Below are 143,802 nucleotides of genomic sequence, written 5' to 3'. Positions count from 1 at the left end.
GTCTTTGGCTATTGGCTGTCCAGCTGGCATAGGCTTCCCGACCATTACCTCTTTCAGTGCCTCTGGCGGGATGACTTTGTTAACCCGTGGGTAGGAAAAATCCATGCCAAACTTTTGAGCATCGGAATTTCCCCAGCGGACTCCTTAAAGATGAACCTACGCTGAGCCAAAAGCCTTATCGAGCAAAGATTAGCAGACATTGAAAAGCAACACAACCTCTCCAGGGGTGGGGGTGTCTGCTCCCCCAGGTATCACGGAATAACCCCACCACTTGGCCTTCCATCATACATGTCATCTCTTTCATCTGCACCACAACGACTTGCATTTATTCGTGCAAGGTTCAACGTTTTTCCATCGAACCTGTTGAGCTACAGATTTTCCAAGGGTTTGGTGTCTCCGCTATGCGAGTGTGACGGGAAAACAGTTGAATCTCTTCCTCATATAATGTCCAACTGTCCCTTACATAGCATAGCTAGGACTAAATTCCTGGGTCCTGCTTTACTGCGCTTGGTTGGCAGGCCTGTTGAGTCACATGCCGCACTGCTCTTGCAGGATACAGATCCTTCTGTAACTCTGCAGGTGGCGAGATTCCTGAATGCGGTTATCTCACACACAAAAAACACCAAAAAACAACAACAACAACAAAAACTAATCGGACAGTCATGATGAGAGTGCATGACGGATCTCGTCTCCAGTTCTCCTTTTTCTGTGAACCGTCCCTTGGATCTTCCCGGGCCCCAAGCTGTTACTGTCACTGCTCAATGACCCACCCTTGCATCGTGGTGTTCCCCTTCTGTTGTTAGATGTATTGGTTTTTATGCTTCTGTGCTTTTATGTTTGTACATATTTTATGGGCTAATAGCCGTAAATAAATAAATATATATATGAAATATATTGTTTCCTTTGTCCGCTTCTGCGTTTTAAAAGGAAGAAAAAGTAACTGAAAATTGAAACTATCTTTACTTTTGGAATTGTGTTGGAAAGGATTGATACAAGTGGAGACTGTTCCCCCTTAGAGGGAGTCTTTGAAACTGTTACAAGAGTCGAGCTGAGGAATCCAGCTGTACGATAAGAATTGTGAAAACTAGAGATTGATCTTGGACATTCAAGAATGTCGGCAGGAGAGGCAATAGTGTCTGCATTTTGTAAGATAAGCCATCTGTTGGAGCAGCTTCATAAAAAGATAGATGCTATGACTACTAAAACTGACATTTTGGGACTAAAAGTGAGTACCAACACAGAAATAACTCAGGATCTGGCACAGGAATCTATTTTAACAGGGCAAATTGTTGAAAAGGAGAAGGAGAAAGTTGCTGTTGTCGAACCTAAAGCAATACAAGGGGGAGCCTTAACCTCACAGAGGCAAATTGAGGGTTACAAGTTGAGGCCCTTTATGATTGAAACTAGAAAAAGTCAGATTTCAAAGATTGGAGCCTGGCCTGGACTGGAAAAGGAAAGTTGGAGAGAACCCCTTAAGCAGGGATCAATTGGCATTTGGGATATGGACTTGGGTCAGGAGAAGATCGGAGCTTTGGGGGCCTTTGGATTTGGAGGAACCTTGAAACAAGATTTGAAATACTTTATGGATCCTAGTTTTAACTATGGAAATTTGGCTGACCTGTCGAGAAGGAATAAAAGTACTGTTGGGTCGGAGCTTCCCCGAGATCTGCTCTCTAGAATTAAAGAATATGAAGAAGACTGGCAGAAGGGACGTGGAGAAGAGTTAAGAGCCTTGGACATAAGATCTCCAGGTTGATGGACTGTATGGGGTTGATGGAAGGGACTGGCAGAGGCCGAGACCAGGAAGAGGAGACAGTGTAAGAAGATTGGAAAATTTAAAGTCTATATAGGGAAATTTCGTAAAATTTAATGAGGGATAGAAAAATATTGGAATGAAATTTTATGGCCTTAGTGGAAATGTTTTAAGAGGTTAAGTGTAAATAGGTATATTAGTTTTAATGGGAAGTAAGATTAAAAATATTTTAAGACAAAGGAATTGCTGAGATAACTTATAGAAGTGGAATACAAAAAGGGAGGTGAGAGGAGGTCAATGAAACAAGGGAATGAAAGATAGATTATGGTAAAGGTATGATGTGTGTTTTTAAATTGTTTTTGTTTTGTTTTGTTTTGTTTATTGTGTTTAGGTGTTAAGGTTGTGTTTTGTATTGTTTATATTGTACAGTGGTGCCCCGCAAGACGAATGCCTCGCAAGACGAAAAACCCGCTAGACGAAAGGGTTTTCCGTTTTTCGAGGCGCTTCGCAAGACGAATTTCCCTATGGGCTTGCTTCAAGATAGATTATGAAAGATAGATTATGGTAAAGGTATGATGTGTGTTTTTAAATTGTTTTTGTTTTGTTTTGTTTTGTTTATTGTGTTTAGGTGTTAAGGTTGTGTTTTTTATTGTTTATATTGTACAGTGGTGCCCCGCAAGATGAATGCCTCGCAAGACGAAAAACCCACTAGACGAAAGGGTTTTCCGTTTTTCGAGGCGCTTCGCAAGACGAATTTCCCTATGGGCTTGCTTCGCAAGACGAAAACGTCTTGCTAGTCTTGCGATTTTTTTCGCTCCCCCCTTTTTCTAAGCCGCTAAGCTGCTAATAGCCGCTTAGCCGCTTTGCCCCTTTGCCGCTAAGCCGCTAATAGCCGCTAAGCCGCTAATAGCCGCTAAGCCGCTAATAGCGCTAATCCGCTAAGCCGCTAATAGGGTTGCTTCGCAAGACGAAAAAACCGCAAGACGAAGAGACTCGCGGAACGGATTATTTTCGTCTTGCGAGGCACCACTGTATTGTTCCTTTTGTTCCTTTTTTCTTTTTCTTCTTTTTTGTATGTTTTAAAAGTAATAAATATCATTTTTTTTATAAAAAAAAAGAATATTCCTGGCCCAGAAATGGAAACAAGAACAAATACCAACGCTGGAGGAGTGGAGATTGAAGTTGATGGACTATGCAGAACTTGATAAACTGACTGGGAAGATCAGATATCTACGAGATCAAAAGTTCATCGAGGACTGGGGAAAGTTAGTTGAGTATTGGGAGTGTATAAGTGATAATGGAATAACATTAGTGGCATTTAAAGAAGCTTTGTAATAACATAAGAAATATTGTAAAAAGGGAAAATAGAAGTGGGGGGTAGGCATAAAGGCAATAGCAAAATTTGGAAATGTGTAATTAAAGAAGATATAATTCGGATGATTGTCAGAGAGGCTGAAGGAAGTCAAAAATGGGAAAATTTATAGAAGTTGTAATGTGGTGTGATTTGTATTTTCTTTTGATGGAAAATTAATAAAATATAATTATAAAAAAAAAGATGAAGAAGGTTTAAAATTGGATTATTAAGAATATAAGGTTTTTAAGGACGTGCATGAATGAGTACTAAACAATGGAAGCGAGAGGGGGAGTAAAGGGAAGTCAGGCAAAATTATGGTTTAAAAATCTGTTTATTGTTATTTTTATTTTTGCTGTTATTTTTGGAAAATTAATAAAATGTTACCCCCACCAAAAAAACTTTCCTATACTGGGCTGCCTTCAGATGTCTTCTAAAGGTTGTCAGTTACAGTGGTACCTTGTTACAGATAGGTAGCCGTGTTGGTCTGCCATAGTCAAAACAAAATAAAAAAATTCCTTCCAGTAGCACCTTAAAGACCAACTAAGTTAGTTCTTGGTATGAGCTTTCGTGTGCATGCACACTTTTTCAGATACACTGAAACAGAAGTCACCAGACCCTTCTATATAGTGAGAAGGTGGGGAGGGGTATTACTCAGAAGGGTGGTGGGATTGGGTGATTGGCAGATAGCTGTGATGAGCCTGTTGACAACTCTTAACGACTGCAATAGGTCTTGCAGGAAAAAGCAAGGGGTGAGAAGGTGAAAAATGGCTTTGTCATGTATAATGAGATAAGAATCCAATGTCTTTGTGGTACCTTGGTTTTTGAGTGTCTCGGAAGCAGAACGTTTCGGTTTTCGAACGCCGAAAACTCAGAAGTAAATGCTTCTGTTTTTGAATGCGCCTCGGAAGTTAAACGGCTTCCACTGTGTTTTTTAAATTTTCTCCATTGACTTTGCAGACTGCAAAGTCTGCAACCTTTGCGCCTCAGTTGTCAAATGTTTCGGAAGTTGAACGGTCTTCCGAAATGGATTGCGTTCAACAACTGAACTACCACTGTACTTATCTCCTTGGCTCGGGGGTCGCATAACTCCATACCCTCCAACATTTCTCTGATGAAAATAGGGATGTCTTAAGGAAAAGCGGGACGTTCGAAGGTTAAATCAGATGGCTTCTGTAAATCCAGGTCTGTGCCTGGAAAATATAGACTTGGCTGAGGGTCTGCATAATGCTGTATCCCAAAGCAATCACAATATGAAATATACATTCCAAACAAGTTGTGCTTGAAAAGACCAGGATAGGTAACAGAACTGGAGGTGCCCATTACGCAGCAGCAAAACAAATATGACGTTATCCAAGCAATGAAAATTTCCCATGAAAATCAAGGGGCTTTTCTGCCTGAAGCAAAGGGCAAGAAGATGCCTTCTTTCACTTCATGTATAAAAGCTCAGCAGACCACCGAACCTGATTTACACATCCTCTGTTGCACCTTGAGGTCAGTGGCCTAGTTTAGTGGGTGCAGGACAGGCTGTCCAGCCTACAAACACAGAGAACTTTCTCCACTGACAGACCCTCCATATTTGACGCCTGAGGCAGCTGCCTCACTCTTTCCTCATGGCAGGGCCGGCCTTACTCTTGAGTCAGATGTGCAAAATACAACAAAGGGATAAATAAGCCCACCCATTTATTCCCTCCCCCCAGTAGATTTTATTAAAGCTAAAAGAATATATACAAATGTTAATATCAACTGCAAAATAACTTTTTACAATGCAAAAAAACATGAAAAACCCTAATCTAAACAAAAACAAAAATAAAGGAAGAAGAAAGAAAGAAAAAAGAGAGAGTGTGTGAAGGGGAGGGATTCTGATTCTTCATCTGTCAGGTATATATATATATAAAATATTCAAAACATGCGCTCTAAGGTAACCCCCAACTATTCCACTTATAAAACAATATTTTATTTGGTCCACAAACCCAGATATCACAAATTCAAGCCTACCAACTTCCGGCTAGAATAATGTGGAACTTTACTTCATAAGCTATCCATTCTGAAGGAAATCAGCCCTGAGTGCTCACTGGAAGGACAGATTGTGAAGCTGAGGCTCCAATATTTTGGCCACCTCATGAGAAGAGAAGATTCCCTGGAAAAGACCCTGATGCTGGGAAAGATGGAGGGCACAAGGAGAAGGGGACGACAGAGGACGAGATGGTTGGACAGTGTTCTCGAAGCTACTAACATGAGTCTGACCAAGCTGCGGGAGGCAGTGGAAGACAGGAGTGGCTGGCGTGCTCTGGTCCAGGGGGTCACGAAGAGTCGGACACGACTAAACAACAAATTACTTCATAAGAGGTTTGTTGCAGGGGCACCGACTTATAAAAAATATTGGGGGGGCGGGGGCCCATACCGACTTATAAAAAATATTGGGGGGGCCCAAGACCTCCAAACCGCTGCTGCTGGGGGAACGAAAGGGGCGAGCCCCGGGCTGCCCCGACCTTAAGTGAACCTGTGAGGGCCCGCCCTTTGCGGCAGCCGATTGGCTGCCGCCGTGGGCAGTGAATATTAATGAGCTAGGGGGAATCCCCGCTTCTCGCGGGGCTGACGCCAGCCCCGCGAGATTGTTGATGGGTCGAGAGCCCGCAACCCCACCCCCTCTCTAGATCGGGAGTGGCTTTGTTTTAACTCATTACTGAATGTATTTTAAAAGGTAACTATCGTCAAACAAGGAAAATAAAAAATACCAACATAATTTTGTGATTTTACAAAGCATAATATAACTAATAATTTTCTTAAATTATTGGGGGGGCGGAGCCCCCCCAAACGAATTTTTGAGGGGGCTCGGGCCCCCTCAGGCCCCATGGAGTCGGCGCCTATGGTTTGTTGTGAACCAAATCCCTCCCCCCTCATTTAGGGCTTATTCTGGCTTGAAATCCATTGGGGCTCATCCATCACACACCCCAGGCCTATTCTGCATACCTTTCTCAATTATTTTTTGAATCCGTACTTGTCTGCAAAACACTGCAGCATTCTTAGAGTCCTTTGGAGGGTGTTCCTCTAAGTGCTCTGGCACTGCAGAGGTCACTTGGTAAAAATGGGTTGGATGAGGATTCAGCTGGAACCAACCCTACCTTGAAGCACACTAAAAGTCAATAAAGCACAACTTTCTGGAACAAAGAGCTGCCCAGCTTTTAAATATTGAGGATGAGAGACTGCATCAAGTGGAGAAACTGGAGCATCACCTGAGTTTCTCAAACTCTCCAGGTGGCCCTATGTTCCAGGGACATCCCTGATTTAGAGAAGCCATACTGGTTTCTGATTTCATCCCAGAATGTCCTGCTTTTCCTTAGGATGTCCCTATTTTCATTGTAGAAATGTTGAAGGGGATGGAGTTATCTGACCACGGAGCCATCTGAAGGCATTTCTGTATAGGGAAGCTTTTTTGTGGGTTATAAATAGTAAAATAATCGTTATGGAATGGGACGTCCCTATTTTCATCAGAGAAATGTTGGAGGGTATGGTTTCTGCCAGTTTTCAACCTCTAGTCACCCCCACAAGTGTTAGGGTACACTTTCTCTGTGACTTGGCTGAAAGAATAAAGAGACTAATGTGAGATGAAGTAAGATGTGATTCATTTAAACATATACCGTATTTTCTGCTCTATAAGACGCACCACACCACAAGACACACCTAGTTTTTGGAGGAGGAAAACTAGAAAAAAAATATTCCGAATCTCAGAAGCCAGAACAGCAAGAGGGATCGCTGCACAGTGAAAGCAGCAATCCCTCTTGCTGTTCTGGCTTCTGGGATAGCTGCGCAGCCTGCATTCGCTCCATAAGACGCACACACATTTCCCCTTACTTTTTAGGAGGGAAAAAGTGAGTCTTATAGAGCAAAAAATACGGTAATTCTCCCAGACCTGAACACATTCGTTTACCAATGTGAGGTTTATTATGCAGACACCACATTCAAGGCAATAAAAATATAATAAAACAATTGTTGCTTCCTGTACTTGCCCTAATTGGCAGGCTATATTTGTCCACAGAATACCTTTAATGCAAAAGGAAGCAATTACGAGTCCTGCCTCATAATGGGGTGAGAGTTCCATAGTTTGAAGTGAAGAAGTACTTTCTTTTATCTGTCCTAAATCTTGCAACCTTCAGCTTCACAGAACATCCACCAGTTCAAGTGTTATTAGAGAGGGAGAAAAGGCTTTCTGAATCTGCTTTCTCTATGCAATGCATAATTTTTATAAACTGCTGGAAGGAGCCGGTCTACAGTTTGAGGGTACTTCTGAATTGGACCCTGTCACTCAGGAGCAATCACAATTGGTAAAACTTGGAATAAAAAGGAAGAAACCTTGCAAGAATTGACATCTTCACTGTGGTGATGCATCCAAGGCAGGAGAGATTTAGATTCCCCCTAGTTTAGTGGTGGAGATGTGAAAAGATGAAGAAAAAAAAGGGATATGATTTATAACGAATTGAAAAAATTATTTAAATATACCTTCCCAAAAAAACTAGAAGCTTTTCTGCTGGGGATGACAGGTGATGATTTAAGAAAGGCAGATCATAGACAATTTATGTACGCTATGACTGCTGCCAGAATCTTAGTAGCCCAAAAATGGAAATACCAACACTAATGGAGTGGCAGACAAAAATGGTTGAATATGTAGAATTAGCAAAACTGACCCACAGGATCCGTAACCAGAGGAAACAAAGTTCAAAAAGGAATGGAGTAAATCTGTTGAATATATAGGTAATAACTGTAGAAGTATAAAGACTGTAGCAGGATTAAAATAAGTCTTGTAGAATGTAATTAAAAATCTGTGAAAGAGAAAATTAAATACGAAAGCCGGATGAAGGGAGGGAGGGAAGTCCGCGTGGGATAGAGCGTGTAGTAAATAAGTAGAAATATGATTGTTTGAACTTTAGAGTATTTATTTTGTTTGTATATGTTATAGAAAATTCAATAAAAATGATTTTTTTTAAAAAAAGATTCCCCCTAGTTTTCATTTTCTGATTGCTCTGCCAGAGCAAGAGAGCAAAATTTATTTTCTTTACAGATACATGATACTGTTACGATATGGATGCAATGCAGCTGCAAAGTGCTAGCTTGAAAAGTAAACATGATGGGAATGTTGAGACTGCCCGTGGGAATCAGAGGGACAGTCTTTTCACAGTGCGAAGCACCGGAATTAGCTCAGAGTGTAATATGAGCTCTTCCATTTATTCCTATCCAGGAAGTGTTTGCTACTAGACTGCTGGAGCTTGAAGAGAGCAGTCACGTTTTTTGTAATGCTGCAAAGACAGAAATAAAGGCATGTAAATACGTTTCTGTCTATCTCTTTCCCCTTTTTTTGAGAAGAATCGCCGATCAAGACCTTGCCTGCGCCTGCTGGGGAATGCAGCCAGGGAGGTCAACAGGGAATCAAGCCGGGTGCCTAGGATTGTTGCCAGTTCCTCCTGATATGGGGTACAAATTCTTTGAATTCCGCCGAAGTAAAAGCAGTCCCATTATCACTCACCAGTGTGTCTGGCAAGCCATGCATCGCGAATAGCTTCCTGAGTGTGTTTATAGTCGCTCTAGTGGACACGGTTGAGGTCGGCACCACCTCGAGCCACTTGGACTGAGAGTCAACCACTATTAGGAAGTGTTGTCCCTGAAAAGGCCCTGCAAAATCCACGTGCACCTGGGACCATGGGGACTGTGTGGACTCCCAGGACTGTACTGGTGCCTTGGGTGGATCCAGCCAGAAGACCTGGCAGGGCTCGCAACATTTCACCCAGCCCTCTATCTCTGCATCTATGCCCGGCCACCACACATAGCTACGAGCCAATGCCTTCATCCAGACAATCCCCGGGTGAAACACGTGCAGCCCTTCTAAGACTTTTTTTCTTAATGGGGGGGTACGACTATAACACAGCTACCCCATAACACACATCGTGGGTGAGTAGACAGCTTGTCCTTGCGGGCTGTGTAGCATGAAAATTCTGGACCCGGTTTCCTGGGCCACCCCCTCCCCACCCAGTCCGAGATGCAGGACAACAGCCTATCCTTCGCAGTTGCAGCAGCAATGTCCTTCACATGCAAGGGCTGGTCTGGTAAGTCTTTCATACACAGGATCTGGTGGGCAGGAGTAGGGTCAGGGCCGCTCTCCTACAGTGGCAAGTGGCTGAGTGCATCTGTGTGACCCATGGCTTTCCTGGGTTAGTACTGTAGTGAGTATTGGTAACCAGCCAGGAAAATGGACCAGCGCAATACTCGTGGCGAAAGCATCTGGGGTGTCTGGCAGTCGGGCGCAAAGAGTCCCAGGAATGGCTTGTGGTCGGTAACAATAGTGAAAGACCGACCATAAAAGAAGTCCTGAAACTTTTTGACTCCCTTAACTATTGCCAAACGCTCCTTGTCAATCTGGGAGTAGTTGTGCTCCGCCGACATGAGAGTTTGGGAGAAGTAAGCCACTGGAACTTCCCTCCTGTCCAGAAGCTGGTGGCCCAGTACTGCGTCCACTCCATAAAGGGAAGCGTCGAAAGCCAGCACCACCGGGAGCTTTTCATCAAAGTGTGCCAACCCCTCGGAACGCCTTGGCCTGTCGAGGGCCCCAGACCCACAGCGCTTTTTTGTCCAGGAGCCTGTGCAAAGGCTCAACTACGGTTGCCTTGTGCGGCAGGAACATGTGGTAAAAATTAGGAAGTCCCAAGAAGGCTTGTAACTCTGCCTTGCACTTTGGGTCTGGGACGTCGCAAATGGTGTGCACTTTGTCCTCTGCTGGATGGAGGCCATCTGCGTCAACCCGGAACCCCAGCAAATCCACACTGCTCACTCGCAACAGGCACTTTTTCTGTTTTAACTTAAGTCCTGCTGCCTGGAAGCGTTGGAGTACTATCCGGAATCTGGCGGCAAAGTCCTCTCTCAACGATGCAGTGATCAGCACATCATTGAAAAATAGTGTGACTCCGGTGATGCCTTTAAGGAGACGGTCCATTAGACTCTGAAATAACCCTGGGGCCACGCTAACTGTAGGCGTTTGACCCTGAAAGCACCCCTATGAGTCACGATTGTTTGGGCATCTGCGGTGACCTCTTCAATGGTTAGCTACTGATAAGCTTACGCTAAATTCAGCTTCCTGAAGATCTTGGCTCCAGCCAGGGTTGCTAACACGTGGCTCACCACCGGAACTGGGTACACATGGTCCTGTAAGGCCCGGTTCAGGGTGCATTTGTAATCGCCACAGATACGGACTGAGCCATCCGGCTTAACCGGTGTGACAATTGGGGTATCCCAGGTCCCCAAAACTACCGGCTCTAAGACTCCTTGGGCGACTAAGCGATCAAGCTCCTCATCAATCCTGGGTTTAAGCGCAAACGGGACTCTATGGGCTTTAACCCGAATGGGTTGCACCGTGGGGTTGAGCCGTAGGGAAATCGGGGGTCCGTTGTACAGGCCCAGGGTTCCAATGAAGACTGATGGAAATTCCTGGCAGATCAATTCGAAATCTGCCCCTGGGGAAATCTGATTAAGCCCTGAAACACCTAAGCCTAACAGCCTGAACCATGCTAGGCCTAGAAGGCTAGTGAATGGGCCTTCAGTTATGATGAGCTTCAAATTCTTGGTGTACTTCTTAAACTGGACCTTGAAGGTGCCCATCCCCGGAAGACACAAGATTTGCCCACCTTGGAAGAATGGCAGATGCAAGTAATAGACTATATGGAATTGGCAGAAATGACTGGCAGAATCCGAGACCTGGGAGAAGAAGCGGTGGAAGAGGACTGGAATAAGTTCAAGAATTATCTGCAGAAACATTGTAAAGTGTATGAATGCTAAAATGATGTTGGATATGAAATAATATGGCATTAGTGGTACAGTGTTAAAAAATATGCAAAAAATGTAATAGAAAAAGGGTGAAAAAATAAGGTTATATTATGTCAAAGTAAATAATATGTTAAAGGTGTTCAATTATAAGGAGGAAAGATTGGAGACATAATAGAAGTGATTATAATAATTAGAAATGAGTTTTGAAGAAGGGTAAGGATTTGCTGTATCTGATTGGACAAAGAGGAACACAAAAAAGGGAGGCGTGAGGAGGTCAAGAAAGAAGGTTCTGTAAAAATGAGTCTGAAAACCGGATTTTTTGTTTTTATTCGGTGTACTGTTTTTGGTGTATGTCTTTTTTTGTATTTGGAAAAACAAATAAATATTTTTTTAAAAAAAAATGAAGGTGCCCATCCCCTTTAGCTGGATTCTTTTTCTCTGGAAGTCCCGTAGCACTACGGGAGCCAGGCGGAGAGGAGGACCGCCGTTAGGGCAAAGCTCTTTCAGAATCTTAGCAGATATTATGGAGTAGGATGATCCAACTCCATAGTGCACGGCCTTCCCTTTATCTTGAGTTGTACCCTAAGCTTATTGGACCCCGGAGACGGAAGTTGAAGTACCCTGGCTGGAGAGGTGGACCGTAACTCCTCCTCTATGTAGGCCTCGTGGGCACGTTGCTGGGGTTCTGCTCCGGAGGTCTTGGAGCGGCAGACTCGACCAATGTGCCCAGTCTTCCCACAGCAGCGACATGTGGCGTCCCGAAACCTGCCTGTCTGACGCTCATGGTTTTCTCCGCAGCTGGCACAGGTCCCTCAAGGTGCGTCAGATGATCACTGGTTCGATGATGCGCTCGTAGCTTGGGAACGGTGGTGTCGGTCGGATCGGTCCAAAGCTCGGTGGACATCCTCATTGTGGGAATCTATGGAAGACGACCGGTCTCGCTGGATGTGGTGAGTTCTCCTTTTGGTACGTGGGCTGTGGCCCGCCTCATGAATGTTATCCTTCTCAAAGGCCGTGGCCATATTCATTGCTTCCATCATCGTGATGTCATCTTTTGCCTGCAGCGGAGATGGCTGTCTCACATGCCACTGATGAACCTTTCAAGAAGTCGTTCCTCGATGTCAGCGAATTGGCAATACATCGCAATCACCCAGAGTGCTGTGATGTATTCACTCGCTGACTCTTGCACTTGTTGTTCTCTGTGTGCAAAGTCGTAGCGGTGGTGGTTCTTAGTTGGCTGAGGCACAAGGTGTCTTGTCATAGCCTGTGACAGCTCATCGAAAGTGCATGCCTCTATGACCTTGGGTGCCATCAGACCTTCTGGTAGAGTGAAAGCGGAACTTCCCAGCACTGTCAGTAGCACATCCACCTTGTCTGCCTCCCTAGTGAAGCCTTGTAGTCGGACGTAGCTCCTTATTTGGCGGAGCCACTGCGGCCATTCTGCAGGATGGCTCATATTGAAGTCCGGTGCTGGCCGAATATGACTGATGGCCATCCTCCGACCTGGAGCAGTTGCTTGTGCGATTGTGGGTGGTTGCAAAGACGCGGCAGCGCGGTCTCGTTTCCGAGACTATTTGCTGAGTCCAGCATGGCGGTGAGGCACACTTACTGCGAGGCGGCAGGTGGCGGTGCTGCGGTGCACTCTTGGGCCTCTGGGAGCCAGTGGAAGCTCATGTATCCCACCTTCGTCACCAATGTTAAATGTTCGGGAAAAGTCAGAAGCCCAAGGCAGTATAAGTTTCTCAACTAAGTTTATTCAACATTGTCAGTGACAATGGCTCACTCATAGGAAAACAAAACCCAAATTCACAGGACTACACAATAAAAGCCCCAACATGAACTGACCATTGACAGTTGACAGTTGAAAGTGCATGCCCTTACTTGCCATTAGAACGTTCGTCTACCAATGCTTATACAATTGGTTAGAATGCACCTTGTAACATCAAAAGTGTTAAACCCAGTACATAACAGCGATGTTCCTCTGGCCCCATGAGGAGCCTCTTTTATAGGGCTGGGTGAGTTTGGGCCTCACCCCCTAGGCCAGGTGGAAAGGGCCTTGTGGGGAGCAGCCTTCATGCCTCACAACCAGGCGATGTTCCTCCGGCCTCATGAGGAGCCTCTTCAGTAGAACAAAGCAACAGGAGCTCACCCCTTCATGTGCATTCAAACTGCCAACCTTCTGACTGGCAAGCCCAAGAGGCTCAGTGGTTTAAACCACAGCACAACGCACGTTCCTTTTCTAGACCTGATAGGAGCCATCAGCCAGGATTGCCAGGCAAATGCCTTCACTTGTCTCTATCCCAGAGAAGGTGCCTGCCTCACTTGTTCCTGCAACGTCCCAAAGATGGCTGTGGCATAGCTTCTCCCTGAAATACCCATGTGGACATCCATGAGCATATCTGTCACTGCACTTTTGTTTGAAGTGCTGCAACTCAGCAACCTAAACAGAGGAAGATGGAAACATTTTCTGGATTCCCTGTTTAGCATCATTATTTGCCGCTGAAGAATTTGCACGAAGCTTTTCGCACATTGTGACAGACTCGAAAGCTCCTTGAGGAAAAGAAACATTGGCAGTCATGGAAGAGAAGTACACGTGCTCCCACCTGTTTTTCAGCTATTCCACCCTAGTCGTTACCGCCACAGGCCACCCTATTCGTGAATTTTGTTGATCCTTAGAAGAGGTTTCTCTGACCCAAGCCATTTCTTTAGATTTGGGGGAGGAGGTTGCAGAGTCAACGGTCACACATGCAATTATTCAACACCTGGAGGGCCACAGGTTCTCCACTGAAATTTTAGATTTTCTGTTCCACCTTTTTCTTTATAAACACAATGGAATACTGCTTTTGAGCTGTGTACAATGTATTTTTTAAAATCGAAACTATATTTACTATATTTTCAGCCATTTTGAAGGGAATACTGCCAAAAAGCTGCTTTTTTTGGTTTGACTTTAACTAAATCCCTTAGCTTGCATTTGCACCAGCTCTAGTCAGCATTAAAAGGTAAAGGTGACCCCTGACCATTAGGTCCAGTCGTGACCGACTCTGGGGTTGCGGCGCTCATCTCGCTTTATTGGCCGAGGGAGCCGGCGTACAGCTTCCGGGTCATGTGGCCAGCATGACTAAGCTACTTCTGGTAAACCAGAGCAGCGCACGGAAACACCATTTACCTTCCCGCCAGAGCGGTACCTATTTATCTACTTGCACTTTCATGTGCTTTTGAACTATTAGGTTGGCAGGAGCAGGGACTGAGCAACGGGAGCTCACCCCGTTGCGGGGATTCGAACTGCCGACATTCTGATCGGCAAGTCCTAGGCTCTGTGGTTTAACCCACAGCGCCACTCACGTCCCTCTAGTCAGCATTACCCCTTCCCTTTTTCCAGTAAAAGAAAAGGCAAAAGTGTCAAGGTACTCAAAATGCCTGATTTTGCCACTAGGTGTTGCTATGGCATCAGAAGCTGGACTGCTCTTCTCGCCTCTTTCCCCCTTTAGGAAAATGCCCTCCCTCAACTCACTTCAGTTTTGTCTTGAATGCCTACATTTTTTGGGAAAGTGGTGGCAAATTGATTTTTAGTCTGCTTCAAGGTAGGATTGGTTCCAGCTGAACCCTCATCCAACCCATTTTTACCAAGTGACCTTTGCAGTGCCAGAGCACTTAGAGGAATACCCTCCAAAGGACTCTAAGAATGCTGCAGTGTTTTGCAGACAAGTACGAATTCAAAAAATAATTGAGAAAGGTATGCAGAATAGGCCTGGGGTGTGTGACGGATGAGCCCCACTGCATTTCAAGCCAGAATAAGCCCTAAATGAGGGGGGAGGGATTTGGTTCACAACAAACTTCTTATGAAGTAATTTGTTGTTTAGTCGTGTCCGACTCTTCATGGACCAGAGCATGCCAGGCACTCCTGTCTTCCACTGCCTCCTGCAGTTTGGTCAAGCTCATGCTGGTAGCTTCGAGAACACGGTCCAAAAACCTCTTCCTCTGTCGTCCCCTTCACCTTGTGCCCTCCATCTTTCCCAACATCAGGGTCTTTTCCTGGGAGTCTTCTCTTCTCATGAGGTAGCCAAAGTATTGGAGCCTCAGCTTCAGGATCTGTCCTTCCAGTGAGCACTCAGGGCTGATTTCCCTAAGAATGGATAGCTTATGAAGTAAAGTTCCCCATTATAAAGAACTTATTCTAGCCGGAAGCTGGTGGGCTTGAATTTGTGATATCTGGGTTTGTGGACCGAATAAAATATTGTTTTATAAGTGGAATAGTTGGGGGTTACCTTGGAGTGCATGTTTTGATTTTTTATATATATAGCTGACAGACGAACAACAACAACAACAACAACAACAACAATTTATTATTTATACCCGCCCATCTGCCTAGGTTTCTCCAGCCACTCGGGGCGACTTCCAACAAAACACTAAAATACAATAACCTATTAAACATTAAAAGCTTCCCTAAACAGGGCTGCCTTCAGAGGTCTTCTAAAAGTTTGGCATTTATTTTTCTCCTTGACACCTGGTGGGAGGGCATTCCACAGGGTGGGTGCCACTACCGAGAAGGCCCTCTGCCTGGTTCCCTGTAACTTGGATTCTCGCAGCAAGGGAACCACCAGTAGAATCAGAATCTTTCCCCTTCACTCTCTCTCTCTCTTTCTTTTTCTTTTTCTTCCTTTGTTTTTTGTTTTAATTTAGATTAGAGTTTTTCATGCTTCTTTGCATTGTGGAAAGTTATTTTGTAGTTGATATTAACATTTGTACATGTTCTTTTAAGCTTTAATAAAATCTACTGGGGATGGGGAATAAATGGGTGGGCTTATTTACCCCTTTGTTGTATTTTGCACATCCAACTCAACAGTAATCAAGACCGGCCCTCCCATGAGGAAAGAGTGAGGATTTATTGTCTTTTTTGGCCAGTAAAGTTGACTCAGAGGAATCGGTTCCAAATTCTGAGCAGTGCTTACAGAGCAGGCGCTCTCTGATATACAATTCTTAAGGCATGAATACGCATAAGCTTCTGTCCATTCTACTAATGAGATCCTTATATGGGCAACTCTAATTGCATATGCATTAGAGGCAGAACAAAGACTCTAAGTATCACCTTGCAGCATGTGAAGGAGAGTGGGCCTTATTATGCATACACTCTGGTTTGTGGTAAACAAGATAAGGAGTAAGGCCTTTCAAAGAAGTTTGGTACCTTAAGGACAGAATTTTTCCTGATACAATGGGGCAACTCTTTATTGCAAAGGAAATTAGCTAGAGGTCTTTGCTTCAATTGTAACTTTTATTTTGAGTCTATTCTGAGTCTAATTTAGTCCAATATTAGCAATGGCTAGTCCTCTTCTTTTAGTCTTGATTTTTAACCAGCTGGTGTCTTTCAATAAAGCAAGCAGATAATTGTAATTCCATTAAGTTGAACGTCTTCAACAGTCAAATTCTGAAACTCTCTCACAGAAGTGAGATAGTTTCCAGAGACTCAGTCCAGTCTTTTTCCCCAGAAGGGAAAATTTAAAGTACTCTTGTAGCAAGGATTTTTAAAGTACCTGTGACCCACTCAAACTGTGTCCAAGAATTGACAGATGCAGCAGTGGAGAAAAAGAAAGTGGTATTTTATTGCTGAGCAATAATGACCCAGTGGAATGGTTTCCAAAGGCGTTGTAGCTCTAGCTCCCTGAGGCTTTATACCTGAGTACATATATCATAAAACATGACATAATCATATACAATCGCATATGGCAGCAAAAATAAAACCAATGAGCACATGCATAAACCTTGCCCTTGACCATGTAAAGAATTCCTCCCAACTTCTGCTTTCCCCAGATGGTACATCAGCCTGACCTTTCCCCTGATTTATAGTAAGAAAGGAGAAAAGAAACTTATTCGCCCCTTACTGTGTTGATAACCCTCCTACACAACATCAGTTATAAACGGGGACATTGTGGTTAGTGTTTTCCTGTTTTTAGCTGCTGAGGAGCTTGCCTGGACGGAGGAAAGGGCCAGCACATCAGATTTATTGCTTCCTACTATGTTTGATGGCATTAGAAGAACAAGGGGAGAGAAATGGGGCAGAGGTCATTTTGGATTTCTAAAATCTAAGCATTTCGCTCTTAGCTCTGCAGAAGCCTTCATGATTCAAACACCCTTCGTATACATGAATATATAGAAATCATCATACAGATATATGGATATATATGGATAGCTGATTTTATAGAAATCATAAGGGTAAAATTCATCCAGGTGATCCTGCTTCACTCTTAACCTTATAATCTTCTGAGGTTTAACCTCCATTTTAAGTCAAGTTCAATCTCACCATGTGCTATGTCCAAGTTCAACTAGAGTTCAGGTCAAGATCATTATTTTAGAAAATCTTGAGATTGGCATAAACGGAAGCTGGGTGCAGTCTTTTAATCCTAATTGTTCATTAGTTAACTTCTCTTCCAAAGTAAATTTCATCCACACATATATTTTGTGCCTATAGCACCAGTAATGGGAGCGGACTTCCTTTTTTCACTCCCATTTTCTTGCCGAAATAAGCCAAATTAATTAATTCCTTAATATTTCCTCACCTTCCAATTGGCACAGTATGCTGGAAAGGTAACCACTTGTGACTGGATCAGAGGCTTTGCTTCTGTGGAGCTGCGCTGGTGCCTAGCTGACCAGCGCATTTGGCTCCCCTCAATCCGTTCCTTTTGCTGCAGTGCCGTCAGTGAGCCACAGGATCCCAGGGCACCCCAATGCTCCTCTTGGGTTTTTGGGGGGAGGTGTATCACCCTCACACTCTTCCCCTTCACTCCACAAAGCCGAATCTGACATAGCTGTCAGATTCGTGGTCCGCCTGCCATGTTGTGGAGACCCGGAAGTGGGAAGTTTTTTAATGTTTAAAGGTAAAGGGACCCCTGACCATTAGGTCCAGTCGTGGCCAACTCTGGGGTTGCGGCACTCATCTCGCTTTATTGGCCGAGGGAGCCAGCGTACAGCTTCCGGGTCATGTGGCCAGCATGACTAAGCCGCTTCTGGCAAACCAGAGTAGCACAAGGAAATGCCGTTTACCTTCCCGCCAGAGCGGTACCTATTTATCTACTTGAACTTTGACGTGCTTTTGAACTGCTAGGTTGGCAGGAGTTGGGACCCAGCAATGGGAGCTCACCCCATCACAGAGATTCGAACTGCCGACCTTCTGATCGGCAAGTCCTAGGCTCTGTGGTTTAACCCACAGTGCCACCCACATCCCTTTTAATGTTTAATGTTTATTATTATTATTATTATTATTAGTTGGAAACAACCCAGAGCAGGGTATAAATATGACAACAACAACAACAACAACAACAACAATAACTGAATGAATGAACAGGGCATCCCTATTTGGAGAAATGATGGAGGGTATGCATTATGATAACACCCATTGGCACATGTATATAATTTATATAAAATAATCATTTATATAAAATACATTTATATAAAATAAATGTATCCCTTTCATCCTGTTCTTGTGCTTGGCTTTGGGTTCTGAGGGGCATGTTCTTCTTTTCTGGTGTGTGTGTGAGATTCAGCATGGGATTGGCATGCAGGTGTTGAGTCCTTCCAGGTGCTTCAATGGTCCTGGAAAAAAGACTCTCCTGGAAGCAGAGTCCCTGCTCCCTCCCTCCCTCCTGTTTTAGCTATATCACGTGGGCATTGTCTCTTCCACACCCTCCCCATGGAAAGGTAAATTGCAGCTGACATGCAGCTGGAGTATTCTGTCAAAGGCAGCTGGTGACCTTGAGTGAACAGCACCTCAGGCAGGTAAGTGCTCACCTGAGAGAAGAGAATGGGAGAGGGGTAGAAAGGCACCACTGAGAGGTCCCTCAAGGAGGGAGAGAAAAAATACCAGGAGCACAGAATGAGATTGCCTTTGAAATTGATGATGGCAAAGGTGTTTCATAGAGCAGGCATGTATTTATTTAACCATTTGCTTGGTCACCAAAGGTGACCAGGAGATGTATGCAGGTGAGTGGGCTGGGGGCTGAGCACTCTGTCTCTCATATGGCAGCCCCTTGTGATTTTATCTCTGGAGGAGACCTAGTTTAAGGTTGCCATATTTCAAACAGTGAAAATCAGGACACAAAAGTTGCTGAAGTGGCTTTGGGGGTGGGGGGACAGTTGTTGAATTTTGGGGGGCGGGGGCAGCTGCTGAGTTTTTGTTGAGTTGAAGTTGTTTGTTGAGCTTTTTGGCAAAATTGCAAGAAAGAAAGAAAAAAGACGTGGAACCACCAGAAACAAGCGCAGGTGTGCCTGGTCCATTTCTCCGTATTCAGCAGAAAGCTGTTGCTTCTCCTGGTGCAGAAGCAGAAAAGGCAAGTCAGCTCAATCTGTACTGGAGCCAAGAAGTCTGGAGAAGGGCAGGGGCAGCAAAGAATCTCAGCAAAATGCTTGCAAATAATTAAGACCTATAAGTAGTTTATCAAAAACTATATTTAACAACAGGATTAACAAGTTCTTGAAGCAAGAGGAGAGGCTCCAGTTTATTGAGCTTCAAAGAAACCAACCTTTTAAACAAATAACATAAAGAACAGAACTAGAGAAGGGAACATATGAATCGCTGTGAATCTGAAAGCAATACAGACACACCTATTGGTCCATGGCGGCCCACAAGTTAAACCCAAAGAGCGACAGCAGCATAGCTCCTTTTTTAATATGAATAATGATTTATTTCTACCCCGCCCATCTAGCTGGGTTTTTCCAGCCACTCTGAGCGGCTTCCAACAGAAGGTTAAAAATACATTAAAACATCCGTCATTAAAGAGTTCCCTAAAGAGGGCTGCCTTCATGAGGCTGGAGGAACATCGCCCGGCTGTGAGGCATGAAGGCCACTCCCTGCAAGGCCCTGTCCATCTGGCCTAGGGGCAGGGCCCATACTCACCAGCCGTACTAAAGAGGCTAAGAAGAAGAAGAAGAAGAAGAAGAAGAAGAAGAAGAAGAAGAAGAAGAAGAAGAAGAAGAAGAAGAAGAAGAATTTATTATTTCTACACCACCCATCTGGCTGGGTTTCCCCAGCCACTCTAAGCAGCTTCCAACAAAAGGTTTAAAATATATTAAAACATCCATCATTAAAAGGTTCTCTAAAGAGGGCTGCCTTTATGAGGCCAGGGAAAATCGCCTGACTGTGAGGCATGAAAGCCGCTCCCTGCAAGGCCCTCTCCACCTGGCCGAGGGGGTGAGGCCCACACTCACCAGCCCCACTGAAGAGGCTCCTCATGAGGCCGGAGGAACATCGCCCGGATATTGTTTTATTGTTTATCCACTATTATATATTCTTTCCATCGAACCCTTAACAGCACCAATAAAACACAATGTAAACTTTTGGAGTGTTGATATAAAAGGTTAAAGTCCACACGATCACATTGTTCCCACATGAACAACATGAAATTGTGCTTTTATTGTCTAACCCAGAGGAAATGATGCCTGAAGTTTGGGGAGAATTAGACTATTTGTTGTGACGTGGGGTTTGTGATTTCAGCTCTCTTGACATAATATGCTGGAGACAGTTCTCTAGTAACACTTCTTTATTAAAGCAACAAGACTGAGACCTGAGGAGGGGAGAGCTACATTTATAGGGACAGGGAACTAGCTAGAAAGGATACATTTTGGAGGGAACAATATCAGGCAATCACAGTCCTGCCTTTTGGAGGAAACCAATAAGACAGAGGATCCAAATACAGCAGCTTAAATGAACCAATAGTAGCTGTACCCTCTGGAACCAAAAGGCAGTTACTTTACCCTAATGCAAATACAGACAATAATAATACAGATATAAAATCCTTTGACTCAATACACAACACCCCTCCCCCCCTAGTGAGCACAGCAGACGTAATCTCTCAGGTACTGTGGGGTCCTACAACTTCTACTTGATCTCCTGACAACAGGTGTTGCCGGTTCTGGATTGGGTGTCACCTGTGGTAGGGGGGCTGCTATAGGGGTTTCGTCAGAAACAGATGGAGTCCCAGACATCTCAGGGTCCCCTACCTGTACCTCGTCATCCTGAGGACTAGCAGACCCTGGTTCATTTGCTGAAGCCCCTGGTGATTGCACCTCTGGGCCATTTTCACTCTGGTCTTGCAGCTCTGCGTCGTTAGCCAGGGATGAATTATCAGACTCCTCCCTGCTGAGCGCCCGGCGCCTCAGCTGATCTATATGTCTCTTCCAAACTTGCCCATTTTCCAAGGTCACATAATAGGACACAGGTCCACTAGTCCGGGTGACCACACCACCCACCCACCGCGAACCTCGTGAATAGTTCCTCACCCAGACCAGATCTTCAGGGGCGAAATACCTTGTTGTGTGAGTCTCAGCCTGGGGGTTTGCTCTTGAATTACGGTTTGGCATTTTATCCGGGTGGACATAATCCAGCACCGTTACCAATCTTCTACCCAAGAGCAGCTCAGTTGGTGACTTGCCCGTCGCAGTACACGGTGTCGCATGCTGCAAAAATAACATTTGCGCGATGTGAGCTGACCAGTTACCCTCCATTAAGCGCGCAATGGATTCTTTGGCTGTTCTTACCATGCGCTCCGCCTGCCCATTGGAGGATGGGTGAAAGGGCGCGGATGTGACCCCTCTTATGAAGTTATCAGCCAAGAATGCCCTGAATTCTTAGGATACAAAAGCTGCCCCATTATCTGATACAATGGTCTCAGGTAACCCGTGGGTTGCAAACAGCTGCCTCAACACCTTGATTACGGCAGCTGATGCCATGCTAGGGACCATCGGCACTTCTAACCATTTGGAATATGCATCGACGATAACCAAAAAGACCTTCCCCTGGAATGGCCCAGCAAAATCTAAGTGCAGCCGGCTCCAGGGAGATCTGGACTGCTCCCACCAGTGAACTGGTGCTCTGGCCACTTCTGGCCGCACCTCTTGGCATGCCTTGCATGTTCGTACCCATTGCTCTATGTTCTGGTCCATTCCAGGCCACCACACATAACATCGGGCTAGCGACTTCATCCTGACCATTCCCGGGTGTCCCATGTGAAGCGTCTCAAGAACCCTGTTTCTCAGTGGTGCTGGGATGATCACCCTATCTCCCCACAGGAGACAACCCTTATGCATGGATAACTCGTGCTGCCTTGTCGCATAAGGCCTGAATTTGTCTTCATGCGGACCACCTGGCCACCCCCTCCCCACCTAAGTGAGCACACGGGAGAGAACAGCATCTTTCCTCGTTTTCTCAGCAATATCAGTAGCCGTTACAGGAGCCCCCGGAAGTGTTTCCAGCATCATTATGTGCTCCGCTGGAGCAGGATCCTCATTGCTCCCGCCAGGAAGGGGCAATCGACTCAGCGCATCAGCGTGGCACAACCGTTTCCCCGGCACATGGGTCAAGGTGTACTGGAACCCGTTCAGGAATATAGACCAACGCAACATTCTGGGGGAGAGAATTTGTGGCGTTTGTTTGTTCGGGTTGAACAACCCCAACAGTGGTTTGTGGTCCGTTTCAATGGAGAAATGACGACCGTACACATAATCATGGAACTTTTTGATTCCTGCCACAATTGCAAGCGCCTCTTTGTCAATTTGAGCATAGTTGCGCTCCGTGGGCGACAACGTACAGGAATAGAAAGAGATGGGCTTTTCCGACCCATCCGGTTCCCTATGACTCAGTGTCAGAGCCGCCCCTAGGTCCCAGCTCACAAAGGACCAATGCCCGGCTGTAGTTATGTACAAAAGTCTTTATTGAAGTTCAGTTTCCATTTCAAAGCCGCAGCGTGCCGCTCTACGTCTTAAAGTCTAGACCGGCGAAGTTCCGTCTGAATCTCCTCCCCTTCCACACCAGTTTAAGACTCTAGCCTTGCTCCACCTCTTCCTTAGCTCCTTCCTCCTCTGGGCCCTCCTGCCCGCTGGGGTTTCATCCTTTCTGGACTCTTCTGATGCTGACCCCCCTGATTCTTGCCCCTCCTTCCGGCGGGCTTTAGGACCTGGTTCCCTATCCGGGCTACCTGCTGTGCCGCTCGCCTGTACATTTGAACTTGGCGCGCGCGCCCAGCCGGCAACCTTCCTCTTGACCGTTCCCTCGCTCTCCGATGGAGGCGTGGCCAACCCTGACTCATCTTCTCTCGCTGGTGGTGAATACACTGGCCCTGATACCTGGGACTCCTCCCCCCCACTACGCTCTGGTGGGGAAGCTGGTCCTGATTTCCAACTGCTGCTCTGGGAGTCCCCGCTGGCCCCTTGCTTCTGGGGTGTCCCCCTTGGGGGCCCCCTTGCCCTGGCCATCGGTGCCCCCTTCTGTGAATCTTCCGATTCGCTGGAGAGGCTCATGGAATCTCTCGGGCTACTGTCATCTTCTCCTACGCTGCCCTCGGATTGCTCCCCCTCGCTCTCCATCTCCTCCCCTCCCTGCGCTCCCGCTGCGTCCCTGACACTCAGCACCGCCCCCAGGCCGTATTGAGAGGCATCACATGCCAGGACCAGTGGCTTCGATTCATCATAATGAGCAAGGACGCTCTTGCTACTCAGCATTCCTCGCAAGGAGTCAAAAGCCTTCTGCTGCTCCTGCCCCCATCGCCACACATTCTTTTTCTGCAACAGTCTATGTAATGGTTCAGCTACCGAAGCTTTCTGGGGTAAGAACGAATGATAAAAGTTAATAAGTCCCAGGAATGACTGCAACTTCGTCTTGTTCTGTGGTCGTGGTGCCTCAATGATGGCCTTAACCTTAGCATCTGTGGGGTGGATGCCTGATGCATCAATTTTAAACCCCAAGAATTCCACAGTTGGCACCCCAAAACTGCATTTTTCCTTTTTTAGTTGCAACCCCACCTCCTTGAATTTGAGCAACACTGCACGGACACGCGCAACCAGTTCCTGTGGGTCTTTTCCAGCAATCAAAACATCATCAAAAAATGGCAAGACCCCCGGCAGACCTCTTAACAGGCGTTCCATGAGTCCTTGAAAAATCCCTGGGGCCACACAAACTCCAAATTGTAATCTGTTAACTCTGAACGCCCCTTTATGTGTGACAATAGTCTGTGCTTCCGCTGATTGTGGGGTTACTGGCAGCTGTTGGTAAGCCTGCGCCAGGTCAATTTTGGCGAACACCTTGCCCCCAGCCAGTTTAGCCAACAGATGTGATACGACTGGAATGGGGTATGAGTTTCCCCTGAGTGCCTTATTGATAGTACATTTGTAATCAGCACAGATCCTGACTTCCCCATTTGCTTTAAGGGGCGTGACGATTGGAGTCTCCCACTTAGCGGAGTCCACGGGTGAGAGAACTCCCTGCTTGACCAATTTATCCAGCTCTGCCTCGATCTTGGGTTGCAGTGCAAATGGCACTCGCCTTGGTTTGAGTCGGATTGGGGCCACCCCAGGGTCCAATTCGAAGTCAACTGGGGGCCCTTTATAACAACCCAGTTTTCCATTAAAGAGACCAGCAAATTCTTTGCATAATGCCTCGCTCATCTCAGGGCAGGTTTGGATTGAATTAAGCCCTGATATACTCAGTCCCAGGGCGGGGAACCAGTCAGTGCCCAGGAGACTGGGGCGACTGCCCTTCGCAATCACCAGTTTGAGTACCACCTGTTTGTCCCGGAACTGTACTCTCACGGCACACATTCCCATGACATGGATGCGGCCCGCTGAGTATGACTGCAAAGTTGCCGGGAAGGGCTCCAGAGGGGGCAACTTACCCCTGGGGAAGAATGTCCTCGCGGTCTGGTCCGACACGATAGTGAATCCAGATCTGGAGTCCACCTCCATGTCGCACAGCTGACCCTCAATCTTCACCTTGACGTGTGCCTTGCCTTGCGCTGGAAACTGCACGACCCTCCCGTTGATCTCCGTTACGTAGTGGCAGTCCTTTAGAACATGGTTTGCTGTGGGCGATCTGCGATGCTCCAGTCTAGGTGCTCCTGTCGCTCCCAACGCCGCCGATCTACAGACCCTGGCGATGTGACCTGTCTTTCCGCACGTCCGGCACATAGCATCCCGGAAACGACAACTCTTCCGCTCATGGTTTCCGCCACAACCAGGGCACCTGCCTCGGTGATCTTTGTGCACTGTGCAGGCCTGACGCACTGACTCGACCCCACGGACTGGGCTCTGGCTCGGAGTAGCCTCTAGCTCGTCCATGGCATGCGCAACTTCTATCTGTGGCTTAGGGGCCCTGCAACTGGCATCAAGCTCCTCTCTTTCATAATTCTCCATGGCGGTGGCTTCCTTCAAGGCTGAAGCAAGGGTAACCTCTTCTTTAGCCACGATGTGTCTTCTGGCTTTCTTGCTGCTCAGACCACCGATAAACCGATCCAGGAGAGTCTCTTCCAGATCTTGGAAGTCGCAGTGCTGAGCGAGCTTCCGCAGTTCAGCTAGAAATGCAGATACAGACTCCCCAGCACGCTGCTGCCTCTTATGAAACTCCATCCGCCGGGCCATCTTGGTCTCAGTAGGTGCTAAATGGCTTGTTAGGCAGGCAAGAATATCTTTGAGAGATGTCTCACTTAGCTTCGCTGGGGCAAGCAATGCCTTGGCCAGCTTGAAGGTCTCAGGCCCACAGTAGCTCAGGAATGTGGCCCTTCTTTTGCTGGCATCGGTGATCCCTTGAGCCACTGCGAAGAACTCAAAGCGTTCGACGTAGTCTTCCCACGTGTGGGGCTCTGATGGCTGGAAGGGCTCCAATACCCTTGGACTCTCCATTGTCCTGTGGGCAGGGTCGTCTTCTCAGCTGGCCAGTGAGTCTTGTTCTTAGCTACAATCCGGACTCTGAGGCAGGGCTGCGTTTAGCCGCTCCTCAGCATTCCGGATCCCACCTTCATCGCCAGTTGTTGTGACGTGGGGTTTGTGACTTCAGCTCTCTTGACATAATATGCTGGAGACAGTTCTCTAGTAACACTTCTTTATTAAAGCAACAAGACTGAGACCTGAGGAGGGGAGAGCTACATTTATAGGGACAGGGAACTAGCTAGAAAGGATACATTTTGGAGGGAACAATATCAGGCAATCACAGTCCTGCCTTTTGGAGGAAACCAATAAGACAGAGGATCCAAATACAGCAGCTTAAATGAACCAATAGTAGCTGTACCCTCTGGAACCAAAAGGCAGTTACTTTACCATAATGCAAATACAGACAATAATAATACAGATATAAAATCCTTTGACTCAATACACAACACCATTGAAGCAAAATCTGATTGGCAACTTAGCTAGCTTCGTTTCCCTTAGATAACTAAAGTATTTGGGAACATGTATCTATAAAGAAAATAAATTTTGTTCTCTTGTTCTGGCAGGGCAAACAGAAAATGAAAACTAGGGGGAACCTATATCTCTCCTGCCTTAGATGCATCACCACAGTGAAGATGTCAATTCTTGCAAGGTTTCTTCCTTTTTATTCCAAGTTTTACCAATTGTGATTGTTCCTCAGTGACAGGGTCCAATTCAGAAGTACCCTCAAACTGTAGACCGGCTCCTTCCAGCAGTTTATAAAAATTATGCATAGCATAGAGAAAGCAGATTCAGAAAGCCTTTTCTCCCTCTCTAATAACACTTGAACTGGTGGATGTTCTGTGAAGCTGAAGGTTGCAAGATTTAGGACAGATAAAAGAAAGTACTTCTTCACTTCAAACTATGGAACTCTCACCCCATTAAGAGGCAGGACTCGTAATTGCTTCCTTTTCATTAAAGGTATTCTGTGGCCAAATATAGCCTATGTAGCCTGCCAATTAGGGCAAGTACAGGAGGTTGTTGACATTTCTTCCAGCAATCTTAATTCCAGTTTGGGATTCATCCAGTCTAGCCTTTCGCATGATGAATTTTGCATATAAGTTAAATAAGCAGGGAGCCAATATACATTACAATCCCCAAGAGTACATATTTTCCTTCCAGAAACAGAGAGCAAAGGCAAGAAGGAAGGTATTATTAGCATTTCTTGAGTGTGTCGGCAGTTGGCAGACTGATTCTCCGTGCACCCAGCCTGATCCCCAAAGCTCCCCTTGTGTGTGTGTGCGTGCACACACACACACACACACACAGAGAGAGAGAGAGAGAGAGCGAGCGCACAGAGAGAGAGAGAGAGAGAGAGAGAGAGAGAGAGAACAGAATTCATCTCCCTTTCACTGGGCTTCTCTTTTGCAGGTTGCTTTTGGAAACAGAATAGAGGTGGCCAGGATCTCTCCCCCACCCACGTAGTCTGCAAGTGCCTTCCTCCTGCCCACCAAAAGTATGGAAGGTGCCAGGAAGATGCTCATGACCAAGCTGCAGAATTTGCCCACTGTGGTCCTCTTCTGCTCTATTTTCCTTTTCCTACTTGTTGCGAAGAGCAAATGGGAGTCTCTTGAGACGCTTTTCTCACTGCATGACATCAAGCTCAAGGGCGGCCCAGATTCCGCAGGCGATCGTAAAAGTGCCATGGTATTTGAATGGGAATCTGCACTGGAGAGGACAAAGGAGACCAAGCCCTCTGGTCTGATTTCCCCACCACCACCAGTGGCCAAGCGGCATCCCTTGGAGGTTGTCTATTCCACTGATTATAAGTTCCTTCTCAACGAGCCAAAGAAATGCCGGGAGAGGAGCCCTTTCTTGATCCTGCTGGTGATAACTAAGCCCCAGGATTTCGCCACGAGGCAGGCCATCCGGCAGACGTGGGGCAACGAGAGCTCAGTGCCTGGGGTTTCCATTCTTCGTCTTTTTCTGACGGGTGTCCACCCAAAATTTGGATACCCGCTCCAGGCCCTTTTGGAAGAGGAGAGTTCCATCCACAGAGACATTATTCAGCAGGACTTCCTGGATACCTACAACAACCTTACCCTGAAGACTCTGACGGGCATGGAGTGGATAAGCAAGTTCTGCCCCAATGCCACCTACGTGGTGAAGGCAGACAGTGACATCTTTCTCAATGTGAACTACATGGTGTCCCACCTGCTGCAGCCTCACCTGCCACCCAAAAAGAACTACATGACAGGGTACATCTGTAGGAATTTTAAGCCAGTGCGTAATAAGGCCTACAAGTGGTATGTGCCACGGGAGGTGTACCCCAATGAAACCTACCCGCCCTACTGTGCAGGCCCAGGGTATGTGTTCTCTGGGGATCTGGCCAAGAAGATCTACCAGGTAGCAAAGACCATTAGGGTCATTAACATGGAAGATGCCTTCATGGGAATCTGCCTGCATGAGCTGGGCATCAGTGTGACAAACAGCCCCTCGGGTCTCTTCAAGACGTTCCATGTCAACTATGAGAAATGCAAGCTGTCCAAGGTGGTGGTGGTGCATCCTCTGGTGGTGCCAGAGGAGCTGCTACAGATTTGGCCTGGCTTTCGGGACCAGAACCAGCCTTGCAAGAGTTAAGAGGGAGGGAGGTGAACAGACACACAGCCTCTTGTGGAGAAGTTGGCATAGAGGACTGGCAACATGCGGGCATGTTCCTGTACAATGGACAAATCCATGCCAACAAATTGCAATGAGGAAAGGGAAGGATGGCTCAGAGAAGAAGGGAGATTCTGTGCTCTCCTCCCTGTAGAATCTCTAGCAACTTGTTGCCCATAGCAACTTGTTTGGCCGGCTCTGAACTGACCACTGTGCCATTAATGTGCCAAATTGACAACCTCAGAGTTTTGAGATCACCACAGCCACCGGAAGAGAGCAACCCTCAAGCCATGCAGGTGTGGCACTAGGTGTAGGGTTGCCAAACATCCAGGAATTCCTGGAAATATCCTCCTTTGTGGGTCCTACATGCCCATCCAGGGGGAATTTTACATTTAAATCAATTGTTCGGGATTTTGGGTTTTAAAATATATATACATTTTTTGTGTGTAATAGCTGGGCGATGTCCCTCCCGCTTCATGAGGAGCCTCTTCAGTAGGGCTGGTGAGTGTGGGCCTTGCTCCCTAGGTCAGGTGGACAGGGCCTTGCAAGGAGTGGCCTTCACACTCACAGCCGGGCAATGTATATTTATATATATGAAAAAGCACAGATGACAAATAAGTCTTTTGCACAACTGGCAACAACCCAAAGAGGCATGTGCTATGTGGAGTATGGCTTCCTACTGTGAAGGAAACCTCTACTGATCTGCTTTAAATTACTCCCCAAATCAACACAGACTGTGGAAACTTCACACTGGACTTCAATCATCTGGTATTGAGTGCCTTCCCATTATTCCTCCAGACTCTGGGTCCTGGGTTTCCACATGAGATGCAAAAGCTGCTCTCATCAGAAAAGAGATTTGGGGAGCCATGTCATCAGCTGGTGTTGGTCCACTGTGCTTCATTAAGTCCAGGGTTCACACAGCTGTCTACCAGGAGATTTTGGAGCACATCATGCTTCCTTCCGTTGACGAGCTTTATGGGGATGCTGACTTCATTTTCCAGCAGGACTTTGGCACCTGCCCACACTGCCAAAAGTACCAAAAGATGGTTCAGTGTCCATGGGATTACTGTGCTTGATTGGCCAGCAAACTTGCCTAACCTGAACCCCATAGAGAATCTATGGAGCATTGCCAAGAGACAGATTAGACACATGAGACTGAAGGCTGCTATTGAAGCATCCTGGTCTTCCATAACACCTCAGCAGTGCCACAGGCTGATAGCATCCATGCCACACCGCACTGAGGCAGTAATTGATGCAAAAGGGGCCCAAACCAAGCACTGAAGACATATGCATGCTTCTACTTCTCAGAGGTCCAATATTGGTCTATTTGCAATCCTTGTTTTGCTGATTTCATTTAATATTCTAATTTTTTGAGACTGTTAATTTGGGGTTTTCATCAGCTGTATGCCATGATCATCACAATTATAACAAATAAAGGCTTGACATATCTCGCTTTGCATGTCATGAGTCTATCTCATATATTCGTTTCACCTTTTAAGTTGAATTACTGAAATAAATGAACTTTTCCACAATATTCTAATTTTCCAAGTTTCACCTGTAGTATAGGGATGTTTTTAAATATTTGTTTTATTATGTTTTTATATATACTGGAAGCTACCCAGAGTGGCTGGGTCAACCCAGTCAGATGGGCAGGGTATAAATAATAAAATGATTATTATGGAATGGGATGTCACATCCCTATTTTCAACGGAGAAATGTTGGAGGGTGTGCTAGTGAGAAAGCAGATTTGATCCTGGAATTGTGTCTTGATGTGGCTGCAGAGATTGTTTCGGGACTGGGGTGCAAGTTTATAGCTTCTGACCCACAACCAGAGGGGAGGCCAAAGCAAAACAGATGAGGTCCAGGAAGATTAATTTACTTGGACCGAGAAATTTGTGACGATACCAAGACAAGGAACTCTGTGGAGGCCCCAAGACAGAAGGCCATGCAAGCAGCTGCCCACTGGGGGAGCAGGGCAGAGGTTTGAGTCTGTTAATCTGAGACTCTTTACTTTTCCTGCTGGCCTTAGCAATTGATTTTGTAGCACAGTGCTTTTTTGCGTGTTTATGGTTTTTTACTATTTAATGTGATTTTTTAAAAAAGTATTTCTCTGGTAACTGTTGGTGTGTTTGAAAGTTACCTTTGAGATGTAGCTCTGACTGAACTATGCACAGAGGAGGAGGGAGGAGGAAGCTTGGAGAATTCATGGGGAACTGGAAATTGCCGGGTTGGTCTAAAAGTATTGTATTATCTGCTTTGATTTGTTCTAAATGCCTCTACTTACATTTTCTGTTTTTTATTTTTACAGGAAAGTTGTGTACTTTTCCTTTCCATCGGCACCTCTGGGCCAAATGTGTGCCTTGGGAGGAGGTTGAGGTTATGGGGTTGTGGGTGCCCTGATCCCCTTTAGATTCCTGAGTGATGGGGTTTGATCAGTACTTTTGAGAATTAAGATGAGCTGACAGACATTTGATTCAGCAGTTTAAAAATGTGGGTTAACCTGGTTTCCCTGGACCTGGGCATCCTGGGGAGATAAGCCCTGAAGCCCAGTTATCAACTCATGCCTGCCAAAACAATTGCCACCATATAGTGGCTTCTGGGCTCCACCTTCTGGCCAAAAGACTTGCTGCTCATATAAATGAATATGCAGCTAATCTTCCGCCTCCTACACTTGGAACTACTTTTCTCAGCTCTCTTCCTTCAAATCCCTACTCAACATTATGATTTCTTTGTGGACTCTCTTATCTGCATTGCAACAGTAGCAAAGCTGTAAGTCAGAGATGGGAAACATGTCCATGCCCTCCAATATGTTGTTGGGCTGGAGCTTCCATAATCTCCAGCCAGCATGGCCAATGGTCAGGGATGATGGAACAGTCCAGCACCTGTAGGATCACAAGTTCCATCTGTGCTTTAAATACATGCAATGCAACCTCACCTTCCCACATTTTCTATCTTGCAATAAAGGAATGTAGGACTTCAATCTTAGAACAGTGCCTTGTTTTATTTGGCCATACTTGGCCACGTTCGTTGGTGCAGAGGGGGCAAAGGCTAAAAAATGTAGGCATCCAAGACAAAACTGAAGTGAGTTGATGGAGGGCATTTTCCTAAAGGGGGAAAAAGGCGAGAAGAGCAGTCCAGCTTCTGATGCCATAGCAACACCTAGTGGCAAAATCAGGCATTTTGAGTACCTTGACACTTTTGCCTTTTCTTTTACTGGAAAAGGGAAGGGGGTAGTAGTGCTGGCTAGAGCTGGTGAAAATGTTTCCATCTTCCTCTGTTTAAGTTGCTGACTTGCAGCACTTCAAACAAGTGCAGTGACAGATATAGTGATACCTTGGTTCTCAAACTTAATCAGTTCTGGAAGTCTTCCAAAACCATAGCAGCTTTCCCATAGAAAGTAATGCAAAATGGATTAATCTGTCCCAGACAATTAAAAACAACCCTTAAAACAGCAATTTAACATGAATTTTAGTATGTAATGAGACCATGGAGCCACAGAATGAAAGCGATAGACCAGGCTGCAATCTACTACCCAGTTTAAAAAACTGGAGTTATATACCCATTACCATTGGAGGGATGAGTGTGCGGGGTGCATGAAGGGGGAGGAAAGGGAGGCAAAAGTTCTCTGAGGAGCCAGTTGGCTCCTCTCCATCCGCCCCAGGCCAGCTTTTCTGGATTCCCCCCCCCCCAGCACCCATTCCTCATCTTCTTCAGGGCTAGCAGAAGCAGCCCATGCCATTTGGATGTGTTCTCTTCACTGAATAATTTACTGCAGTGGCAATGACAGCATCCTGCCCACACTGTCCCGTGCCCTGTGAGGCAGTCACTTCTGGGGCAGCAGAGGGACTAAGCGGTGCAGGGCAGCAGCAAAATCCGGAAGCCGAGAAGGGGGTCTTTGATGCTCAGCATGCCCTTCCCCACCTCGGTGCCTGCCATGGCAACAAAATCCAGAAGCAGAGACGGGGGTCTTTGATATGGCGGTGCACAACTCCCCTCCATGCAGCTGTGAGAGGTGTACACTCTAGGGAGTGTTTCCCGCAGCGGCCGGCGCTGGGTTTAGGAAGGTTGTGCTGAGCAGGCAAACAATATCGCTGCTGCCCATGCCGCCGGGTCCCTCTGCCGCCGCCGTTGCTACAGCATCAGTGACCCTGCATCAGAGCCTGGAGAAGAGGAGGTTAAGGGGTGATATGATAGCCATGTTCAAATATATAAAAGGATGTCACATAGAGGAGGGAGAAAGGTTGTTTTCTGCTGCTCCAGAGAAGCAAGACATGGAGCAATGGTTCCAAACTACAAGAAAGAAGATTCCACCTAAACATTAGGAAGAACTTCCTGACAGTAAGAGCTGTTCGACAGTGGAATTTGCTGCCAAGGAGTGGTGGAGTCTCCTTCTTTGGAGGTCTTTCAGCAGAGGCTTGACAACCATATGTCAGGAGTGCTCTGATGGTGTTTCCTGCTTGGCAGGGGTTGGACTCGATGGCCCTTGTGGTCTCTTCCAACTCTATGATTCCATGACCCTCTTCTTGGCTTCTGGATTTTGCTGCCGCGGCCGGCACTAAGTGAGGGAAGGCCATGTTGAGCAGGCAAGTGATGTCGCTGCCGCTCTGAGCCGCTTATTCCCTCTGCCACCGCCGTTGCTGCAGCATCAGCCACCCCCGCTTCCAGTACTGGGTGTCACCAGTGGCTGGCACTGAGTAAGGGGAGCCCAGGTCCGGAGGCAAGCGAGTGTGGCACTCAAAACGGAAGTGTACCCACCAGAGTATGTTTGGGTTCCAAAAAAAGTTCGAAAACTGGAACACTCCTTTCCGGTTTTGAAGCATTCAGGTTCCAAATAGTTTGTGAACTAAGCTGTTCGAAAACCAAAGTACCACTGTAGTGTTGAAATTACCCAGCTTCCAACTGGGATTTAACCTTGAAGGAAATGTAAATGAAATCCAGTAACTGCACAGGTTCCCTTTCCAATGACAATTCTATTCTTCTATGAATCTGTACCTCAGTATCATCGTAAGAACTCCGATAGGGAGGGTGTGTTAGGAAATGGTACAAACACTATTTTTGGCTTGTATTTACAGCTATTTGTTAGTACTTCCAATTTACCAGAATAGCTAGAGTACGCTTCATCAGTATCACATGCAAATTGTATCTTGTTGCTTCAGCTTTGATGTGCTATTAATTAATGACTGAAGACTCAAAATAAGAATTGGACAAAATCACCAGTGTTTCTTGTTGCTTACCCCATTACTGTTTCATTGTTACCAAAGCTGCCTCTCATTCTTCCACCATCACTTCATCAGAATCTGTAATTCACATAACTGTTTTCTTGTGAAAGACTAAAAAAAGGCCGTTAGAGATGTTAATACAACTTGAGTGTTACTGGCCATGCAAAGTTTGGGCCTTTATAAGAGATTTTTTGAAAGTTACCACAAATTATTAGGATACAACAACCTAACGGCTTGCTTTGAAAGCTGAGGGGCAGTTGGTAGCAATCAGGTTATGGGATTTAGGCAGAATAAGAATCTAGACAGACACATGAAGAGTTTGTGTTTATTTGTCTACATTCAGCATAATCCAGATGTGCTGTCTGAATGACCCAGACATACAAAACCCACTCTTTCCCACAAGTTTTAAAATAAAATCCTCACTTATAAAACTGAAAAACACTAAAGCATTAAAATACAGAAAGCTTGTTTAAACTCACTTCACAAAAGCATTAGCAGAAGATATCCCTTATCTATTTAAAGCCATACTGTGTTAACACATGAATGTCATTTAAACAGAAAAAGGATACTGAACTCAAATTCTATTTAGACAGAAAATTGAAATGGCAAACAAACCATTAAATACACCATTAAATGTCCAAAATACAGCTAAGTATGGAATTACAAAGTACTCAACCATTAGTGACTGATATCACAAAGAGCACTGCAACATGGAAACAGGGTTTACATGTTTACTGTGATGCAATAAAACTCAATATTCAAAGGGTATGCAAGTTTAGAAGGTAACAAAGCTTCACACCCAAGAACAGACTGGTTTATCTATACTGATAGTTCATGCTGTGGTCATTTCTGCCATAACCAGCTTGGGAGACTTGGTAGGAATTGGGAGGTCCACTGTAATTCTGGTTTGAACCTGGGGAGTTGTAGTTTGGCTGAGAATATCCTCCTAGAGTGAAAAGGGAGAGTGGTCACTTTAATATATCATTATAAATCTCTACTTTGCTTATATAGTCTTAACTATCACATACACAAATAGCAGGCAACACACCACGACAGAATGAACATCGCCTCCCTAAAGTTTGGTAACTGAAGAGCACTTGGGGTACAATAATCTTTCCCTGCTGCACTTCTGTCTGCTCTGGTCTATCACTGCCTTCCTTTTTAATGTGATCTAAAATTATGCTTTAGTAACAAAGGCTTTTGGAAAAGAAAAGCAGCAACAGGAGTCCCCTCCCTGCACTGCTAATCTTTCTTGAAACTAAAGCCTAACCAAGTGAGAGTGATACTCTTTCCACCTTTGTTCATTGCATGTTCCGGAGGACTGACTGAAGGAAGGGAAGGAGCGAGGGAGCAATAGCAGTGATCACATATAATGGATGGCTGATTAGCAAAGTCAAGATTTGTGGACTACCAAACAAAAGAACTTATTCCACTCAACATGCAAACACTTCAGGGTTGCTGTTATTCTATACGGACATTGCTTACCTTGGTAAGATGACCCTCCTCCAGCTCCGCCCCCATAGCCACCATGGGAACCAGCATTGTAGGCGGCTCCTGAGCCATAACTGTTCGCGCCACTACCGCCACGTCCACCACCACCACCACCACCGTAACCTGGAATTAAGAATGTATACTGAGGAAAGTCTCACATCAGGCTACTTTGGAAACATTCAAAATCAGATGTAAATATATGAAAGCTGACTTCATATAATACCACCATATAATACACAGGGAGATTACCAGCTCTCATCATAGATGTCTCCCCTAGTTTCTTGCAACACAGCAGCAGTGGAGAGGCTATACCGAAACTAGCTGCATGATGAACGTTTCCCAACACACCTGCTCAAAATTATTAGATGCCTTCATTTATCACTGCAGCTCAACTCCACTGCCTTTTACAAGATTCTCCTCTGATCTGCATCTCAACCCAGTTACTGGAATATCTCCTGTCCACAAGGGTCTTTAAAATACAGCTACTTTACTTAAGCATACAAAGTAACACAGAATCACATCAGTTCTTAAACTATCATGTTTCCTTTACAATTCCAATCTCTGTCTTTGCACTCTGGGACTTACATAATGATAATAGCCCTGATGTGCAGTGTACGAGACATATGCTTATGCTAAAAGTGTATTAAGGGCTTTCACAACTCCCACCCCCCACGAGGAACACACTGAATTTACTTTCGTAATTGTAGTCTGATCCTCCTCCACCGCCGCCAGGAGAGTTGTAGGAATTTGAGTAGGAAGCGTAGTTGCCTTGGTTATATCCCTTCTGCTTGCCTTGCGGTGGCCCATAGTTGCTATACTGGTTCTGGTTATACGATTGCTGTTGTTGGCCTTGATGGGCTTGATACCCTGAACCATAGGCGGGCTTTTGCTGTCCTCCATGCTGCGGCTTCTTCCCAGCGTGTTTAGGAGGGGCAGGAGAGCTGTAGTCGCCACCTTGGTAGTAGGAACCATACCCTGCGGATCCACCACCGCCTCCTGCATTGCCGGAATGGCCACCATTGCTGTAGAACTGACCTAAGGACAGGACAGAAAGCAGTCACTACACTTGTTCAAGTTATTTGAAACTGCTACATGCTCAGGAAGAAATGGGCCTAAAATGTGACTGTGTAGCATGACTTGTGTCGAGCTTCCCCCGCATCCTAGTAGAAATCCGGAGCAAACTGACACGTTACCCCAGATGTCCTCCTTTCCCTAAAGGGATACTTAGGTTTGACTGGAGCCTTATACCTCTCTCTGGAAGGGCTATGCACTCTCCCACAATATTTGACATGAGAGTAACCCATTTTCTGTAGCAGTGACAATTCAAAATTTGGAATTCTATAGACTTGAAGTCAGACTTATTACATCAGCCATCTCAGGCAGATGCTTTTAGCTGGGAGTGAACATCCAACAAAGCAGTCTGGTATGATTTCAGTTCCCCATGTACCAGACTGCAAAATATCCCCTGGTGTGTAAAAGGAAGTGATGATCACAGCTGGAAACAATAGCAGAAGACACAGAGTTACTTGGGTACATCTAAAGTCTGTAAAGATCCTGTTTTGAAATACAATTTGAGCACATAAGATTTGAACCCCCTTTTTAACATGATCTAAAATTATGCTTTAGTAACGAAGGCACCAGCTTTCAGACCCACAACAGGTGTTATAAGCCTATGGTTAAAAGTGCACAAGAATGGCTATTGTCTAGTAAGGTGACACATGCAGCTGATCTGCACAGCCTGGTATACTGGAAGGAACGCCACTAGTTTTAAATAAAAATTTAGAAAATGATTTCTGGAAATAAGTCTTGGCTCCCCAAACCATCTTCACACTAACACCCACAGAACACCCACAACACAGTGGGTGTTAAAGTGAGTTTTCACTCAGTTCAGAACTATGAAAAACACAGTTTCTCTTTTAAAAAAGGACATTTAACAACAAAACTCATTGGGGAAAACAATTTCCTCACCACAACCACTTGTAGTTACCATGTTAACTATTTTGTAAACTGCTTATTTAGTAATGATTTCATTTAGAATTCATTAACAAATAAATAACAATGTGTGTGCATGGGGGGGTATTGCTTTTGTTTGTTACTATGTTATGCAATTTTGTGTTTTTATATTGTAAACCACCCCTGTGATGCTTGGATAAAAGGTGGTATAGAAATTTTAATCCCTAGACAGGGATCAAGATACACACATTTAAATCAACTACTGAAGCAAAGAAGACCAAACAGTATGTTTATTAAAAACCTCAACAACTAGTTTATTCCCTGTGCCTTTTCAGTGTTTAGTAGCTTTCATTTCTTGGACATTACATACACCTGATTTTGGGGACATGCACTGCAAAAAAGATAAGTAGCCATACCCTACAAGAATTTGAACCAACTTGCAAAGTGCTTTAGGCCTTTTATCTTTAGTTGCAAAAAATGCCCACTGCAACTAATGAAACCATTCAATTTTAGAGGAATCGCAACCCAACCATTGTAGCTGAGGCTGGAGGTCCTGGATGTTATACCAATACAAGAAGCACAAAGGATGCAGATATTAAAATTAGCACATACTATTTCACATACAAGTCAATATCATGCATGCTTTAAACACTAAGTTGTCATAGATTCTGAATTGTTCAAATGTCTTTCCCATTATTATTAGAAGCATCTATCCACTTCGGGGAACCAAAAAGGTTAAGTTTTGTACAAAATCTGTTGTAAATTAAATCAAGTAGTTCACACATTATCATGTTCCTTAAAAATAAAGCGATGCTTTCCATAAAAAGCAAACGGGGGCCTTTTGCTTGTAAGCAGAACAGAGTTGGCTCTTTTTGTGCACAACGCACAAACACATTCCTTGAAATTTAGCTCCCCCATAGTGTACATCAATATGACCAAAGGCAAGTCACAATAAAAACTGCCACTGTTTGTAGGCTAACAGTTTCAGACAAGCTGCGGTGAAAAGCCACTGTTGAGAAACCCAGTGAAGCACAGGGACACAGCACGAACACTTTGGGTTTTGGAGTTCGAGAAAATTGGAGTAAAAAGCTGTTTTATGTGCAATACTTTTAGATGATCTAGGAAGACCCAAAATCATGATAGCCGTAGCAGTCTGTGAAAAAGTCACCTACAAAAGGGGGAGACAGAGCAGAGGAAAAAAAATTAGAATTTTTGGAAGATGGCAAAATGTGCCACATTTTTAAAATTTATTTTTATTTCTCTGCTCCCGTCTTCCCCCCCTCCCGAAACAAACCAAGCTGTGTTTTTTAAAATTGTTTTAGGGAAAATGCTTTTCAGAATGGTGATTTGCTTCACTGGCATAAAGCAGAGAAATGTTTAGTTCATTTTAAAAGCAAGTGAGATTTGCTTTCAACATCAGATTTTCCTCATTTCGCTATGTAAAATAGAACTGAGCTTCACTACCCCCAGGGTGTTGTGTTTATTTTTTCCATGAACACTTACTATAGCCTGCTGTTGCAGAATTGCCACCGTAGCCATAGCTTCCATATCCAGCTCCTGGAACAAAATGAAGTATATATTAGTCACCTGTCAATATTGCAAAAAAGGAGCGAATTAAGTAGACCATTTGGTATGTTTACACCATGGATTTACACTGATGCTCAGATTCAGGCACATATATAAAAAGTGGACTCCACGGAACCACTGAGTTCAGCAACCATTAAGGCTTTCACCTGTATTTATCTTCCAGCTCCTCCTTAGTCTCAAATCTGCAAAAGGGAAATGGTCCTGCGCGCGCGCTCTCTCTCTCTATATGTAATGTTATAATGCCGAGGTGGTGAGCAAGTGCCCCTCGTTGTTGATCTCTCAATGGGCATCAGCTCCAGCCAACATGACCAATGATGGGAACCAGAATTTAACCAAACTTGTTGGGGTACAGGCCTCCCACCCTTGCTACGAAGCAGAAAAAGCAGCATGTGCAGGATGATTAATGCTAGCTTTCACACTTTAAAGTATGGAACAGAAAGGAAGTAACTCACCAGCATTCATATATCCTCCATGATTAGCACCACCAAATCCACCTCTTCCTCGACCGCGGCCTCGGATATTTCCTCCTCTACCACGACCCCGCATGTTTGGAGGGGGTGGCACTTCAGTATGCATAGGGCCTCCCATACCATAGCCTGGATTATGCTGTTGAAATTAGTAAAAATCCAACCAACAGAAAGTCAACTAACCTATTTTTGATTCTTGCTATGTTAAGTATTTTGCATAATTCATTGCTAAGCAGCTCCTAGAACTGTAGCCACAAGCTATGCTTTTCAAATCAACCGCCAAATAGTCTGTTAAGAGTACAGTCTCTCTAGGGGATTGAGTAAGTATTATTAATCTACCTGAAAGCACAAGTTATAGGGTTAAAATTTACCTTTACGGGAAATTTGGGTCCACCTCGCGCTGGCATAGGGGCCCTTTTCTTCTTTTGCTCCATTGGAATGGGGGCATCTGGAAAAAGCTTTTCTAACGCAGCCAGTGCAGCATAAGCTTTCGCCACTTTTTTGTTTGAACCAGCTCCTTGGAATTTCTGACCATCAACCTCAACCTTTGAAGTAAGGAAAAGTGTCAGGGAGAGAACTGCACGTTCCCATGTTGTAACAGCATTAACTAATAGTAATTCTGAATGCAGCTTTGAATACCAGATCATCTCACCTCCATCACAAACCGCTTATCATGACTGCCGCCAGTTTCTGAGATCAGCTCATATTTTAAGCCACGTCGTTTCTCATTCAGCTCCATAACTGGATTTTTCCCATGCTTTGTCAGTATTGGTCCCTGCTGCTTCACATTCTATGAAATTAAAATACCACTGCATTGGTGCCATTTCCACTTTTTAAAAATGTAGATCAATAATTGGGGGACGGGTGTGTGTGCGCGCGCGCGTGCCAAACCACTACAGAAAAGCCGAAAGCCAAAAAATTATCTAGGTTAGCATCCCACCTTCCTAGTTAGCACAGTAGGGCAAGGCAAGATGCTGAGCATACAGAAGCAAACCATGTGGTATTTGCCCACTAGAACAAGGCACTGGCTTTGTGAATGTGTAGTAGTAGAGGAAAAAGTAGGCTTTCAAAAGAGACACCTGGGTGCTGGGGAGAAGTGTACCAGAAACTATAATGTACTGACTTTGTCTTCATCAACTATGGACAATTGATTATTAAAGTACACTTAGAACTATAATGTCAGATTTAGTTAAGCTATATATGTGAGAGATAATTGTATCATTTGAATCCCCTCCATAATTATTTGGTGGTTATTGACTGTACAAGAGTTTCTAAAACGAAGTAGGAAATTGGCATTGATCTGGAGTGACAGGGATTCTAGCCTGAAGAGCAATGACCAGAGCCTAAAAGAGGCAAAAGTAATGTACACCTACCTCTGTTTGCTCTGAAGGAGAAGCAGCACTGGGTGTACAAATAGTTTCTACTACAGGCGGAGCAGTAATAGCTACTGGTTTCTGATCTGTTTCCTCTGCTGATTCATCACCCCTCTCTCTTCCTTCTACACCTGTAGGCAATCCCATATCTTGTAACACCTAAGAAGAAAAAAATTGTCCTGATCAATTTAGAAGCTTCTGTACAACTTCAGACTACTGTTATATACTCAGTAACATCCATTAAGGCATTCAGCAGCCACACCTAACTAGTTTCACAAACTATAGCTTGAGCTTCCAAACACAGGACGTAACATGATTTAGAGCTTGCTTATCCAGGCCCGTGCAGAGCTTGTCTGATGCCCGGGTTGGAAGTCGTGTTAAAATAAAGCTATAAATTAAAAGAATAAAAGGGAAAAGGAGGAGCTGGTTTCTAGAGGCCCCCCCCCAGACAGCTTAGCCCTCCGAGGCATGGGGCAAGTATACCTGGCTGCTGGATCTCTTTGCACGGGTCTGTGCTTATCCCTCCCAGCTTCTAGGTAAAGCACCCTCATAGTCAACTGATACCATGGCAAATCATAAAGCACAAACTACATTGATTACATGTCTGTGTCAAATCATGGTTCTCCAATTTTGTCTTGTTGGTCAATTGCAAACTACGTGTATGTCAATACAAGCACAAGACTAAATCATAGTTTAAGCTTCCTTAACCATGGTTTGTAATGAATGACACGGATGTATTCTGGGAAAGGCACAAGATCCCAGACGAAAGGAATTCAAGTTACGTTCAAAGCGAAACTGTATGTACTGACTTACAAATAATAGTTACGCACATATTCATAACCACTTCCTACCTTTACAGCTACATGCAGCTTGGCTGTTTTTTTGGAAGGTCCTGAAGCTTCATATGTGATGCCATCTACTTCCACAGACATGGTAAATATAGGAGCATGAACTGGACCTGTCTGAGACACTAGTTTATACTGAAGTCCTGGTTTCAGTTGGTTCAGTTTCATCAGTGCATTCATAGCTTGCGGCGGTTCTGATTTCTCCTCTGAACAAAAGAAGATATTAACATATTGACTGAAGACCCCACATTAATGTCTTTTGTGCTCTACGAAGTGCACAGTGTTAAGTTTATAGCTATAAAGCAAATCAGCCAAAGCAGAACAACTCAACATTTTTTCTACTTCCTACCATTCACTGACATTTACACATCAACATGAATCCGAAACATCTGGATTAGCAAGCACTTGGAAAACTATGTATACCTACCTCTTGCCAACTCAATACCTTTTTTCTGAATCTTCTTTTTCTTTTTGCTTGGAGACTTCTCCTCTCCGTCTTCTTCCATAGGACGTTTCAACGGAGCAATGGCATATGTGGTGCTAGGGGGAATCTGGACTGTAGACAGATTTTAGATTGTCAATAAAAACACCAACATATTTTCTGTCAGAAATAAAATTCCAGACTACTGAAACCTACCAGTGTAATCAACTGGGTTTTCATTTTTTGGTTTCTTGGGCATCTTTGATGGCAACGGATCCATCCCCAAAACTTTATGAAGTTGGCCAAAAGCAGCAAGCCTTAACGCATGCTAGAGAGATAGAATGTGTATTACTGAGGTGTCCAAACTGCTCCTAGCTTTTCCCACATTCATAACAAAACCCATTCCCAGTATTTCAAGCCAGAAATTTCTGAATACCAAAGTCAGCAAGCACTCTGGAACTTACTGTTAAGTTTTAAAAACCTGACATCTTATTTTTGGCAAATCAGCAAAAACCTCCTGCATTACTTAATGGGACCCTTTTTCTGTTTCCGATTAAAGCCAGCCTCATTGGGAAAACTAGCTATCATTAAGAACTCATTGCGGTTTTGTAACATCTGTAATCAAAACTATACCTGAGCACTCTGTGTGATATCTTCCCTTTGTTGTCTGTCTAGATGCCCAATAGCATCAGTGGCTTCTTTTTCACAAGGATCATAAATACCAGAACCATCTGAAGGCAGGAAACAAGGAAGATATGCAGAGAATTATCCTAGGGTCTCTATGTAGACTCAAATATTCCCTCAGCATCACCTAAGACTCAGAAATGTAAGTAGCTCAATTGAAGTTCTTGATCCAATGGGCAATAATTTGATCTAGTCTGCAATACAGATCATTAAGCCCAACACTGTGTGGCAAGATTGCCAAAGTCTTCAAGCACTCCAAAAGCAACCTGCACATTCTGTCACATCCCCATTAAGGGAGTTGGAATACTGGGTCCATAATTTTAAGAGCATTTGTTCAAGGTAATGTCATGCCCTGTACATCAAGCCTTAAGTGAAAGAAACAGATAAAATATGGTCATGCCTAACATGGTGGAAACACAAAACCTTGACTAGAGCCAATTTCAGTCACTTCTATTGAAATTTCTCAAGAGTCGAGAACTATCTAACCTGGCATGACTATTCCTGATGCAAGGCATTCAAGAACTCTTCTCAGGGCCTCACCGGCTCCCATTGGTCGATTGGCTGTTCCAATTGATTTCTCACACAGCAGTTCTAGAGGCTGAAAAGACATTTCAGAAATTTGTAAGGAAAATAGTAAACAGTTATCAGTGCCCATAGTACAGATGCTGGCCTACCTCAACCATTAATCTATTAAATAACTCAGTTAAAGAGACACATGTATGACTAGAAAATTGGGTGTTGGATCTAGGAGACCTTGGTAACAAGCTTGCCTATCACTGACTCAATGGGAATGTTAACATGCGGATGTTAGTGCCCTTTCTGTAAAATGGGAATCAGTGAATGAATAAAGTTTTTAAACTTAATAAGTGCAACATAAATAGTAGAAATAACAAACTCTCTATAGCTTTAACATATAGAATGCTCATAGCTCACATATTAATTGCTTCTGCTTCAAAGTGGCTTCTCTGTTGCAGCTTCGGGGTGGGGGGGAAGACTGTAGTTCCCTAACCTCACCAGCAACTTGAATTGAAGCATGCACCTCATAATACCGTATTTGTCGCCCCATAGGACGCACTGGCCCATTGGACGCACCTAGTTTTGGAGGGAGGGAAATAAAGGGAAAAAAATTATTTCCCCCCCAGGCGCGGGGCTGGGGAAGCCCGAGCTTCCCCCGACCCCAGCCCAGGCAGCTCTCCACAAGCCTTGGGAGACCGGCGCAACTTCCCGCCGGGCTCCCATGCCTTGCGGATATCTGCTAGCCTCCAAACCAGGTCAGGGAACCGAAGCCCCTGGTTTCGAGATGCAGGCTGTTATCCGCAAGCCTAAGGAGCCCGACGGGAACTCCCGCGGGCTCCCAAGGCTTGCGGAGAGCTTCCTGAAGCCTGGAGAGCGAGAGGGGTCGGTGCGCACCGACCCCTCTCGCTCTCCAGGCTTCAGTGAAAGCCTGCATTTGCCCCATAGGACGCACACACATTTCCCCTTCATTTTTGGAGGGGGAAAAGTGTGTCCTATAGGGCGAAAAATACGGTATTTTAAGTGTTTGAAATCAATGGTAATTGTTAAAAAAAGGGGGTTTGCACTGTTCATCTTGGTGAAAGCAAGAACGATCTGCACGTTAAATGATACAGACATTTGCAATTTACTCGCCCTGCATTTATATTCCGCTCAAGCGGAATCCAATGAAGCTTAGCCAAGTTTGGTTGTAGGGGGTTGCTGTAAGGCAGCACAGGCAAACACTGGCCCTCCAGATGTTTGGGACTACAATTCCCATCATCCCTAGCTAACAGGACCAGTGGTCAGGGATGGTGGGAATTGTAGTCCCAAACATATGGAGGGCCAGTTTGCCTATGCCTGCTGTAAGGTGTGTGGTCGTCTAACCTGGACTAGAGTCACTTTTAGCTGTTGCCTGGGCATAAACTTAACTGAAGGTCTGAAATATGTGTGAAGGGCTGTCTAATGATGCCTGTGAAGTATTAGAATGGTAATCTGCATTGAAGACTGAATAACCTCACCACGTTCTCAAATATTCACTGGCAGCATAAACACATAAGCCAGACTTTCTGTGTGCTGGTGCATGTGGTCTGATCACTCCTCCTCTGGTACAAGTGGGATAAACACACCAGGAGGCCCTTGGCTTCCTTTTGCATTCTAACAAGCCACAATAAGCAAGTGAACAACGCATGGTTTAAGATGGGCAGTGACTATGCTTTGTTGTCACAATCAAACTAACAACTTCCTGGTATACATATCCTGCTCACACCAGGAGAGGGTTGAAGTGGAAGTAAGAAGGCAGCATGCACTAGCTCACTGCTTGTTTACAGCTTACCATAATAAACTAGAAACTGGCTTATGACAATGTTCACAACCATTATATCTATGCCACTAAATGGGTATTATTCCCAAGCAGTGATTTCAAAACTATTCTCTCCCCCAGGCTACCTCAAATTTGCTAAGACTCTTGGTGGACTACTTAATGATTTTTCTGCCTCTTGCAGCAACTGTGTTAAATATTGTAATATTTCTAATTGTATTTTCATTATTTAATTCCTTAAATATTTTATTGTATTATAATTTGAATTCCATAGAACCCAGTTGCATTACAAAATACAGCATAATAAGTAATAAAATACAAACAAAATTGAGTTGCAGATAGGTAGCCGTGTTGGTCTGCCATAGTCAAAACAAAATAAAAAAATTCCTTCCAGTAGCACCTTAAAGACCAACTAAGTTAGTTCTAGGTATGAGCTTTCGTGTGCATGCACACTTCTTCAGATACACACTGTATTTGAAGAAGTGTGCATGCACACGAAAGCTCATACCTAGAACTAACTTAGTTGGTCTTTAAGGTGCTACTGGAAGGAATTTTTTTATTTTGTTTAAACAAAATTGAAATCAATATAACTGCTTAATAGGATGGATATGCTGGCTCTTGTTTTCAACCACAATCCAGAGATCTGCCCTGAACAATCCGAATGCAGCTTGCAGACCACTCCTATTCTAAAAGCACAGAACAAGTCAATTTTGAGCCTCAACAACCTGATGAACCTATGCCATGAGGATACTCTAGCTATAAACCAAAGCAGACTTTTGGCAAGCATTTTAGAACTGTCAGGCTTCCACAATCCCTAAAAGCCCACCTTACACTAGAACCTTTGGTCACATACAATCAGTCTCATTTAACAACCTAGGCAGTCTTACAAAGATTACGCTTTTCTTAATTTTTCACATTTTCATAGTGCCTTCCTCTCCATAGGATATAAAAAGCACCTGCTTTTTCTCACATACATTTGCATATTAAAAAAGAAATAACTTGAAAGATTACCCATCCTCTAAGTGGAGCCCAAGTAGGCACACGGGTACACAGATCTCTCAGCACTCTGATGACTATGACACATGATTTCAAGCCATTTGCCCTGGCCTAGAATAAAGTAATAAGCAACACAGGTTCAGTAATATACTGCATACCAGGACCAAATTGAGACAAAATATAAATTTCTTGTAGTGCTACTTTGTCAAGGGTAAACTATGTATACATCTCCATAGCTTTATTTCTTTAGTTTAATTACTGTGTATGAAAACTTACTCTTAACACAAAGCAGCAGCAATGAAATCTACTCCATTCCTTCTCTGAAAAACTAAATTCATTCAAGTGCTTCTTTAGCAACTGTGCATTTAACAGATGCTAAGTTCTGCACATCTACAGCCCAGATTTAAAACATTTTAATGAAGTTAGACAATTACAACTTACAAGTTTTCTACTTAAAGACAAATATAAGAACAAAATGCAAACCTGGAACCACTTGGCGTGTCGGAGTGACGCCAAGGCAGCAAGGCATTTCTGCCTGTCCAGAACGTCCGGTGAGTCGTTGACTGATAGCGTTTCTATTCGTGGGTGGAATAAGAAGACAAGGTACAGTTTGACCAAGGGGGTTCTGTCGGGTGGAGAGGGGATGAGGCAGTTTCCTAAAGGGCAGCTGAGGCTCCCAGAACTCTGATCTACAGCCCTGTACCTGAAAGTATAGCCTCAATACACTTTACTTTGTCACCCTTATGAACTAACAACTACATAAGGAGAACAATGTGAGGCACTAACTCACTCTTACAAAAGGAAAGGAAACCCTACAGGGAAGGACAGAAATCCTAAACTATTTTAACCAGGTTACAAAAAGGTATAGAACTATGCTAACCAACAGAATGGAAGGTTAAAATTATATCCCCACTCTATATCCGTAGAGGTACATAACTAAATGCTTTTCTAGATGGGAACCCCCTCCGCCCACAAGGCTCGACTGCCCTGGCCCCAGCCCATGACAGAGTGCGTCCTGTTGGTCAAAGGTCCAGCGTCCCTAAAATCGACAAACTAGAAGGCTTGGTAGATGTGGTCAGAAATCAGAACCATAAAACAATCAGTAGCGAACAAAATTACTATCCAGTCTGTGCTGCAGCAAAACTGAACATAGGAAGAAGCCAGGGTTTTAGATAAGGCTAGTTCAGTCATTTGAAATGTGAGACCCTTTAAGCATTGTGTTCACCTGGCTACTGAAAAAACCATTCTAGATTTATTCAAATGTGAAGATTGCTTTTAATATTAAGGGTGAATTCACACATCCAAGCTCATCTCTGTACGATCAAGTGATGTGCATGTATGAAGACAGCTATCACACAAACACCGGATAGGTATTTTGTAGTATTTGATATCACCTCAAATACTTTGTGTGGACTGCCTCCTTTAAACTCAGCTGCAAATAATCAGGCTGAGTTATTATATACATGCTTGTCACTCAGACCCATAGATGTATAAGTAAGATGAAGGATGGAGTAACTTTATCCAAAACTCTGCATTACATTCTTGAATTCAGCTGAACAGGCTGAAACCCCAAAACGATCAAAAATACAAAAAGCAACTATCATTTTTGCTGCAACACAAACTGCTTTTATGTAACATATCCAATTTCATGAACATGCAGAAGTCATTTAAACTAAGACTTCATCTTAAGAGGTTTTAGTTTACATTTATAACGTCTGTATCCATCATTAAGGTCTGATGAAAAAAGTTATACCATTGAGTTAATGTACTTGTACAAGGCCACACAAAAAGGCCCAAACATTTTAAAAAGTGATTTAATTTGGAAGGTGGTACTCAGATTCTAGAAGCCTATAATCCAGTTGTTCATAACCATGACACTGTGTAGCATTGTGACACAAAGTTGATTTGCATGAAATTGCTCTGCCTAATCAAAAACAGAACACCACAGTGAACAATGAAGTCAGTCTGGAAACTTATTCTGCGGCTGCTAGCAGTTTTCAGTCCTCCATACCTCCAGCTAACATTTTTTCCATTTCTTCTCTGACAACAGGGGATGTCAAGTGGATGGTAAGTGTCAGTGGAGGCTCTTTTGTATTCTTAATGATAATTGCAGCATCACTGATAGATTGGATAATTTCATATTTATCTTCAGTAATAGCCTGAAACACAAAGAAATGCCTTAGAGTTTTATCAGTCTCTCTCCCTTTCTGCAGTGCCAACATCCAAGTTAGAGCTTTGGGGCAACTATGTTTGATTTTGGCGTAGTTGGTATAGCTAAGAGCAACATAAAGAAATTCACTTCAGGAGCCCAAATGCTCCTTGGGCAAGCTGCAAGATATGGAATCCACCACACCTCCCTGCCCTTCACACATATCTCTCCACCCCCCATCTTGCACAATGACTGGAAAGGTTTTTCAGGCAGAAAATCCCTTTCAACACTACGACATTTCCTCTTATGAAGGTTCAACTAAAGCTTCCCATTTTGTCTGAGCAATGAGTTTATCTAGCCCATTCAAATATCAGACTAGTAAAAAAGATTTCTAAAGAGGAAATACTGATAATGAAATCATACTATGGTATCTAACTAGTTTCTCAAATAAGCCAGTGGTAGCAAATGAAGATGAGCTACCAAGTGCTGAGAAATGTTCACCAGCTTAATTTGTAACGTTCTGGAAGTTCTGAAGGGACAGACCCACAGGGCTAGTTACAAGAAGAGGTGCCAGCAACTGGATACAGAAAACTGGCAAGTGGTAGGCAAAGTACTTGGTAGATCTAATTACAGTGGGCCCACCACTTATGCAAAAGTTCAGTTCCGGAGCACCTTGCATAAAGTGCAAAGAATGGAACACCTGGAACGGCTACCTGCAAGGGGGATGGCTGCTTACTGGACTCTCGGAAGGCCACAGGACCACTTGGGAGCTTCCCAGCCCCCTCCTGCAACCTTCCAGAGTCCAGTAAGCATGGCACTGGGCTTTGGGAAGGAGGCACAAGGGAGAGCGATGGCAGCTCTTTGCCAAACCTTGCTCAACTTTGGGAAGGAGAAGCATGGGCTCGGGCAGCTCCTTCCCAAAGCAGAGCTGCAAGAGAAACCCACTAGGTGCATGGGTTGGGCAGAAATAAATGAATAAATGGAGAGTGGGGAACGGTGGGTTTTCCCTGCTTTCCATTTATTTATTTATTCATTCTCTCCACCCCGCATAAGTTTGTGTTTGCAAGTGATTGCAGGCTCAATGTACTACATAAAATGTTCGCTCCGGAATTATCCCACATCAGCAATGCTTTGATTACAAGGGAACTTAAAATGCTACAGTATATGATAGCAATGATTACAAGGGAACTTAAAATGCTACAGTATATGATAGCAAAATGCATGATTTTAGATGTTATAATTATTTATTAAATTTCTATACTGCCCTTCATGAAAGGAGCACAGGGCAGTTTACAATATAAAACCACAAAAATACATTACATAGTAACAAACAAAAACTATAACACCCCCCCAACAGTTTTAAAAGCCACACATTGTTGAATTAGCCAAAGGCCTTGGAGAAAAGGAATGTTTTTGCCTGGCGCCTAAAAATATGTAAATAGGTGCCTTTTACTCAGATTGAGTAACTTTATCCAAAACTGCATTACATTAGAGTACCCAAGTTGGCAGAACAGCAAAAATTCTGTGCACTCTTTGGCATGAAACCCCATAACCCAATAAAGTAGGATAACATTGTATTTGTTGCATGAACAAGTAAAAAATAAACAAGATAAACGGTGGCAATTATAAACTTTTAAAAATTGCATATTTTTCATACTCACAGCAAGCTGGGTTCCAAGATTATCTGCCACTTTTTCCAAAAGACCAATAGTAGGCTTCTCCTTGCACAACAAAACCAACTCAAGATCCAAGTCTCCTTTAAGCAAGAGCCCCTTTGCTACAAGACCAACACGCATCACTCCACGAAGTGTCCGAGTTAAGTGCTCTGTGGTCTTCGGCTCACTAAGAAACGATGAAAAGAAGCTTTACAGAAAATGATGAAATGACAAACTGCTCTTTTATTGTGCTAAGTATTTGTTCAAATCAAACTTTCAGCACACAAGGGAAACACTGGGCTGTTTCAAAATAGCCACCAAACTGTTTTGCACTACATGGAGGGACCCAAATATCTTTAAATGTTGATTCAAGTAGAACAAACACCATGACCTGGTATTACATCTCTATCAGCTCATCATTTCTAACAGTTTATCATCATGTACAGGTCTTTTAATCCCCAAAGTATTCAATCTACCTGCCAGGGGTAAAATACAGTATTAGTAAAATTTTAATTTCAAGGAAAAAATACAAATAGAATATGGCCTCTTCTTCAGCAAAAAAATTGGAAAGGGTACTTCCTTGCCATGGAATACAGAGTCTTAGAAAAGTCAGGAAGCAGTGAGGCATAACAGCCAGTGTAGTGTTGAAGTGTCAGACTAGGATCTGGGAGACCAGAGTTCAAATCTCCACTCAGCCATAAAGCTACTGGGTGCCCTTGGGCCAGTCACTGCCTTTCAGCCTAACCTACCTTGCAGTGTTGCTATGGAGATTAAATGAGCTCCTTGGGGGAAAGGGTGGGATGTAAATGCAATAAATAACTGCTTCCAGAGCCTCTGAGGCTCAGCATGAAGCCTAGGAGATTCCCCACCATCCCAAACAGGGCAGAGGTGTGGGCAGAGAAGAGAGTTGCATTGCTGCTGTCTGAGCCTTTTAAACATTCATCAGAGTGAAGCATCCTACACCCTCCAGCTTGGTGTGTGGGCAAGTGAAAAGTTGCACTGGGCTCTAGAAACACTCATAAGTGTTTCTGAAGTTCAGCAAGATGCCATTCCTTTCCTCTCAGGGTTGCAACAGGGCTGGTAGCAATCATAAGCATTCTAGGTGACTATGAAGGCTTCATGTGCTTATGGGCCCCTGAAAATGGATGATCTGGACTACAGGTAACAGAAGATGATGGGAACTCAAGAATAGCTAGTGACAGAAAGACTGGTCAAGAAAGGCACTGGGAGATAGATACCTCCTAATCCAGCCATGAGCAAAGACCTTCTTCTAAAGTGTTTCCCTCCTAGACGATAGCATGGAGAGCGCACCAGTGTCCTGGAGTCTAGACCACTGGGTACCAATGAACTGTGTATCCTTAGTTTAGTGAACAGACAGAAGTGCAGCCTGTGTAACGGTTATAGTGCAGAACTATTAAACAGAGAACATTTAACTGAATATTTTAGTTTGCAATTAATCTAATCCTGTGATGTGTTCCTCAAATGTTTCTTCCACCTTTGCATTAAAATGCAGAGGTCTACATACTGTTACCAAGCAACAATGATAATCTTCATTCTATTTTCTTCAATGCTCTTAAGTTGAAACTTTTTTCCCCAACTGGAAAAAACAACAATTGGACACCTTTGGATACTGTTCCATTCCAGATACATGGAATATCTGTTAAGCACTGTTTGGCTAAAGAGTATTTGGAGAGGCTGAGAGAGAATGGCTTCCCAAAGCTACTTAGTGAGTTCATGGCAAAGGCAAGATTTGAGCCAGCAATGTCCTGATTTGTAATCCAGTCTCTTATCCACTATGGTGCAGCAACTTCAAGAATGCCTTCTCCCAGCCCTACTCATTACCCACCAAGAAATCAGCCCTGAGGTTGTGATGTAGGGAGGAAAATTCTGTAAACATTCTATAGCTTTATTTTTTCATGGAATTTTCAGCTTAAAAATAAAAATACAATGCCATTTTAAACTAAACCACTCTGCACATGGAATGACTTCTGTGAGCACAATGGAAATTGTACTCCCCCTGCATTCACCTATCTTCCCCAGAGGAACCCCCACATCAAGGTGGAGGTGGGTGGCTGCACAGCACGAGAAACTCCATTGTGCCCGCATAAGTCATCCCACACACAATGATTTAGTTGGATGCAACACATTGTTTCAATAGGTTGCATCTAAATAAATACACTAAATATTTAAATGACTAAATACACTAAATGGATATTCTTCTTCTTCTGCTGCTGCTTGGTTCAACTAGTATATATTATCCATTTAGTACTTTACTAATTGAAGCAACTAAAACACTGCGCATGCGGAATGACTTTTTCTGGGGAAACTTACCTGAACCTTTTTTTGGGTGACTGACCCTAGTATGTCTGTGTGCATATATTATATAAATACATAACTCTTTAGTGTGCAAAAATTAGCATATGAAGTTTTCAGCGCCTTTATTACCTTTTAGAATTTAAACACCATAAGGAGGCATATGTGGTTGTGTTACCACATCCCTAAATATATTTACAACGTGTTAAGCATGATTTCCCCCCCAATTTCCTTTCCTTGTCAAAGTATTTAATTTCAAATATTTTTGGCTATTTGAAAATTCTTTGATAGGTATGCAACAGATGAAATTAGAATAGCAGATTTCTAGATTTGCTTACTAAAAATAAAAGTCAAAGATGCAAAATGAGTTCCCAACCTACATAATGCATCAGAAGTTTCCAATTCAAACATTTTCAGGGAAAAAATCCACTTTTTTGATGTTTAAATTTATGCTGTACTAGTAGAACCCCAAGAAATGCAAAGGGGTATTATATCCTAACCATGTTTTCTCCTTGACAACACATACCCAACCTATACTGCATTTATAGGGAAATCTAGTGAAAAAAACGTGACACTTTCTAGTTCCAGGAAGACTTCAACACAATTACCGAAGATTCAAGAAAACACTACTCACACATATCTATGTAGTAATGTAGTTGGGCTGCAATCTTATACTCTTAGCTGGGAATAAGCCCAACTGACCTAAATGACACATTTCTGAGTAGATGTATATAGCACTGCACAGTATGAGATTCTGTGGTAGTGGCAAATCCTCCAGCAGCAATTAACTGAGTTGATGAAATGTTCTAAAATGTTTGTAACTGTCCTATCAGCTTAATCAGGGAAGGAGAACCTGTAGTCCTCCAGATGGTGTTGGACCTGAATTTGCAACAGTCTCAGGAAGCATGGCCAGTAGTTAGGAGTGATAGGAGCTGGAATCCAACAACATATGAATGACCACAAGTTCTCCTCTCTCTATGGTAAATGAAACAACCAAAACTATGGACAACAGGAACAAAATCATGCTTACTGTTTCACCTACTGTGGCAACTGGAGATTTGCCTTTAGACGTAGAGATGGCTGCTTGCAATTGTGCCCTTTGATTTCTACTTAAGTATTTAGCAGCTGACTGATGAGCAGAAATGTTACTTACCTTCCTTCTTTGTTCTCTTCTTCAGCTACAGTCTCCATGGTCTCAGGTTCTGGCTGATCTCCGCTACCTTTCTCTTGTTCATTAATCCAGTCAGATACAGCCTTGAGAGCACGTTCAGTGTGAGAGACCATGTTCTGTACTGCTGTCAGCTCCTCTTGCGTTGGATAAACTGCAGAGTGTTTTGCCATAACATGGCGGTCATCATTCACAAAAATACGCATTGGCCGCTGAAAATAAAAACACAAATGGTAAACCACCAGTGTATGCTATTGGCTTTCACCTCTGAATGGCAGTCTCTTACCATTTTTGCTTTTGAACTTTGGCTGAATTTTTCAAGAAATATTTGCTTCTTCCAATTTGTACTCGCTCAGTGTATTCAGTACTCTGGTAAAATGAAAAGGATAAACAATATCAGAAATCAATCAATCAATCAATCATTATTGCGGTCATAGACCAGACAGAAAATTTAACAACAGAAACACACACTTCATCTTCATCCAATAATATCAGAAAACAAACTGGTGGACTTGTCACAACATGGTACAATTATGAATTTATATTATAACAGAATATACCCTGCTACATTTTATGTTAATCAATGATTTATCATGTTTACAGAGGTCTCATTCTGATCTCCCCATCAACAAACCATGTTGCAAACCATGTGAGCAACAAGCTTATGCCCCCTGGTTTAGCGTTATGTCTGAGCTAGTGATCACCGTTTGTTTCATTCCAATCAAACCACAATGCAAAACCAAAATTTACTCTTGGCTTTCTGATTACAATTTGAGTGAAATGCTAAGCCAGAAATTGTGGTTTGTTGTTCCTTATAGGGGAGGGGTAAAGCCAGAGCCATCTCTGCATTCATGATAAACCAGCAACTATGGTGTACAGTGGTACCTCAAGTTACAAACACCTCAGGTTACAAACACTTCGGGTTACAGATTCCGCTAACCCGGAAGTTGTACCTCGGGTTAAGAACTTTACCTCAGGATGAGAACAGAAATCATGTGCCAACAGCGCGGGAGGACCCATTAGCTAAAGTGGTACCTCAGATTAAGAATGGTTTCAGGTTAAGAACAGACCTCCAGAACGAATTAAGTTCGTAACCAGAGGTACCACTGTACTACAGGGACAGGAAACGTGTGGTCCTCCAGAGCCTGGACTCCAAGCTCCCTTAGAAAGCATGGCCAACGGTTGAAGAGAAGAACTGTGATCCAGTAGGATCTGGAGTGTCACCCATGGCTTGTTGTGTTGTGAGAATGGGGCAATGTGTTATGTGTTGCCATGAGAACAAATTGCTTTATTGTAGCAAGAACTTTGAGAAGTGCAGGGCAGACACATTTGAAATACATAAAAAGAACTAAAAATAGAGCTTGCTGGTCACAGGAATGATTTAAGTTCGTAATTTGTGAAGTTAAGCATACTTAACTTATGCTATGCGGTCCTTTGAGCACAGCAGGATAAATATGTTTGGGATCAAACATAAAAATTTCTTTCAGTTTTTAACAGTAACAAACCATTTAGCACAACCCCCAGACTGTTCTGTTAAAAAATGTTAAACCAAAGTGACCCTACCTGCTAGAGATGGGGGGAAGGCAATCAATAACAACACATTGCACTGCAGCATGAGGTTGATGAGGCAAGAAGCAATGTGTCTTGGACAAATGTTCAGATCACAGACAATGATGCTACACTAGACTAATACTACTAGCACAACTTTTCATACAGTAAGAATATAATTTATGTTGTAAACATTAAATGAAAACTAGTCTCAGTCTAACTTAGCTTTTAAGCCACAAATTAAGCACCTGTTTTAGCTAAGCTTGTGCAGCTGCACAGATTCAGTTGTATTCATCAATCTCAAATGCTCTGTAAGCCTATTTCAGAGCTGGTTTCTTGTGGGAAATGAGCTGCAAAGTTTAGGGAAGAACATTTTGTTTTCATTGTTGTTGGGGGAAGAGGAAGAAAGCAGAGAGACACTGGAAAATGCCTAGTCTGTACAACACTATTCAGTACATCCTATTGCCTTTAAGCCTTCCCCCAATTTGTGCACTACAGCATCTAATCCTGGATTCAGCTTGCATTAAATTATTTGAAATCACGGTTTAGTGGGGCTATGATTTCTTGATGCAACAATCCCGAGTAGCTGGTACACCCACCCCTATTTCTCTTTCCATTGGCTCAGGTGTTAACCCTCTACTTTGAAATCGTAATTCCTAGCCAAACTTAATAGGAGCGCTACTTTTGTAAACGGAAAGCCAAGGCTCCTAAGCTTGGGAAACGCCATCACCTCCTTTTGCTAGTTAACGGACAAAACAAAAGGCTGATAGTTGCCTAGAAGTCGTAGACTCTGAATAGAGCTGATTATCACAAACTCAAGATCCCCACTCGATCAAAACGTGGCTCTCCCCCTACATCCCCCCCCCCCAAATGCACGCAGGGGCTCGGCCATTTAAACCTCACATCTGCCAGGAGATTAAAAACCAGCTTCACACCTGCGGCCGTTCAGACGCGCGCAAGAAACCCGGCGCGGCCCAAGACCCCTTTTTCCCCGTAACCCGAAGAAGGGGACCCGGCCCTTGCCGCATTTTTAACCACGTGGAGGGAGCGCGTGGCGACCTGGGCAAGGTTAGCCAGCAGGCGAAAGCCATTACGGTATGTACGGGGGGGGGGGGTCGGGGAGAAAATGAGAGGGCGGCGCTTCATTTGGGGAAGGGGGCCGGCACAAAACGCGAGTCCGGCGGAGAGGAGGCCAAGGGCGCCAAGCGAAGGGGGCCGGCGGCGGCGGCTGCAAAGGTCCCCTTCCCCTCTGCCTTCAAGGGGAACTCGAGGGCGGGATCGGCGCTTATAGGAGGGAGGCGGCGGCGGCGGCAGCACACGTGAGAGGAGGCATTGGGGAAGAGATGGAGGCCGGGGACCGGGGAAGAGCGCACCCACGTCCCCGGGGCCACTGGCTCCCCTTCCGTCGAGCCGCCCCGCGCGCCATGGCGCTTGTCTCCCTCCGATTCCCCCCTCCCTCCCGGCCCAGACAACGCTGCTGCCGCCGCCGCCGCCGCCATTTTGTTCGCTCGACACAATGGAGCGCGCGCGCGCAAAGACAGAGACCCAAGCGGGAGAGAGGATCCTCTTCGGAACGCAGGGAAACGTTATTTCCCCCTCCCACCCCCCGCCCCACGTTCCCTCAGAAACGAGCCAAGCTCCCGCCGCCGCCTCCGGAGAACCCCGTGTTGTGTGTGGGAGGCGGGCCTGAGGCTCGGGCTTACTCCCTCATTCCCTCCCCTCGAAGCCCCTTCACTCACCGAGCGGGCTGGGCCCGTCGACAGCGGCGGCCTCTTCCAACGGCCGCCCCGCTCCCCTCTCCGCCACCGAAAGCGGGCGGTTGCCGGTATCGGGCTCGCGGCTTTCCCGCGCAGAAGGCGGTGGCGGCGGCTACAGCGGCGACGTTGACGGCAGCTTCTTCTCCTCCTCCTCCTCCTCCTCCGTCAGCCTCTAACTGCAGCGCGGTGGCGGCGGCGGCGGCGCGCGGGAGGGGGGAGGGGAGGGGCGGGGCTGCGCGGAGGAGAAAGGCAGGTCGCCGGACCACGTGGTTCGCGCCCCCTCTCCTCCAATCGCGGCCGGGCGAGGAGGCGCGCGCCTTGCCTGCGGGGTGGAGGAGCGCGGCGTTCTAGTCCTTCCGCCCCGCCTCCTTCCCCGCCGCCATCTTGTCTCCTCACACGCGAGCCGTGCGTAGCCGGCGGCCTGAGATGAGCGGGGCGCTCGACGCCGCGCGTCCCCACACGCGAAACGGGACGGTTGCTTTCAAGTATTCGAGGAAAAAGGGGGTCGTGGAGGTGGAAGGAGGGCGCGACTACCTTTAGATATACAGTATATCTTTTTTATTTATTGAACTGGTCGGTCTCTTTATCTTGCACAGGCAGGGCGACCCAGAGCGTCGTAACAGCCGCCGGCCTGCCCACCTTCCACGGAGCGAAGTGTGCGCAGTAAAGCTGCGATCCTAAACACCCATCGCTTCGGCGTCAGGAAGCTGCTCATCATACCATTATACCTCAGTATTGTCTGCACTGACTGGCAACAGCTTCCCAGGATTTCTGGCAGGAGTCTCTCCCAACTCTGATCTGGGGGTGTCGGGGATCGAACCCGGGACCTTCCGCTTGCAAGGCGCAAGCTTTGCCACTCAGCTGTGGTTGCTCGGAGTTCTTCAGTTCCTACGGTGCCCATTAAATAAGAATAAAATACTCACGTTTAGGCACACCCTTAATCCTTTTGTAGTCGGACGCCTTGTTCATAATCCGCCTGTAGCATTTATAAATTGCACCCGTTAGACGAAGCAGCTGAGCCGATAGCAAACTTCCGCTCAAGCGGACCTGCCTGCTTTACTTGGAAGCAAGTCCTATTGTTTTTTTTTTTAAAGTAATTTTTATTAATTTTACAACATAAACAAAAAACAAACAAACATAACACGACTTCCCCATACCTCCTCTTCACTGCATCCTTGTTTTAAAATTTTTTAGCAATCCTTCATCCATTTTTATATTTAATTCTCTTTAAAATTTTCTTAGGCTTAAATTTTTACAGCTGTAATTCTTTATATCAAATCCCTTGACATCTTAACATTCCGAAATTTTACAACAATTTTTAAGATAGATTTTAAATTTTTTCCAGTCTTCTTCCACTGTCTCTCTCCTCTGGTCACGAATTCTGCCGGTCATCTCTGCCAGTCCCATAAATTCAGTCACCTTGGTCTGCCATTCTTCCAGAGTAGGTAGTTCTTTAGTCTTCCAATACTTTGCCAAAAGAATTCTTGCTGCTGTTGTTGCGTACATAAAAAATGTTCTATCTTTCTTTGGAACCATTTGGCCTACCATGCCCAAGAGAAAAGCCTCCGGTTTCTTTACAAATGTCCACTTAAGGATTTTCTTAATTTCATTATAGATCATTTCCCAGTAGGCCTTAATCTTCGGGCAGGTCCACCAAAGATGATAAAAAGTTCCTTCACATTCATTACACTTCCAACAGTTGTTATTGGGCAGATGATATATCTTTGCAAGCTTGACTGGGGTCATGTACCATCTATAGATCATTTCCATTATATTCTCTTTTAAGGCACTACATGCCGTGAATTTAATACCTGTGGTCCATAACTGCTCCCAGTCAGCAAACATAATATCATGACCAATGTCTTGTGCCCACTTAATCATAGCTGATTTAACCGTTTCATCCTGTGTGTTCCATTTTAGCAGCAGATTGTACATTCTAGACAGATTCTTAGTATTGGGTTCTAACAATTCTGTTTCTAGCTTTGACCTCTCCTTCTGGAATCCTAGTTTCCTGGGAAGCAAGTCCTATTGAGATTAGTGGGATTTGCAGTGCGATTCTAACCATATCTACACCCAAGCAAGTCATGTTGAATTTAGTGGCATTTGCTACCAGGTAAATGGGGATGGGATTGATGCCTTTGTCTTGTTATGTCTTGTTTAGCCGCTGGTGACGCTCTCAGGTGTGATACAACAAGGGAAACACTTAAAGTGGTTGCCACATGGCTGTAGCCACATTGCAACTTAAAAGGGATCTAGGGGAATGTCCAGACCGAACTAGTGATACTAGGTATTGTTTTACTGCTTGTATTTTCACATACAATACTGATTTTTGGCGGGATGTAAATTAAAAATGGTAGTAAGTGTGGAAAGGATAGCATAAAACAAGCTGCACACTACAGTTCTTATAAAATCCAGTAAAAATCTGGGAAACAAGCCCCACTGAGTAAGACTTATTTCTGTGTAAATAAATATGCTTAAGATTGGGCTGAAGAATGAAATATTAGAATAAGAATTGTGGGGTTGGAAGGGACCTCTAGGGTCATCTAGTCCAACCCCCTGCAATGCAGGAATCGCAGCTAATGCATGACATGATCAACCTCTCCTTCAAAACCAAGAAAGGACAATCCACAACCTCTCAAGGGAGTCCATTCCACTGTCAAACAGCTCTCACTGTCAGAAGGTACTTCCTGATGTTGTCATAATCTCCTTCCTTGTAAATTGAATCCATTGGAGGAGAAACCCTCTTGTGGAGAAAACAAGCTTACTCGCATCTTCCATGTGACAGTCCTCTCAATATTTGAATATGACTGTCGTATATTCTCTCAGTCTCATTTCCAGGCTAAAAATAACCACTCCCTCAATCATTCCTCACCAGTCTTTGTTTCCATTCCCTTGATCATCTTGTTTGCCCTACTTGGCACATGTTCCAGCTTGGTAATATCCTCCTTAAATTGTGGCACCCAGAACAACACTATTCCAGGTGGGGTTTGACCAAGGTAGAATAGAGTGGAACTATTGCATCCCTTGATCTGGAGACTATACTGGTTGATAGCATTAGCTTTTTTTTTTACTGCTGCATCCCGCTGTTGACTCGTTAGCTACCCCCCTCCCCAAGTTTGGTGTCATCTGCAAATTTGGTGAGCATCCCTTCAATTCCTTCATTCAAGTTGTTTATAAAGACATTGGACAACAATGGGCCCAAGGCAGAACCCTGAGGCACCCCACTTTGCCACTCTTTTCCAGGATGATAAGGAACCATTAATGAGCACTCTTTGGGTTTGGTCAGTCATCCAGCTACAAATCCACCCAACAGTTACCTAATTCAGCCCATGTGTTACTAGCTGCTCTGCAAAAATATGTGGAACTTTGTCAAAAGCGTTACTGAAATCAAGATACACTATGCCCACAGCATTCCCCTAATCCACCAAGCTTGTTACTTTATACAGTGGTACCTCGGGTTAAGTACTTAATTCGTTCCAGAGGTCCGTTCTTCACCTGAAACTGTTCTTAACCTGAAGCACCACTTTAGCTAATGGGGCCTCCTGCTGCTGCCGCACCGCAGGAACACGATTTCTGTTCTCATCCTGAAGCAAAGTTCTTAACCCGAGGTACTGGGTTTCTGGGTTAGCGGAGTCTTTAACCTGAAGCGTATGTAACCTGAGGTACCACTGTATATATAAAAAAGGAATGAGATTCATCTGGCATGACATGTTTTTTTAGAAACCCATGCTGGGTCTTAGTAATCACATCATCCTTTTTCTAACTGTTCACAGACTGACTGTTTCATTAGTTAATAGGAACTCCCATAGACCTCAGTCTGCCTTACCCTTTGAGTCGTTCAGCCTTTGAGCATTATGTTCCAAGCAATGTTATAAAGTCATTCCAAGTTTCTGCACATCCTGGCTTTGCAGAATGACTGCTCTGAAAATTGGATTTAAGGAGGCAGTCCTTCCCAACTACAGATCACTGATGCCAGCTTACATGGGAGCAAAGACCAGAATTATTTGTATGGTCCACATCTCTGTAGCTTTCTGTGGTGGGGTGAAGAGAACTCCTTTTGTAATCTTGCTGCAGTATCCCACAATAATATGGGGATCCATTATTATTTTACAGTGATGTCATTCCTCCCAAAGGATCCAAAAGCAGCCATATAACATCATACTCAAAACATCATTAAAACAATTTCAAAAAACAGAGTTATTTATATTTTTTGGATTGATTCCTCACCCAAGCAAGCAGAAATGTTGGGATTTTAGTTAATTTAATCTGGTTGTGTTGACCTGTTAATTGTCTTAAGAGAGGGATTTATTGAAGCTCATATTTTAAAAAACAAATCTAGTGAAGAAATTATAGAAGTTAAGCTTATATTTCCAAATTTGTTCTGGTTTCACAAATCATTTTTGAGGGAGAATAGTACAGTGCAAAATAAGAGCTCCCATTTAATACACTGAGCCAACGTTTCAAATGCACTATGCAGGGGGCACTTACATCAATTGCATTTTGGTCACTACTTGGGAATGCCAAGTACTGCGGTGCTGATTCCTTTCCAACCAACATTCCCTCTCACAGATATGTAGCACTTAAATGATTAATCTTTTGTTACCAGATTTTTGCTCAAACGGATCTCGAAAGAAATAATAAATTGGGGGAAAGGGATGCCCACAGAAGATTGAAAAGGCACCCTAACACTTTATTAGAGTTTTTACTTTTTTCTTCTTGAGAGGTTTCTAAATTACTTTTTATTTGCACCTTTCATTTCTTCTCTCTGAAAATTCCTCTCCAGTTTCTGGTGCTTCTTTTGTAACCATGCTCATCACCTCCAATTTGTAACCATGTTCATCACCTCCAAAATTATAGAGACCAAATACTCGGCCTGGTCTGTATTGACCATGAGGCAATGGGAGACGGAGGCAGGCTCGAATAGGTGCCTAATTCCAAGTTAGGCATATATTAGAACCCCGGCAGGGTGCTTGAGAGCAGAGAAACAGCAAAGGGTACAGGGCTACTTTCTCACTTGTATACAAATTCCAAAGCCCCTTTAACTGCGGTTTCATATTTCAAGGTTTTGTTCTTGGCTGCATTTCAGGGTTAGAGATGAAAGAGCTTTCGGAGAACTGCTCTCTAAACCCTGCACAGTCGCATGATCCTGGTAAGTCATAGTTTTGATTGCCTTGTGTGAAGAGTGGCAGCACTAGAACAAAATGTCAGAGGGGAACATAGATGGGGAAACATGTATTTCTAGGTGGCTGAGTTGTGTTCCACATGTTAAGCTTTCCGAAAGAAAAATAACTATGTTAATGTAGGAATCCAGTTGTGGTGGCAAGCTCCTTGTTTGTGATCCAGGCCACACAATGGCCTTGTTAATTTATAGACTAAGAGGCTGACTTTAACCACTGGTTGTGGCCCAAGTTTGCACATGCACCCCAGGAAGGTCACTTTGGTGCCATTTGATTTCACACCCGGAGACGCACTCCATTGTCTCTCGAGATAGGTGGAGGCCAACAAGTATGAGACCATTGAGTGGACTATCACTTCACCCTGTGGATGGTGCTGCCTTAATTCTTCTCTCACATGAAGTATCGCCTGCAAATAAAAGCCTGTTACATCAGAGGAGGATTCTAGCTCACCCACTTATAGCTCTGGCAGGAATTATCAGCAAAACAATAATGGCAGTTAGCAGCTTTATTATTAGTACATAGGGGGATATTCAGAAACATGATCCCTGCCCCCAGTCTGCAGATTAATGAAGTCCAAAGCCATCCTACCACCTTATTCCTATTTTGTACTGTTGCGTGCATAGGCAGTCTTGGGTTAGGTTTATTGAGTTGTGCCAGCAGAGGTGCGGGAACTGTTGTTAGGATCCCCAACTCAATTAACCCTAACAAGACAAGCATATTAGCCTTGATCCCAGATAGTTCCTTTCTTAAGCAGTCCAAGCTCTGAATCCCCCCACCCCACCCCTGTTAGTTTGGGCATTAAGGAGACAATGGTCTCAGAGGTAGCCATACAAATCTGCAAATCTTTCTCGCTCTGCCCTACCAGTTCCTTTGGCTGTGGACTGAGCCTGTTGATTACAGGTAGAGCCTGTGTTGAACTGCATGTTATGATCCACGTGTGTAATAAAATAATTTTCACATACTAGTGCTGGGTCAGGAGGCCAGTTACCCAGCTGTTCATGGTCGGAGGAGTTTTGACAAGCATAGGCAATATTAATTTCTCCCAGGTGTTTTCCAATACCTTTCCCCCTCTGGGATTTGGACATTTGTGTTGCCTCCCATTCTATCCGCTGCTATGTCTAGATTCTCTCTTTTCTGATGGAGGCATGCTGTAGTCTTTTTAGAACATTCTGCCTTTTCCTACTTCTACTGCCCTCTGGGACTTTTGGTCTATATTGGGTCCCTTTGAAGTTCCTTTAAGGGGAAATGTTGCAGCAACACGAGTCTCCTATTCAATCAGAGAAGCATTATTCCAACTCCTGGATGGGTGTGCAAGCCTTATAGAGGCATGGGATCACTAGCAGAGCCAAACTGTGCTCTGGGACACATGACTTCTGTGCAGAGGAAACAGTCTGGCAAACAGTTGCGTTGAATCAAAGGCGACCAGTTCCAGAAGCTTCGCTAACACCATCTTAGTAATCAAGATAACCCCACAATTAATTGGTAATTCTTGCAGCAATGAGCTCATATATATTCACTTGCTTTGATATAATAAGCTAATGTTATCCTTAGGGACATGGGTGGCGCTGTGGGTTAAACCACAGAGCCTAGGACTTGCCAATCAGAAGGTCGGCGGTTTGAATCCCCGCGACGGGGTGAACTCCCATTGTTCGGTCCCTGCTCCTGCCAACCTAGCAGTTTGAAAGCACGTCAAAGTGCAAGTAGATAAATAGGTACTGCTCTGTCAGGAAGGTAAACGGCGTTTCTCTGGTTCGCCAGAAGCGGCTTAGTCATGCTGGCCACATGACCTGGAAGCTATACACCGGCTCCCTCGGCCAGTAAAGCGAGATGAGCACCGCAACCCCAGAGTCGGTCATGACTGGACCTAATGGTCAGGGGTCCCTTTACCTTTAATGTTATCCTTATCTGTCAACTTGGGGTGCTGTGCTGAGCCCAGAAAGGTTAACTATCTGTAAGATTTGGGTAAGTGTGGAGGACTCCCTGGTCCTGAATGGGGTAACTGTGCCCCTGAAGGACCAGGCGCGCAGCCTGGGAGTCATTTTGGACTCACAGCTGTCCATGGAGGCGCAGGTCAATTCTGTATCCAGGGCAGCTGTCTACCAACTCCACCTGGTACGCAGGCTGAGACCCTACCTGCCCGCGGACTGTCTCGCCAGAGTGGTGCATGCTCTAGTTATCTCCCGCTTGGACTACTGCAATGCGCTCTACGTGGGGCTACCTTTGAAGGTGACTCGGAAACTACAACTAATCCAGAATGCGGCAGCTAGACTGGTGACTGGGGGCAGCCGCCGAGACCACATAACACCGGTCTTGAAAGACCTACATTGGCTCCCAGTACGTTTCCAAGCACAATTCAAAGTGCTGGTGTTGACCTTTAAAGCCCTAAACGGCCTCGGCCCAGTATACCTGAAGGAGCGTCTCCACCCCCATCGTTCTGCCCGGACGCTGAGGTCCAGCGCCGAGGGCCTTCTGGCGGTTCCCTCATTACGAGAAGCAAAGCTACAGGGAACCAGGCAGAGGGCCTTCTCGGTAGTGGCACCCGCCTTGTGGAACGCCCTCCCATCAGATGTCAAAGCGATAAATAACTACCTGACATTCAGAAGACATCTTAAGGCAGCCCTGTTCAGGGAAGTTTTTAATCTGTGATATTTTAATGTATTTCTGGTTTTTATGGAAGCCGCCCAGAGTGGCTGGGGAAACCCAGCCAGATGGGCGGGGTACAAATAATAAATTATTATTATTATTATGCTCTCATCTGGTTAGGTAAAGCGATGGGAAGTTGTGGCCAAAGTGACGTATGCTGCTTTGTGTATAAAGAATGTATGCATGCACTGGGGGAGGAAGAGGAGTGCGAGGGGAGCACACTGTCCCTGGCAATGCAATCCCGGTGGGGTACCTGCGCTGGGCGTCCCACCTCCAGGACGAGTTCCAGCGCCAGCTCCGCCCCCGCCTGCTCTCCGCCTTCCCGGTGCCAGAGCATGAAGCTCCACCACTGTATGCATGTTTGCTTGGGTGCGGGCAAGCCATCTTGCTGCGGTATCCATCTTAAGTCTGTAAAGGCTGAGAGACCTAGCAGGCTGATCTGCTTTAAGTCTACACTTTACTTGAATAAAGCATTAGAACTGATCCCTCTGGCATTTTTGACACCCTTCTTTGGTATCCCTTCACCCAACAACTCACATGAGCCCTCCTTTGGGGCAGTGGATCACCCTTTTTCTGTTTCTTTTTTGCAGACACTGGCTGCAAGGGGTGATTTCTCCCATGTGCATCTGATACCTGCTAAATGTAGGCTTCTATTCTCATTTTCCTGTCAGCTGATGGGGAAGCATTTTGCCAGCACTTGAGCTTGGGGCTTCCCAAGCACTTGGGAACCCCACATAAGGGATTTTGACAGGTGGGGTGAGACAACCCCCTTCTCAACTGTGATGTCCTATTGAAAACATATGCTCAACACATGGGTTGTTCCCAATGCCTGAGATCACAGAATTAACTGTTTTGGGTGGTATCTTCTTTAAATTAATGTCTCCTTAAGATATGCCAAGATACATTTATTTACATATGGCATTATCTCCAGTTAAAGTGTTGATTTCCAACCTGATTATGGAATCTGCTTACTCAGGTTCCTAAAAGAAAGAGGGCTGTGCCAAACACATAATTTCCCTTTTCTATTAAATTGTTTTTTGAACTAGAGTTCAGGTAAATAAATAATATAATAGGTTTTCCCTTTAATATATATTTGAAGTCCCCCAGCAATTTAAACGTAGAACATCTTCCATGCAGTGGATGAATTTTGGGGTGGGGGAGAAAGACACCCCTAATTACTTTGATTTCTAAAAATACAAATTGCGTTAGACTTCATAAGTTTTGTTGGAATTACTGATTGAGTAAAAAAGAAAACCACACTAAACAGATGTACAAAACAAAATGTTTAATGTTTCAGTTATAAAATAATTTTTGAAAGATACAGGGATGTATAGGAGAGTAGAAAAGGACTATAAAAAGCAAACACAAAATTAACTGCCCAGATTTAAAAATTGACTGATGGTATTATCATTACCTTTGTGGAAAGTTACCAATTCCTGTAGCCACAATTTGGAACTCTTTCCAACTAATCCTCCTACATCCTTGCATTTTAGTGATACATTTTTTGCATATATTTAGGTTCTGCCTCATATTTAGTTATTCCAAAGTTCATACTTACTTTGTTTACTTCCCCCCGCCCAACAAACACACAGCTTTTTTCTTGCAAATAATATTTTGAAGACCTTTCCCTATTTAGCAAGTCAAAGCTGCTACAACCATTTTGCCCCATCCTCATTCAAGAAACGACAGCGCTATTACCCAAGCTTTCTTTCACCGGCAACCCCAACAACAGTTGCCTATAAGCTTTTCTTCACAGCATTTGTATGAAAGGCTGCTAGTCACTTGGAAGAGGTTATAAATTATCCACGAAGTCAACGTGCCATGCTTAAAGGCAGCTTGCTCCTTTAAAGGTGTCTATCCCAAGTGGCAAGGGGTGTATATAATGAAGTAAACGCCACGACAAGGAGAAAAGACACTTAGTAAATACAAACGGTTAAAAAATGTGTTATTGGAATGATCCAACTTCTCCAAGATTATTTGTTTTAAGATTAAGCCAGAACACTTGGATTGAGGCCAGTTTGGAGTCTACTGAAACAAGTTAATGGAATGAAATCAGCTCAGCTGGCTAGCGGATTACAGCCTCCCTGGACTGCTGGCAACTGAAATCTACCGCTTCTGCAAACTGCTTCTGCACTGGCAAGCAAGAAACGCAGCCACTCCAGGCTGATTGTGAGCAGGGAGGCTTTGATTGACTTAGTAGCAGATACCTCTACACTCAAGACTTCAGATGGAGCTATTGTGACACAAGTTCCTCGTTTTTCAAGGGGGGTGGGCCAAGAGTGTTTCCAAATCAAGGGAAGCTACTGTTGTTCTGGCACAGCAAGTGGAAGCAGGACCCCACAGATTGCTGCTCCTCAAAGAAAAGGCTCGACAAATCTCAGACTGGTTAATTCCAGTGCGTCTGCTGCATGCTACCAACGGAAGCAACAGGAATGAACGGGAGGGCCAGCTATGCATCTGCTTGCTGTTTGTTGGTCTTCTTCAAGAGCTTTCTCAGATTCGATGACATGAAGTAAGGCTTTTCGGTAGAGCCATCATTACGTTCCAGATCTTCCACTGCAAAGAGAGACAAATTCCCCCAGCAAAAGGGATGTGAAAAAGTCTGTCTCCCAAGTACCAAATGGCAGGTATCTGGGATCAAGTAAGGCCATTACAAAGGGAAAGTGTTAGCAATCTGAACCTGTGAAAACACAGGGAAACCTGACACCACTAACTGGAGGCTGGGACTCCCCCCAAGCAAGCTAGTGTTCCCTGCTCTAGAAGCGTGTCCCAAACTGAGAAGGATGTCGAACTGACAAGTCAATCCTTCCACTTTTCCTCAAGGAAGACTGAACAATTCCTCATGGTGGAGGATATGGTCAGGATGGGTTTCGTCAACCATGTCTCGGTGGATCACCCCATTCTCAAGGCTATGGCAGTGTCCTAATGATTCCACAGATGTCAAGATCTAGATGAAATCTCACATTTGAGGCAACATTTGCATTAAGAAAATTAAGTGGGAAGCTCACAACTTCCCTCCTCTCTGCATGTAAATTGAGTGCTTAGAACGAAGCTGTCAGTTGAACCTTGCAATGCACAACAAGCAGGTACGTATGAACTCTGAACTGCACAGCTTCTTTTGAGGATAGAATTTAATTCAACAGCCTTTTAAATTTAGCAGGATTCCAGGCAAGCCGAATTGGAGGAGATGATGAGGAGTTCAGTTTGCATATTTAAAATGCAGAGTCAAGTTTTTACACCTGCTTTCTTTTTCCAAGGGGTGGCAATGAAGAGGATCTTTTTTCCTCCATGGGGAAGCAGGAAGAGAAGCTGAAGAATACTGCCTCTGGCCATGGTAGGAACAGTGGTGGTGATGATAAGTTATATGAAGTTTTGCTCTGCTTGTCTTTTTATTTGGAAATTTTTATCTTTTTTATTAGCATCAAACTGATCAATTAAGCTTTGTAAAGAGCACCATTCCCCTACTCACATCCTGACAAATACTATGCCTCTTTTGTGATATAAGATCCAATGTATGTGAATAGCATACTGGCCCATTTGCCAGACGCATATCAAACCTACACCTGGCCTTCTCTTCACAAAGTTCTGTCTTTGCAGCCTTTTGTCAACTTCCCTGCATATATATATATTTAAAAACTGGTGCAGCACCAGAAAGAGGCATATTCCTGATACAGGTACGATGGATCTGCTCAAAACCAAAATTGGCTGCTCCAAAAAAAAGTCCACCAGAAACAGTGACATCTTCAAAAACTTCAAAAAGTGCTCTGCCTGCTCAGGTCATCAACAGGCAGCAGTAGGACCATAGTTTTTTGGATTTCATACCAGTATTGCCTCTGGAAAATGATTTTCACCTTTTATATTGCTTCCAGAACCTGTTTAGCCAGAGACAACCCTGGGGCAGAAGAAATGTGTACACATCATGGGAAGCAAAACCTTTCTCTCGTTTAGCTCCTTTAGAAAACAACTGCCTGTCACTAGCCACAGGAGTTTCCAGGCTGGCCATTGTCTCATGAAACACTACAGAATTTATAATGCTTTTGGTCTCCAATTTCATCTTTAAAAAAACAAGTTTCCATCTCATTGTGATGAAGATCACTAGTGAGTCTTTGTCAACATTCATTTAATTTCATTTTGAATTGATCCTATGCTATCTTTTGCATGTTTACAGAATATCTGTGCCAAAAGCAACTCTCAAGGATAACCAAGAAGCCAGGGACAAAAAAACTAAAAAAAAAAACTTATCATAATTAAAGGTAATTCCAGACCATAAACTTGAAGTGGATAATGTTCCACATGACACCTGGAGAGCTAATATAAAGGAAGTATCTCTTTAATAAGGCACAGAGTTTTCCGAGATGGAATCTGGAAGTTTGATGCCGTGTGGAACAAGATGCAGAATGTATTAAGTGTTTACAAGAAAACCTCCCAATACAGCGTTCTGTCTGCCCCACTTTCCTTTCTGACTGCCTAGCCTCTGCCAAACCCACATAATTCCTTTTCATCCTTTCCTAAGCAAATTCACAATTGTTTGCTAACTCACCTTCCCTCCCCCCATCCCCAACAAAAACAAAAACAAAAAACAATACCCTTTAGTTTTACAATGATTGGAGCCAGATTTGTTTTTCTGGCACAAGGAATAAATATCCTGACATAAACTATGTTCAGCTAATAAAACTTTTGTAAAGCAGACAAAAATAAACTCCAGCTTTATACAATACTGAAAAACCAGGGGGGTTGTATTTTGAGGAAGAAAATCTAATACTTTATCTGCCATAGGAAGGAGATATCAGTCACAGATTTTTCAAGTTACAGATAGGTAGCCGTGTTGGTCTGCCATAGTCAAAACAAAACAAATTCCTTCCAGTAGCACCTTAAAGACCAACTAAGTCAGTTCTTGGTATGAGCTTTCGTGTGCATGCACACTTCAGTGTGTATCTGAAGAAGTGTGCATGCACACGAAAGCTCATACCAAGAACTGACTTAGTTGGTCTTTAAGGTGCTACTGGAAGGAATTTGTTCTGTTTAGATTTTTCAAGATCATTATTAGCTTAATTAAGGACTTTGCAAAGATGTACATTGGGAATTTCAAGGCTACACTGGGAATTTCAACACTACATTTTGACTATAGTTCAGTATGGTATGCTAAAACTTATGTATTTCAATGGGCTTAAGCATACATAGCTGTGTGGGATTGGGATCATAGCCTAGGAAGAGAGCCATTAGGGAAATTAGTAGCCATTGCTTTCCGCATCAAGACAAGCTGTAGAGAAGTTACATACAAACAAATGTATATTGATAAAGATTACTCTGCAAGCTACTGTAATCTCAATGGCATGCTAGAGTGTCAGAACAGTTCAGTAAAAGGGATCATCCAGCAGGATAGCAAGCTTGCAGGTTGTACAGAATACTGCTTTTCAACAAAATAAGTAAAGGAACTAAAAATGAAGGAAACTCAAAGCTTCTGGGAGAAATGGCCAAGAGCCCCACAAAGTTGCAGCAGGAACTTCAAAGAAACAACTCTTTGCTGCTATGCTAGAATCCTTTCCTCCTCCACTTACTTCTGCCTGGAAGCAAGTCCTAAGCAATTTGAAGCCTCCCGTCTAAGTAGGCTCAACTCAAAACCAGCCCAACCAGCCAAAGATATCCCTAGCACCTCAACAATTTTGGTTCTTTTGCCCCTTTGGACAAAAGCATCTGCTCTCAAAATTCACTGATAACCAAATAAATGGCTCTGTTCCACATCTGCCTAGTCAAGGAAAGGGCAAGTCCAAGAAATGATCCAATACTTAATGGAAATATCTGCAGCATCCACTCTGTACTGTATGCATTCTGCTTATTTATGCAACCCGTTAAGTAGCCAGACTTGCTATAGCGATGGCATTTTGGGGAGAGCAGAAAACAGCACCACATGGTGCAAACAACGGAGATGCGGTGAGTTTTCCTGACATTAAACACATTCGGCCTTGAACTTCCGCTCCTCTGGCGCCATAATGTTTGCCTCCCACTTGCCAGAGGAAGCACTGTTTCCCAGAACAGCAAAACTAGGAGGTTTGCACCAGTTCTCAGGGCAGCCATGAAGGAACAACACCTGCACACGGACCAGGCAGGTGTGCACAAGGCTCACAGTGGGGAACCTGTGTGTGCCTCTCCCACTCCGTGCACCAGTCCCTATTCCTGGCTCTCAGCACTTTTAGAAGATTCTAGGCTTCCCTTCAGCAGGATTTCACTCAGTGCGGGGGACATGTAATAAGGCCGCTCAGGAGATCCATCATTCCTTTCCAGGTCTTCACCTTTTGGGATCCCACGGAAGACAGAGAAAGCAGCCGCAGAAGGATGGACAAGAGAGAAGCAAAGCAAAACAAAGACAAAAGCAAAGGAATGCAAAACAAAAAGGAGAGAGAGAGAGAAGATTTGGAGTTAGTTGCAAATAGATTCCTCCACCCAGAAAGAGAGTAAGGCAGCTTAGGCAGTCAACTGCTTTTATGCTATGGAAAATGCTTGCTACTATAGCGGAAGCGGAGGAGTTGCTAACTGAGCTGATGGCGGAGACATGAAGAAAAAATCTGAAGTTAATAGTTTCACAATCGCAAGAGGAGTCAGCTCGTACGACCCTGCTACCACGGGGCTAAAATGAGTCATTTCCAGAACCAGAGAGCTGGTATGGTGTAGTGCTGTCCTAAGATCTAGGAAACCAGGGTTCAAATCCTCACGCAGCCATGAAGCTCACTGCATGACCAGTGGCGTAGCGTGGGGGGTGCAGGGGGGGCCGGCCGCACCGGGCGCAACATCTGGGGGGGGGCGCTGGCCACCTCCGGAGTCACCGAAGAGCCTCGGGCGCAGGCTGTAGCGGAGCCCCATGTCTCGCGGAACCGACGAGCTGTGTGTGCACGCGTCCGGGCTGAAGGCATCCGGCAGGCAGCGGCTCTCAGTGCTCGCCGCGGAGGGCGCGCCAGGCAGCCCCGCTGCAGCTGCTGGGCCATGTTGCATTTTCGTCGCCTCTCTGCCCTCCTCCTCCTCCGGGCAAGCGGCGTCGTTTGGGCGGCAGCACCAGCGGCAACTCGCCTCAGATCACCTGACACAGACCCGCCACCGCCGCCGTGGCTACCTTACCGTAAATACCCCAGCCCAGGCAGCAGCAAGAAGAAGCTGGCAGCGGCGGCAGGTTAGGGGTTAGGGGCGCAAATTACTTGCCTTGCCCCAGGTTAGGGGGCACAAATTACTTGCCTTGCCCCAGGTTAGGGGGCACAAATTACTTGCCTTGCCCCGGGTGCTGACAACCCACGCTATGCCGCTGTGCATAACCTTGGACCTGTCAATACTGCATCCCCTCTCAAACCAGCTGGATGCCTATGGGAAAGCCACAAACCAAGCCTAAACTCAACAGCTGTCCAAAGTTCTCTCTTTCCTGCATCAAGTAGACAAGAGGTATCCTAGCTGTGAATCTGGGGAGGTTCTGCATCACTGTTCTGACAAATAATGAATGGCAGACTTCTCCTGATGCTTTTTAAAGTCTGCTGAATCGATGGCCATGACCATATCTTAGAACAGTGAGTTCCGTAAGCCAACTGTGTGAGAAAAGTCCTTCCTTTGATCAATCCTAAACTCTAGTTCTCTCTCCTCCCCCCTTTTTGTGTGTGTGTGTGCCTCACAGTGTGGGAGGCGGAGGCAAATAAAGACTTGAGATAGGAAGGCACATTCTGCCTGTCCTTGACTGCTACCTAATAGGGAAGACTTGGATGGTTACAGGGGAGCCTCTCAGCTAAATAAAACTGCAACAATTCAGCCAAGTAGGCAGTCTTTTCTGCCTCTGCTGAAGATCTCTTTCACATGCACCTACAATTTGAGAAGCACTGAGGTGGTAAATGCAGTACCTAATGGGGGAAACTCACAGCCAGATAGAGGGTTTCTAATTCAGAGAAAGAAAAGGAATCGGGAAAGAGGCAGGAGACAACAAGAGCGGAATATGACCAAGGGAATGGGAAGGAAATTCTCCCTTGGGAACGGAATCGACTGGCTGCCTCAAACACATTTTAAGTCAATATGCAATTCTGCTACAATGCAAATGCAACAAAAAGACAGACACATATAGGGGCACTCTAGGATTTAAATGATCAAAAAGGGCAACTACTTAAATCAAAATAAATGTGCAAGTTACCTAAACCTCAGAGGTGCCCTTTTCAGATATTATAGGAAGGAAGCATATCATAGCATGGCCTTGGGAGCAAACCCCAATACAGTAAGTGGGCATCTTTCTGAATAAGCTTGAATAGGAGCGGGCTGTACATTTTAAATTACCACTCTTCATTTTTTTAACACTCCCCATGACAAGAAGATACTAAAATGCAAAGCAGGCTCAAAATCAAAACTCTCAGCCTTCCCGGTTAGAAACTGCCCTCTTCAGTTAATCAGCTTCAGCTGATTAAATCTACCAATTAAACTTCGTAATCCAATTGATTAGCAAACAAGTGCTGGAAAATGCAGAGGCAAAATAAGGGCAGAAGGGCTGAGGGTTCTTTTGTAGCCTACAGCTTCTATGACTGGTATTCAAAAGTCAGTTTATCCGAATGTGTCCCCCAGAAGAGAAGTCAGTGACAGATGACATGACATAGATCACAATGAATCTGTTAGCCTTCAATGCACAACAGCAGTTTGTGCTGTAACAGACTGACATGGCTGTTATCTGGAATGGAATATCACTAGAGCTCAACCTTTTGGCAAAAGCAAGGCCCATGCAGGACCATTTTTTCTGGCCTGCATCATGCCTTCTGAGGGTCCTCCTGCACTATGGCCCAAGGAATCAGGAATTTGTGGTTCTTTTGTGGGTAGGGGAGGCATAGAAGAAACTGCCTGCAGGACATTTTCAGCAGCTGCTGGTTTAATACCACAGTGACTTGAGCATTTCCATTACAGTTTATAGTGCTTGGGCAAACATGCTTGTTTCACTAGAATGGCACCAGAGATGGATACTTACAGAAACACAGGAAGAGTGTGTCCACACACATGGCATACACACTGAAGAATCCGTGTGCAATTAGATAGGAGCCTACAACCACCGTCTGCAAGAAAAAGCAGAGAATCGTCTCTGTTACGAGCTGCATCTCAGCTAGCCAGCGGCTGCAAACTAGAAATGGCGTTGAAGCTGCAACTTTTGCAAGAAGTCAAGAGTTGAAACCTGGGTTCATAAAAGTCAAGATGATGACCTTGGGCCAGTCAGTTGCTTTCTGCCAAAACTCACAGGGTTGTTGTGAGAATAAAATAGGTGGCGGGGAGAACCACATTCACCACCTTGAACTCGTTGCAGGTGAAATAAATGTAAGACAGAGAGTCCAATATAGATATTACTGCAAATTAATAGTGGTTTTCTCCTCCCTTCCCCTGCGTCCTCAACAAGCAACACAACTAACAAGGACTAACTCAAACTATCATAGCTGAAAGACAGAGAATATGCGAAAGAAACTTTAGCTGCCAAGATATGTAGCAGGGGGGTTAAGAACTGAAGAAGTCCTTAGCTTAGATACCAACCAGAATGGGGACCCAGTAGTAGTTAAGGGGTGGTGCTGTGTCTTGAATAACTTTTATCCTGTGGGTGAAAAAGAAGAAGGCAAGTATACCTAAAAGAGGAAAGAAAAACAAAATCATTTCATCTCAGAATTTTCTGCTTGATCTTCAAGTCAAACTTTTGAATCCATTCCTCCCCTCCTTCCACCTCAGAAGCTATTCCCTCTGTGCCCCATGCATCTTTCGACAAGGTCTCTGCACAAATAAACATCTCCCTTCTCTGCAAAATTAGCACTTGGACCTTGCGTTTTCTATCTGTGTGTAGTGGGAACAAGCTGAGCAAAAAGGAAGTAAGAAGCCAAACAATGCTGGGAATGAGGGGGCGGAGGGCCTCTGCAAATGGAAGGCATTTCATCCCCGAGGAGAAGCGGAATAAATCAGTTCAGAGGATGAAGGATATTTGAGAGGAGGCCTGAAATATCCCCAGGAACTTACCAACACTTCCCACAATCAGGAGTTTGCCAAGGAAAAGCAGGAAGTCTGTGACTTTATCCAGAACAGCAACCCTGAAAGCAGATAGAAGGAGAAACAATAATTTTCTAAGCCTCCTCTCTGTTGTGGAATTATGTTAGAGAAATTTCTAGCAATGCCTAGAAGAGACTCCCGAGTAGAGTTTCTGTAGGCAGCCTTTCCCAACCTGGTGCCCTCTAGATGTTGTTGGACTACAACTCCCAGAACATCAGGCAGTCCAATAGCATGTGGAGGGCACCAGGTTAGACAAGGCCACTTTAGAGAATAGGTAATCAACCGCCAGGCATTTCCCCTTGCTGGACTGGGCACAACCTACAGATTATGGGTTGCAGAGCCCTGCAGTACACGTGCCATTTTTGTGGCTCAGGGTTTATATTACTTCCCCATTCACACCTCTGATACTGGACTTCACCATGCCTCTCCTCCCTCCACATTTCTCCTTTGTGCAGGGAAATTCTCAAGTCTGCATTCTCTCAAATAGCTGGTTCAAACAGAGCACATGAATCAAGCTGGTTCACATCAAAATCACCGTTTGTAAGAAAGTGATCCATTCCCACTTTTGAATTTAGGACTGAAGCTTTCTTTGCACAGGAAATATAGAGCCCTGACCACATCCCCAAACCTTGCCTATAAGCCAGTGCAATGTTAATAACAATAATTTTATTATTAATATGCCACCCATCTGACTGGGTTGGCCCAGCCACACAGGGCAGCTTCCAGCAAAATATAAAAACACAATAAAATATTTTAAAATTCCTGCTTTCGGGTTGTATAGTTATTGATCTCCTTGACATCTGGTGGTGATGGGGGGGGATTCCACAGGGCAGGTGCCACTACTGAGAAGGCCCCCTGCACCAGCCAACTGACATCTATTCCCTATTGCCCATATGCCCATTTGGAACGCGAGTGGCGCTGTGGGTTAAACCACTGAGCCTAGCACTTGTCAATCAGAAGGTCAGTGGTTCGAATCCCCACAATGGGGTGAGCTCCCGTTGCTCGGTCCCTGCTCCTGCCAACCTAGCAGTTTGAAAGCACATCAAAGTGCAAGTAGATAAATAGGTACTGGCGGGAAGGTAAACAGCGTTTCCATGCACTGCTCTGGTTCGCCAGAAGCGGCTTAGTCATGCTGGCCACATGACCCGGAGGCTGTACGCTGGCTCTCTCGGCCAATAAAGCGCGATGAGCGCCGCAACCCCAGAGTCGGTCACAACTGGACCTAATGGTCAGGGGTCCCTTTACCCTTTACCTTTGGCACTTGGGATCCTTCCCAGTTCTAAAGATACGGGATACGACACCATGTCATTTTACATTTTGCGCCAGTTAGCAGAAGCTGCGCACCCTCTCTTGTAGCTCCGAGAGGATTCTTCAGCATGGGGCCGGGGCGGGTGGGAAGGCTGTCTCTGAACAAAGTGCTTAAAAAGGGGGGGGCGTGGTGGAATGAGAGGGAACCTTAAAGCTGGAAGAATTTCATCCCGAAGTAGCTTGGCCAAGGAAGATGCTCCCCCACCAGCCCAAAGAAGCTGGCTATCCCTGTTTAAAGCCCTGAAGCAGTAATAACCAGGCAACTTATTGGCAGGCCCTCACCTGACGATATTCCTCATGAGCAGGAAAAAGGCATTTCTTGCAGAAGTGCAGAAGTTAGTGCCATAGATGGCAATCTGTGGGGGGGAAATCACCAAAGAGTATATGAACATTATGTCAAGTTGTCCAGGGTACTTTAATCAGGAGCTTTTGACCTCATGCCCTGGACCAGATGGATGATTTACATTGATCGTGACTATGTGACATTTGCTCAACATCAGTGCTGCTCTGTTTCCAGAATGCCAAGAGGACTTGCAGGCAGAGAGAGCATGTTGGGAGTTTCTGTGCTTTCCTTTATGGTGTCTCTCTGTGCTGGTTCTTGTCAACTGTGGCCAAAGGTGGGATGACACCAAATGCAAGAATATAGATTGAATACCTCAACAGTTAACAAAGGATGGCTTATTGGCTTGGCCTAAAATGTTTCAAGTCTGTGGAACAGCCAACACAGCTTCTTTTCTAAAAAATGTTAGTCATATCTTCCACGCCATACCTGAATATCTTTCAATAGAGCTCAAACCATAATGTCAACAGATTCAAAACACATTTGAGTCAATAGAACACCCTCTCTGCATCTTTGAGGTCTCCTCTTCATTTCCTTGTCATCAGAAGAACCAGCACAGGTTGAAAGAACAGGGATGTCTTGAGTACAAGGTTTGGTAGCAATACCAAACATGTCATGTTACAGCATTCCCCAAATCACAGGTATCACCAGAGCTTTCCAAACTGTGTCGCGACCAGTGGCGTAGCGTGGGGGGTGCAGGGGGTGCCAGCCGCACTGGGCACAACATTTTGGGGGGCGCACTCGCGGCTCTCTGCCCCTACCTGGCTCACTCACTCTCTCTCACAGTGTTGGCTGTGCGAATCCAATCCGAGCTGCCCGCGTTGCGGTGCGGAGCGGGAGCGGAGAGAGAGCGAGGGAGGGACTATCTGGGGGAGGGACAATGCAGCGGCCGCCCAGCGTAGCGCTCAGCGCGGGAGAGAACCACACCCGACCAGCCCAGTTTTTGGAGGGGAGGTGTTACTGCTAGGTTAGTGCACAGTTTAAACCGATTTAAAATGTCTGTTTAACAAAAGGCGGCGGCGGGAGGCGGACTTCTATCCCTCTCTGGTGCTGGTGCCGTGAGGCGCTCGCCAGCCCACCGGCCCCTCCTGAGCGGGATATGGGTGGGCGGACGGGGTGGGTGGTTGGGGGAGAGGCGCCGGGTGAGGTGGGGTCAGCCGGCGGCGGCAGCTGCGCGAGGGACCCCTGCCCGCCTCGTGCCCTGACAGGAGCCGCCGCTGCGCCCACGGGCGCCCTTGATGCGGCGCCCCTCATGCCCCCTCGAGACGCGTTGGGGGGCAGCGAGACTCTGCCGGGCCCCGCCCCTCACTCCGCGCTCGGCTTCAGGGCTGTCTTGCGAGGGGGCGGCGGGAAAAGGCTCTGAGGAGAACCTCGCTCGCTGTCCTGCGTCGCTTTTCCTCATGTCGTTTTCCCTTTCCCTTGAGGGGACGGGGAGGTGAAGGGAGCCTGCCTTCCTCCTCGCACGTGGCGAGTCGTCGGTGGAGGTAGAGAAACCACGCACATTTGATATTCATAATAATAATAATAATAATGGTTTGAAATTTAAGACTCCCCCCCCCCAAGGAAAAGGCACTTTCTTGCCCTGCCTGTGGACCAGGAGGTCGTGGCGGGAGAGGCCTTCAGCAGTGGGGCCCTTATTCGCGCTGCCAGCCTGACCTTCACCCTCTTACATATAGAGAGGAAAGGAGACGCGGAGGTGCAAAGGCTTGCGGGGCAGAAGTAAGCCCCGCTGAGTTCATCAGGGGTGCCAACGTGAATACAGTATGATATTGGGGGGGGGGGAGGCAGGTAAGCCCCGCCCTGCATAGTTTACCACATTGGCAATGCCCATCAACTGGGGGACTGGCCCCCTCAAATGTTTTATTGGGGGGCCTGAAGCAGTGGCGTAGCATGGGGGTGCAGGGGGGCCGGGCGCAACATCTGGAGGGGCGCTCGCACTCGAGTGCTAAAATCCACGGGTTAGGGGGCGCAAATTACTTGCCTTGCCCCGGGTGCTGACAACCCACGCTACGCCACTCGTCGCGACATGTTAGTGTGTCGGCTGCAGTGTGTAGGTGTGTTACACAAATGCAAATTGCTCCCCGCACTCCTCCCAGGGCTGGAGAGGGGTTAGTTTAACTTCCGGCTTGCTAGTAAAACTGAATTACTGCGTCACGAAATGATATATTTCTAAAAGGTGTGTCACCAGCATGAAAAGTTTGGAAAGAACTGACCTAGACACATTTCAAGCCTCACCATACCTGAAAACAGAGGGTGGATCAACACTCATGGTTTTTAATGCTAAAAAAAGAGTTAAGGAATGATTCTGATAATCGTATAGCCGTATGATGTTCTTTTTTAACGTTCATAATGTGTTATTAAAATGTGACACCAGAGGGTGCTGCAGAGCAACTAACTACAATTCGATCTTTATTGTCATTGTCCCATACAGAACAATGAAACTGAAAAAATCTACATCAGACATTCAAAACCAACAAGCCTGCTACTGGAAACCTGGAAGATGATGTGGAAAGGAAGCAAAGGAGAAACCAAAAGTGAACCTTCCCTGTCTTGACATTTTAGAACGATATTTCTAATTATTCTAATAACGTTTAAAAGTTGAGTGTAGATCTAGCCAGAGGCTTCTTCAAGGTCTAAAGCAGGAACATATATACTATGAAACTAATGAAGGTTAAGCTTCAGGTTCCCTAATCCTGGGGGGGGGGGGGGGGGGCAGAAACAATTTAAGTCCACATTTCTTTTTTTTAAAAAAAAGGGTTTGGTAGGTGCAATTTGAGTCGCACGACTTAAATTGGTTACTTTTTTGTTGTACAGTCAAACCTCGGTTCCCGAATGCCTCCGTTTTGGAACGTTTTGGCTCCTGAATGCCAAAAACCCGGAAGTAACAGCTCTGGTTTTTGAACAATTTTCGGAAACAATTTCCAGCTTCCGAGCCGCGTTTTTCATTTTTTCCCATTGACTTTGCAGCCAGCCCACTGATCCTCGGTTTTCGAACTTTTCAGAAGCCAAACCAGTCTTCCGGAACGGATTAAGTTTAAAAACTGAGGTTCCACTGTATATATTTCAACAATCCCAAAGTTTGAGATTCGGTAGCACAGATGTTGTAAAGGTTGTTGTAAACGACCCCACTGAAGAAGCCAACAGTGGTTACCCAGACCTCATTGCTGGTTGCAAACATAACAGTTCAGGGTCCCGAAAATGTAGGTCCACCCCAGTCTAAAGTATGACTAAGGCATCTAATAGCCTCTCCTGCTAATAGCTTGGCTAACTGGTTTGGTAGTCATCCCCATGATCATCTGAGCATCTACAACTCTGGATGAATTCCCTGAGAACGGTCAGATTCCTCACCATAATGTAGGCATTCCTGTTCAAGAACTTGATGAACTTCTCGAGGCACCAGAAGCAGCATTTGAGACAGGTCAAGAAGAACTTGGCACACTTGTTGTCGGCAGCTAATGCAAGGATAGCAACAAGGAAGAGGAGGAGAAAAAATTATCTATTTGTCAGACTGGGAAGGAACCCATAATCACAGTTGCTCACAAGCACAGAATCTGGAATTGTCCTCAACACTTGAAGGATCCTAGCCTTTGTTATTAAAAAGAACAGCTTTTTAAAAGGGATAACTTCAAGAGTTATGCCCTTGGTCCAGAGTGCTGTGGAAAGCATCATTCAAGATAATAGGGAAATCTCAGCATGCCAGTGATCTGTGTGTGCACCAGATCTGCAGGACCAAAGGATCTGTCTCTGTGAGTGGGGTGGGGTGGGAAGCTGCAGTGCTCAGGGGCCAGGGCTGTCTTGGTTTGTGGAGCTATTTGTAGTTCCCTCTTCCCCACCCTGTAATATACAGTCGTACCTCGGAAGTCGAACAGAATCTGTTCCGGAAGTCCATTCGACTTCCAGAACATTCGGAAACCAAAGCACAGCTTCTGGTTGGCTGCAGGAAGCTTCCAAAAATAGTTCGCAAACCAGAACACTCACTTCTGGGTTTGTGGTGTTCGGAAGCCTAAACGTTCGAGAACAAAGCTGTTCGAAAACCAAGGTATGACTGTACTGGGATATTCTGCTGCCACTACTCAACTGCCTGGCAAAAATTCCCCAAATCTGCAAAAATTTCAAGCCCTGACTGCATAACAAAGATGTGAGAAAACTGCAGAAAGAGACATCTGCAGAATTTTCACACTATTTCCATAGCTTGTTTTCTTGGCACAATTTTTACTTTACTGATTGGGAGTTATAACTCATAGGCTTAACTGTATTCTCGGGCCAGGCACATCCTTCAACAGCACCCCAGAGCATAAAAAATATCCCTCTTAAGAATACAAAAGGAGAGACTCAAGAATCCAAAGACAGCCCCAAGATGTCTAGCTAGGTGGCAGAGAAAGAGAGAGAAAGGGAGAAGATCTCCCAATCTAGACTTCCGGGTTGACGCGATCGGTCTAATGGCGGATTCCCTCCGAGCTCCGGAGGGAATCGGCTCCGCTGAAGACGGGTCTTGCCGCGCCGGCGACGCGGGGACCCTCAGAAACCACAGGTGCTGATACCTGTGGACTTGGTGACTCAGTGGGCACCTTAAGCGCCCTCCTCGACAATCGAAGAGCCTTTTTAAAGGCTGCGGAGAGGGTACGAGGAGCGGCGTGGTGCTGGGAGTAGACCGCTACTTCAGTGGAGTGAAGCCGCAAGCCATTGCCGGAGAGCGTCAACTTTCTTCCCGATATTTGGATTGGAAACAAATACCCCGTGAGTAAAAGGAAATTTGGACTTTAAAAGAAATTTATATCTTTAATCTGGAACGAACGGGGGGATGTGCTAAAGGGAAGTCCGCACCCCCCTACATACAGACAATTTGAAGCAAGGAGCGAAAATCTAAGATCGGAAAAAAATCTTGTGTCTTTTGAGACTGACAAGAGATTCCATTAATTTGTGAGAATAAGTTTTTATTTCTTTTTAAGTTGTGCTGGAGGGAAGAGGCGAATTTTGAAAACTTTTGTGTACCCCCCCTCCTGGATCCGGGAGCGTCCTGCATCAACCTAGCGTGAAAGAACAAGAGTTTGACAGCTGTCAATTGAGCTGTCAAACGGTTGGATAAAGATAAGAACTGTATCACTTTGTATCTCTCTGGTCTAAAGGTGTTACATTTAACTAGAAGTGGTTGGAAACAAAGTAAATAACAGGGTAAAAGACTGTTGGTAAAGAACTTTGAACAATGGCAATCCCCCTAGGGGGAATTAGTGACATTACAATGGCTGCAGAAGGAAAATTACTAGCAGAAATAGAAAGAGCCTTTTTTCTCGTGGGAACCTTACAAGAGCAGGCTATGCTTATGGACAAACAACTCACGACCTTGATCTCTAAAACAAGCAACCCTGCTGATGGAACTAAGGATCTGTCTGTGAAAGACTCTGCAGCCGAACCAGAAAAGATATATTTGGAGCTGGTGGAAAAGGAGATTGGAGGGGAAGAAGTACAGATAAAATTTTTTGAACAGGAACTTATGCTGTCAGGGAACAAAGAAGTCTTTTGGATTAGAAATTATGAGAGGAGAAAAGCAAAGGAGGAAGTCGCCGGATACTATGGAATATTGGAAGCCAAAAGAGCAAAGAAACATAACTGGGACTTCCTCCTCTTTTCTGGCCTTGATGATTTTGAATTTGGGGGGCCTTTGGCCGAACCTTGGCAGCAAGTTTCTTCAATTAAGCTTGATCTGAGAGAAGTTGAAGTGACTGTGACAGACACCCCTCGAGATCTGAAGACCAACAAAAAGGACTACCAACAGAATAGACAGAGAGAGACTGAAAGAGATTTAAAGGCCTCTGATGTGAGGAATCCGGGCTAGGAGTTTCATGGGAGGACAGTTATTTGGGAAGGGACAGATACCTGGGCAGGGAGGGAGGGGGAAAAACAGAATTTAAAAATTTTATGTTTATTGGGTTTTGTAATTTTGATTTATATTTTAATACAAAAAAAAAATGGGAAATTTATGGTATAAGAACCTTGATCGATCTTAGAAAAAGGATCTAATATATATAAGAGAATGGGATAATAAAATTGGGCCTAACAAAAAGAATTAAGTTTAAACATGATAAGAATAGGTTTAAGGAGACGAATAAGAACTTGCTGAATTAAAGTTGGAAACTGGGATGTATGGGGGGGGTGGGGGGAAGTCAGGGAAAGAGGGTTAGGAAAGTAAGGTTATGAAAGTATTTTTGTGTGCTTTTCTTTGTTTTGTATGTGTCTTTATAAAATGTGAAAATCCAATAAAAATTTATATATATATATATAAAAAAAAGATCTCCCAATCTAAACATGGAAAAATGATTTCATGCCAACTGAGCCTACTGATGCGTGGCCAAAGGAAAGAGGTGGGCTCTCATTCCTAGCACACTTCCTATACTAAATCCTTCCCCCTGCGTAGTACCTTTTAGCCTGTGATCCAAATATTCCAGCATGACTCGAATGACCTGGACAATAGCAAGAATGAGGGAGCCGAAGGCTAGTGAGCCAGTGTGATACCTGTTGGGGGGAGCAGAAAAATTGTATTTGCTGTGGCTTCAGAGCATTTGTGTACTATGACAAAGGACGCTGTATCAGCCTGCACAGTGGGACAGGAGAGCCTGCTTGTCTAGCTACTAGGTACACTGGCCTGAGTTTCTCAAGTTCCATTTTGAACCCCAATTTCCATATTGGGCTTTGCAGCATATCCTTATGGGCTGCTGGCCTACTTCTAAGGCTCATTTACTCCAACTGGCTTTAAGCTCCCTCTGCCCGGAATCTGACCTCCTCCTGGGAAGAAATCACCAAAGCCCCCTTCAGCCATGGAACCATGCTAAGCACCTTCCTGGAGCTCGCTATGATATTGTTCTGCCCTGGGACTTCTCCACAGATCATGCAAATCAACTGCCTCAAAATTATACTGATTCAGATAAAGATGTCAACCAGAGATAAGGTTGTTGTTGGACTCCAAATCCCATTAGCCCCAGCCAGCATGGCCAATATCCAGAAATGATGGGAGTTGTAGCCTGACAATATCTGAAGGGCCATAGGTTGCCCAGCCCTGATGTTAAGTAGTAAACAAGGCTCTGCTTTCTGTATGCAATTGGAAATAACAAGCCTCTGCTGTGTGCCAGCTCCTAGGATATCAAAGCTCTTTTCTATACCACAATGACTTGAATGCTCTACCATTTTTCAGTCTGGATGCCCTATCTAGCCCAGAGTGCAGATAGTCCAATACTGAGCTGAAATCACTGTGCAGAAACCTGCCTAGTCTATCTAGGATCCCATTCAGCCAACAAACCCTGCATCCTTCCCTGGTCCTGCAGTGTGCAGGGCAATGTTTCTCAAACTCGGGTCTCCAGCTGTTGTTGGACTACAATTCCCATCATCCCTAGCCAGCAGGACCAGTGGCCAGGGCATGATGGGAGTTGTAGTCCAACAACAACCGGAGACCCAAATCATGAGAAACACGGATGCAGGGACTTCCGAAGGTCTAGAATTACATGTTGCAACTCTCCTGCCCACTCCAGTCTTGGTACCTGAGTGCTCTGCCGAAGGAGGAGAACAGAGGGAAGGCTGGCATGTCATCTGGTTTCTTAAAGGCCCAATAGTACGAGGCAAAGGCTCCGGCCAGCGTGACTTGGCCCAAGGCAATGACAAAGTTTGCCAGCCAGAAGAACATAAAGACATTGTAGATCTGGAAGATGATGAGGTACTTGTGGTAGGTGCTCTCGCCACCGTAGAAGGCAAAGAGGCAGCGAGCGCTTGGGCACACTTTGGTGACGTTGGAAGTATTGAAGGTCTAAAAAAAGAAGGAAGAAAATGATGTTACTCTCATCGCTATGGGAGCCAGACAGGCACCTTCAGAATTCCACTTGAATATATGTTCATTAAGGATTTCTTACGTTTACAAAAATACATGCGTTGTCTCTTTTTTCAAGTTGTGTTTTCTACAGATCAGTTTCATTTCTTGTGAGACCTTAGTGTTACATACAGTGGTGCCCCGCAAGATGAAAAACTCGCAAGACGAAAGAGTTTTCCGTTTTTTGAGTCGTTCGGCAAGACGAATTTCCCTATGGGCTTGCTTCGCAAGATGAAACGTCTTGCGAGTTCTTGAGAGTTTTTTTCCTTTTTCTTAAAGCCGCTAAGCCGCTAACAGCCGTGCTTCGCAAGACGAAAAAACCGCTAGATGAAGAGACTCGCGGAACGGATTAATTTCGTCTTGCAAGGCACCACTGTACAGTGTTAGGTTGGGAAGAAAAGATGCGGAAAGAGGGGGGGAGGGAATGGTGAGTGGGGTTGGGTGACAATGCTTCTATTCTTCTACTTAGTGTGGGGGGGGGGTTGTGTCAACATCACTTGTGTGGGTTCTCTTACTCTTTGCTTGTTGTACTTCCTTGGTGGTGAGAGAGCTTGGGGGTGGCCTAGGGTATGGTTGGCTGTCTTTGGTTGGCTGTAATGAGATTTGTTTTTGTGTGTGAGTGGGGTGTGTGTGTGTTTTTGGATCAGGTCAGCCAGATTGAATTGTATGCTGTCAGCAGATTCTTGTTGTTGTCTTCTTGGGGAACCCTATCCGGGTGAAGGCGCCCATTTGAGAATGAGGGTGTGCGGCAGTTCTGTTTGCATCATGTTCTACTTTAGAAATGGATACGAGTACTTAGATCTGGGCAGGTTGATGGGAGGAAGCTGCAGCTTGTGATGTTAACATTTTGAAATCTCTCCCCAAATTGTGGGTCAGTATTTTAGAGTTAGGGTGGCGCTGTGGGTTAAACCACAGAGCCTAGGACTTGCCGATCAGAAGGTCGGCGGTTCGAATCCCCGCGATGGGGTGAGCTCCCGTTGTTCAGTCCCTGCTCCTGCCAACCTAGCAGTTTGAAAGCACGTCAAAGTGCAAGCAGATAAATAGGTACCACTCCGGTGGGAAGGTAAACGGCGTTTCCGTGCGCTGCTCTGGTTTGCCAGAATCAGCTTAGTCAGGCTGGCATGACCCTCGACCAATAAAAGCGAGATGAGTGCCACAACCCCAGAGTCAGCCACGACTGGAACTGATGGTCAGGGGTCCCTTTACCTTTACCTATTTTAGAGTTGGGACCCTGCCAGAAAAAATGAAGTCAGGTCATTCTTGCAAACGTGTCATGTGGGGCTTCCCTTTTCAGTTCTCCACGGGGTGGGCAGGCAGGGGGAACTGAGATATTGGGTCAAGCCATATTTCCCACCTCCTCAAAGGGATGGGCAAATCTCCAGCAGAGAGAAGACTCTCACTGTACAGCTTTCATGGTGTTTGGTGGGGATGAGGTGGGGACACAGGGAAGCAAAACCACAATGTGAAAGGGGGCAATATGTAGCATGTACAACTGATCAGGAAGTTGGGGGCAGGCAGCAGCTGATTTCATATACAAACACAACCAATGAACTTATGCCTCTCCCAGGTGCCTCCACCCAGAATCAGGATGCAAGGGAGATCCCACAGCCTCCATGGGCCACTCAACAGAAGTTCCCGACTTGTGGTCTGCAAGCTTTATTCAGGTGACCTGCAGAGTATCTGTGGATTTGTGAGTGAACGTTCGTATCAATTTTTAATGGTGTTTTTACTGCTTCTTTAATTTCCTGTACTTTATGTTACTGTATTACAATCTGAATTCATTATCAAGTTTATGAGATTTCTTAATTTGTAAGAAATAAAAGCAGCAATGCAAATACAATTAAAGATCACACAGCACACCACATTACAATTGCTACAATAGTCAGAAAAATAATTAAGACCCTCGGCAGATTTTTTAGCAGTCCGGCAGGGGAGGAGGAAGCATTTGGGAAAGAATGCCTGTTCCAGAGTATTTGGGCCAAGTCCGCAATGTGACTCCTGGAGCACTGCCTCAATTCCAGCAGGAAGCAGAATGCTCCATTCTGCACCCAGCTGAACTTTCAAGAGAAGCCCCATGGAGAAAACACGACAATAATTCTGGACACATCCTTTTTTGCCCATTATGCAATGAAGAAAACTCCATTAGCGACTACTTCAGATTTCTTACCTCTGGGTTGCAGGTCGTTCTGGCGTAAATGCACTCTGTCTCGTTGAACACCTTGTAGACAGCTTCATTGGAGGTAGACAAGAAACTGGGAGCAGTCAAGGAGCTTTCCAGAAATTTACGCCCCATTTTTGCCTGCTTGAAAGCAGACTTGGAACACTGGGCAGTTTCCTGGAATCCCTCCCATCCAACCATACCCCCTTAATCCATTCTCCCATGAGAGCAGGGGAGGCGGGGATGGGGGACTGAGTAAGGATACACAGCTGTGCTGGCCCAATAAGCAATACAGAGACACACCAGGAAAAAAGTGCAGAGAGGGAACAGCAGGGATGTCATGATGTGACCAATCGCTCTGTCAGAGGGGACAGGAGAAAGAAAAGGTACACAAGTCAGTTTCGAGGCCCCAACTCTAGGCAGAGCAAGGACCCTCTGTCACATTTCCCTTCACTGTGGACTGGCTTCCTGTCCCACCAAGAAGAGTTATCAGATCCCCCTCTAGGAGTGACGATTCACTGCAGCTACTCTCCTCTCACACTTTTACTTGAAACACTTCTACTAGAAACAATTACCCAACGATCCCCTGGGAGTGGCGGGTCAGGCTGTGTCTGAGATGGACATTCACACCAACTACCGTCGTACCTTGTAAGTCGAACAGAATCTGTTCCAAAAGTCCATTCGACTTCCAAAATGTCCGAAAACCAAATTGCGGCTCTTGAAACCAATCAGAAGCCGCGGAAGCCCCGTCGGACATTCGGGTTCCAAAAGAACGTTCTCAAACCAGAACAATCACTTCCAGGTTTGCAGCATTCAGGAGCCAACATGGACAGGTTCCAGGGCGTTCAGGATCCAAGGTATGACTGTACAGTATTTCTAGTTAGAAGGTAGCTGCCATGAACCCTGGAACTGTCTATTTTTGCCTCTTTGATGTTGGCTAGTCCCGCTAGATTTCCCAGCAGCAGAATCAGACAGAACAGCAAATTGCTTTGGATATCTGCAAACACTAGGGATGGGGGGCGGGGAGGGGAGATAAAAGCACCCGTGCAAGGCGATCTATTGGGCACATGCCACATCAGGCTCACCTGCTGGCTTCCTTGATCAATGCAATGGCAATGAGAATCCTCTTGCGCAAGAAGATGAGCAGTAAAATGATGACAACCTCCACAATGCATAGGATGATCACTGGGCAAGGAAACAGAGAGAGGTGAAGTGGGAGAGAGAGAGAGACAAGAGAGAGGAACTTGAGCCCTCCTGTGCTCTGATTCCACAAAGCAGGGTAAAACACCAAACAAGTGACTCTGGATGGTTCTTGGAGCAAGTCACTTTTAGGGATCATCTGGCTCTTCTGATGTTGTTGGACTCCAACTTGCATGAGCCTCAACCAGCATGGGATGATGCAAGATTGAGCTCAACAATTCCTCAATGGCTACACAGACTTCCCATCCCTGAGTCTGCACAGAGGCCTGAGGAAGTCCTTCTCCTTCTCCTGGTCTTTCATCTACACATAGGAGGGCATGGCTAACAAAGAGACACACTCATTATGAAGTGCTGAGCTGAGCAGAAGACTTACTGAAGGCCAGCCAGGTTTGCTTCAGATGGAGGTAGACACGGAGATCTGTCTGGAACCCAAGTTCTTTCAGGGAAACATCAGAACCAGCCTGTCCTTTCAGCTGGGCATATTCCATGTAGCAATGAAAGATTCCTGCAAGATGAAAGCAGCAGTGAACATGGTTGCCCATTGCCTTGGCTTAATACTTCCAACATACCAAATGGTTGAAAGCTGTCCTGCTGTTAAACACCAGAGTGCAAAGCGTACCAATGGGGGAGCAAGTTCAGAAGTGCCTGCCATATCAAAGGTTTAGGGAAGGAGCAGTCCAGGCTTGTCCTCAAGGCTTTACCTGACTTCCTGCATTCAATTCTGTTGCAACAGTTCATGAGAATTATTCAGAGTTTGAAAAGGATTTAGATCAGTTCAGTTCAAGGAGCCAGGTTGCGGGTAGAGGGGGAGTTAAATGATAATAATAATCATTTATTAACTGCTTAATGACATCATGTCCACACACATTCTGTGAAAACCAGATGCTACTTACATGCAGAGAGGGGAAATATGTCAACAGTCTGAATATAACGTAAAGAGCACGGTCTTCCAAAGTGATATTCTAACACAGAATTAGAAGGACCAATTAACTTGCAACAGGGACAGGTTTATCATCTATTCAGAAATTACAGACTCTGTTGCAATCTTTTACAACTACAACTAAGTTGTTCACCTGGGCAACTTTCCCTTCCTCTTCCTCAAGACATGAATTACTTCTAAGAGCAACATAAAAAATAAAAATAACTATTTAAGGGGACAGGAAGGATAACTGAAGAGGCTACTGTAGAAGTGACCGGTGCTACATCAAACTTCCTAACTTCTACTTGATCCTCAGCTCACCTTCCCTGGATTCACAGAGGAAACAATTTTATAATTTGCACAGCAAGATCTATAGAGGTCATTCAGAGCATCCCCTAAACTGAGGCAAAGATCCAAAACAATGCCATTACCCCAGGCCCAGTTCTAGCACCAACGAGCAAAGTCACAAGTAAGGGGATTCCCAAAGTGAGGTCTAGCAAGGCTCACCTGAGTGACAGTAAGCAAGCTGTGTCACCTGCCACAAGTGGAAAGGGAGACGTTTCACCACCAAAAGTGGGTGGAAGGAAGCATATGGTGCTGAGATAGACCATTAGTGAGAATGTATACCTGAAGGAGTGTCTCCACTCCCATCGTTCAGCCCAGACACTGAGGTCTAGCTCTGAGGGTCTTATGACAGTTCCTTCACTGTGAGAAGTGAAGTTACAGGGAAACTGGCAGAGAGCCTTCTCAGTAGTGGCACCCATCCTGTGGAATGCCCTCCCATCAGGTGTCAAGAAAACAATTATATAAAGGCAATCCTATATAGAGAAGCTTTTGATGTTTGATGTTTTACTGTGTTTGATGTTTTAATTTCTTGGAAGCCGCCCAGAATGGGCAACCCAGTCAGAGAAGTGAGGTATAAGTAATAAAATATTATTATTATTATTATTTATTCCAGTAGGCATCCAGCCCACCTGCCCAGATCCCTGGGCTTAACCAAACTCACCATATCCAAGCACCAGGATCACCAGCACAATCATCACCCAGACCATGATCCCTGCTAGGAACCGGAGCAGGACAATAAAGATGAGACTGACAACCATGGAAATCACCAGACCTCTGCAGATAGAAGACAACAAGGGATTTCTCAAGACGTTCTTGAACTACCAAGCGACTCACAAGCTACTGGGTGAAGATGCTGCTTTGCACAAACATTTTAACTACTTGGGGTAAACGAATCAGTAGCAGAATGAAGGTGAACAGTGCAAATTATATCAAGGGAATTTAAGTTCATTATGGGTCATAAAAAGCTGACAAAAGGGACTATGAACCATTAGCAAGAAGGTTGTTGACAGGAAAAGAACTGCAGAGACCAGGAAACCAAAGAGATAAGAATGGGCAAAAAAGGCGTAGGAATCCCAGAGAATGGTCTGAGGACCTTTGATACGCCATATAAGCAGCTCTGAGACTGTTCCCCTTAATCCATTGGAACAGTGATGTGATATATTATACACACAAATACATACATAGAGAGAGAGAGAGAGAGAGAGAGAGAAAGAAGGGTGTGGGACTGAATCTGATACAGTGTTTTGAACCAATCATGAAAAAACCCTCTGGTTGCAAGTCTCAGTTCAATATATCCATCTTTAATAATGGAGAAAAGTGCCAAGTGGCCCATAAGGACTCTTGTGGTGTTCCTTTTCACTACTTTCAAGGGGGAAATACAGAAGACACAGGTTTTCACAATGGTGAAATGCTCAGCTGGACATCCAGAACTTGAAAAACTTCTAAGATGGCCTGTAAGTCTGAAAGGTCCTTTGCCTTTGGAACAGAGCCAGAGCTTCCTTTTTGCTACTCCCATTAGACTTCTCATTCCACCCTTAGCTGGACTATTCCGTTCTCTGCTCACATTATTATCCAGTACCAGGAAACAGTGTAATCTTCAAAGATCTTCATAGCCACTTGTCTCGCCTCTAGAACCACATTTGCTTTTCTGGAATTCAAAGTAAGAAGAAGTGAGAAGCACAGGAAAGGTGAAGAAATGCACATCCAAGTTTTTTTTCCTTTAATTTTTTTGGGGGGACCCCAACAAAGTGTGGCCCTAAGCTATACAGACATACCTCGGGTTGCAAATGTGATCCGTGCGGGAGGCACGTTCGCAACCCGCAGCGTTCGCAGCCTGAAGTGCTGCGTCTGCGCACACACATGACGCAATTCGGCACTTCTGCACATGACATCATTTTGTACTTCTGCGTATGCGCGCGCGCCAAAACCCGGAAGTACCGGTAATCCATTCTGGTACTTCTGGGTTCAGTGCAGTCAGGAACCCAAAAACGCGCAACCCACAGCATTCGTAACCCAAGGTATGACTGTAGCTTGTTTAGCTTATATGTAAATCTGGCATTGGTGGAGACGCTCCTTCAGGTATATTGGGCCAAGGCCATTTAGAGCTTTAAAGTTCAGCACTAACACTTTGAATTGTATTTGGATACTGTAATGGTTCTAAGGGGGTTGCTCGTGCGTAAGTTGCCGCCACTCCTGGCTAGGTTGCCTGGTTGAACCCTTTCTCTCTGGACAGCCTTGCACTCGTGGCTGTCTCAGTCGCTGGCAGAATCCGTCAGTGGGCGTTTCTTAAACTTCTTCCAGCAAAGAAGTTCTTTGACGCCAAGTCTCCTCCTACTCTCCCTGCGCGGAAGTCTTCTGCGCAGGGAGGGTGTGGGCAGCGGAGTACCCGTGCTCTCCCCGCTGGTCTCCGGTGAAGAGTCCTGGAGCCTTCTCTCCGATTCCCCCATCTGCCCCCCTTCACCCCTGGTGTTACACTGATTTCCTTCCCCAGCAGATGGGCTGCCTCTCTCCCTGCTGGGACCCTCTCCGGCATCGCTCTGGAGCCTTCCCTCCGCCTCTGGCTCCGATGGCAGTTCCCTGACAGATACATACAGGGAGCTTTATTTAAGATAAGAAAGCTACAGAGTCTGGTGTTAGGTAGAGCACTAACTGCTCACTGACACTGCAGGAACTTCACTTCTGCTGGGTTAGGGCTACTGAGAGTCTCAACAATTGTGAGCACAGGATTTCCTTTTGCATGGGGAGAAGGATGGTTGACAAGCAGAGGGCAGTTCCATATATGCAGCACATTTAAGGTTCTATATCTCAAGGCCTGAGAAGCATTTTCATCATGCTGTCCAGAAGGACTTTGGCAGCATACCAGAAAAGGAATTGGAAAATCCTTGTAGCTGCCAGAGAACACGGAATATAGCAAGTCTCCTGGAAGAAGTGGAACCTTTTTTTGGCCAGGGTAAGGTGGGACATGGGAGGCGCTGTGGTCTAAACCACTGAGCCTCTTGGGCTTGCTGATCAGAAGGTCAGCGGTTCGAATCCCTGCGACGGGGTGAGCTCCCATTGCTCAGTCCCAGCTCCTGCCAACCTAGCAGTTTGAAGGCACATAAATAGGTTTTGCCAGAAGCGGCTTAGTCATGCTGGCCACATGACCCGGAAAAACTGTCTGCGGACAAACGCCGGCTCCCTCGGCCTATAGAGCGAGATGAGAGCACAACCCCAGAGCTGTCCACAACTGGACCTAACGGTCAGGGGTCCTTTACCTTTACCTTTTTAAGGTGGAAGATGGCATGTGATTTCCCCTAACAGATTAGAGGAGTAGTCAGATGGGGGTCTTCTCAGCACATACCCCACCTTTTCCTCTACAATCCCCGCCAGTCCCATCTGTTGTCTCAACACAACCCTTGTTTATCTAATGTCCCAGTTTCTGCCACCTGTGATGAAAAGAACTAGAGCAAGAAAGCTACAAATTACTGCGGACCAACTCCCCAGGCCAAGCAACTAGAATAACGCAAGTAAATTAAGCAAAGTTGGCAAAAAGTATTCTTTGGCCAAATTTGGAATAACTAGGTCTACAAAGCCCCTTTCTGCTCATTGCCACCCAACACACACACTTAAGACTCACTTGGCCCCTTCCAGAAGTTCCGTCACATTCCTTTCATGTCCTTTTCCATCATTAAAGGTGGTCTTGTTCCCAACCATGATGACCCCTTTCTTCGAGCTGACTGCAGGTAGACATCTGCGAGCCACTGAGGATCACAACATATAAGAGAGATCTAAGCAGCAGGAAGACTAGTACGCACCCCCTCCCCTTGCTGTCTCCTTAAAAGACCCTCTATAATCAGCGGGCAGAGAGGAAAACTACAACACCCACCCACACCCCAAGCTGGTTTCAAGCAGGTTAGAGTGAGATTTGGCAACTGAAGAAGCAAAGTGGGGGTTGCGAATGGGCTACATCCTTATGCACACTTGGCAATTTCATCTGATGCTTGGAGTGACCTCCCACAAATTACTACAGGAACCAGGGCTTCACTCAGCATATACTGAGTTGGTGTCAGGATACTTAGTGTAGAAAAAGACCTCTTTATAGATCATTGCATCTCCATCCCTTGCCCCAACAGCCAAGAGTTACCATATTTTTCGCCCTATAGGATGCATTTTCCCCCTCCAAAAATGAAGGGAAAATGTGTATGCATCCTATGGGGCAAATGCAGGCTTTCGCTGAAGCCTGGAGAGCGAGAGGGGTCGGTGCGCACCGACCCCTCTCGCTTTCCAGGCTTCAGGAAGCTATCCGCAAGCCGTGGGAGGGCTGCGCAACTTCGCGCAGCTCTCCCACGGCTTTTGGAGAGCTGCCTGCACCCCGAAGCCTGGGGGCACACTGAGCTCAGCGACCCCCCAGGCTTCGCACAGCTCTCCCACGGCTTGTGGAGAGCTGCCTGTTCTGGGGGCTGGGATCGGGGGAAGTTCGGGCTTCCCCCGCCCCAGCCCCTCGCCTGGGGGGGAAAAATATTTTTTTTTCTTTATTTTCCCCCCAAAAACCTAGGTGCGCCCTGTGGGCCGGTGCGCCCTATGGGCCGAAAAATATGGTAACTGATAACTCACTGAGTAATCAGCACCCCAAGGCCTCTCCTATCCAAGTGTTTGTAATGAACATGACTAGCCAGAAGACTTGTTTCGGACTTTGTTGTGATTTAATAGATGCTTTATTTGCCACAGACATTCAAAATGAGTCAGAGGGACAGGTGTAATCAGATTACTTCCTTTACTCCTTCTGCAGCTGTAGCTGTCCTTCATGTTCAAATCCTCTTGCCTGGCTCACAGTTCTCCCTCATCCCCACAAAGGGTGCAGCTCACAAGCAAAGTCAAGCCCTGGGGGTGAGGTGGGGTGGGGGGAGCCAGCAAGGAGTTCCCGACCTAGTATTCCCAGTCGTCACTGGGGGGGGGGGGGAAATAACCTTTCTACCCAACCCAAATATCTATTTCTGCTTTCTTATGATCCTTCAGAATTAATGCAATTTTTTAAGAGAGGGGGTTGATATTCAAAATTCACACTGAGCCAACCTGCTCGGGTGTGGGTTCAGGGATCACGTATGATAGCCAACTTTTAATTTCAAAAATTTGGGTGGTAGGTCAGGAGGCAGGGCCACACAAGGAAATGGGCGCAAGTGCAATTCCCACAACTGTGGGTGCCACATCGCCAGGTTGCTCTGCCTTTCCTCACCTTGGGTAAATAAAGCCTGGTGGGGGAGGCACCAGCAAAGGAACAACACACATGAACCCCACAGTCTTTATTGCAGCCATGTCTGAAATGGTGTGCAAGGTCTGAAGTCAACTATCTTGTGCTCTAGTGCATATGTAGAGCGTACTAAAGGTGAAAATGATGGTTACTTCCATTCAAATAGTTATAGAAACTGAATAGATTTGTTAGAAAAAAGCTGATAGCCATCCCGAATTTTTGGCTTTCTATTCCAAAAAACCTCTGGCAACTGGCTCAGAGGTTAAAATGAAACTAAAAACAGCCGGGCCATTCCCCCCCCCCCCCCGGAGAGTTGGCAAGGTTTCTGAGGATTATGGCCTTCATGCCAACAATAGAGATAACAACTGTTTAGTGCATGAAGTGGGGGATAATATATGCTGGGTCTGAGGCTCTGCTCTAGCCCAGAACAAGTGGGCTGGTTCCTCAGAAGCTTATCGTTTTCAAATTTCAGATTCCCATACTCCCAGATAAGAAGTCTCAACGGAGTCACCATTGTGGTAGTCTTTGTGTGGAAAGGCTGAGGCTCTTTTGCTGGGAGTCACAGCCACTGAAAGCTTCAGCTGCATTAAGACTGACTACTGAGCTGTTCAAGAAACTATTAATAAAATCCCTAGGCTTTCCCCCACTGGTTTGCTCCCTCAGACAGACTTACAGGGTTTGCTTGGAGTGAGCATGGCTGGGCACAGATCATCTTTCAAAACTTCAGGTGCACTCAGGGCCTGAGAGAGGGGGAAAAGGAACGGGTTATTCCTACCCAAAGGAGGATAACCTCCCAGTAAAACAAAGGCAAAAGCAGAACGGAAGATCACCCTTAAGTCTGAACTAGTTCCCAGCCATTATGCATCCGTAATGCTCACTCACCTTCTTCCGGTTTTTAAATTCTGGGACACAAAACTGCTCATAGTATTTGAGTTCCTCGCTGGCTGCGCCAACTGTTGAGGCCTGCAAGTAGGTGAGGTACCGATCTGGGCACTTTTCAACACAGATCTGAAACAGTCACAAGAAGCACAGCAATTTAGTGTCTCAATTCAGACACAACTTATCTAGCAGGGTTCAAATTCCCAGCAGCAGTGACAAATTTCTACCTTACAGTGGTGCCTTGGTTCTCAAACTTAATTGGTTCCGGAAGTCTGTTCCAAAACCAAAGCATTCCAAAACCAAGGTGTGCTTTCCCATAGAAAGTAATGCAAAACAGGTGGTGCAGGGGCTCTGATACGGAGGTGGGGGCTCCTTTAAACTTCTCCCTTGAGGGGAGTGCAGCCGCGAACCCCTCAATGGAAAGTATGATGGAGCCTGCACCTCCCCAGCTGAGCAGCCCCGATCCAGCTCCTGTTTCCGTGCAAGCATCAACGCTGCCTAGTGGAGCAGCCCGATCCCACTCCTACTTGCATGCAAGCAGGAGCAGGCAGCGAGGGGTGGCGGCAACATCCCATGCCTGCTCGCTTGCCACCCCAGTCCAGCCTTCCCTCACTCAGTGCCGGGGCCACCGGGGCTGGAGGAGGAGGGGTGGTTGCTGTGGTGGTGGAGGGACCCAGCCATGGAGGGTGGCAGGTGCCTGCTTGCTTGCTGCCCAGCCTGCCTTCCCTCACTCGGAAAACGGAAGTGTGGAACTCAAAGTGGAAGTTATACTCAGAACAGAGCACATTCAGCTTCCGAAAAAAGTTCGAAAACCAGAACACTCATTTCCCTGCTATTGGGGAAAATTATTATTATTCCCTGCTATTAGCCCTGCTATTGGGGGAAATTATTTGTGTCTTCTCTTGAGAACCCTTATATGATGGATTCCTTAAGGGACAACTACAAACGATATAATTTATTCGAACCAGGACTGCAGTGCTAAATTAATGAATTGGTTAGATCAACTTTTAACTGACTAAAAAGGTATCTAAGCAGTTATAACTGGGGTGTTGTTGTTTTTTTATCTATAATTGCATAATAAATTGTGTACCATACATAAAATAACAGAATCGTCAATAGTCTCAAGTCTGGGTAAAAGGCAGGATATAAATAATAATATAACATTGTATCAAGACTGTAAACATTTTACATTTTCTGGAAATGAGTACTGAACAAATGAATTCCAATTTAACACAAAACTTCTTAGGTCAGCCAGCCTTTCTTGTCTTCTTGAAATGAGCTGATGCAAGAGTTTTACCATATACAGTGGTACCTCGGGTTACACACGCTTCAGGTTACATACGCTTCAGGTTACAGACTCCGCTAACCCAGAAATAGTGCTTCAGGTTAAGAACTTTGCTTCAGGATAAGAACAGAAATCGTGCTCTGGCGGCGCGGCAGCAGCAGGAGGCCCCATTAGCTAAAGTGGTCTTCAGGTTAAGAACAGTTTCAGGTTAAGTACGAACCTCCGGAACAAATTAAGTACCCGAGGTACCACTGTATGTGCTGCAGATCTTATTCAACCAATCTTTCAATTGTGGACCTTTGTGGATCTATTCTGGCCATAATAGTTACGTTTGACACCAGTTCTTCTATCCTTTTAGTTATCAAATGTTCAATGTAACCAAATGATAATATCCATGGTGTTAATTACTACGTGAGTAATTCAACTGATAGTTTCAAACACCTCTTTCCAAATCATTGACCACTTCCAGATGCCTACCACAGGTAAAAGGCATTTGCTCCCAGTCTAATATATTTCCAGCAACAGAGAAGATTACTAACACATGCTAATGCAAACATACAGTGGTGCTTGGCATCTGTAAATAAAGTTTCTCACTGCCTCCTCACTCATTATCCAGAAACTAACATTTAAATTATACACCAGGTGGTATTTACTGCCAACAAAGCTACATCGCACGTCCTCACCACACTCTAAACGTGTCAAGAAAACTGTGACAGAGTGAGGTCTTATTTCCATATGCAGATTTGCCGTAAAATATGAAGAATTGCTGGGTACAAAGATCAGATCACATAAATAAAACTGCAGGATATTCTATCGATCCAGAACCCATAACAGCATTGCTAAACCACCTCGGTAAAGACAACATCCCCCCAGTATAAATAATTTTGATTATATTATATTGCCACATTTTAAAGTAACCTTATACTGGGAAAAACCAAAACAACCTAAAAAAAGGAGAATCATTACAGTGTGGTAGACCTCACTCAATTGAAAACCATGTCAAACCCTGAATATTCTGACCATTTCATAAATACTGTAAATGCCTCCCATTCCTAACAGGCATGTTTGAAGACTTTTTATAAACAGCGTCTTGAAACATAACGGCACGCTTCTGTAACAATGTATTATTCACCAAACAAGCCTTCACTATCTCTCTTTTAATACAGGACTTTTAAAGCTGTTTTCCACATTCAAATTAAAGTCTGGAACACCTAGCCCAGGGTGTATCTGACTTGATACTCTAATAGCAAGGGAGAACTAAAGAAGATTATGGCAATGGTAAAATCAAGAGACTAATAGATTACTGCAACACATACATGGGGCTGCCCCTGAAACTTCATCTGGTGCAGAATTCAGTGGCCGGGTAGCTCACCGGGGCAAAACAGTTCAAGCATATTAAACTGATCCTGGCCCGACTCCACTGGCTGTCAATCAGTTTCTGGGCCCAATTCAAAGTGCTGGTTTTGATCTATAGAGCCTTAAATGGCTCAAGGGCCTGCAATACCTAAAGGACTGCCTTTCTCCATATGAACCTACCTGGACCCTGAGATAATCTTCTAAGGCCCTTCTTCGCGTGCCTCCTCCGCAAAAGTCCAGGGGGGCAGCAACATGAGAACGGGCCTTTTCTGCAGTGGCTCCGCACTTTTGGAACGCTCTCCCCAGAAAGGCTCACCTAGCACCTTCATTACATCTCTTTAGGCGCAAGGCTAAAATATTTCTCTATAACCAGACCTTTCGCTAATGAATAATTCTGTGACCTTTTAAATGTGTTTGGGGGAGGCTGGGTCATTGGTTTGTTTCTGTTTTTGTCTTATTAGGTATTTTGAGTTCTAATTTTGCATTTTAATCTTGTGAACCACTCTGTGATCTTTGGATGAAGGGTGATATACAGATATAACAACAACAACAACAACAACAACAACAACAACAACAACTACTACTGTTATTCTGACCTACACACACACACACTCATACATCCCTGCATCACATTAAACTGAGGCAGTGTCAACATGAAGAGCACAACCTCTGTGACAGGTCACAGATTTACATCCTTTTAATTTTACTGATTCCATGTCCACTTGTGGTGGGGTTCTAGTGAGAAGCTGACATCTCTGAGGGAGGCAGCAAACAGCTTCAGGGACTTCAAAGAAAAGGCAAACATCACCCATTCAACCAGGATAGATTGTTCAAAACTGCTTTCTTTCTTTCTCTGGGCAGCTGCTCTTTGAAGTCCCTGCCCTCCCTTCCCATTTCCCCAATGTGACCAAGAGAGGATATAAGGCATCCTTGCTCTGACTCTCTTCCCATGCACTCTATTGGGTACCATTACACAACAGCGTGTCTATATCCAGGTATCATTGAGCAAAAGCAATCCACCTTCCTTGTTGTCCATGAAGTTTTGTCCTATGCAGACAAGCGCAAAGCTCTTGCAATTCTGACCTCTCTGGGACAAAGGTATTGACAAGGAGAGAAACCTTACCTGTGTGGTGGGACACTGAAACTCCAACAGCACCAAAGGGCTGGCACATTTCACGATGTTGAAGTAGAACAAGAAAGGTTTATTCCTGGAAACAGAGAAAGGACCATAAGAACATCCAAGCCAGCATATGTTTCTATCAGGAGATGGGTCCCAAAAGTTCAGCAAATCTTAAAGCGTTAAAATTGAGATGTGGAAAATATGGAAACGACGAGGAGAGGCAGGATTGAGATTTGGAGATATGCTTCACAAGGTCCAGACTATGGGAAGCCCCGAAAAATTAATAATTATAATTTGGATGATAATTTGGTCTTTTTTATTTTAGTTTTTTATTTTAATTGGATTATGATTTGATATCTTAATTGGATGTTTTCTATTGAAAAACTAATTAAAAGGATTTAACCCAAAGTTCAGCAAGTCTGACATACTGTGGAGATCTAGAAGATGAAGGAGATCGCTCATGCCAGCAGACTCTCCTGAACCACTTCTGATCAGGTTAGAATTCTCTACGCAGACCAGCCAGCACTGCGTGGGGATCACAGACAAAGCAATGTGCCAAGGGTTACCAGCCTTAGCCATCGCCAGTTCTTAAAATGAAAGTTGCCACAGCTCAGGCCTATCTGGAAGTGACATCACCTAACCCATGCTGCCTGAAGACTCAGTGTGGTTGCCTAGCGGGAGGAGAATGCAGTCTGCAAATGCTGAAATACACCCTTGTCTTATGTAATTGCCCCTGAAATTTCATACCTAACTGTGGGGGAGGAGCCACTTCTCCTTATTCTATCCTCTCACGCTGCTCTGGCTTCCTCTCCCTCACTAAATTCAATGCCACCTCATCAGAGAGGGTGACAAGGAGAGTCAGAGGAAAGGCCCACCAGATTTCCTGTACAGCAGGGGTGAGGAACACCTTTGGGCCAGAAGGCTGGAATCAAACATGGCCGATCCTCCATGGGTTACTTTGATGGGCAAGTGGGGTTGCCCACCTGCTAATCACCTCAGGAGTGTTATATGACACCTGGTGTTTCAAGCCATGACTGCAAAGGAAGAATCAGGAGCTTGCTCTTGAAAGGGCCCATATCTGATGTCAGATGTGGCTCACCCAAAACACTCTTGTGAACCAAAGCAAGAGAACGGTTGGGCCTAATTAGGCCCGTGGGTCAGAATGATCCCACCACTGCTGTAGAGGCATAGATTTTCATTCCTGGTTTCACTTGGCCTAGAATACAGTGGTACCTCGGGTTAAGTACTTAATTCGTTCTGGAAACTGTTCTTAACCTGAAGCACCACTTTAGCTAATGGGGCCTCCTGCTGCCGCTGCGCCGCCGCCACACAATTTCTGTTCTCATCCTGAAGCAAAGTTCTTAACCTGAGGTACTATTTCTGGGTTAGCGGAGTCTGTAATCTGAAGCGTATGTAACCCGAGGTACCACTGTACCACTATTTGGGGTTTCCTGACATTCATCTGGCATGTGACACAACTGGCCCCAACTGACTGTGGCAACTCAGGAGAACATTCCAAGGGGGACTTTAGATGCCTCAGAAAATTCCAGAATTCCACATTAAGGGGGAAAACGAGTTGCCTCATGAATAAGACAAACAGGCCTTGCAAGAAACGAAGCTTTCCCTTTTCTACCAGAAGAGATGACATGGAAAGGCAATCTGGAAAGGGAAGATGCATGTGCAAAATTCTCTCGTAATACAAAGTGCCTCATTGGCTATAACTCGTGCAGATAACAAAGGATTTTTCTAAGACACCTACTCGTTGGGGGTTCCAGCCTGGCCACAGAACTGCCCACGGCTATCTGTGGGGTAGATCACCTTCCGGGGGTCTCCTTGTGTCCATGCTGAAAAGACAGAAATCCAGAGTTTGACAACGTGCTCCCCTCCACATTGTGCAACATCACCCAGTTTCCCCAGCAACTGCTTTGAACTATGATTATCTCTCTATTATTCACATGTACATTTCATCCTTCAACTTATGAGCTATGTTAACCTACGAAAGAAGATATTTTGCTCAAGGCTGTGCAGTGACTTGGTATTTTAATCCAAGTCCAAGTCTCTACCCACTGTGTTACACTGCCTCTCTGTCAAGAGTCTCCCAAATCTGCATGCAGCCACTCACAATGTTAAAGGGGTTCCACATATCACCCCATGCGACTCTGCCCTGGGTAAGAAATGGCAACGTATGGCCAACTAAGACACCACTCAGCACAGGCACCATCACCACATTATTCTACATGAGCAACCCCTCCAAAAAGAGACAGAGGGAGGAGGCAATAAGATACTATCAGGGCAATTTCATGGCCTACCATGCTTTCACATTCAGTCCCACAGCTCATGTGGATTCCTAAGAGCCATGGTTTACTGTTGTCAAGGATGTTGGACTAGATCAGCAGTTCTCAACTTAGGGGTCCCCAGATGTTGTTGGACTACAACTCCCATCATCCCTGAGCTCTGGCCTTGCTAGCTAGGGATGATGGTAGTTGTAGTCCAACAATATCTGGGGACCCACAGGTTGAGAACCGCTGGATTAGATGATCCTCATGTTCCCTCCAGCTCTACAATTCTATGATTCATGGCTATGAAGATGTGCATTCCACACACTTAAAAAAGAGTTTGCTGAAACCCCTTGTTTTCATAACGGTGCACCTTCTTGCCACATGTCCTCTTTCTCCAGAACGCTTTTACTTTTTCATGGTATGTAAAATGAGAGTCATGACAGTAATCCATAGTTAAACGAAGAAGTTTGAAAATGTGTCCTCTTTTTTTGCTCTTCAAAATATGGCAACCCTACATCTACTTGCCCAGTCACCAGCAACACTCAGCTGTTGCCTAGAGCCAGAGAAAGGGAGATGGAGAGTTCTACAACACATACCCACAACTCCCACAGCGATGTAGCCCACAATGGCAACCAAAAGCAAGATGCAGCAGATGATATCAGTGCAACCCCTGAAGGAGAAAGCAAAAGGATTGAGATCAGTACAACCGGCATGCTCTGCTTGTGTTCTGTTCCCCGCAGTCTGGTGGCTTTGATGCCTTGATCCCCTCTCCCCACAGCAGATTCACAACTTTAGTATTTTATTTCTATTTTTATAAGCCCTGAATTGAACCAATCTCGCCAATAGCGGCGAAGGCGGTTAAGAGGAAAAATACTCAGGGACCCTGGCCAACATATAAAGTACTTCTTAAAGGAGAATAATAACCAATTGAAATGAAAAAGTTTCGGGGAAATAAGAGAGTGTATTGTTGATTGGTTTCAATATCACCAATTATTTGAGACATTCAAAATTGGTAAACAAAAGGGTTTTTCCACTGAGACTTCCAGATTTGAATCGGATTTGGTGAATTCCAGAATTAAAACACTTTCTAAAGTATACCGACTCCTCCTTGACTGGGAAGGCAACGAGGAGGAGGTTACAGCGGCTATGATTAAGTGGTCACAAGATTTTGGGTACTCAATAACAATGAAGCAGTGGGAAAACCTGTGGTAAATAAATTGGAATTTTACAGCCTGTTACTCTCTGAGAGAGAATTTTTTTAAAGTGCAGCATTGGTGGTATTTAACCCCCTGGAAATTGTCCATGATGTTCAAAAATGTCCCTAATAATTGCTGGAGGTGTAAAGAAAAGCCAGGTACTTTATTCTATATGTGGTGGCAGTGTAAAGAAATCAAGGTGCTTGGGGAGGATATCCACATAGAATTGGAAAAAATGTTTAAAATATATTTTAATAGGAAACCGGAAGCTTTCCTTTTGGGAATCACAGACTCAGATATTCCTAAAAAGGCTAAAGAGATCTTCTTATATGCTACGGTCGCAGCAAGAGTTCTCATTGCGGCAAACTGTAAAAGAGATAAAGTCCCATCAAGATAAGAATGGATTCAAAAATTGGCTGAATATGCGGAATTAGATAGCATGTCAGAAAAGAAAAAAATAAACCAAAACAGTTATTTATCTCAAAATGGGAAGTTTTTAAAATATATTTGAAAAGCAATAATAGTACAGTACTTTAAGGTCATACGCAGCGTTCGAATAATTTCAGTAGCAGTGTTAAAAATGTGGAAAAACCAATGAATGGATCAAGGGGTATTGAAATTGAACAAAACTCGTTATGCAGTGGCAGTGAACAACTAATACAGAATCTGTAATTAAGGAATAGACGGGAAGTATGGTAGGTAGAAAAAGACCACTTTTATTTTATGTTTTGAAGGTTACTAGTTAATGTACTAATTCTCTTTTTTTCTTTGGTGGCGATGGAAATTTATTTTCTTTTTCTTTATGGTGGGTTAATGTGAACGGTAACAATAAAATTTAATAAAAGGATAGAACATGAGACTCTTAATCTCAGGGACATGGGATTGAGCTCCACACTTCAGTATTTTGCAACTTCAGTATTTTATTTCTATTTTTATAAGTCCTGAATCGAACCAAACAAAAGCACAGTATAAACCAGAACTGGCTCCAGGTTTGGGAGGCCTCTCAGACAATATGGGCCCTTCCTTATGTGAGTGGGGCCCATCTCCTCCTTGCCCCGGTCCCTGCTGCCCATTCACTTGCCCTCTTCCTCTGGGCCCAACCTATGCAAACAAGCCACCAAGAAGGAAAATGTAAGGCAAGAAAAGGAGGCGGCTTCCTGGCATCAACTCTGGTCCTTCTTTGCAGGTCTGGAGACTGGAAGTGAAAAATGTATTTATGTATTGTAAGATTTGGGGCATGAGCAAGTGCCCAGCGATAGTGACCCTCAACACTAACCCTGGTATATACTTTCAAATCGTAAAAAGACACAAGCAGCATTTGAATAGTTTTGGAAAGCACACCTGAAGCATGGGGGATGGGCAAAATGAAGTAACTCCATATCTGAAGTGGAAACAAGTAGTAGCTTTCAACTGCAGTACAAAGGCAGGAAGAGAAGCTCACCTTGTGGGGGAGAGAAAAGGGGAATGCTCCTGTTTTTAGCGATATCTGTATACGCTTTTTGCTGCTACTTTCTGCTACGGGTTCTTAAAACAGGGTGTGTGTGCGTGTGTAAAAACTCAGTCCTCCTAGTCCTTTAAGTCCAAAGAAACCAACACAGAAAAAGCAAACAAAGTAAATCCAGATAGGCGAACAAACAGCTTCACCGGGTTTAAGTCAGAGTCTATTTTTGAAGGATATCTTGCAATCCTTTAGTTTCCATCAGGGCAGTTCTGCCACAAGAGAGAAGGGCTACTATATTATGACAGAAAGCTGTGTTTCCGTTCTACCACTTGGGCATTTCTTTGGGTGAAAATGTGTGTTTGAAGCCTTTGCTCAAGTCACCTGTGACTCTCTCCTGGCAAGGCTGCTGGGCCTGGATTGTGCTTGTGTGGCTTGATCTGAGGTCGGAGGTCGGAGGGCAGATGGCCCTGCCTCTTGGGCAAAGAGACTAGACCTCTTGACCTTTGATCATTCTAGCACTTTGATTCCATAACTGATGAAAGGCTCCTTCATCATATTCCCAGGCAGAACAGAAATCTCTCATTTTTAAAACAACATCCATCAACATAAGGCAATAAAGCTGAATAGTGATTATAAACTGGGCAACTTAAGGTGGCATATCGCATGTAGGTCCATGAAAGTAAAGTTAAAAGGGAAATATTTGATTAATTTATAAATAATAAATAATAATAATAATAATAATAAATTTTATTTATATCCCGCCCTCCCCAGCCGAAGCCGGGCTCAGGGCGGCTAACAATAATCAAATAATCAAACAATCAAATAATCACACATTCTAAAAATATTTCATTATAAAAATTAATTAAAATCAAATTAATGGCAACCGATTAAGCAAAATTCTGTGCAGGTTGCCAGAGGAGGGAGTCAGGCTGCGCCCTGACCAAAGGCCTGGTGGAACAACTCTGTCTTGCAGGCCCTGCGGAAAGATGTCAGGTCCCGCAGGGCCCTTGTCTCTTGTGACAGAGCGTTCCACCAGATTGGAGCCACAGCCAAGAAGGCCCTGGCTCTAGTTGAGGCCAGCCTAACCTCTCTGAGGCCTGGGACCTTGAGGATGTTATTATTTGCAGACCGTAGGTTTCTCTGTGCGGCATACCAGGAGAGGCGGTCCCGTAGGTACGAAGGTCCTAGGCCGTATAGGGCTTTAAAGGTTAAAACCAGCACCTTAAACCTGATCCTGTACTCCACCGGGAGCCAGTGCAGCTGGTATAGTACCGGATGAATGTGATCTCGCAGCGAAGGCCCCATAAGGAGTCTCGCCGCGGCATTCTGCACCCGCTGGAGTTTCTGGGTCAGTCTCAAGGGCAGCCCCACGTAGAGTGAGTTACAATAATCCAGTCTGGAGGTGACCGTTGCATGGATCACAGTGGCTAGGTCAGGGCGAGAGAGATAAGGGGCCAACTGCTTAGCTTGGCGGAGATGAAAAAATGCCGCCTTTGTTATAGCTGTAATCTGCGCCTCCATAGAGAGGGAAGTATCGAAGATTACACCCAAACTCTTAACGGACGGTGCTGGCACTAATTGCACCCCCGCAAGAGATGGGAGTTGCCCCCTCAATCCCATAACGTCCCGCCCCAGCCAGAGGACCTCTGTCTTCGAAGGATTTAACTTCAACCGGCTCCCACGTAACCATCCAGCCACAGCTTCCAGACATCTCGCCAGTGTGGGTCAGGATGGCCATCCATCAACAGATAGAGTTGGGTGTCGTCAGCATACTGATGGCAGCCCAGCCCAAACCATTTGACATTTCGGCAAAACATTAATTCGACGGGCGTTTTACTCAAGACAGACCTGACTCCCATGAAGAACATCCTGACTCCCATGAAGCAAGGTCCAAGAAAGTACACAGGTAGAATGGCCTCCCTTTGCCACCTCCACACACCAAGACACAAAAGCTTGCCAGATCCCATGCAGCAGCTATGCACAGAATCATTTCATTTTGGTATTCCGAGTCTTAGGGTTTCAGGATTTGCATATACAGCAGCATGCCCCTCTTACTTTCCAAAATGCGGGTGGGGGTGGCGGCAATTCAGAACAAGAGACAGCTTCCCCGGGCAGTGTTCCCTTCCGCACACACTTTGCAAAACACCATCACACACTTTTACCAACAGGTTGCTCTTACCTGTCATATATGGGGCCCTTGAAAGTTGGGTCATATTTTTGGGGTGTCCCTAGGAGGGGAAAAAGAGAAAGAAAATATGCACTAAGTTAAGCAGTTACAGAAGGCAGGAACAGGATAATTGGGAAATATATTGATTTTAAGTACATCCATATTTTGGAAACAAAACAAATTCCTTCCAGTAGCACCTTAAAGACCAACTAAGTCAGTTCTTGGTATGAGCTTTCGTGTGCATGCACACTTCTTCAGATACACACTGTATCTGAAGAAGTGTGCATGCACACGAAAGCTCATACCAAGAACTGACTTAGTTGGTCTTTAAGGTGCTACTGGAAGGAATTTGTTTTGTTTTGACTATGGCAGACCAACACGGCTACCTATCTGTATCCATATTTTGGGACGTTCTCAGGTAGAGGCCCCACTAAAATGAACAGGACCCTGCCTTCTAAGCAGCGTGTGCGAGGGAGAGGGGTATTACATCATTGTTTCAGGAACGTGGACAGCACTGAGGTTTTGCAAATGTGATAACCATCTTTTTGGTGAGCTGGACCACCACTTCCTCTCCTGGCGCCTCAGCCTTTTAACAGCTGTGCAAATTTAAAGGAACAAAAGACCTGGATAAAAGAAGTCAAGTCTTCTGCATTATTCTAGGACAGATACCAGACAGCAAGGAACGTAGGGCTTCTGAACCTGGAATATTTCTGTAATAAGACATGGAAATTGTGGCAGGTGGAGATCATAGTATCTTAGTACATCAGAGGTGAAACAAGATGCTGCCAACATTCCTCCTTCTGCAGAATAAAAATTTGTACACAGTCCACCAACCACCAATTTCCACAGACCCACTGATGGGCTAAACGTCTGCCATCTACTGTCCCATGCCTCCAGGAACAACTTAGCCCCAGTCTCTCATCTGCGAAGTTTGCTCATCCACCACCTTCAGAACTCACACTTTGTCCAAAAACACTGTTGTATATTTCTCCCCGTGATTTCATTGTTTTATCTTTTTGTAAACCGCTCTGAGGTTTTCCCCAATCAGGTGGCGTAATACATTTTATGAAATAAATCAATAACAAACAAATAAGAGCCTTTCCATACAAACCCCAGCCCATGTCCATGCAATTAGATTTGTCAGTCTAAGCCATAGGTAGGCAAACTAAGGCCCGGGGGCCAGATCCGGCCCAATCGCCTTCTCAATCCGGCCCGCGGACGGTCCGGGAATCAGCATGTTTTTACATGAGTAGAATGTGTCCTTATATTTGAAATGCATCTCTGGGTTATTTGTGGGGCATAGGAATTCGTTCATTCCCCCCCCCCAAAAAATAGTCCGGCCCCCCATAAGGTCTGAGGGGGAGTGGACCGGCCCCCTGCTGACAAAGTTTGCTGACGCCTGGTCTGAGCTCTCTCATTTCTCTCCCCTCCGTTGCCTTGGGACCCTCAGCAGTTGTTATAGTCCAGTCCCAAGCAGCCTGAAAGTCTAAGGCATACACCCTGCATCCCGTGCCCAGCTAGTCTATTGCATTGAGTCACCCTATAAGCTCCTCTCCCTCCCTCTTGGTTAACCGACAGAGAGGGTAAAAAGAGGGAGAGGAATCATCCCAGCCAAAAGCAAAGCAGTAGCTATGGGGATGCCCTGTCACTGCGCACAAGAAGCAGGAAGGGAAATGGGGGACCCTCCTGCTACACAGAAGGAGCAAAATTCTTTGCAAATTTGAATGGAGAAGAGTAAGCCACTCAGGATACGCTCCTACATGGATAGACAAAGGAGTAGGTGAAGCAGGGAGTCTGTGTTTCAAAGCTAAGCAAGTGAATAATCCCAGGCATAGCTGCAGAACAGGTTCTCTGCTGGTGGTTCCAGGCTGTTACTGGAAATTTTCAGGAGAGAAACACACACAAAAATCTCTCAGCGAGGGATTCTCATCAGAACTACATCTTAATCAGTGTTTACCCAGGAATTGGTCTTCAACGGCTATCCTCCAGAACACATTTTTATGCACTTATTTAAATGTATAACCTGCCCTATTGTATGGGTTTGGGGGCAAGTGATAAATGTAGTAATGGTAAGGAAGAGAAGGCCTCTCCACATGTGCAGAGTTCCTCTTCCACACTGGAAAGCCAAAACCACGAGCCTTCACACATCATGGGTTAATGGCAAGCCCATCTTCTAGGTATGCCTTCTGGTGCGGACTGGAGAACCTCTCAATTTAGAAACTGGAGTGATCCCCACCTCCTTCACCCCGACTGAACTTTCCCAGCCCAGCAAACAGTCACTCCTTTCATTTGCAGGCTGCAATGCCTCCCATTCACCAAATAAGATTTCTCTGGTTAGACACCAGCCAGTGAAGCAAAATACTTTTCTCTATACCAGCATAGACTCTGCAGCCAAAAAGCCCTGGAATCGTTGCAAACCTCAGATATTATTATCTGCTCTAAAGTGCATCTGCACGACAGGCCTGAGGTTCCAGGAAAAACAGACAGGCTGGTGGTAAAGGCAACATCTTTTTTTTACTTTGCCCCACCTCCCAGTTGCACTTTCAGTAGGTACAGGCCTCCTCTGTCATCACTACTACTGCCTCCCCTTTGCAAAGGCCCTGCTGCAAATAGAGATGGGAGTCTTGCCAGCCTAACTTTACACCCTCTAAAATGGCATCATGTCCCCCATCCACCCTGACTCAAAAGGGGGAAATTCTGAGTAAGCTGAAGTTCATTGTTCAAGATTCTTAAATCAGGTATTACTTTAGAATGCAAATAAAATGCAGTATGGTTTTTCACAACACACATCCTTACGATTCTTTTCAAGTGTGTGTGGGGGGGGGGGGTTTGGATATTCCTCAGATTTCAATTAAAAGCAACCCCTATAGACAATTGATATCATTTCTTAAAGCAACCTTAACTTGCCACTTTAGCTGGGCAACTGTGAACGCTGCCATTTGCTTAGAATAGGTTCCTTGTATGTAATATTGGGCAAAATACAATACTAGCACCCCAGGAGAATGACTGGGGACTCCAGGGCTAGAGGTAAGGTCAGATATTCAACTGTTCTATTGATTTCTTTCAACAACTCTCTTGTTTCATTCTGCCAAAGTATTCACTGCCAATGCAGTTCCAGCAAATGTACCCTCTCCAAGCTGGAGGAAATTCTTGGTTTGGTTCCCGTTATATGTGGCTTTACATATATACCTCCTCCTGTCCTGGGTGGAAAACTCCATTTCCACAGGTCTCCAAGAAAACACAGGTTTCAGGGAGAGGCAGAAAGGGACACACAGTTTTCCACTTCAGCTTTTCATTTCAAAATGGCCGTTCTATTTCAGGGGAGTTTTGGGGACTTTGCAGAAAGGAAGTTGGGCACATCCCTGAGAACTACAGCAACTAGCCATTCCTTCCACCCTGATTCAACATTTCATACAAATACAAGTGTGGCACAAAATTAGCCTGTGGCTGATCTTAGCATGAGCCACGAAGGAATTATGGACTGGCAGCACTCTCAGCCAGTGAAGGGAAGACTGGAAGATATCCAATTCTCCCCGTTAGGAAAAGCAGGGTGGGGACTGATGAGCGATCTACTCATTTAACTTCTGGTGGGATAATTGCCAAGGGTAATCAAATAGACTTGAGTTCCAAAGTATGTCCAGAAGAAAAAGCCACTTCCACTTCAGCATCTTTGCCCCCACATAGTAGCCATAATGTGGTAAAAGAAGTCCTGGAAGACTTGGTTGAAGTCTCCCCAGGTAGCCAATACTTATTTTATTATTTTATTTATTTAACAAAATTATTTACCACCTACTCACAAGCAGAAAAACAGCTGACAAAAATTAAGGCAAAGTTAATTATTTTTTCTTTTAAGAATTCAAAATATAATTAAAATCAATAGCTAAAATGAATTATATTCTCTTGAAACAATGTAATCTGGATGAGCAAATGAATTATGTCAATTCAGCACAAGTGCTAGTATGGAAGCAATCCCGCGGAAAATAACTTTATACAGTACTAAGGTTTTGGTGATAAGATAAGGCTAAGATAAAGCACAACATCCTCGGCTATGTTGTGGAGAAGAGAGTACAAAATATTCTATTAGACATTTGGGGTGGGCAGGAGGTTATTCTGATGGACATCTAACAACATCAGCCAGGCTTAAAGACTGTGCTTTATTCTGGAGGGCAGATGCTCAAGAAAATGGTGCAGTGTTGGGGAGGAAACACCCTTCAATATTTCTGATGCAGAACACTTTGTTTTCAGATGAGGCATGCATTTGCCACAGAGGTATCAGAAGAGAGATTTCTCCTGTGTGAGAGAAAAGGCAGAATCTGCCTCTTTCAAGATACGCATAAGTCACCGGCCAATTTTATAAGCACGGACATATATTTAAACCTGCTGCTCAGTTCATCTGGGGCACTTTTTAAAGTTGTTTTAAATGTTCCAATTAATTAATCCGGCCAATGAATTGATTGCTGCAGTCCCAATTACCTCCTTGGGAGAAAAGGTGTTATATATAAAAGTAAACAACAAACAAACAAACAACAATGACAGCACCACTGTCACTGTTTCTCAAAGTTTCTCCATGGGCAGTTCCCAGAGAACATGTGAAGGGGGAGACTTTATTGCTACTATCAGGATACTTTGTTCCAGGAGCCTGTGAAAAAATGGTTGCCGTTTAAGTGCTGAATTCCCTCCCCACTCCAGTATTATTATTACATTATTATTATTATTAGCCAGGAGTACACCAGCCAGAGGAGGGAGTTGGGATAAGAAAAGGGGCTGGTGACTGTGTGGGTTTGTGTATATATACATATTGTGTCTCGCCAGAATGGTGCATGCTCTAGTTATCTCCCGCTTGGACTACTGCAATGCGCTCTACGTGGGGCTACCTTTGAAGGTGACCCGGAAACTGCAATTAATCCAGAATGCGGCAGCTAGACTGGTGACTGGGAGTGGCCGCCGGGACCACATAACACCGGTTCTGAGAGATCTGCATTGGCTCCCAGTACGTTTCCGAGCACAATTCAAAGTGTTGGTGCTGACCTTTAAAGCCCTAAACGGCCTCGGTCCTGTATACCTCTGAAGGAGCGTCTCCACCCCCATCGTTGAGGGCCTTTTGGTGGTTCCCTCATTGCGAGAAGTGAGGTTACAGGGAACCAGACAGAGGGCCTTCTCGGTAGTGGCACCTGCCCTGTGGAACGCCCTCCCTTCAGATATGAAAGGAAATAATTAGCTATCTTCTCTTTAAAAGACATCTGAAGGCAGCCCTGTTTAGGGAAGTTTTTAATATTTAATGTTGTATTGTTTTTAACACTTGATTGGAAGCCGCCCAGAGTGGCTGGGGAAACTCAGCCAAATGGGCAGGGTATAAATAATAAATTTATTATTATTATTATTATTATTATTATTATTATTATTATTATATAAAATAAAAAAATCCTTCCAGTAGTACCTTAGAGACCAACTAAGTTTGTTATTGGTATGAGCTTTTGTGTGCATGCACACTTCTTAAGATACCAAAGCATAACAAATTTAGTTGGTCTCTAAGGTGCTACTGGAAGGAATTTTTTTTGTTTGTTTGTTTCGACTAAGGCAGACCAACACGGCTACCTAACTCGGTGTGTAATTAATCCATACATCCATATGTATACATACAGTACACGGCCAACAGTTTGTAGTTCCTTAGCCTTGAAGGGGCATCCTGGTTCCCTTCCCCATAGCTAACCCCTGGCTGCCCCTTCTGCTGCGAGTGCGCAAAGAGAGAGAACAGCGGCGCGTAGTTTTGGAAGCATTCTTTCCGGAACTCGCAAGTTTCTCTGCTTAGACCGGGCGCGCGTTTTGGGCAAGGGAGGCGGCGGCTCGCCTACATTCCTCCCCGGCTACTGCGCTCCCCCAGACTCCCAGAAGGCGCCTGCGTTCCAGAGCAGCTTCGCAGCCCCGCTGGGGATAGCAATCCGGTTTAAGGTTACGCGGAACTGAGCGCCCGGTGGTGCGTCCCGCCGTAAGAGGCGCGCGCCCACGGCCGGGAGGACTAGTGGATCAGCGGGAATAGTATTTTTAGTAAGCCCGTTTCCTAACCTCCACTCCAGAGGCGCAGAAAGAAACTGCACCAGCAAGGCCTTAAAATTGCCCGGAGGCGCACTGGGGGCGTCCCCAGCCCGGGAGGAGAGGCAGGGGCTCTTCCCTTCTTCGCGCCCTCCCCACACCCACTGGAATTATTATTATTTATTCGGTAGCTGAACTAGTTCCCCCTCCCCCTGCCCCATTGACTGAACCGACGCGTTTGGCGCCAGCTGCCTCTTTCTGCCCAGAATTTGGACTTGCTGGGTGGCCGGCCTTAGACGGGAGGGACGGCGGTGCGCGCTCCAACCCGGGTTGCACAAACAGCATCTGGCGCAGCTCGCGCTTTGGGGCACCTCGGGAAGACGCCGCCAAGGCCGAGCTGCCTTGCGCCCCAAGGCCCAGCCCCGCCTCGAGGGTTTGCAGCTTCCCCATGGTGGACGCCGAAGCCCCCATAGCGGGGCTGCGCGTGGCCACCTGCTGCCCGCACCCCCTCCCTCCTCGGAGGGCTCAGGGGTGGCAGCCTGGAGCCTTACCATGCTTGCCATAGTAACTCTCCTCTTCCCTCGCCATCCCAGCCGAGTTCCCCTCCTGCTCGCTGGCTTGCTTTCCTTCTTTCTCTCCTTCTCACTCTCTCTCTCTCTCTCTCTCTCTCCTCCCTCCTTCCCCAGTCAGCTGCCGATCAACCGCCCAATGAGGCGCCTCGGGGGCCGAACTGGCCAAACCTGTAAAATACATTTGGAGGAAAGCAAAAAAGAAAAAAAAAGAGGCGGCACGCCCTTGCCTTGCAAAGAGCAAGCTTCTTTATTTGCAAATAAAGTATTCGGAGGCGCCTTTCCACCCTCCCCAATCCAGGAATTGTTACAGAAAAGCAGCAGAAGCAGCGGACCGGAGGGAAGCTGCCTCCGGGAGACCCTCTCCGGATCAAAGACCCTCTCCGGATCAAGCCTTTTTGCACAAGGGAGGCGTTGCACGTGCGACTCGCTTCTCCATAACCAACAGGGTTGCTCCCTGTTCACTGAGCAGCTCAGAAAGAACGCCTTAAATTCAAGACAAGAAAAAGAAAGCCAATCCCGACAAGGTGGGTTGGGGGGGGGGCGGCGGCACTGGGCTTAAATATTTTTCCAGCAACCAAGCTCACTGTGTGACCTTGGAGTAGCTAACTTTCTCAACCAAGTAATTGCCTTGAGCAATCTGGAACAAATAATTATGTCAGGCTAGCAGTCTAAAGAATGCAAGGCTCCCTCTGTTGGGCACCTGATTTTCCCTTCTGCCTCTCTCTTTCCACTTCCAAGTTACACTCACTCATTCACTCACTCACTTTGCCCCAGGCCTGGTTCCCACAGCCACCACTCACACACCTACAGCTTCTACCTAACCAGGGGGCCAGGATGCACTGGTATGGTACTGAGCAGGCGCCTTGAGTTAATCACAGTTGCAATGTGTGTAAGGGTGTGTGTAAAAAGGTAAAGGTAAAGGACGAGTCGCAGACAACTTGGGGGTTGTGGTGCTCATCTTGCTTTACAGGCCGAGGGAGCGGCGTTTGTCCACAGGCAGTTTTTCCGGGTCATGTGGCCAGCATGACTAAGCCGCTTCTGGAAACCAGAGCAGCACACGGAAATGCCGTTTACCTTCCCACCAGAGAGGTACCTATTTATCTACTTGCACTGTTTGGCGTGCTTTGGAACGTCTAGATTGGCAGGAGCTAGGACTGAGCAACGGGCCCTCACCCTGTCGCAGAGATTCGAACCGCCAACCTTCTGATCAGCAAGCCCAAGAAGCTCAGTGGTTTAGACCACAGCGCCACCCGCGTCCCCTAAGGGTGTGTGTAAATCAGTGTATTATTTCTCAAACTTGTGTCTCCAGCTGTTGCTGGACTACAACTCCCATCATCCCTAGCTAGCAGGACCAGTAGGGATGATGGGAGTTGTAGTCCGACAACAGGTGGAGGGCCAAGTTTCAGAAACGCTGCTGTACATCTGTTTGTGGGCTGCAACCCATGGGTTGGAGACATGCAGCAAGATGAAGGAACAAGCCCAACGTGGGCTGCCAGCAATGGGCAGGTCTGTGTTTCCAGCCACTCTCTTTTTCATCCACACTGTGTATACCACTTGCTAGAAACCACTGTAGTGCTTGGACCCCGCTTGTGGGCTTCTCCTGGAATGGCCACTGTGATTGCTGGAGGAGATGGGCCGCTGGCTTGATCCAGCAAGGCTCTTCTTATGTTCTTAGGGCAGTTTCCAGGATTTGCTGCTCCTTAAATTGTCAATCACTACGGGGTGAGCTCCTATTGCTCGGTCCCTGCTCCTGCCAACCTAGCATTTCGAAAGCACTTCAAAGTGCAAGTAGATAAATAGGTACCACTCTGGCGGGAAGGTAAATGGCGTTTCCATGCACTGCTCTGGTTCGCCAGAAGCGGCTTAGTCATGCTGGCCACATGTCCCGGAAGCTGTACACCGGCTCCCTTGGCCAGTAAAGCAAGATGAGCGCTGCAACCCCAGGGTTGTTCGTGACTAGACCTAATGGTCAGGGATCCCTTTACCTTTACCTTACTGGAGTTGGAGATGTCATTGGCTTAAGTTGTAAAACTACCATAAACAGATCAGATGAACAGTGCTAGGATGCCTTTTCATGAAATTAACCAAAACCAACAATTAGGACTGGGAAAATCCCATGGGCTCAGCATGCTCAGACACTTAGAAATTTGCACTGACACCTAAAAACATCACCCAGGAATCTGAAACACTTTCCAGCCCTGCACCTAATAATACTCTTCCACATTTGTTATGCATGCAACTTCTGAGCATGGTAAACGCTTCTCATATGTTTTGTGTAACCCTTACAACCACACTGTGTGTAAAGGCCAGCATTGCTATCCTTGTTTTGCAGACAGTGGGGACTGGTAGCTAGGAGATAACAGCTTGCTTCAAGCCATCCACTGAGTTTCTGGTAGAAGTGAAAGTTGCCCCAGGCACTTCCAGAACTGTAGCCGTGTTTGTGTGTGTATTCCTCATTTACTAAAGCACATAATTGTCTTTTTCTTCAGGTTGCGTGTTCTACAAATCAGTTACACTCGAGGTCTAAAAAAAGGTAAAGGACTCCTGGATGGTTAAGTTCAGTCAAAGGTGACTATGGGGTGTGGTGCTCATCTCGCTGTCAGGCCAAGGGAGCCGGTGTTTGTTGGCAGGAGCTGGGATAGAGCAAACCGCCAATCATTGGCAAGCCCAAGAGGCTCATTGGTTTAGACCACAGCGACACCCACATCCCATAAGGTCTCAAGGTCTCCACACCACTGTGAATAGGTGTTATCCTCAAACTGTATGTCAAAGCAACAGCCATGCACTACACAAGGGGTTGATGTGGGCTTTGGGGCCACACATCCCATGCCTCTTGGGATAGTTTGAGCCTACCCTCTCACTTACTGTATGGGCAATGGCAGCAGCAGGGTGGTGGGGGTGTTAAGAATGCCTTGGAAATTCCTGATGCAACCTACACTACAGCTAACAAGCACAGGGGATGCGGGCTAGAAGTTTCTCTTCTAGTGGAGGAAGGGAATCTGAATCCCCTTCCTCTCTACATTTTGTTGTTGTTGTTTATTTGTGTCCAACTCTTAGTGACTCCATGGACCAGAGCATGCCAGGCACTCCTGTCTTCCACTGCCTCCCGCAGTACTTATCACAGTTTGCATCACCACTGCTTAGAAAGCACAGTCTTATATCTGAAACCTGTTTAGCTGGGCAAAGGGGAGGTGGGATGTCAGCCCTGGGCTGTCTCATAGTTGCAAGGAGACTGCAGGCCCACTATTCTAGGAACAGACTGAGAAAGTATATCTGCATATTTCTGAAGGCAAGGGTGAAGTGTGTTATCTAATTTTAGATAACCTGTGTCTCAGGTATGAAAACAGCAAGGAAACATCCATCTTAGGAGGCCTTGGTTCCTGGGGCAGCAATCAAAGCAGCCCACAGTCGGCTGCAATGATGGGATGGCATATGCTACCATGCTGGGAATGTGTTAGCTAATCATTTATTTATGAAACATATGTATCTCTCCGGGGGTAGAACTGTATGGCAGAAAATGCCCACCCCTTCTGGCCCAAATGCTGTCAACAGCTCTGCTTCTGATTCTGATTATTTTGGGGCTGGGGGAGTGCTTTGGGGAGGGATTGTTCTTGATCAAGGGCTAGGCAACCTGAACCTTGTCTGTAACTTTAAGAACTGTTGCTTGGGCTTGCTTGCTCCCTCCCTCCTATTCCTTTCTCCTCACCTGTCATGTCTTTCTGGATTGTGAGCCTGAGGGCAGGGATTGTCTTATTTGACTGTTTCCCCCCCTAATCCACACCTTTCTGGCTAAAGGGCAGGGTATAAATGCTGCAAGTAGTAAGTAAACATAAATAAAAGGAGTCACTTTTATGTAAAATGAAGCACAGGTACTAACATAAACAGTAACACCATTAAAACAGCTAAAACTACTGATGTTGAAGGATTCTATTAATACAAAAGAGCAGCGGGAACTTCTAAGATTCTGAGTTTCCAATAAAAAGGAAAAGCTATAGTAAACCAAAGACTTTCCCATGACATTAAACACAAGCAAGGAAGTGACTTTGCAGATCCACTTGGGGGAGAGGATTCTAAGGCACAGAAATCTTTCACTGCAGAAAGAGCGTCTACTTTGTGCCCAGAACACGAGTAAAGCCCTGCTCTCTAACCAAAGCGGGCAGGGAGGAATCTTAAGAGAGGACAGCCAGGTGGAACCTTGCGGTACCCACCAAAACTAGGCAACTTCCCCCAGTTCTTAAAAAGAAGGGTTTCCTCATTTAGTTTGAACAACCAACTGCAGCTGCAATGTGCCTCCTTCTTCTTAATGCAAATACCAAGTGCAGGAAAGAAGAGTCAGGACAGGTCATTCTGCAGCACAATTTTCAGCCACTGAAAAAGGAAGTTATTCTGCTATGAAAAAGTTCTATTGTCAGAGGACCCAGAGCTTCACAGGAAGCACCCATCAGCCCAAAGTAAACATTGCTGGGAACTTCTCCCAGTTTCCATTCATCTTGTTTCATAGCCACTTACACATGAGCCTTTGGATACATTTTCCCAGTCTTTTTTCTGACCGTTTCTAATCTGTTGCCTTTTTCCCTTAGCATTATCCCTGACATTTGGTCCTACTGGCTGCAAACCAATAGGAACTGTAGCCCAAAACATCTGGAGGGCACTGTTGTTGTTGTTGTTGTTGTTGTTGTTGTTGTTGTTGTTGTTGTTTAGTCGTGTCCGCCTCTTCGTGACCCCATGGACCAGAGCACGTCAGGCACTTCTGTCTTCCACTGCCTCCCGCAGTTTGGTCAAACTCATGCTGGTAGTTTTGAGAACACTGTCCAACCATCTCGTCCTCTGTCGTCCCCTTCTCCTTGTGCCCTCCATCTTTCCCAACATCAGGGTCTTTTCCAGGGAGTCTTCTCTTCTCATGAGGTGGCCAAAGTATTGGAGTCTCAGCTTCAGGATCTGTCCTTCCAGTGAGCACTCAGGGCTGATTTCCTTCAGAATGGATAGGTTTGATCTTCTTGAAGTCCATGGGACTCTCAAGAGTCTCCTCTAGCACCATAATTCAAAAGCATCAATTCTTCGGTGACCAGCCTTCTTTATGGTCCAGCTTTCACTTCCATACACCACTACTGGGAAAACCACAGCTTTTACTATACGGACCTTTGTTGGCAAGGTGATGTCTCTACTTTTTGCTCATTATTATCAATGCAGACTGACAGAGGCTCTCCAGGGTTTCAGGCAAAAGTATTTTCCTGTCCCACCAAGAGACACCAAGGATTGAGCCTGACACCTTTTGCATGCAGAGCATAAGCTCTACCACTGAGCCACAGCCTTTCCCCTCAGAGAGTCATCAGGACAAGCACTAAGCTATGATGCTTCCCCATATGAATTTTGTGGGCTACAGTTCACATCTTCTGAATATTTTAAAGGGTTTACAGATTCAAATCTGCCTTTTTGGCCCCACAAAGCAACTCAAAACATGTATAAAATACAAATCAAGATACAAGATAAAAAGCATTTGCAATATACATCTCCCAGTAGAAAATATCATGCTATCTACTTTGCAGTCTTGTGGGTTCATCCACACTTCCGTCTGCCCTGCGCTTTCTAGTCATGAGTCCAAGAGGGTGTTCTCTTGTCCCACCAGTCTTGACCCATCAACCATCAATCTGCAGAAAACCCAATTGACATTTCCAGCAATCAGCAGTGGGTTTTCCCAGGGAAAGTGATGGAACAAGAAGTCACAGACCAAATAGAAGTGTGGATGAGCCCTGTGAAACCAGCACAAAAATAAAACAATAAAACTCAGCCAAACCTGGAATAACAGCTCCACTTTATATCAAACTATGTGTATTAACAACAGCTTGAACTGCAGACATTATCTCCTGCTAATGCTTATATTCACGCTGTGAATAGCTTCTTCTGTTGATTTTTGCTGTCAAAGGCCCAAGAATAAGCCAGGGCTTTAGTTGATATCCTCTGCCTATCTTTTGGGAATGAGAACATACAGTGGTACCTCTGGTTAAGTACTTAATTCATTCCGGAGGTCTGTACTTAACCTGAAGCACCACTTTAACTAAAGGGGCCTCCTGCTGCTGCCGCGCCGCTGGAGCACGATTTCTGTTCTCATCCTGAAGCACTTAACCTGAAGCACTATTTCTGGGTTAGTGGAGTCTGTAACCTGAAGCATCTGTAACCTGAAGCTTTTGTAACCCGAGGTACCACTGTATAAGTTTGGGTCTCTACACTCCTGCTGACCTCTCCTTTACTGGAGCAGGTGTGGCAGAAGCACTTCCTCAAAGAGCCACAACAACAAGAGTCCCAACCCCACTATCTATTTTTAGGAAGAACAGTTGGTTGCCCATCTTCCCCTACCCTAGACTACCCAGGAAGTCAACTGACTTGTGTTGGGGCTGATAGCAACATCCATGAAGTCAACAGATTCACGCATCTTTTATTGTTTGTAAAACACCACTTGTTAGGTGTCATTTGTGTAGATTGCTTGAATCTACTTGATCGGGACTTCACAAATCTTGTTCTATGCTTTCCCCCACCCTCCACCTGAGAAAAAGTCTTCCCAAGATTCCCAAGGTATATAAATGCAAATAGCTTTAATTGTAATTATTACTGGCCATTTCTGTAGTGCTTTTTTCCCGTACAAAGTACTTCACAGACTTCTCTCATTTACCCAGTTGGGCAAGTCACTATCAGTCCCACTGATATTATTATTATTATTAATTTTGCCTTTACCTATCAGCCCCACTGTACAAATTGGAGAACTGTGGCCAAGAGGCAGTGGATTACCCAGGGACACTCACCTACAGTTAAGCCATATCTGTAACTGATCTAGCTGCAGGACTAAACTGGCTCTTAGCGGCTCTCCTTTTTGGCCAACTCTTTTGTTTAGTCCCATACACAGCATCAAACAAGCACAATCATTTGCTGTTAACTAAGCTCATGCAGAAGGTGGCAGTGTATCCCTAAATAGCAGTTTCTGGAAATGAGGAGGGTGTGCTCAGGTTCTGCTCGCATTTCTGTAAGAGCAGGATGCTGCACCACTTTGACCTGATACAACAGGGATCTTTTTATGTGCTTAGATCAGTGTTTTTCAACCACTGTTCCGTGGCACACTAGTGTGCCGCGAGATGTTGCCTGGTGTGCCGTGGGAAAAATTGAAAAATTCGAAAGATTTAAAAATAAAGTATTTTATAATTTTTTCATATTTCTGTTTACTTACTATTTCATAATAAAGTAATTATAAAATACTTTCTTTGTGTTTACTTGATTCCTATTCAAGAGAATTACTTTCTATATAGTCAATATAGGCACAGAGGTAATTTTTTAAACATTTTCTAATGGTGGTGTGCCTCGTGATTTTTTTCATGAAACAAGTGTGCCTTTGCCCTAAAAAGGTTGAAAAACACTGGCTTAGATGATGCCTGGCCTAATTACCCACAGGGCATAATTTGTTTTTAGAACAACTGTTCCTTGCTGGTTTTACACACTTAAGACATAAACCCTTATCAAGCCATTCTGAGATACTGGCACAAGAAGTTCTTAAACCAAGAGTCCCCATTGAGACATTGATGGATACCATGGGAAATTCAAACACCCCGCTGAAACCCCCAATAATCCAGTCTCCTCCCAATGTTGTTATTCTTTAAAAATTATGTTTTGGCACTTGTGGGGGTTGTTGTTGTTGTTGTTGTTGTTGTTGTGGGGGAGTGGGTGGTGCTGTGGTCTAAACCACTGAGCCTCTTGGGCTTGCTAAGCGGAAGGTTGCTGGTTCAAATCCGTGCAACAGAGTGAGCTCCCGTTGCTCTGTCCCAGCTCTTGCCAGCCTAGCAATTCAAAAGCATGCCAGTGCAAGTAGATAAATAGGTCCCGCTGCAGCAGGAAGGTAAACACTGTTTCCATGTGTCCCATCGCACCAGAAGCGGTTTAGTCCTGCTGGCCACATGACCCGGAAAGCTGTCTGTGGACAAACGCCGGCTCCCTCAGCCTGAAAGCGAGATGAGCTCTGCAACCCCCTAGTCACCTTTGACTGGTCTTAACCGTCCAGGGGTCCTTTACCTTTTTACCTGTTGTTCAGTTGGGGGGGGGGGCTGTTGGAGTCTTCTTTCAGTCTGTGTTTATTTGTTTTGTCTGAGCATTGCCTGCTTTTCTTCTGCAACATAGGTATTTCTGATGCCCACAAGTTTATTAGAGTTCTACATGCAGCACCAGATTTTTTTCTTACTAGTGGACGCCAGTGGTATGTGTGAGTCATGGGCTGGCTCATAGCTGCATGGTCAGATGCAGGGCATTCTTCTGTGGCAGCTTTTTAAAAAAAAAAATTAAAAAGAAGGTTGGGAATCCCTGTCTTAAACTGTCAGAGACATATCCTGTTCTTGTCTTAAGGCACAATTTGCAGGACTGGGCAGCAGAAAGGATAAGCAAAGCCAGAAAGCGGCCAGGGCACGGATGTGGCTCTCCATAAGTCACTAGACTCCAACTCCTATCAAGCCCAGGGAATGGCCAATGGCTCTTGGAAACCAAGTGTGTCCACAGCCATCAATGGTAGAATAGTGTGAGGAAAGACAGAAAGCTGCCGCAGAAGAACCCCCTGCATCTGACCATGCAGCTATGAGCCAGCCCATGATTCACACACACCACTGGCGTCCACTAGTAAGAAAAAAATACCGGAAGTGAAGCAACAATGCCAGGAATTAGCAAACTCGGGAGGAACCTATGAAGAGAGGTTGGTACCATGGAAGACTAGGCGCTACTTCCTGCCTCATGCCCTCATTGCCCTGAGGCAGGATATCTGATGGGCCACATCTGCTTCTCTGGGTTTGGACATCCTGTTGCTGCTGCATGGTAACTCCTTTTAAACCAGCTACACCAGGTTAGCCCTAGCTGTCCTTCACCAAAATTCAACACACCCACCCTGCCTTTCAGCTTCTGTTCTACATCATTGTTGTGGCGCCTCCCGCAGCACCCTCTTGGCTTTGCGCCCAGTCTGGGCGAACCAGCTGCGCTCACCTAAATCCGCCTCTGTTCCCCAAAATCTCTGCCAGGCTTCCTCAACCTCGGCCCTCCAGATGTTTTTGGCCTACAACTCCCATGATCCCTAGCTAGCAGGACCAGTGGTCAGGGATGATGGGAATTGTAGTCTCAAAACATCTGGAGGGCCGAGGCTGAGGAAGCCTGGCTTAGGCCCTTCCACCGGAGTCCACTTGGATAGTTCCATCTCCCTTGGTCCTCTCTACCCTGCTCCAATGGGAACTTCAACAAGGCTAGAGAATCCAGTGTTTGATTCTAGGGTCTTGTATGGCAAGATTATTTTATCTGTCTGAGTTACAATCCTTCTGGAAATCCACAAAATGGGCATCCAGACTCGGCCCAGAATCCTGCCTTGCCACCCCTCTTGGCACTGCATGTTCTTACCATGTGGGTCAAGTTGCCCAAAGGGAATTAGAAGGCAGCAGGTGAGTAGAGGAGAAAATCAAGGACCACTCCAAGAGGCATTAGCAGCCATGGGAGCTGGAGGCATGGAGGGATGGAGGGGCAAGCTAAATGTGATGGTAGAACCCAGAACCCAGGGTGCATCCCTACAAAGCGGAGAGGGACAAACAAGAAGGCCCATGGCGGGGGAAGCCATGTCCCTCCTCCACTCCACAAATGCTTTTAAGCCTAGCAGGGGATACATCTAGGAATGGTGTCTCACCAAAGAAACACAGCTTGGGGGCGAGTATCAGTTTCCATGGGGAAAGTATGAGTCAGGGGAAATATTGAGCTCCTCCATTCTTGCTTGCCAATGCTCTGCCTCAAAACTCTACCCGCTTTTCCAGCCCTACTTTGTTGGGAATCAGCAGCAGCCCAACACTGACACACAGGGTGTCTTTTTGGCCCCAAACTGCATGCAGATTCTGTGGCTACAGACAATGCAGCTTGTTGTCTATATGGCACGAGCGGGTGTTGCTCTGCGACATGAAAGCTCTCTCTCTTTTTAAAGTCCTTGTACTTAGGAGAAGCATGCACCACGACAGCAACTTCAATCAGTCACAAATGATATAAGTGTAAAATAAAACACTTTCAGGAAAACCTGGTAGGTATCAGGTGCACAGGAACACACTGCAAATTTCTGTTTTGCTGCTTGCAAACAGAATGCAAATTTCACATGTGCAAATGTCGAAGTTTCAGCTGCTTGCAACATTCCCAAACTCTCCAACCCATCTGGAGGCGGCAGCTTCCTCCTCCTGGGAGGGCAGGAGAAGAGCTGTCCCACACACTTGTCATGAGGCTGACAAAACAGATGAGGAGCTAAATGGAAAATGGCTTAGCTAATTAAAAGGAACAAATGGGCTTCTAGACAGCTTTTAAGGCTTTTATCTTTTATCGGCTGCTCAGCCAGGATCAAAAGACCCACCAATTGCTTGATGGAGGCCTTTGCTGGTTCTAACAACTACTCCAGGTCTTCTTGGCACACTCCTTGTGCCAAATAACAGGGAGAAAGCTCTGTAGTCTCACTGAAGGTGAAAGGAAAGTGAAGCAGAGGGTGTAATTCTTGCAGCTGTATATCAGAGACCTGCAACTAGACCACCTAGATTCTTTTTCAAAGCTGAAAAGCAATCAATGGGGTGCAGAGCAGGAAGCAGACTAAATTGGACCCATGTCCGAGACCTGAGAATCCGAGACCTGGGAGAGGAAGCTGTGGAAGAGGACTGGAAGAAATTCAAGGACTACCTACAAAAACACTGTAAATTATACGAGTGCTAAGAAGGATGAGGGATTTGAAAATAACGGCACCATAAAGCTTGGTGAAAAGATTAAGAGTATGAGTGAATTTTATGAGAAAAATAAATTTTGAATAAATATTATGGTAAAATTAGATATTTAAGATCTAGATAAAGATATTCAAAGTTAGGGACAAAATATTGGGAATGTGTACAATAAGAATGGAAATAAGGTGATAAATTGCTGGTTAAAGTTTTATAAACTTGGAAAGTAGGAGCGAGAGACGTGAGGAAGTCCAAAAATGAAGAAAAGTTGGTTATTACACGATGCCAAATTTTATGTTTGTTTTTCTTTTTTGTTTCTTTTTTGCTTATGTTGTTTTTTTCCTCTATTGTATTAAAAAAAACTATTAATAAAAATTTTTAAAAAATAAAAATAAATTGGACCCATTTCCCTCATCAAAATCCTCCCCTCCCAACCCCTCAGAACTTGCTGTTAGCTTATCTTGAGAGATAACTGGAAGGATGGTTTTGATTGGGAAAACAGCAAGGGGAGGAGTTAAAATGCATCTCTGCTATCCCTATTCCATTTGCTACTTTAATATTTGAAAAGGATTCCAGTGATGGATCCCACTGTCACATCAAGCCCTGTTTTCGTTTTTATTATTATTTATTGAATTTATATACCACCCTGTATAAATTCAGGGTGGTTCAGGAAGCATTGTTCTACCAGACTACCGGTGATGTTAAGAAGCAACAGCTGCTGAAATTCTCATTTTGAGACAGGGTGGATAAAAATAAATAATTATATATATATATATATATATATATATATATATATATATATATATATGGATTTTTTAAAATTTAAATCAAATTTTAAAAATAAAATGCTTTTGGAGGAAAAATATTTCTAAAGATAGTTTTCTATTTAAGTTACATTATAGTGCAAAGGCTATTCATCAGGAAATAAGGATTTAAGTTTTTTAATGTGTGCTAAAACTCAGTCTTAAGTGTTTTTGTTTTTTAAAAAAACAAACCGTTGAACCACATCAGTTAACAAACATGGATACATATAATGTTATTGTTTCAGTTAAATAAATTGTTTAAATTGTTACTAATGATTATTTTTCCTTCCAATGAAATACAGCAGAAAAGTTGTCCAAATATAAACAGTTAACTTATTAAACCTCACAATAATTTCATAATTATCTGTCTATGTATTTCTAATAGTATAACCAAATCAGTAATTTTTGATATAACTGTAAAAACTAAATCAAGTCTAGTGTTTTAAATTGTGATTTAAATCGATTTGATTTAAATCAAATCCACCCTGTTTTGAGATAATGAATAAAGGCCCAGTTTAGGGTCTCAGTCTCAGAAGAGGCAGCATGAGAGTTTATGGATGTCTCAGTCTTGTTTCTTTGTTTGCTTGAGGTCAAGAGGCCACTGGGGGACAGGTGCAATGGGCAAAGAGAGGCATTAAGCATCCTGCTGTATATCGGCCAGCTGGCAGACCTGGCTAGGGGGCACTTTTGTTCTCCTTTAATGCCAGGAATCAGCAATGAGTGAGTGCCTCTCAGCACTGCACCCCCCCCCCCGCCAGAGAGCAATGGCAACCAGCTCCCTTGCATGCGAGAACTGGAAGCCCAGCATCTTATTCCCCGAGTCAGGCTTGAGGCGTGGCACCTTGCTCTTTTAAGAAACTCTCCTTCCTATCTTTTCTTGTCCTGTTTTTACTTGAGAAACTGCTTCTGGGTGGCACACTATAGGACAAGCTACCATATTTTTCGCTCTATAACACGCACCCGACCATAACACACACATAGTTTTTAGAGGAGGAAAACAAGAAAAAAAATATTCTAAACGAAACAGTGGATGTATGACTTTTGTGGTTCATGCTGTGGACGCAGACATGTGATCTGACGGTGAGTTTGGGGTAGCCCAAAGCAAAAATCCTGAGGATCCATGTGGATCCATGCTTTGTAACCACGTTTTTGCACCACCCAGGCAACAGTGGGTGCATGATTTTTTTGGTGCAAGCTGTAGCCATGGACATGCTATGTGATCTGCTGGTGAATTTGGGGTGACTCGTCAAAGCGGCACCTCTCCTCTCCCGCTTTGCTCCTTTAAAGCAAAAAGGCTCTCTGTCCCTCTCTCCTCCCCACTCAGCGGCTCCTCTCCCGCTTTGCTGTTTCAAAGCGAGCCACGGAGGAGGGAAGGAAGGGGAACCATGGATCCTCTGCTCACAACTGCAGCAGATCCCCCCCGCCATCCGTAGGCATTCACTCCATAACATGCACAGACATTTCCCCTTACTTTCTAGGAGGAAAAAAGTGAGTATTATGGTGCAAAAAATACGGTACTTATGGTGCCGAGGTACAGTATAGCAGTTTTTCCCTGAGGTGTTTTGTTGTGGGTACAAAATGCCCCAGGGTTGCTTTGCAATCATTTCCCTTCCAGCAATTTCTCCGCTGAAAATCAAGCTCCCCAAGCTGCTTTTTCTCCCTTGTGGGAGAAGCAGCTGAGGCTGGATTTCAGCTAAAAACTGCCAGTGGTGAAAGGGTTAAAGGCTCTCTCTCGCTCTCTCTCTCTCTCTCTCTCTCTCGCTCTCTCTATCCTCTCCTCCCCTGCATCAATGTTCCTTTTCTATTTTTTAAAATGCTTTTAAATGAGAGTCAGTGTGGTGTAGTACTTAGCACATGGTTAGGCAAACTAAGGTCTGGGGCCAGATCTAGCCCAATCACCTCCTCAATCCAGCCTGCAGATGGTCTGGGAATCAGCGTGTTTTTACATGAGTAGAATGTGTCCTTTTATTTAAAATGCAACTCTGTGTTACTTGTGGGGCCTGCCTGGTGTTTTTACATGAGTAGAATGTGTGCTTTTATTTAAAATGCACCTCTGGGTTATTTGTGGGGCATAGGAATTTGTTCATTCCCCCCCCCCAAAAAAATATAGTCTAGCCCCCATCCCACATGGTGTGAGGTACAGTGGACCGGCCCCCTGCTGAAAAAGTTTGCTGACCCTTCCTGGCATGTTGGACTACCACCCTGGAGATCAGATTTTGAATCCCCACTCAGCCATGATCACCTGCGACCAAGTGAAGATGCCTGGGCGCCAGAATGGTACCTGACATCTCCACCATCTCTGGTTCATTGGATCTGGACTGTTTTCACACACTAATACTCGCTCCTGTAGAATTTTATCAGTTATAGTTTATCTGCACAATCAGATTGAATTTCAGGAACTAATTTGCTTTTTCTATGCAGCCTGAGCAGAAGCAGTCAGCATTAAGGGGGGGGGGAATAGGCCAAAATCTATGTTGACTGTCCCTGGATCAAGTGACATTCTTCATTAAGTTCTCAAAGCTCTTAACCTAGTTCCAGGTTGTCATCTGAACTAGCCAGATGTTTGACTGAGAACCAATCACAGTCAGTCCATCCTTTGAAAAATAAGACTTTAGAGCTGTCTTACCCAAAAATGGCAACTAGATGTAATAATAATAATAATAATTTATTTATACCCCAACCACTCTGGGTGGCTTCCAACAAAATATTAAAATACAATAATTCATCAAATATTAACAGCTTCCCTAAACATTCTGTTTTGGCGACTGTAACCTCGGTTTTAAGGAGCCGTTTGGTTCCTGGCTTATATATCTGAGTTTCTAACATTGCATGGCTGTCACAGCTTGTGCTCCTCAGCTGATGATGCATGATCCAGTCACTGCCCAAGCTATTGTCTTAAGAAAAAGAAAGTGAAGTCATGCGTGAGGACGGAGTGATTAGAAGCAAGAATGGTTTTAGGGCGGATGTGGGTGGAAGAAAGGCAGCACAGCCTTGTGTTTGTGTGTGTGAGAGAGAGAAAAACCCAGAGTGAAGCACAGTTCAGAAGGAAAGCAGCTCACTAGAACAGGGGCGGAAGGCCTTAAAGGAGTCCGCCTGGCACCCCACTGGTCACGTCTGCATCTTCAGCACATGATGTAAGCACAACAACACTTCCTTCAAGGAAAGAGGAACTCCCACTGCCCACATTGCTCTGAGAGCAGTCAGGGTAGCAAGTGCCAATACTGGGGGCCTTCAGTGGAGAATTTGAAAAGTTGAGCAAGGGGAATTGGGCCGGCCTTCCAAAGTGCCGTTCTGCGGCCACAACAAACCCCTTTCCTTTCTGTTTGGCACTGGTGGAAGGGGCAGGCTGCCCCCTCGTGCACCATATTTGGGCACAGGACCTCCTGGTACAGACCCTCTAAAGTAGTAGCTTAAAGGTAAAGGGTCCCCTGACTGTTAGGTCCAGTCGCGGACGACTCTGGGGTTGCGGCGCTCATCTCGCTTTACTGGCTGAGGGAGCCAGCATACAGCTTCCGGGTCATGTGGCCAGCATGACTAAGCCACTTCTGGTGAACCAGAGCAGCGCACGGAAACGCTGTTTACCTTCCCGCCAGAGTGGTACCTATTTATCTACTTGCACTTTGATGTGCTTTCGAACAGCGCCACCTGCGTCCCTGTAAGTAGCTTACAATCAACCAATTCAGCCTCACTCTCCTCTGTCACTTACTTAATCCGCTTCAGGCGGTGAGTTTAGAAAAGGCCTTTTGATGGAGCCTAGATAAAAGAGAGCTGCCTGCTGCTCTAGTTCAGAAGTTCTCAAACTTTTTTCCCTGGGCCACATTTTCAGAATAAAAATTTGCTTGTGCCACATTGACCCTTTTCTTGATAAGAAATACATTGCACAACAAAAAGAAACAACAACTACCAGTGCTTGATTTATAACATCAAACAGAACTGCTTTTTAATATGATCGTGGGACATCTGGGGAGTATAAAACAATGCAGCTACATAATAACATGAATTATTCCCAAAATGTAATGATTAAACGAACCTCTCACATATGCACCTTATGTATACAAACTCAATGAGAGGTGTGAGCTTGCTTTAGACTATTGTATTTTAATATTCTGTTGGAAGCTGCCCAGAGTGGCTGGGGAAACGCAGCCAGATGGCGGGGTATAAATAATAAATTATTATTATTATTTGCTGGGTAATCTCATTTCTATGAGGTCCAATTTGAGACAAACCCTCATGACCTCATCACCACAAAAAAGCCTTTCTCTTTTCTGATCTTCCATATTTATCAGAGTTGAAAATCCCTGTTCACAATATGTCATGAAGAACTGTAGAAGAATAGCCAATTCTCTTGAAGAGAGGAGTAGATACTGTTTCTGGTTGTACATCCACACTACTCAGAAATGTTTAAATGTTTCTTTGATCTCTCTAGAATCTTCCCCGTCACACTTGCCATCCTCTCCTGCCACACCCTTGGAGAACCACTGCTTTGCAGTAGTTTAAATCCGAAGAGAACTCCTTCAAGCTGGTGGGCAGGGATAGATGCCCTCCCCCCCCCCAGCGTTTAAAAAAACCCTTGCCTGCTAAGACGCTTCGTCACCCACAAGCACTGCTGTTTTCACAGCTTCTGTCTGCTTCCTGTTTATATAGAGGTTCTCATACATCTTTAGCCAGCCCCCTTAGTCTGTTGCGGGAAAGACAACAAAGACTGTTGGGGCACCTGGATGCCGACTGTGGCATAAGTTGCAGTCCATAAAGTCGGTGGTCCTCAAGAAATCCATGCCATAATCAATTTGCTCATCTTCTAATGGTTCACAAGACTAGCCAGGGAGACCAGGAGACATTCCTGGGCCAATGGAGAAGCAGAAGCTGCCTGAGCCAAGAGGTTGGACGATGATGAACACCCAAACAACAGTCAACGCACCTCGCATTGGGAGGGAGCTGGTGGTCACGGGAAGATGAGAAAGCCCCCCCCCCCAACCATAGGAGTAAACACCTAGGGGCTGAGGTCCCTTTGCCACCCCCAATAAAACATTTGAGGGGACTGCTCTGCCCAAATGTTGATGGACATTGCCATTCAAATGGTGTGCATGTGCCACATCTTGTGTTTGATTATACGGGGCGGGGCTTACCTGGGTCCGTCCCCCCCCATAGTTTATTCAAGGAGGTCAAGTTTTGAAATGTCAAAATGACTGTAAAATTAGTGAAACGTATAAACCTGAAACGCATAAATAAAATTCCAAGCTGGCACCCCCCCTTCCTATCCTGCCCCAGCTAACAGGTTGCTACCTTTAGACCCCTGGTTCCCAATGTGGGGCACAATTTGATTTTTAAGGGGGGGATATTATAGAATGAGTTATTAACAGTGAATGGCCTTTAAGGCTTCCTCCACGTGAATAGGACTTTGCTTTTTGAATAATAAGAATTATATGTCACAGGGGTGGGGATGGGATCAGGATTTTGGAGACGCTTAGGTGGGACATGGCCAAAAAAAGGTTGGGAACCACTGCTATAGAGGGAAGCTACAAACAAAGCAATGTATCTTCTCTCTCTCCCCCCCCCCGCCCCCGGCAAAAAAAGAAGAAACCAGCAACCCCTTTCCCTTCCTCGTCGGGCCACACCTGTTACCTGGGAGAGGGGCTACGACCCATCCACCTGCCCTGGATTTCAGGTAGCGGGCGCCTGCCTATTTGCTGGAAGCAGCGCCGAGGGGAGAAGCCGGAGGCCGCTGGAGCCCGGGGTCTGAGGAGCCACCCCGCCTTGGGCCGACGCCCTAGCCGGGCAGAGCCACCACGGGCAAAGCCCCTCGCAAGGGGCGGGCGCCATTGTCGCAGCGGGAGGAAGGAAGGTCCTCGGTGCGAGCCCCGGCCCGAGGGATCCCTCCGCGCCCAATCTTCCCGCGCATCCTTCTTTACCGTAAGCTGGGTCGGCGTCGGCGGGCTCCTTGCCGCTCGGCTCGCCGTCCATCGCTGCCGGGACGGAGAGCGCTGCTGCTGCTGCTGCTGCAGGCGCCGCCGGGGGACTGCGAGGAGGCGGAGAGAGGCAGCGTGGCCTGGGCTGTGCAGCGAAGTCAGGCCCACCCGACGGCCCTCCGCCCCTTTCCTGCCTCGGCGCGGCCGCCTTCCTGCGCTTAGCGGTCCCGGCGGGGCGGTCCCGGCGTCAGAAGAAGCGGATCCGTTCGTCTTGCGCGCCCGCAGCGAGGAGGCGGCCGAGCCGCGCTGCGCGGTGCATTTAAAAACCCGCTTCCTCCCGGAGAAATGGCTCCGCCAGAGGAAGTGTGGGAGGGAGAGGGCCTTTGTGGGTTGCTGAGCCAGCGAGGTTGAAGCTCCCCTTCTCCACGTCAGGACTTAGATAATCAAGATCTTCTTCTTTGGAGATCACTCGTACTGTAGATCTTTTGGAGATCACTAGCCGAGTGATCTACGAGTGAATTATGATGCTGGAGGAGACTCTTGAGAGTCCCAGGGACTGCAAGAAGATCAAACCTATCCATTCTGAAGGAAATCAGCCCTGAGTGCTCACTGGAAGGACAGATCCTGAAGCTGAGGCTCCAATACTTTGGCCACCTCATGAGAAGAGAAGACTCCCTGGAAAAGACCCTGATGTTGGGAAAGATGGAGGGCACAAGGAGAAGGGGATGACAGAGGATGAGATGGTTGGACAGTGTTCTCAAAGCTACCAACATGAGTTTGACCAAACTGCGGGAGGCAGTGGAAGACAGGAGTGCCTGGCGTGCTCTGGTCCATGGGGTCATGAAGAGTCGGACATGACTAAACAACAACAACATAGCCGAGTCAGATTGTCTTCCATGAACATGTTTTTTTTTTACAGTGAGAACAAGAAATAGATGCAATACTCAAGGCTGTATGTGGGCCACTGAAGGATGGGCTTCTGCGTCAGAGAAAGCCCCAGCATGGCCTCGGGGAAACTGAACCCCCAAAACTGGGGCACCAGAGGACATGCCATAACTTAGGATCTCGACTTCGTAGGCTTTGCGAGGCGGGACACAAGCACACCTATTCCCACGACCAAAATCCCAAACAAGAGTTGTACTGAAGCTTTTGGAAATGTTGGGGAACTCTTACACCTAGCTGAACAGAGCTTTTTTTCTTCTTATTTTCCAAACAGCCTTTCAGAAAGCAACCCCCTTTTTTCAATCACGCTGTAAGCATAAGAGGCAACTCCTAGGGGACGAGGGGTCTTCAGCCCCCCCCAATAAAATATTTGAGGGGGCTGCCCTCCAAAGTTTTGATGGCCATTGCCATTCAAATGGTGTGTACATTATGTGATCGTTTATGTGGGGCAGTACTTACATGCCCCCTTTTTTTATTCAAGTTGGCACCCCTAACTTTAAGAGTTGGTTACTTAGCAGGCCTCCTCCCTCAAAGTCTGCTTTCCTGGGGGCAACTCTCCTCAGTTGATGCCGTTGCCTGTTTGGTCTAGGTGACTAATATGGCCCTTTTTGCTCCAGTACAAATATTATTTAAGTAACTATTTAGAATGTGTGAGGCTGCACTAGCTGCCAGGTCTACAACCAGGGGTGGCCATACCATTAGTTACAGTGAGGCTATGTCCTCAAGCCACAAATGCCAAGGGGAGCCCACACTTCCAGGAAGAGGGAGGCAATTTTATTACCAGAAAAGAACAGAGGCACTTGGGCATCTTCTGCCTCAAGTGCCAAAATACCTTAACCAGCCTTGGGTACGACATACTTTGACCTGGGGCAGGTGGGGAGAGAGAGAGAGAGAATTTAAAGCTCTGTCTCAGGCAGCAACATATTTTGGGCTAGCTCTGCTGGCAGCCAGCACAGTTGTGGCACGATTAGCCAAATGTACTTCCTCCTCACAATATATGTATGGCAGGTTCCCTTGCCCCGAACAAAAGCTCTTCTTGATATAAGTGACTGGGGATCATGCAGCCCATTGGCCTTCCCTGGAAATTTGAGGGAAAAGAGTGACATTTTTAAAAGTATCTGATTTTCAGAACACAAGATGTAACAGCTCCACAAGATAGAAACTGAGAGCTGTTTTAAAATCTCTTGGATGTTTGTCTTGCACTCCGAGGCTGTTAAGGACAAGGAAACTCAACCACAGCACCATATTACTGCAGACAAACAACCTATAATTTCATCCTCCAGATCCAGGAATGACTCTCAGAGGCTGGCAACAGGGTCGTTCCTCCCTGACAATTTAAATGGGCGTTGACTCTGCTGCGGTGTGAGCTTTTGCCTTTCATAGAATGTGCTGAGACCATTTAGGAATATGCTCTCCTAAGGATCAAAATGTATATCCATTGCTAGAACAGAATTGTTTAACAGACAGAATTTCCTCTCTTTCCTTTGTTTCTTCTGAGCTTAACATTCTGAAAACAGCTGTATATGAGAACGAAGTATTCACAGTCCTCAACTCATTTGCAGAACACAGGTTTCTTAATGTGAAAAAGTTCGTATTTTCTAGAACAGGTAGGGAAATATACACTTTGAAGTTAAGGCTGCCATAAATGTTTAACTTGAACATGCCAGCCCCCACAGCCCACAAAAGCAGCTTGTTCATGCTGCTCACCTACCCCTCTAATTTATGTCTGATCTATGATACAGGACGCGGGTGGCGCTGTGGGTTAAACCACAGAGCCTAGGGCTTGCTCAGAAGGTCGGCGGTTCGAATTCCTGCAACGGCCAATAAAACAAGATGAGCACCGCAACCCCAGAGTTGTCTGCGACTGGACCTAATGGTCAGGGGTTCCTTTACCTTTATGATACAGGAAGACAGGTACTCATGTATGCTGAGACCATTACGTAATCCAAGGACAGGCATGTAGTGGTGAATACGCACAAGTTCTTTTTCCATAGTAATGCAAGCAAACAGGGATGCATTTTACAGTTTAAACCTCAGTTGCTGAAACAAATTAAAGCAAAAGCTGAGATCATTCTGGCCTATACCCTCTCAGGATTATTGCAGGAACTAATGTGCTCTGTCATCCAAAGGAAATCACACCCAGCAGCAATGAACTTGTAATTGCTCAGGGAAATACAGCCCAAGGCCACTCGAGTCCCGAAGGAAAGAATTCTCAGTTCAGCAACTTGGCCATCCCTTTTTGGTTGCCTATACAGACTGAGGCAAAGAAAAGAAAAGAAAAGAAAAGAAAAGAAAAGAAAAGAAAAGAAAAGAAAAGAAAAGAAAAGAAAAGAAAAGAAAAGAAAATAAAATCTGTGAGTTATTTGTTTGTTTTTGGTTTGTTCTTTGCTTTCAGGCTAGCTACCAGAAAAGCAAGGCTCCTCCATGCCCATTCCCCAGCAAATTTTAAAAGATGTGTCCTCTGAGTATACATCTTTGCTGCTTGGCTTTGCCTCCAGAAATTGCAAGAATGAGGACCTGCCTCCCCACAAAAGCCAATTGAGTTCCACCTCCCAACTCAAAGTTGGCTCTGTCAAAAGACCTAGGGGGCATTGCCCCAGAACCCGCTCAGCTGTATTTCAAGAATTGGTGACCGTACTCCTGCCCACCAACTGAATAACAACTTTGCAATCAAATTAGTGTTTCTGGCTGGGAAACCTCTGAGTGCATAGCTTCTTTGTGGTGAACAGCAGACTGTGCAACATTACCAGGCAAAGGAAGGCAGGAGGATAGAATACTTACTTGGGTCCTGCACTGAAAAGGAGGAGGGCAATACCAATGTACTTTCTGACAATCATATTTTCTACACACTTTGCTTTCTACTCTTGCTTAGATGGAAGTGTCATAGGCAGTGGCAGTTGTGTGTCTGGGAAACCCACAGCAGCAGGAGATTTAGTCAGTGTGGTGGAAAGGAGAAGGTTTGACCCCTGCCCCTGCTATGTGCATTTCTCCTCCAGCCCCTCCAAATTTTCCCCAGCAGGAATCCTTTGTACTGTTGCTTAACAGAAAACATTGCAACAGCCCTGCTCCTTCCCCCTCAGCTTCTTCTCTGCAGACTGCACCCACCTGGCTTTTAAAAAACAAAGAGCACAACAAACATGTAGTACTATCCTCATGTTGCTTCCACATTAGAGCCCTTTAACACTGGGGTAGAACTGATTTTCTGCAAGAAACCAGAAGCAGAATTATCACTGAGGTGACACACTAGCAACATCCTTCTCCACAGCTAAGATTCTCTTACAATGTGAATTCACAAATCAATCCCACCCAGGAAAGGCCATTTCCAATGCTAATTAAAAGTTTCCCCCTTGTAGGTTCACACAGCCTGTTTTATTGCTTTCCAATAAGCATGGGATGCGGGTGGCACTATGGTCTAAACCACACAGCCTAGGGCATGCCGATCAGAAGGTCGGTGGCGGGGTGAGCTTCCATTGCTCGGTCCCTGCTCCTGCCAACCTAGCAATTCAAAAGCACGTTAAAGTGCAAGTAGATAAATAGGCACCGCTCCGGTGGGAAGGTAAATGGCGTTTCCATCACCAATAAAGCAAGATGAGCGCAGGCCGCAACCCCAGAGTCGTCCACGACTGGACCTAACGGTCTGGGGTCCCTTTACCTTTACCTTTAATAAGCATGGAGGTGGGGGAATGGGTGATCAATAGTTTTATTAACTGCATCTCTTAATTATCCCAGTCAAGTTTCTGATCCAAGGGGAGCCTTTTTTGTTTTCTTTAGAAAAATAGCACTATTTTGCTGGGGGAAATGGAAAGAAAATGTACTGATGAGAGGAAATGAATACCTCTGCCTGCACAACATGTAGCAACCGAAACTAACTTTTAGTAACGGGAGACTGTGATGTCCCTGGCTTAAGAAACTGGATGGCTCTTAACTGGATTGTTGTTCAACCATGTCTGCTTCCACCCACATTGATCTTCTTCCTGAACTATTTAATATTATTTACAGTCCAGGAATGATGATGATGATGATGATGATGATGGTGGTGGTGGTGATAATAATAATAATAATAATAATAATAATAATAATAATAATAATAATAATTTATTCTTTATACCCCACCCATCTGGCTGGGTTTCCCCAGCCATTCTGGGTGGCTCCCAACAGAATAGAATAGAATATTAAAAACATGACAAAACATCAAACATAAAAAAACTTCCTGATATGGGGCTGCCTTTAGGTGTCTTCTAAAAGTCAGATAGTTGTTTATTTCCTTGACATCTGATGGGAGGGCATTCCATAGGGCGGGCGCCACTACCGAGAAGGCCCTCTGCCTGGTTCCCTGTAACCTCACTTCTCGCATTGAGGGAACTGGAGCTAGACCTCAGTGGCTGGGCTGAATGAAGGAAGGATCTCAGCATTCCATGATTCATTATCCAGATGCTGAGTTATTTAAAGTTGTTGAGAGCAAATTAATTCATCCCTCTGCACTTTCTCAGAGGCACTGGTTACTACTTCCCAAGACCCCTGGCAGAGCACTGCCATTGAAAGAAGATTCTGGTCCTGGATCAAACTGATTTTTATTTCATTTTTTTGCTTATGGTAATATATAGAATGTTGCACCCCATTGTTATTCCTTCTGTAATCTGTTATCCCAATGTGAAGACAGCTCTTCCTACCAAAACAATGTCCGCCGATCCTTTTGTTAAAAAGAAACCTGTGCAATAGCTTCTAAACCTATGCTATAATAAATAAACAACATACAATATGCATCAGTGTTAATGAGAAGCAAACCATTTCTAATTTGAATGTACTTTCTAGCCATTGCAAATCCATTAATGATGCAGGAAATTCCAAAACATCATGTTAATGTAATATGGAGAAATGTCCAGTCAGCTGAACAGATGTTCAAAGCATTGTGCAACCCTCTGCTGGTTAATGCAGCATATGACATGTGCCTGAAATGTTAATGATATTTGTGTCTTGGGACACATGAAACACACAGAGTAAGCACAATTTGATCTTCTTTTAATCCATATAATAATGCAATTAAAATGAGAAAAGCAAGCTTTTAAATCTCACATGCTTAATCATGTTCAGAGCAAAATATATATATACCGGTACTTAAGCTGCAATCTTATAAACACTTACTGAGAGCAAACCAGTGGAACTTACTTGCAAGCAGGCATGGAAAAGATTGCACTTCAAAATAGGCTTGATGTTCCTTTTATGCTCCTTTGATGATTTCTGAAGACCAGAAAGTTCAACCAGGTAACCAAGAGACAGTGGCTACAGCAGACTCTGCATTTGAGTGATCACATATGTTTTGTTTTTGCTCACGGGACAACTCAGAACATGGTAATCCACCAGAGACAAAGGATTACTGGTGTGTGTGTGTGTGGAAATTAAAACTATAAGAGTAAAGTATGTCTTTCCAGTCTGCCTTCAGAAGGAGTCCTGTGCAATCTAATAGTTCACATATTTTAAACAGACACATGCTGGTTGTTATAAGACACTCCTTTATTCTGTTTTGCTGCTCTTCTTTTCAATGATCAGCATGGCAACAATTGTTTGAACCATCCAGACAAGTAATTCCTTTTTTTAATCTATTTGTAGTTCTGTTCTGACAATTCACTTCTGGAACTTGGTGGTTGTAAGCTAGAGCATTTCCAGACAGAAGTGTGTTTGGAACAAAGGTGAATAATAGCTACACTGCCTTTCCTCCCCAGAGACCTAGGCCTGGTGTGTACACTATTATGTATGCTGGCAGAAGTTGGGGTGGGAAGCAAGATTGAGTATGGTGTCCCACGCTTGAACATTTAAAGTTAAACTGGAAAAAACAACAGAGGATTTGCTGCAAGTGTATTCTTCAATATCACTAAGGTAGTGTGGTAAAGGTAAAGGTAAAGGGACCCCTGACCATTAGGTCCAGTCGTGGCCGACTCTGGGGTTACAGCACTCATTTCGCTTTATTGGCTGAGGGAGCCGGTGTACAGCTTCCGGGTCATGTGGCTAGCATGACTAAGCCACTTCTGGCGAACCAGAGCAGCGCACGGAAACGCCATTTACCTTCCCGCCGGAGCGTACCTATTTATCTACTTGCACTTTGACATGCTTTCGAACTGCTAGGTTGGCAGGAGCAGGGACCGAGCAACGGGAGCTCACCCCATCACAGGGATTTGAACCGCTGACCTTCTGATTGGCAAGCGCTAGGCTCTGTTGTTTAGCCCACAGCACCACCCACTGTGGTAGTATGGTAGGCATAGGAAATAAGCATTTTTTAAAAAAAGGTTATGTGCTTTTGACATGTACAGTGGTACCTCGGGTTACATACGCTTCAGGTTACATACGCTTCAGGTTACAGACTCCGCAAACCAGAAATAGTGCTTCAGGTTAAGACCTTTGCTTCAGGATGAGAACAGAAATCGTGCTCCGGTGGTGTGGCGGCAGCAGGAGGCCCCATTAGCTAAAGTGGTGCCTCAGGTTAAGAACAGTTTCAGATTAAGAACGGACCTCCAGAACGAATTAAGTTCTTAACCCGAGGTACCACTGTATAGGAATAGGAGGAATCCCTAATCATTCTTCAGGGCCTAGGGGTACATTAGGAAATCTAAGAAACAGTTCTGGACACAATTAAATATCCATTTCACAGAAGACGGACCAATGATGCCCAGATACACACAATAACAGGCAAAACACCTGCACGCATAGGCGCCGACTCCATGGGGCTTGAGGGGGCCCGAGCCCCCTCAAAAATTCGTTTGGGGGGGCTCCGCCCCCCCAATAATCTCCGGCGCCCCTCCAGCAGAGCGCCATCGCCGCCCCTCCCCCAGCCCAAAATGCACAGGGAGGGGCGGGCTGCATGCCTCCTGCCCTCCCTCCCGAGCAAAAGCTCCACCCAATTTCCTTTGGAGCTGATTAATAGGCGCAGCACGCTCTCCCCTATTCGCTCACGAGGAGGCGGCGCCACTTTATTTGCATATTCATGAGCTTATTTATTATTCATGAGCTTTCCCGGGCCCCCCCAATATTTTTTATAAGTCCGCGTCCCTGCCTGCACGCACACTCCAGAACAATATCTAGATTGATTTTCATTCTGGGAGACTGGAGCATGGTTTAACCCACAAGCTGTAACAAGATGATGGCAAGTGCTTTTGGAGAAACCATTAGAAGGCCAAAAGCAGGCAGTTCCGTCATTCCATTTGGCAACACTGTTAAGGAGAACTAGATGTTCCCTTCTTATATTGACCTGTCTCTGCTCTGCAACGTATTGCTAGAAAACTGCGCGCTATCTTTGAAATATGATTAGTTCCCTGCTTCTGTAAGCTTACGAAACTGAATTATGATAATTGTATTTAAAAAGAGAATACATTTTGTGTTCTGCTTATCAAGGGGAAGGAATTGAGAACAGCTTCTTCTGCCCCCCGCCCCCCACTTGCTCGCTTGGCTCCCAAATATGGAGAAAACATTAGAGTACAGTAAATCATAGCTTGATACTGAGTCACAGTGGAGACTTGTGCTTAGTTCTTCATGCAGCCATAGTTAAACTATGGTACTCTCTCCTACGGGACACGGGTGGAGCTGTGGGTTAAACCACAGAGCCTAGGACTTGCCGATCAGAAGGTTGGCGGTTCGAATCCCTGCGACGGGGTGAGCTCCCATTGCTCGGTCTCTGCTCCTGCCAACCTAGCAATTCAAAAGCACGTCAAAGTACAAGTAGATAAATAGGTACCACTCCGGCAGGAAGGTAAACAACATTTCCGTGCGCTGCTCTGGTTCACCAGAAGCGGCTTAGTCATGCTGGCCACATGACCCGGAAGCTGTACGCCGGCTCCCTCAGCCAATAAAGCGAGCTGAGCGCCGCAACCCCAGAGTCGGTCACGACTGGACCTAATGGTCAGGGGTCCCTTTACGTTTACTTACTCTCTCCCACAAGAGGCAGTCATGGCCACCAGCTAGGCTGGCTTTTAAAAAAAGGACTAGACAGCTTCATGGATGAGAGGGCTATTGGTGGCTCTGCTCCGCTTCTACAGCTGGAGGCAGCAAAGCTTCTGAATACTAGTTGCTGAAAATCCCAGGTGGGGTGTGCGTTGTTCTTGTGCTCAAATCCTGCTCCCTGGTTTCTGTAATAAATGAAAACCTGCCCTTATTCCCTTATGGGGAACACAAGAGCCCTTATAGAGTCCTTTGCAGGTTCTCCATTGCTCGGAGAAAATAACAGAGGCCAACCAGAGAATATTGAGAAGCAAGCGGCTAGTAAGGCTGATCTTTATTGAACTGTTGCAACAGGGTTCTCCCCTCACACGCAGGAGAAGGAGGAGGAACCCAGAACCATGGTGTGCCTGCCCTTAAATAGACATTTTAAATTGCCTGCCCTGGAGTCCAAGACCACCCCCAGACATATCATACATACATCACAGAAGGGGTGTAGCTCAAGACCACCCCCAAGACACATCATACCTAAATCACAGAAAGGGCGGTCTACAACAGAAATCTGAGTGTGTTGTTTACCTCCTGTCTGGCAGGTTACCTGTTAATGCTGACTTGACTGGATACCCTGGGGAGCCTGGCCAGTCTTTGGTAATGATAAATACTTAGTTCCTGAGCCAGGTCACAGCCTCATCCTACTCATACACAGACATAGCCTTAAGACAGGATTTGTGAATGAAAAGGCAATGGGGAGGCTTTTCCATTTTCCTTGACCTTGCAGAGAAATCATCTGGTCAGTTTGGGGGTCAAAATGGTTTTCAGGGCTATTTTCCGGTGCTGCTTCAGACATGTGGTTTATATATTTATGTACGTGTTTGCTTGGTACATTTATGAACATTTATTTTATATATAAGACCTAAAGAAGGCTGATCGCCGAAGAATTGATGCTTTTGAATTATGATGCTGGAGGAGACTCTTGAGAGTCTCATGGACTGCAAGAAGATCAAACCTCTCCATTCTGAAGAAATCAGCTCTGAGTGCTCACTGGAAGGACAGATTCTGAAGCTGAGGCTCCAATACTTTGGCCACCTCATGAGATGAGAAGACTCCTTGGAAAAGACCCTGATGTTGGGAAAGATGGAGGGCGCAAGGAGAAGGGGACAACAGAGGACGAGATGATTGGATAGTGTTCTTGAAGCTACCAGCATGAGTTTGACCAAACTGTGGGAGGCAGTGGAAGACAGGAGTGCCTGGCGTGCTCTGGTCCATGGGGTCACGAAGAGGTGGACACGACTAAACAACTAAACAACAACATTTTTTTTATTTCATTTCCCACAGGCATCTGGTCAGCCACTGTGAGAACAGGATGTTGGACTAGATGGGCCACTGGCCTGATCTTCTTATGTTCTTATATACTTAATTGAGACTCTGGCTGTTAGGGCTACATAGAAAAGAGCCCTGCTGGAGCAAACCAAGGTCTGCTTCCAACTGCAGCCTACCAGATGCTTCGAAGAAGCGGCTCCTAAGCAGTGCATGAAGGCAAAAAACCCCCCAAACACTCCTTCACTGTCTGCATGCCAGCAGCTGGTATTCAAAGGCCCATTGCCTTTGGACTGGGAGATTCCATTGAGCTCTCTCTTTTTGGAAAAGTAAAATATTTATTAAGTGGCTTTTCAAACATCCAAAGCAGCATTCGTTTTTTCAGCGCAACAAGGCAAAATGATAAAACAAAGCTGAGAGACAGCTCAGTAGGTAGAGCTGCAGACTCTTAATCTCGGGGTTGTGGGTTTGAGCCCCACACTGGGCGAAAGATGCCTGCATTGTAGGGGGTTGGACTACAAGAACCTCATGGTCCCGTTCAGCTCTACAAGTCTGTGATTCTGAAAGCAGCAGACAGTAACTCCAAGCCCAAACTCCTAAATCAACCAAACAACAGCTATTTAACAGACCATTGTATTTTAATATTTTGTTGGAAGCCACCCAGAGTAGCTAGGGAAACCCAGCCAGGTGAGCGGGTATAAATTATTATTATTATTATTATTATTATTATTATTATTATTAAGACTTTAACTGTCAATGTTTTAACAAGCCCCTGCTGTGCAAAGTTTGATCTATAGATTTCTGAATGTCAAGCTGGCAATCCTACACGAGAGGCTCAAAGTCTTCCTGTTGATATTTTACCCTAAACCTGGCAGGGCCATTTGTAGCAGCTTTGGCCTGAGTTAACTAGCTACCATGGACTTGCTCCCAGTATGTGTGGTTTTCATGGTTTTACAAGTCAGTCCAAATTCTGATTTTGGTTATACCCAGAGTCTGGGCTGTAGCAACAAAAACAGATTTCTTCTCTTCTGCGACTGTGCCTGCAAACTGGTAGCCAGCCACTGGATCTTACTCATACAGTGGTACCTCGGGTTACATACGCTTCAGGTTACAGACTCCGCTAACCCAGAAATAGTACCTCGGGTTAAGAACTTTGCTTCAGGATGAGAACAGAAATCGTGCTCCGGCAGCAGCGGGAGGCCCCATTAGCTAAAGTGGTGCTTCAGGTTAAGAACAGTTTCAGGTTAAGAATAGACCTCCGGAACGAATTAAGTACTTAACCTGAGGTACCGCTGTACTGTGTAATCTAAGGTGACTAGGTGCTGTGTGAGGACAGGGCTCTTTCTGAATCTGTACAGAAGAAGGTACATGGGGCATATAGTTGGTGCTTGTCAACCAAGGGGGATGGGGGTAGGGGAGAGAAATGTGCTGGACAGCAGCTTTTCTGCATAAGTTAATACATGAAGCTTTTTCATAGCATGGAGAAGGAGCATTCGCCAACATCTGGCAATCAAGCTGTTGTTAAAAGGCACAGGAGCCAGCTGGTGGGGACTGGCTGTAAAGGTTGGCAAGCTTATTTGGCAGGTGCAACTTGCCATGTAAGGGTTAAAAACACAAACACGCACAACCTGATCTTCCATAATAGGCTTATCAGGTGCAAACAGGAAAACTGCCCTGCCACTTTAGCAGTGTGTGATAGAGAACAAAGGAAGGAAGGACACAGGAACATAGCTGTCAACTTACAGATTTGAAAATAAGGGACCAGCAGCCTCAAAAATAAGGGATCAGCAGCCAAAATAAGGGATTTTGCTATTGTAAAGAGTTACATACATTGGCAGGATTGACAGATGCTGTCAATCCAGCATGAGGTGGTTGTGGCAGCCACTGAAGTGCCGCCCTTCTGCGTCCCTCCCCATCCCCTGCTCTTCCTCCTCCCTCAGGCTGCCTCCTCAGCTGCCACCACCGCTGCCGCCTCCGGGCTCGTGGGCATCGTGGGCAAGAGTCTCTCTCCCTCCCCCCTCTCTCTCGGGCAGGGAAGGGCCAATGGAACTCCTCGCACCAGGACAATGGCGCCAGTGCGGTCTCTCGCATGTGGTGGAGGATCCCGAGCCGCTGCTTCCCTCCTGAGCCGGGCGAGCATGAAACCCGGGAAATTTAAGGGACATCATCAATAAGGGACAGCAGCGAGACACTGGGATAAGGGAGTCTCCCGTCAAATAAGGGACAGTTGACAGCTATGCTCAGGAATCCAGTACCTCAAGGACCGCCTCTTTCCATGTGAACCTATCCGGACCCTGAGATCATCTTCTGAGGCCCTCCTTTGTGTGCCTCCTCCTTGAAAGGTGCAGAGGGTGGCAACATGAGAAAGGGCCTTCTCTGCAGTGGCTCCCCATCTGCGGAATGCTCTCCCCAGGGAAGTTCACCTGGCACCTTCATTATACTCCTTTAAGTCCCAGGCAAAAATGTTCCTTTTTAGCCAGGCATTTGGTTGATCTGATTTACATCCTATGCCCTTTTAAAATGTGGGGGGTTTTGGGGGGGACTATTGGGGTATTATTATTATTATTATTATTATTATTATTATTATTATTATTATTATGTATTTTGTGGTTTTATACTTGATTTTATTCTGTGAACTGCCCTGAGACCCCCGGGTATAGGGCGGTATATAAATCCAATAAATAAATCAATAAAACAATAAATAAAGTTGTGTTTCCCCTGGATCTGCTCTTCACCTGCTCCCCTTGTCCACCCCCCAGCAAGTCTCCAGAGAAGTACAAGAATCCTGTCTGCTCCAGAAGGTGGGAGGAATTGAAAAGGGCTGGGGGGAGGAGAAAGCACAGGTTAAGAACATAAGAAAAGCCTGCTGGGTCAGGCCAAGGGCGTCCGTCTAGTCCTGCATCCTCTTCTCCCAGTGGCTGGCCTGTGGGAAACCAGTGAGGAGAACATGAAAATAAAATAATAATAATAATAATAATAATAATAATAATAATAATAATAATAATAATAATAATAATTTATTTATACCTAGCCACTCTGGGCGGCTTCCAACAAAGTATTAAAATACAGTGGTCTGTTAAACATTAAAAGCTTCCCTAAACAGGGCTGCCTTCAGATGTCTTCTAAAAGTCTGGTCATTGTTCTTCTCTTTGACATCTGGTGGGAGGGTGTTCCACAGGGCGGGTGCCAATACGGAGAAGGCCCTTTGCCTGGTTCTCTGTAACTTGGCTTCTCGCAGTGAGGGAACTGCCAGAAGGCCCTCGGTGCTGGACCTCAGTATCCAGGCAGAACAATGGGGGTGGAGATGCTCCTTCAGGTATACTGGACCGAGGCCATTTAGGGCTCTAAAGGTCAGCACCAACACTTTGAATTGTGCTCAGAAACATATAAGAGCCCTCCCCCCTGCTGAGGTTTCCAGCAACTTGTGTTTGACAGCATTGCTGTTTCCAGCTGTGCGGGTAGAGCATAACCATCATAGTACAACAATGGCACATAAAGTACCAGGACCCACAGACAGAACACAGCATCTTTAGCTGTGTTTGACATTCATTCATTCATTCATTCATTCATTCATTCATATCCAACCTGAAAGCATGCAAGGAGCTTTTTAAGACAGTATTCCTCCCTCCAGGCTTCAGAGGTCCTTTGTCCAGCTTTTCTGGCCTTCTACAGGGTCTTCTTGTGGCTCAGACATAGCGTTACTGACATTGCCTGCAGTGGAGGAGTTGTGCACATTCCAGCTGGGATTAATCCTAAGTCTAGCTCGCACACATACACACAGAGTTCTCCCGGCTTCATAAAGCCTGGCATTGTGTGAAGGGCATTGCTGCCTCCACTGAAATATCACTCCCATGCAGTCATCGCTGTCGCCAAAGCACAATGGAAGGCCTGCCATGAGCTGCCTCGTCAGCTGTAGAATTCCAGGCGGCCGGCTGCTTCTCCCACATTCACCCACCCCAGTCACAGCAGCTTCTCTGGGCATTGCCACCAGCAACACACAGAATCCAGCTTACAGCTAAGGGGTGGGGAGAACATCAGCACTATGATTAGCATTTATTATATTATTATCTTTTTAAATACCTAAAGGTATCCCAAGCAATTTGTTCAATCATAAAACTATTTATTTATTTAAAAAATGTTTTTCCTCGACTGAAGCACTCCTGGGTACAGATACATTGAGAAGTGAAAAGGAAGAGGAGTCAGAGATACTTCCCGATGGATTTGTATTGTTGGGGAACACTGTTTTTATGTGGATCACTCTCTTCTTCTTCTTCTTCTTCTTCTTCTTCTTCTTCCTCCTCTTCTTCCTTATTCAATTTGTATACTACCCTTCATCCCCCTTCATCTGGATAGCACAGGGTGATTCACAACAGAAAAATACAAAATGAGAATACTAAGTGCATAATAAAACAAAAACTAAAAAAAACCCCACAAGCACATTTTAAAATGCTACTACAGTCATATCTTGGTTTCCTAACAGCTTAGT

At 45.3% G+C, this 143,802-nt stretch overlaps 2 protein-coding genes, 2 long non-coding RNA genes and 1 pseudogene across 14 annotated transcripts; 3 read left to right on the top strand and 2 right to left on the bottom strand.

Annotated features, from left to right (window-relative positions):
- The first annotated feature begins 27,089 nt into the window (after window positions 1-27,089).
- LOC309332316 (beta-1,3-galactosyltransferase 2 pseudogene) lies at window positions 27,090-28,491 on the top strand (annotated as a pseudogene). The gene has a single exon. The product of its transcript is annotated as a beta-1,3-galactosyltransferase 2 pseudogene (transcript).
- Window positions 28,492-33,757: 5,266 nt separating this feature from the next.
- ILF3 (interleukin enhancer binding factor 3) lies at window positions 33,758-56,375 on the bottom strand. 8 transcript variants are annotated; one of them, XM_081844949.1, is made up of 20 exons: window positions 56,149-56,374; window positions 53,148-53,230; window positions 52,847-53,073; window positions 49,387-49,588; window positions 47,588-47,735; window positions 46,060-46,151; window positions 45,592-45,687; window positions 42,756-42,867; window positions 42,219-42,316; window positions 41,802-41,913; window positions 41,592-41,720; window positions 41,171-41,370; window positions 40,320-40,478; window positions 39,599-39,736; window positions 39,318-39,491; window positions 38,932-39,085; window positions 38,396-38,449; window positions 35,633-35,974; window positions 34,934-35,062; window positions 33,758-34,394 (listed from the first exon to the last, which is right to left on the bottom strand). In XM_081844949.1, exons 2-20 carry the CDS (start codon window positions 53,148-53,150, stop codon window positions 34,264-34,266), a joined length of 2,700 nt encoding a protein of 899 aa, XP_081701075.1. In that variant the 5' UTR covers window positions 53,151-53,230; window positions 56,149-56,374; the 3' UTR covers window positions 33,758-34,263. The 8 variants fall into 8 exon arrangements, with proteins under 8 accessions (XP_081701075.1, XP_081701077.1, XP_081701078.1 ...); XM_081844951.1 differs by having other exon boundaries at window positions 41,610-41,720; XM_081844952.1 differs by having other exon boundaries at window positions 49,387-49,567; window positions 56,149-56,373.
- Window positions 55,521-57,109, top strand: LOC309332646. Its single transcript, XR_014152280.1, has 2 exons — window positions 55,521-55,645; window positions 56,763-57,109. It is a non-coding gene; the product is annotated as an uncharacterized lncRNA (long non-coding RNA).
- Window positions 57,110-58,174: 1,065 nt separating this feature from the next.
- On the top strand, window positions 58,175-61,774 carry LOC309332565. The gene is made up of 2 exons (XR_014152180.1): window positions 58,175-58,279; window positions 59,005-61,774. It is a non-coding gene; the product is annotated as an uncharacterized lncRNA (long non-coding RNA).
- A 3,482-nt stretch (window positions 61,775-65,256) lies between these two features.
- SLC44A2 (solute carrier family 44 member 2 (CTL2 blood group)) lies at window positions 65,257-129,321 on the bottom strand. Of its 3 annotated transcripts, none has more exons than XM_081845075.1 (22): window positions 129,138-129,321; window positions 105,094-105,142; window positions 100,874-100,947; window positions 99,758-99,842; window positions 98,002-98,086; window positions 94,241-94,366; window positions 94,032-94,098; window positions 91,748-91,871; window positions 89,696-89,779; window positions 88,793-88,905; window positions 87,241-87,372; window positions 86,753-86,852; window positions 85,933-86,025; window positions 85,677-85,761; window positions 83,187-83,449; window positions 82,073-82,167; window positions 79,006-79,109; window positions 75,600-75,673; window positions 73,980-74,050; window positions 73,509-73,597; window positions 72,958-73,042; window positions 65,257-66,542 (listed from the first exon to the last, which is right to left on the bottom strand). In XM_081845075.1, the coding sequence occupies exons 1-22, from the start codon at window positions 129,187-129,189 to the stop codon at window positions 66,436-66,438; spliced, it is 2,157 nt and encodes a 718-aa protein (XP_081701201.1). In that variant the 5' UTR covers window positions 129,190-129,321; the 3' UTR covers window positions 65,257-66,435. The 3 variants fall into 3 exon arrangements, with proteins under 3 accessions (XP_081701201.1, XP_081701203.1, XP_081701202.1); XM_081845077.1 differs by lacking the exon at window positions 65,257-66,542 and adding an exon at window positions 69,664-70,276 and having other exon boundaries at window positions 129,138-129,312; XM_081845076.1 differs by lacking the exons at window positions 65,257-66,542; window positions 129,138-129,321 and adding exons at window positions 69,664-70,276; window positions 111,663-111,804.
- Between the last annotated feature and the right edge of the window lie 14,481 nt (window positions 129,322-143,802).

Source organism: Podarcis erhardii (genome assembly GCF_964252035.2).
Source record: "Podarcis erhardii genome assembly, chromosome: 17".
NCBI classification, from domain to species: domain Eukaryota; kingdom Metazoa; phylum Chordata; class Lepidosauria; order Squamata; family Lacertidae; genus Podarcis; species Podarcis erhardii.
Note: the sequence above shows the minus strand (reverse complement) of the source record. Positions and strands in the feature narration are given on the sequence as shown.

What these genes read in the sequence shown, in the direction of transcription:
- ILF3 (XM_081844949.1), bottom strand. An exon ending in ATATCACACAGAGTGCTCAG is followed by an intron (nt 41,914 to 42,218) that starts GTATAGTTTTGA and finishes CTATCTCTCTAG; the next exon opens with CATGCGTTAAGGCTTGCTGC. An exon ending in TGGAGGATATATGAATGCTG is followed by an intron (nt 38,450 to 38,931) that starts GTGAGTTACTTC and finishes ATTTTGTTCCAG; the next exon opens with GAGCTGGATATGGAAGCTAT.
- SLC44A2 (XM_081845077.1), bottom strand. Translation starts at nt 129,189, where the DNA reads ATGGACGGCGAGCCGAGCGGCAAGGAGCCCGCCGACGCCGACCCAGCT. An exon ending in AAGGGCCCCATATATGACAG is followed by an intron (nt 100,948 to 105,093) that starts GTAAGAGCAACC and finishes TTTCTCCTTCAG; the next exon opens with GGGTTGCACTGATATCATCT. An exon ending in GCTCACTCCAAGCAAACCCT is followed by an intron (nt 91,872 to 94,031) that starts GTAAGTCTGTCT and finishes TGTGATCCTCAG; the next exon opens with TGGCTCGCAGATGTCTACCT.